The sequence below is a fragment of the Propithecus coquereli genome, unplaced genomic scaffold (assembly GCF_000956105.1).
Source record: "Propithecus coquereli isolate 6110/MARCELLA unplaced genomic scaffold, Pcoq_1.0 Scaffold423, whole genome shotgun sequence".
Taxonomy (NCBI): Eukaryota; Metazoa; Chordata; class Mammalia; order Primates; family Indriidae; genus Propithecus; species Propithecus coquereli.
In genome coordinates this window covers 1,611,417-1,755,595 of record NW_012149986.1, presented here as the reverse complement: position 1 = coordinate 1,755,595, position 144,179 = coordinate 1,611,417, and positions in this window count along the sequence as shown.

The window sequence follows — 144,179 nt, the reverse complement described above, 5'->3', positions numbered from 1 at the left end:
TTCAAAGAAATATACATAAATAAATATATATGTATGTGTACACATGGGTTACTATACCTGCACATTTTTTTCTAATTCTGCCTGCTGACAGGGCTTAGAAACTGTGACACACTAGTAGCAGTAAGCACACCCAGCACCTGGAAGTTGGTTTCTAACACCACTCCCCAGTAAAAGGAACCAGGGATCCATGGAAAAATGCATGCTGCTAGGGCTGGGGGAGGGAAACGATAAGATAAGCTTGGAGCATCTTGTTGTTCCAGAATGTAAGCGAGTAATTAAAAAAATGGTGGTGTGTTAGACATGGGGATATTTCAAAAGGAACAAACCTGAAAAAGCTTTAGGGTTAAAGCCAGATCAATTTCAGCAACAAAAATAAATAATGATAGTATTTGATTATAACCCAAAGAATAACCTAATAAACAGCCATGAGTCCATGTTGATATAAATAAATACTTGAATAACAAATAAAATGAGAGAGAAGGAACACACGTCCCTTACAGAATAATTACAATTAATAAATGCAAAAGGACTGAGGGAAATAGAGATTGCCATGAGAATACTACAGCAATAATCGCTGCAGGCAAGGTCCACGAATGAGTGCTAAAATTCGTGGTCGAAACTTTGACAAGACACAGGATGTTGCCATAAGCTCAAAGTCTTTACCCCAAAATATTTCCTAATTGCTGTGGTTGTTATAACATACGTCACAAGTTCTGTAATACACTTCCCTGCAGGAACTGAAGCTCAGTTGCCCTCCCCTAAGGGACAGAGTGTGGAAAGGGAAAAGCAGCTACTTGCTAATAGAGAAAGCTGGCTGAGCCCCCTTAGCCAGGTGTTGAAGGTGAGCACCACAGGTGGCGAAGCATGTTGGTACCACTCACCCCTTAAAACGATGAGGCGCGACAGACACAGCCCCTCCATGGCATTCCCCACAAGGTTCACAGCCTCAGCGGCACCAGGAGAACACACCAGATAAGCCCAATTTGAGGGAAATTCTCCAAAATACTTGATGAGTATTATTCAAAGTGTCAAAGTCATAAAAAGTGCTGAGGAACTGCCACGGATTGGAGGAAACCAAGGAGGCATGACAAGTAGATGCAGTGCACTATTCCGGGTGGGTCTGAGAGCTCCCTGGTAGGAGGCCTGGCGACACCTGGACAGCCTGTGGTTTCGCTCGCAGCCCTGTGTCAGCGGTAGGGGCACCGGGGCTGTGAGATGTGGCTGTTGGAGGAAGCCCGGTGAGGGACCTCTCAGCACTGTCTTCGCAGCTCTTCAGTAAATTTGAAATTATTTCAAAATAAAAAGTAAACAAAAAGAAGGAGCCACTGGCCTTGTAGACCGTTAGACAGTAACAGGTAACAATAAGCAATTGCCTCAATGAGGCCAGACCTTCTGCATGTGGAAGCCCAAGGGCTGGGTTCTGGGTGCTCCTCGGTGAGGCCACTCCTGTGTGGCTCTTTGTGACAAAGGGTGACCGCTATCCCTCTGGCAGTGGCTGAGGGAAGGTCTCCCCCAGCCTCAGTGCTGAGTCGCGGCCTCCCCCACTGCCGAGAGTTCGAACAGGCCAAAAATTACTCGCAGACTTTTCCTTGGCTGGAAAAGAGTCAGCTCAGACTGGAGACACCTGTTAGCTCGAGCCGATGACAGATGAGACCTGGCTGGTTCTGGACTCTTGAAACCGCTCCTGGAGTCTTCACTTTGGTCTTGGTGTCTTCATTTTCATTTCCCTCTGATCCAGTTTCCACATGTCAGCCAAAGCGATGTTCAGGGGAAAGAGCAGAAGCACGCTGTCTGCTGCCGGGGAGACGCCCTTGCTCCGCAAGGTCAAAGACAAAACTGCAGGAGCGGACTGCTGCCATTGTACTCCAATGCGGTTGACACACCATTGCTTTAAGTTTAACCATCAGTTTTATCTACATTAATTTCATATAGAAATGACCTAGTAGAAGACTGTAGGGGAGGGGGCTGGTCATGGTTGGGGGAGGGGAAGGAAGGCTCTGATGCCCTATAAAGACACCCCTGGGTGATTCCAGGAGGTATGATGTATCAAGATCCCCTCTTTCCTCTTCCCTCCAAAGAGGTTATTTAATGTATGCATGGTTGTGTGTGCGTGTGCTTGTGTGTGTGCCCATACAGAGTATAGACTCAGTCGCGGACGTCCACACCTGTAATGACGAGAGCACAGGGGCACAGGAGACCTGCCTGCAGTTCCAGCTTTATAGCCAACTGTGTCTCTGGACAAACACCTCCACTTTTCCACTTTTCCAGGCCTCATTTGCTTACCTTTAGCCAAGGGGCTTGAACAATAGTAACTTGTACGGCTTTTATCCTTGTATCTCAGGTATAATTTTAGAACCTAGTGATGGGACTCTGTGAAGTCGTAAGCAGAAAATTACCGAATACTGTGGAATCCGCCTAGCACCATGCCACCTGAACCGGTTCGTGCACAACCCACACGCCACCTAGACAGAGGCTTTGCAGGAGCCCAGCGCCGAGGCACAACAGCAAGGCAGGAAGAAGGCACAGCTGAAATCAGTGCAAACGCAGAAAACACTTTGTCAGTGACCTGGTTTACCTTCATCAACATGTGAATTCTTGTGGTTAGCAAGGGGTTCCAGGGTGTTCTCAGACATTAAACACTGCACAGACGGCAAAACCACACTTTGACAAACTTGAGAAACAAACCAAAAACCATTCATGGATTTAATTGCTCATAAAAAACAGATGGATTGAAAAGATTTAGAGGAAAAAATCTGGGCAAAATAAAGTTGGAGTTTAGTAAACACAAAAACTGTTTGAGACATTGGGAGCAAACATACTAGGGTCAGATCATCCAGCCCTATTGTTAAACCTCTTAGCTCAGCCACAGACGGCCAATGGCAGGGTGAGTCCCACGCATGGTGGGGCGCATTGCCTGTCACTGGCAAAAAGCCCAGGACCCAGCCACGTGGGGCGGGAGGACCCTTCGGAAGCACAGCGCCTGCACCAGAGCACCTCCAAATGTGTAAGCGACTGCTGTCACAGCCCACCCCTCCTGCAAGACATTTGTGCCTCTGCATTCCTAGTGCCTTACAGCTTCATAGCTGGACAAGAGCAGGGTCCAGTAAACCTTGGCCTGAAAAGAAAGTCCTGTAAAAAAGTTAGGAGAATTCCTGATTTGGAGATCACTCTTCAATAAATCCCTTCAAAATATTGGTGGCCTCCCCAAGCATTGCACAATGTTCCTAACATGTGAATTTCAACTTCGTGGCTCACTTATTGGGGCTTTCTTGCCTTCATTAATATTTCAGCCATTATAAAAATAGAACATGAAGGGCATTTTCCCAAATGTCCTTCAAAACATATGCTATTTTTATCAAATATTTACTCAGAGTAATTACACCAAGAACTCATTGCCCTTCCTCATTTTAACCCTAAGTAATAGCAAATGCATAGATTCACTTTGAAAGGATGTCTCAAATTTCAGTGAAAAACCCCCAAACATACTGTCATTAGGGATATTCATATTTACCCTTAGCAAACCCTCTGACATGGTAGATTAGCTAAAACTATATGGTGGCTTACATTTGCAAATAATTTGATTATTTTGTGAATTTTTTTTGGCAACAAAACTAAACCCAGGTACAAAAATTGACATACATTTTCAACAACAGTCTGAAAGCTTTTATGACAGTGAGTTAAACAAAATTCACTCTACCTGCTACACACAACCGTGCTTGCTATCAACAAGGCCCTCACTCACCACTCGCTCTGTAATCTTGTCACTGTCTTTCAGCAATGAGGTGGCTTGTTGAGATTATAAACTAGCAGACGACCAAGGTGGTGTTCAAGATCATTAGATCCTTCACTCCCAACCCTCACCCCCAACACACACATTATTGTATTTCTGCTCTTCCTAGTAAATCTCAGATGCTTGTACTACTATATGGTCTAATACTCATATTCAGGGCTCTGCTCCATCTCCTTCGGAGAGATTGGGATTCTGATTAAAATTAAAACTCAACCCTGAAGAACCCATACGAAAATGGAGGCTAAAATTCCAGGTTCAGGTTGTCTGTTTTGCTCATCTCCCTTTACAAATGCTCCCTCCCACCATGCTTGCTTCTCTACTCTTTGACACGTATTTCTCACACTTTCAGAAGCAGCTCAATATTTACTTCTTCTAGGAAAATTTTCATGGTTCTTCTATCATCTCATTCTAAGTTGAGGTTTTTCTCATGTGCTCACATGAAACCTAGTGCTTTCCTCTATGCCAATACTTAACACGTCATTTTGTCATTGGTTATTTATTTGTCATCTTACCCGTTAATTTCAGGGAGAATCCAAAGACAGGTCATTTTCTCCCAGGAACTTCACACATAAATACCTTCGGACAGTGGACTCGAAGTCTCTAGAGGGCAGTCGTGTTGCCCGCCTTCCTCGCTGCAAAGCCCCTGCGCGGGTCTACCCCCTGCACAGGGCAGGCGATCGGCACATCTGCATCCAACGGATTAACGAATTTCAATTTAGTACAATAAGCCTAATGTACTTACGCTCGATGCTGGCGTAGCTGTACGAGTCTCGTGCATGGAAACCACTCCTCTGCAGCGGAGGTCAGCGAGTACAGCTCATTGTCTGCTGCGTGCCCCGCCAGCCAAGAATGATTTCATGTTTTCAAATGGTTTTTAAAAACTCGAACTGAGAATAACATTTCTTGACATGTGGAAACCATGTGGAATTCATATCTTGGTGTCCATAAATAAAATTTAGTGGCACGCAGGGTCGCGCTCATTCCCGTGTATGCGGTCTGTGGCTGCTTCCCGCAGCAGCGACAGAGCTCAGCATCTGTGAGCGGCCCGTGAGTGCTCGCGCTCTGCACTGGAGCCACTGCGAGTCGGAGAAAGCCAGGAGAAGAAGCCAGGGCTTCTCCAGTCCGCGCGTGCTGCCTGGCTGTGACGTTTTGTTTGCCTTCAGTGCGTCTTCAGCATGTCCATCAGGAGAGGAGAAAAGTGGGCTCTGAAAGTCACACTTTCAAGGCACAGAGGAGTGTAGACTATTTTGTCATTGGATTAGAAGGCAAAGCATGTCTTTGTTATGCGATGACACTACGCCTGTGCTAAAGAATATAATACGCTACCAGGCCGAGCCCTCATCACCGCATCTCCAACAACAGGCAGAAAAATTAGAAAATTTATACTGAAATGCCTTATCACAGCAGAATTGCTTCACAAAAATACACACACACGCACACACACACACAAAACTAAAGTTTCCAAGTGGCTCATTTGCTAACAAGCAAAAAAAACCAAGCCACTTACTAACATTTAATTAATAAAATTGCATTTGATTGCAGCAGTTGAACAAATGGTTCCAGAAAAAATAAACTTGTTCAAGACTATTAGCTTTTTAGAAAAAGCGCTTGTTCAAAGGGTTGAGGGCATTGAGAGGAATCTCAGTAGTCAAGGAAAAAGCAAGCCAAAAGGCAAGCAACTACCGTGTGCATTTATAAAAGGCAAAATTATAGATGATTAGATGATGGTGGAAGTTATCGTTATCAGTCAGAGGATGAGAAAGTCTTTTACACAAGACTCAAATATTACAAACCCATACAGGGAAATATTTAAAATTTTTACTTCATTAAATTAAGAACTTAGATCATTTAAAATATTCTATAATTTCATAAGAAAAGAATGCAAATTAAAATTATACCTGTTAGACTAGCAAAAATCCAAAATTTCATATCTCACTAATACGACAAAACTGGGAGGAAACAGGTCCTGTGTTTCACTATTGCCGGGAAAATAAATTGGTCTAGCCAAGTCACTTTTATAAAGTGATTTTCACAGTATCTATACGAATCTCACAACATTTCCATTTCTGGAATTTTAGTCCTCAGTTATTTGTACAAGATTATTTACTGAAGCATTTTTATGGTGGCAGAAATTGTAAGCAAGCTGGTCATCCGTCCAAAAGTGACTTGTCAAATGAATTTACACATACAGTATGGAATAGCTGACTTAACGCAGCCGTAAATAGTTTGTTAAACTCCTTATGTACTAAAATGAGTCAGACTTCAAGACATATGGTTAAGTGAAAAAAACAGCAAGATGGAGAATCATGAGTATGGTATGTCCATAGTTGAGAAAAATGTCAGAAATGAACGACACAAGTACATTTCTTGTTATGTGCATTAAAATCTCTGGAAAGATACACAAGAAACTGACAGTGATCACTGATTTTGCTTTTTGTATTTATTTTGAAGGGATTTTGTCTAGCTGGATAGTGGTCAAAGACAGAATTTTTTTTTTGAAACAGAGTCTCACTGTGTTGCCTGGGCTAGAGTGCCTGTGTTGTGAAGTGAATTCCAGAGCTCCTCAGTTCATTTTCTGAATGATACCAAGTGACATGAGAGAGTACCTTGGTTAAAGATCGACTCCGAATATTTCTGTGTGGGTTGACGAATAGTCCTTAAAAATATACATCTACATGCTGAGCCTAGAACTTGTGGGTATCACCTTATTTGTAAAAAAGTCTTTGCAGACGTGATTAAGTGAAGGATCTTGAGATAAGGAGATTCTCTGAGGTCTGAGTGAGCCCTAAATCCAATGACAAGTGTTCTTATAAGAAATGGAAGTGGAGAAGCAAGATACACAGAGGTGAAGGCAATGGGAAGACCGGGGTAGAGATTGGAGTGATGTGGCCAAAAGCCAAGGAAACTAAAAAAACTACCAAAAGCTGGAAGAGGCAAGAAAATGAATCTCCCCTCAAGCCTCTGGAGAGAGTGTGGATCTGCAGGCACCTTGATTTAATATTCTAGAATACAGAATTGTGAAATTACATTCATGTTGTTTCAATCCACCCAGTTTGTGGAAATCTGTTACAGCAGCCACAGGAAACTAATACAGACTTTTGTACTGGAAAGTGAGCTGCCTCTATAACAACTATTTAAAAATGTAGACATGACTTTGGAATTGGGCACTGGGCAGAGGCCTCATTAATTTTGAGATGCATTGTAGAAAAATATGTTATTGGAAAACATAGAAAAGGCAATCCTTATTTTATTGTGCAGAAGACATGGCTGAGTTGTGTCCTGTTGTGTGAAAGCAGAACTTGTAAGCAGTTAATTTCATATTTAGCTGAAGACATTTCCAAATGAAATATTGAAGTGTTGTTTGGTTATCTTTGCTGCTTATAGTAAAATGCAAAAGGAAAGAGATAAACTGAGGAAGGGACTATTAGGCACAAAGGAATCAAAAAGAATGATTTGAGAAATTTTCAGTCTATCCTGATGCAAAAGATGCTCATGTTAGGCGATATTGTTAGAAAGTACATTCTGAAGAGAAGGCCAAAGGTGCAGCTGGACAACCTTTTGCTACAGAGATTGTGTGTGTGACTCAGGGATCCACTCAACCATTTCAGAAGAGCCAGGCATAAAGGAATTATCCAGGAAAGATCTGTCTAATGCTGTGGATCCCTGTGACATACATGCAAGACCCACAAGGCTTTTGAGATTGTTATATCAGCAGAAACATCACCAATTTGGACTGAAAGGGACTGAGAGAGGCCAAAATGAAGAAAAGCTGTTGGACTTCTTGGATTCTACTGGCAGAAAATGGGCTGATGCAGCTACTCAGCTGCAAACAGGTACTACTCTCCAGGAAGAATAACTTCAGGGCAGAGACTTGGGCCCAGGCGATGGAGCTTTGGGTGCAAAGCATCAAGCAACAGAGGATTATTCTCAGGCCTTAAAACTGAATGTAACTTTTTCTGCTGGATTTTTATGTTCCTTGGGACCGATGACTCTTCTTTTCTTTCCATTTTCTCCTGTTTTGGAATAGGAATATTTTTTATTATTACCCTGTGGCTGTTCCAGTGTATTTTAGAAGGAGGCAGCTTGTTTTCTAGTTTAATAGGTCCACAGATGGAGAGGAATTTTGCCCCAGGACGTATCATACCAGAATCTCACCCATGTATGATTTATGTGGTTAGATGATAAGACTTGGGACTTTTGACTTGATAGTTAGATGTGATTTTAGACTTAAAGTTGATACCATAATAGGTTGAGACTTTGGCGATATTGGGATGCGGTGAGTGTACTTTACACATGAGAGAGTTGCTAATTTTGGAGGGCCAGTGGGAAGACTGGAATGTTGAATGGTGATTGCGGCAAAAAGATAGGTCCATTTTCTAATCCCTGGAACCTGTGATTGATTGTGCCTCTATTTGGAAAAAGGGTCTTTGCAGATGTAATTAAGTTAAGGATCTTAAGTTCAAGAGATCATCATCAGGGTGCACCTTAATTTCCTTGTCAGGCGTCTTTATGAGAAAAGAACAAAAGACACACAGATAAGAAGTCAATGTGAGGGTGGAGGCAGATGTTGGACTGATGTGGCCGCAAGCCAAGGAAGCTGAGCAACACAGGCACTAGAAGAGGCAATGAACAGAATCACCCCTAGAGCCTCTGGAGGGAGTGTGGACCTTCCGACACCTTGATTTCTGTTGTTTTAACCTGCCAAGTATGTGGTGATTTCTTACAGCAGCCCTAGGAATATGATACATTTGGGAAACGTCATCAAATCCCAAATATGGGATCTACCTGATGGTGCCTGGTTATTAAGGTACCATAGGTGTCTCATGTGCAGAATACAATCACCCCAACTGCTTCCTGGGAAGCAGAAAGCCTGTAGCAGGCTCTCTAATGCACTAAGATTCCAGTTCACTATAAATTGTCATAGAAGCATTTCCAGTGCATAATGAAAATGTTATTGTTTTAACCCATGCCTTAATTATCTTGCTTTCAAACATATTCAAGCAGTGAATTAAGTAAAGTTGCAGAACTAAACAGTGGGATAAAAATAAACCACACCTTATTGGGCTAATTTTATTTTTAATTATTTGAATATTAATTTATGTGTATCTTTGTTTTAGGGAAATTATTTGGCACTTCATCTTTTGGTGCTATAATCGATAATAAATGTTTCTCCATTTTTTTAGTTAAATGAAAAATAAAGATAAATTCCCTGTTTCTAAACTCCTAAAAGACTGGTTTTTTTTTTACTTGTTGGCATTAAGAAAAGTGAAGGAGTTTGCTTTGAGGGATAGGAAATCCTTAGAAACTGTTGGTCTTCATCTATAAAGACATGGAGACAACCGTATTATTTAGTTCCCCGGAACCGGATGGTTAATACTCTTCCAAAAATTACAGGTGAGAACTTGTCAGGGTAGTTGTGGGTTATACAGGCTGTGAAAGAAGAGTTGTAGGGTTGCACATTAGCCACCATTCACGACAACAGCAGCAATACGGCAGCTGCAGTAACACGCCCAGTTCTTGGCCCACACCTGCGCACTTCACAGTGTGGTGAGAAGTGATGGGCTGTGGGTTCCTGATGCCTGAGGCTCTCCGCTGCAGACACAACCACCCCCATCCCACAGTCCTTGAGCTTGGTGGGTGACACAGACCAGGTGTTGCTTCATCCATGTTCATTGCGTGACACTAGTGTGTGCCCCCAGGGAAGGGGAATCAGTGCACAAGCCAAGATAAAACAAAACACGGGAAGAACATAGAAATACTGGAAAAGACACGCTGATAATTTTACGTTAGCCTCGTTTGATGCTCCAAACTATCCCCTAACATCGGTGCTGCCACTGTCCTCTTGGGTAGTCAGACCTTGGACACTAAGCTCCTTCCATGGCCTGTGTCAGTGCATCTCAGCACCGATTCCTTTTCCTGACATGCAGGACAGAGACTTTCTTAAAGCAGCAGTTTCCGTGTGTATGAGACATTTCGAATGCACCAGAGTCGCTGCGTCTGTTCTCCCACGGGGACAGCCCCACTGTGCCCTGGAGCCGCGCATGCAGTCACATATAAACAATGGAAGCCACAGAACTCAATGACCCCATCCCATGAGATAAGACTTCACATCAATGTTTAAGATGTTGCTTTTCTTCAGCAATAACTCTGAATCCTGAACATTAAGAAAGGGTCACACTGTCTCCTTGCTATCTGCTAAGAACAAAATAACTCTTCCTTTAAAGTGGTTCCCCAAATTAGGTCTGCTACTTTCCATTAAGGGTATAATCTTGGCATTTTACTGCCTTTTAAAGTTGCTTGTCACTCTAACTCCACCATTTTATAATTCGGAGCTGCTACTATAAAACCAAAGGTTATCACAGGAGAGCCTTGTGACAAGCCACTGCCTTAGCCTGGCTCCTGGCTTCGCCTCGTAAGGGAAAACACCAAACCTGAAAAGACACTGCAAGAATCCCTTGCTGGCACAGGTTCTGCCTTCAGCGGCTTGTGTGGGCTGGTGACTTTGGCAGCCGGGCCCTGCATGAGGAGGGCAGTGAGGAGAGGAAGAGGGCTTTGAAATTGCCCTCTGGTGTCTCAGCACATCTGCCTGGGGACACGGCGCCTGTGGGACGCTGGACCCCAGTACCAGATGTCCTTGTGAAAGAGACCGGTGGCTGGAAAGAGTTCCAGAGGACGGGCAGGAGGGAGCTGAGGGGAGCCGGAGAGATAATGGAGGAGGCGTTTGCCGAATGATTTGGAGCAGGGAGCTGGTGAGGCTGCTTCAGGGTCGTCTTGACAGCGTATTTCCCGTTCTACTTGTACGTGAGCAAGCCATTGCGCCAAAACTCCGCTTCTGCAGAAGCCTAGATAAAGGGTCCCTAACAACTGTTTTAAAGTAAATGTTCTAAATGATCAAAAACCACTTTCACTGTAAGTGAACTGACAGCCAGCAGCTATTATTATTTCTTTGTGACTCATAAAACAATAACATGTCTTCCGATCAATAGAAACTTAGAATTTATTAACTCTAATCTCCATCTATACACACGCACATATATATGTATGTAACGCCTACAATATTTTGGGAAGGATATCCAAATTTTTGCCAACATATTAGAAAACTCAAATGAAACAGATAATTTCCTAAAGATCATTAAATCGACGACATTAACTGAAGAAGTTATGGAAAGCCGGAGAAGGTTATTAAAATGGAAAAATAAAAAAAGAAGAAAAGAGAGCTATGTGAAAGGTCTATTTTTAAGAAAGAAGCCAGCACAGGTGGTTTCAATGTTGGCTTCTGATTCTTTCAAATTTTTTCCAGAGAGAGGAAAAACTCCAGGTTCATTATTCTATGAGGCTATCATAATTTGGATACCAAGAGCAGATGAGGACAGCACAGAAAACAAAACTTATAGGCAAACTCTACTTAAAATAGGTGCAACAACCCTACAATAGATGCAATGACAAGAAAAAACAGCAGCACAGTCGAACGACCACACCTTACGACCTAAAGGGCTCATCCTGGGAGCAGAGCATAGCTTATCCTTAGGAATTTTATTAATGAAATTCACTATATGAAGGGATTGGAACATCTTAATAAATACCTCAAAAAGAAAGCAATGGATAAAATTTAACATTTATTCTTATTGTATAAACAATCAAATGAAGAAATCCAGCATAAAATAAAACCTCTGAATCCAATAAAATGCATATACTAGAAACCTGCAGCAGACATCAAATTTAATAGAAAATTTCTAAAAGTTTGCACTAGAGATGGTACCATGACTGGTGTTTAACCTAGGAATGGGGGTCATATCTGTAAAATAAGAAACAGTTATTTGTGTTGGAAAGAATGAGAAAAAGCATCACAATTCGCAGCCAAGATTATACTTCAACAGTTCAAAAGAATCAGTTGAATACGTGTTAGAATAATTTACGAGGATATCGCATCCACGGTAGCAAACAGCAAAAGCCCTGTTATTACTTAGTGGAAACACAGCCCATGTACTGGGAGCTACTGCGGGAAGGCGGAATTGCTGTACAGGGCACAGGAAGGAGCACACCCTGCGGCCGTGAGCGCGTCTCACCGCACAGCTCCCAGCTAAAAACATCTCCAGCAATGGTTTCATTTTCTGACGAAATGGCAGACGGGAGCCTCTCCCTCCTCCCTCAGTCTCACCCTAACTCAGTCTCACTGCTGTGAAGCCCACCCGCTGAGTGAGCAGCTTCACTCACTGTATTTTCTATTGTCAATATGTCTATTCTATTTTTGATATTTTTGTGCTCTGCCGAATCATTCCATCCTGTGTCAGGCCTCCGCATATTAGTTATGTTTATTTTAATGTCCTTGCTTGGTAACTTCCTTACCTGGGTGTTCTGTGGATCGCTTTCCATCATTTACTTTGTTTTCATTGTCAGTCAGGTGTTCTCTTCTTGAATACCCTCTTGTTTTGATTGAGTTATAAACACTGTGACAGAAAACTGTAGTAATAATTCCAATCTCTATACGATGCAATCTTCCTGTAGGAATACTCTGCTTTTGTCAGGAAGCTGGATGGAAAAGCAGCATTGCCCCTGGACCCCCTTCACCCAATCAGAGAACCCGCAATGGAGGACATCGAATCTTGGGAGAGGCTATTTCTAGTTCATTCTCACTCCTAAAGTGGAGACTTCTTGGTTCCAACCAAAGCCTGGGTGTGTACCAGGCTCCTCCTGGTTGGAGTTCCTGAAACCTATAAGCGTCTGCAGAAGTTCAACTTGATGCTACCATCACAGAGGAGGTCCCAGAAAGCCATGGCACCTGTCCAAGGTGTTTATCAAGAGGTGGCAGAGAAGAAACGGTTCACAGAGTGCATTCTGCATGGAGAAATAAGACACAGTATGGCTTCTCTGGGACTTCTATGACCGAGTCCTGTTCATTCAATACATTGGTTACCTGAGGGGGCTTTGGCTTCACCCTGTGAGCCTCAGGTGGGGCCGGAAAGAGCTGAGAGAACCAAGGCTGGGGCCAGGCCAAGGGCTCATCCTGGAGTAGGAGCAGGGCAGCTGCCCAAGGGTCCTGCCCCTGATCAGTGGGCGCCAGCATAGCACTGCAGGGCAGATGGCATCCGGGTGAGCTGGTCTACAACGCCCAGGGACAGAGCCCTGGGGGCATCTGGAGGCCCCCCCAAGTTCAGAGGTCACTCCCTGGGCTGTGGAATCTACTCTTGGCTCTTGGCAAGGTGAAGGAGATTAGAGGCTTGGAGAGAAGCAATCAATAGCCTTGATGAGAAAGGTTCAATTTATTCTTCCCTTTGCTGGTAAGAGACTTTTTAAACTGGAAGAGATCAGAGGTTTTTGTTTTTTAGCTTTAACCCAAAAATAAGTAAGTAAGTAAGTAAATAAATAAATAAACAAAATAAAGTAGGCTTTTCCCTCCAAACCCAACTCCTTCACCAGGAGTCCAGGAAGGACAATGTCCGCTATCTAAAATAAAGGATGCTGTACAGACAAACTGCATTGAATTGTATTTAAAAAGTCAGCATTGTCCCTGAGAGCTTGATACTTGAGTGTTGTCAAGAGAAAGAGTAAAGGTTAACATTCATGGCGGAGGAGCAGGAGGAAGCAGAGATCGGGGGAGGAAGAGCACGAGCTGTGAGAGGAGAGGTGAGACTCGGGGGCCGGCAATCCCTAGAAACATCTGATCTTGGAGACAGACAGGATCTTGGTGATTTGGGCACCTTTTATTTTTTAAATGAGAGAATTCCCTGAAATGACTGCAGAATGTGTCACAGTTAGTTAGTAGTAGAGCCAGTAGAAGCCAATGACACTCCTAAGTCGGAGATTCTGTTTTTCTCCATCAGAGCATGCTGTAACTTTTCCTCGGGGAACTGTTCTTCATTGACAGCATTTTTATTTTATTTTTATCATTCAAAAACTATTCAGTGCTATATATTTGCTATGGCTTGAATGTCTCCTCCAAGACTCATATTGCAACTTAATCTCCAATGTGGCAGTATTAAGAGGTGGGGCCTTTAAGTGGTGACTGGGTCATGATGGCAGCCCTGATGAGTGGATTAATCCATTCATGGACTGATGGGTTAATGGATTAGTGGGTTATCATGGGAGTGGGACTCATGGCTTTACAGGAAGCGGAAGAGAGACCTGAGCTAGCACAGTATCATGCTCAGCCCCCTGGCCACACGATGCCCTGTACCGCCAGGGACTCTGCAGAGTCCCCGTCAGCAAGAAGGCTCTCACCAGATGTGCCCTCTTGACCTTGGACTTCCCAGATGGCATAATTGTAAGACATAAATTCCTTTTCTTTATAAATTACCCAGTTTCAGGTATTCTGTTATAAGCAACAGAACATGGACTACTAACATGATCTTCTATACACGATTCTGGTCCTTCCTCCTCCTCCTTTTCACTTCACTGGCAGATTGTATTTTTCAAAGATTCAACAACATACCCTAATGGATGGAAAGTTTGTGTCCTTTCAAAATTCATATGCTGGAGCCTTAACTCCCAGTGAGTCTGTATTTGGAGACAGGACCCCTAAGGAAGTAATTAAGGTTAAATGAAGTCATGAGGTGGGGCCCTGATCTGATAGGATTAATGTCCTTAAAAGAACAGGAAGAGATCTCCTTCTTGCTCTCCCTTCTTGTCGCTCACGTGAGGACACAGTGAAAAGGCAGCCGTCTGCAAACCCGGGAGGGACCCTTTACCACAAACCAAATGGGCCACAACCTTGATCTTGGACTTCCAGCCCTCAGAACCCTGAGAAATAGATTTCTGCTACTTAACCCCCAACTCCATGGGGTTTTGTGACGGCCGCGCAGGCCGACTAATACACATCCCATACGGCGTGCTCTTCTTCAATGCAGCCCTCTTATTCCCCCATAAAGTCGGGTGTAATTGCCTCCTGGTGAAGCTGGCTGGCCTCAGGAACTTGGTGAGAAAAAGCGTGAGTTTCAGCCTGGGTCTCTGGAACAGCTGCTCTCCAGATGCGTCCAGCTGAAGAGCTCCCTCCCGGAGCTCAGCCGTGAGCGGGCACGAAACCACATGTGTCCAGCCTTCCAGTCATTCCATCGTGGGGAGCAGGCATGTGAGTGAGAAACTTCCAAGTGGTTCCAGTTCTCAGCCGGTCAAACGAACCCTGGTGTTTCAGGTCTTCCCAGCTGTGAGCCCAGACACACTGGAGCAGAGATAAGCCATCTTGGCTGCGTGTGTCTGAACGCCTGACTGCAGAAGCCATTTATGTCATTAAGGCGGGCTGTTCTGTGTCCACATCCACGATAACTGGAGCAGGAAATTTCTTTCAGTAAAAAGTCCTCAGTGGTGGTGCGGCCGACCCTACCGACTCCTCTTTCTCTGACTCGTGAGATGAACACGGGACAGAAACTTCCCATTGAGTGAGCTAATGACAACTTTTCAAACAGTGAGTCCGAAATGTTTCTTATCTTCCCTCCTCCAACTTTGTTCTTGGTGATGAAAGATTTCAAATTGCTGACTTAACCACAAGTGTCTCAGAGTGTCTGATTTTGGATATACTCAAGACTGTGTTTACTCATCATGAACACATTGAAAGTTGAATCTGAGAAAATGTTCAAAGAACTCTATGCTGGTCATTCTGTTCAAGCAGCCACTAGATAGCAGCCAGGGGACCTACTAGGAAGTAAAGCCGTCAAGTGGAAAGACAGGAAAAGCTGGAGTCAGTTTAGTCTCCAGCTGGAAAAGGTTGGACACCAGGACTCAAGAACAGGCTTGTAACTAGTTCCTTGCCTGGCCATAGGTTGATCATAGCACAGTTTACTGTCCGAAAATGATGCTATTCATAATTACACTGAAATGACAGACATGCGTCCTGTATAATTCCGTTTCTGTGAAATTCTAGGAAATGCAAAGCAGTGCACAGTGACGGAAGGCATGTTAGCATGTGTCTGCGTGGGAGGAGGTTGTGCCAGGAGAGAGGGATCACAGAGGAGCACGAGGAGACTTTCGGGGCGATGGACATCGTCTTGGTCGTGGTGATGGTGTCACAGTGTACACACATGTATGTCAAAGCTTTTCAAGTTGTACCCTTTAAATATATGTAGTTTATTGCTTGCCAATTTTATCTCCATAAAGCTATTAAAAAATGTACACCACAGCCACGATCATGTCACTGGACATTCTGATAGTCTTTTTCGTAAAAGAAATAAACGTATTGCAGAAACATCCCTCCCGTCCAGCCCCTTCTCTTACTCTCTCTCCTCCTGTGTCATCTCCTAAAAGTAACTCCTCCCAAGACGTTAGTGTCTTTCCATGCACAACCTTCCTGTGTGTATATCTACTACATTTATTTGTGAGTTTAGGATATTTGCATAAGCATTATCATATTGGGGAAATTACCTAAGTTGTTATCATTGAAAGGGGAAAAGCAACATTACTCCTTTTCCTGACTGCTCTTCAGGCCTGGGGCACCAGCTTCAGCCTGCGGTGGCTTCTCAGGCTGCCGTGGGCTGTGATCTCTCTTTCTCAGACACACACTGTTTATTCTCCTTTGTTGCATTCTTGTTCGTTTGTTTTTGCAGCAGTATATTTTCAATAAATTTTAGAAAAGATAACTATGCACCTTCAGAAAGATACATAGATGAAAAGTGAACTTTCCAGTCCTTCTCTGAATGTCTAAACGTGTCTTTTTATAAATTTTTCAATTACATTTGATCAATAGCTTGACTGGGAATAGGGTTTTAAGTTCTAAATCATTTTCGTAAGAACATTCAAGCACTTCTGCATCATCGTTTAAAAACTAGTGTTTCTGGTGGAAACGCTTCTACCAGTCGTCTTCTTCTTCCATTGTGGGTAACATGCACTTTGCTTTGAGAACCTTTCAGTATCTTTGTTTCATTCTTAGTTTTCTGAAATTGCTTTAGGGAGTGTCTCAAAGTAAATATAGTTTTATATATGTGTATATATATATTTCTTTTTTTCCTATTATTTTAAACAATAATTAACTCCCCTTTATTTTCTCTCTTTTTCGTTCACAGACTGCTAATAAAGAAGACAGCATTTCTGGATTGACACTATCGATTTAGTGTTTTTCTCTCATATTTCTCATCTCTTTGTGATGGGAAATTTTCTCAGTTTTTTTAGTTAGTTCTATTGAATTGTTTTCTTTAGGTACAATGTTTTTACTTCTATGAACTAATTCTATTTCTGATTTTTTTTTTCCCTTCTGAACAGTAGTTTCTTCTTAATTTATGCGTGTCATTTCTTCTCCTCTCACTCTGACTAGAGGTTTAAAAATACCTCCTCTTCCTCTGGATTACCTTGGTTCCTTCTGGGGTCACCTCTGTTTGTCCGTCCTGCCTGTCTTGTCTTTCTCTTTTCTTTCTCGTCCCCTTTGATTTTTTTCTTGAAGTGCATGTTTGTAAATGAAGCATAAGTTTGACTAATTTGGACAGTTCACAAGGCTTCCTTTTACCTTTACTCTCATTTGTGGCCTTTCCCCAGGATTCGAGGACTTTTGCAAGCTCTGCATGCAGGCGAGATGTCGTCTGGCAGGTTTCCTTAAGGGTATAGATAACGGGGAGGGAACTGGCAGGCGTGCCCCAGCCGCAGCTGCCAACAAGGGCCCAGCTCAGGGCACCTGTTGTTTTAGGAGCGCTCACCCCTCCCAAGCAGGCATTTCTGCCTGTAGTCTCAGAGCAAACACAGGTTCTAGGGAAGAAGGGTGGAAAATCCTACCCTGACCCCAATTCTATTCTTAGAGTTGCTCTAAATTTATTCTATTTATATATTTCAATCTCAGGATTATGGCCCAAATAAACTACATTTGTTGAAATCTCTTCTTGGGTCGGCTTCTGAGGAAACCCAAATTAAAATCTTCTCTTGAATTCAATGCTTGGTCTCACGGTCCAGAGATTTCCTTTCTTCAATTCATCAGCTATGTGTTTATAAATATTTTACATGTTGCTTTGTATTTTTACAGGGAAATAAGGTATATAGACTTCAGCCCTGCCAGAAACACTGCTGTCCATTTTGGGATGTCTTTAACTGGAGAAATCTTTGTTTAGATCACACTGACTACACTATCCTTCTTGAATCTTCTATGCACTAACCCTGTTCTGCCCTCCAAAGCAGACTCAGAAGAAATATATTTTCTTAATCTAATAGAGTCCAGTGGCCTCTGACTTCTGCACAACTCTGGTTCTTATGAAAGATTTCTCTCCTAAGTCCCAATAACCAGCATTGTATCTGTCCAGCAAATTATTTAAATAATGACCAATCATCTACTTGGTGCCAGGCCCTTTGGGAGAGATAAAAGTGCATACCCACAGTTCACGTCATCACAAAGTCTGGAGTCTGGTGAGAAAGAAACACCCACGGCAGTTATGATGCTTGAGGTGAAGCTACGAGGGAGGGGCACACAGTGCAGTGACAGCCCACGGGAGGGACACTGCTCTCCGACTGCGGCAACGGAGAGGCCGCCTGCGAGGGAAGTGACCCCTGAACTGAGTCCTGATGGCTGGAGAACAGAGCTTTGCTCATCAGAAGGACCAGGTCTCTCAAGCAGAGAGAGCAGCATCTATGAACCATCCCATCTCGCCTACTAGATCTGTGATTTTAAAATAATCTTTTGAAGGAGCAGAACACTTTCTTCCAACACAAGCTTCTTGGAGCGTCCCGTAGGAGTAGCCGAGATGCCCTGAGACTCTGAAGAGCAGAGCTAAGGAACATCATCCTTCCCTGTGGACTCTCTCCTCGTCGAAGCCTCAGTCTCAGTTCGTTTCCTGCCAACTCATCTCCTATCCGAGGCAGTCCCCACACAAGGACAACTCCTCGTACTGTGTGACACATGCTTGGGGCTCCACTGCACTCTGAGTCCACACGACCCAGACGTGGCTCCATGAGTTAAAGGAAATCCTTCCCACCACCAGCTCTCGTGAGAGGGACCATCCCAAAGCACTGTAGAAAGAACCTTGAGAGTTGGTACCAAAATGCCTCTTTGAAACGCGGCTGCATCTCCTTGCTGAGCCACATTTCCTTGCTGGGCCACGTGCGCAGCTAATGAGTCGGAGGGGAGACGAGTTGGCGAGAAATAGGAAAGCACAGAGAGCTGAATCATTCTCCTTAGGAACATGAAATGTTTAAAAATGTATGTTTCATTTTACTTATTATTTCTGAGATGTTGGGAACAGAGAAGTCAGAAATGGGGAGGAAAGATGGGATATTGGTCTGGAGGCAAAAGTCCCAGTTGGCTGAAAAAGCACAGGGTCATTATTTTTTGAGGAGCACAGCTGTATAACATTGATATTTAGTTTTAGGTTGTTTGTAAAGCATGCTGGCTGAGGCAGCAGAGGCTGGAGTCAGCTTGCACTGGGTCACAAGAGCCGATTGTTAGATTGTCAGGCATTTTAAAAGCTGGTCATTAAACCTAACAATTATTCAAGACTAAATAACACAAACTTACAATTAAATAGACCATATTATAAACAAAGGTAATAAATACTGAAAATTTACCAAGTCCTAATGATTTTGCTACATTGTAAATCTGCTCTCTTAAGGTCACTGAAATCTGTAGTGTGCGTGGTGGAAATGCTACACAATACTGCAAGAAAGTGCTGAGTGTTAACACAACGCACACGGATTTCTCCCTCGCTGCCCATGATGTCAGGGTGGGGGCTTCGAGTATTTACACCACAGGATTTGGCAAATGATACAAGTCAGGGCCTTTCGGTTTGGACAGCAGGTCATTACACTTTTACCAGCACACCAGCGGGTCAAGGGCACAGTGCCTGGACGCCGCCACTTGAAGCTCGAGCTCGGTCAGTTGCTGGCTGTGTGACCTGAGCAAATTATTTCGTCTTCTTCTGCCTCAATTTTCTCACATGCTTCTTTTGAGGATGACACAAATCCGTAAAGCACTGAGAACGTTACCTGCACACGGTACCTCCTGTGTGATTGTTATCCATCATTGGCGTTACAGTTGTTACATTTATTTATATAATAATGTTAATAATAACACCCATCTCCTCCGTACATGCCTGACATCTTGCTAAATCCTCACAAACCCACACGAAGGGCTGGCTTTCCCAGTACCCTCCGCTGAGTCTCCGTAGTTGCAGAACCCCGGCTATTACCTGGCACATAGGCCCTACCACAAGGGCAACCTCCCTGCCCTCCTTTAACAGTTCTGTGCCAAGCTTTGAAACCCTAGGTGTCATGGAACAACTGCCTGCAGCCTTCCCCATGGGGCAGCTGGGTGGCATCCTTGCCTCTGCCTCATCAGCCCTCTCCCTCTGCTGGCTGGATGAGGACGTGTTGGTGGGATCCGCAGCAGCCACTTTGAACTCCAAGGTGCCTCTGGGAGTCCAGGCTCCATAATGGAGCAACAGTGTGGAAGCTGCCTGCGTCCCCAAGGACCCAGGAGCAGGGCCTCCACATAGCGCTCTCCTGGGAAACAGAACTAAGTGTCTGTTGTCGACATCCTTGCCGTGGGTTCCTTGAATCATCAGACCTTGTCAGAATTCAGAATCTTGTTCTCCCTCAAGTCTAGTGGGCCGCACAGTAATAAACTGTATTTAACACAATCGTGGGGTGTTTCCTGTGCACATCAAAGTTTGAGAAGCTATTACTTTGGCCATTCGGATTCTCGGCTGAGCCTCTCCTCACTCCTTCAGCCCCGGTGGGATCGAGTCTGTGCACGGCACCCACCAGAAGTCGTGCTGTGCACGCGTAGGCTCCCGGGACGAGAAGGAACCGGGCGTGGTGTGAAGATGGTGTGTCAGAGGCAGGAGACTGCAGCCTGTGCCGCAGCAGACACAGAGCTTTTGGTGGGGAAAAGGGAGGAGTTACTGGCTTTCAAAACTCTTGGAACAGGGGATCATACAGTCCCAGCCATTGGTCTGGCCCATGTGGCACCTGGGTAACAGATTTAACGTCTAACTCCCTTTCGGTTCACACGTCACTCCTCCAGGAGCCTGGATCTTGGAATCCAACTTCAAAGGCCATGCTGCAGCTTCTGGTACCACATTTTGGGATTATCAGATTAGAGTAAGTTCCTTGTTCAACTCTCTCTCAGGTGTTAGATGGCCTTTCTGGGAAGCCTTTCATTTTCTGTCTTTAGCATAATTCAAATTAGTTTTTCTCATCTTTGTATTTTTGGTTTCTACCCACCAACACTCTGTGGCCTTCTCCGTCATCTTCCTACCTCTTCAGGCCTCCTCAAGAAGCGACAGCACTGCCATCGTGGATGACCGTCCAGTCTTCCCCCAGAGCTCTCTGCCGTCCTCAGCCAACGCGCCCCTCAGCTCCCTCTTCTTGGGCACAGGGTTGCACAGACATAACTGTCCCGTCAAGGGAGACCCCATGGTTCCCATTATGGGTCTGGCGATGCCAACTGGCCATTGAAAAGATAGCTTGTTAGACTCACAGGTCCGCGGGGGGTACACAACCCCCACACGGGGCCACATGGGGCAGTACAGGGACCGTCGGGAGGCAGAAGAGTGAGGGGAGCGTGGGTGAGAGCCCTGACTGTGGCTTCTGTGCAGAGGAATGGCCAGGCAGAGTGAGCAGCTAGGTGGGTTCAGGACTGGCTAGTTTGGATAACTTCCGTGGGTTCCAGGTGTAGGGTTTGTCCCAGTTGCCTGGTCCCTGGTCCTTGGGTAGTTAGGGCAGAGGAATATTGGCCGGAGTGTGAGAGCCAGGTTGGGGAGGGGAGGTGGGGCTGTGGACTGGCTCTTTTGCATGTGAAAAACACACTCCTGGGCAAGTGTTAGCTAATGCTGGGGGAGGCCTTCTCTCCCTGGTCACAGGACCCAGATGCCAGAGCAACAAGAATATCAGAAATTCGAGAACGTGGATAACACAGGAAGGCTTAGAGGAGACGATGATTTGGCCTTGAAGGAGGACTATTTGGTTTAGAGGCAGAAAGACTTATTGTAAGTCGAGTAAAAGCACAGAAGGCCTGCCTCTGGGAAGGATAACAGTGAGTGGAGCGCGGGCAAGAAGCAGGTGGCAGGAGCTGTCGGCTACCTGCTCAGAGCTGTGGCAGAAACTTACACACCTGTGGCTGCCAGGGAAGGCGGGCAAGGGTGGGAGGGGGAGGTGAGTGCCACAGCCGCATTCCTGAGAGACACGCGGACCATCTCACTCCAGACCCCCAGCTCCCTTCCTGCGGCGGGCACAGTTGGGTGCGATTCTCTGACCCTGTAGCCGAGAGCACCGCAGACGGACGCCAGGCCAGAGTGGTGACGGCAGAGGCTGGCCAGGCACGAGGAGGCATTTGACCGGGCAGATGTGACAGAACAGCAAGCGGAAGGACGGCCAGAAGAGCTACGGCCATAATATTGGAAAGAGATGGTCACGGTAGTAACGCAGAAGAGGGATTAGAGAGGAAATAGAATAAAAAATATTAAATAGAAAATAATGGAACTGAAAAATGGATGCGGATCCAGACAGTGAAGATGAAAAAGACCAGGGAAGACTAAGAATGTTTGTAGAGTGGCTACTGACCTGACCATTCCGGATGCTGCTCTGGGAAGGTCAGCTGTTTTGAGTGCCTGAGACCCGGACAGGGCGGGTGGCCCACAAGGAGAGTTGTCAACAGAACATGCATGGCAGAGCCACCCCCAGCACCAGCAAGCGAGACAGCTCCTGCTCACGTCTTTGCACAAGTTGACAAGCTGGTCTTCGAGTACAGGAGTGTGAATATTACTTGCTGTAAAGGACGACACAAGTATTGCACTCACAAAAAAGAAAAAAAGGAAGTATTTTTGAGCTTTGAAAATAAACATTTTTGAGGTAAGGTAAAGGAGCTAATTGAGTGAGCACCAATTCTCTGGGTTCCCAGAGCTGGGACTATGTCATCTCATTCTTTCTTACAATAGCTATGTTTAACACATTAACTGCCATGTGAGTTGTATTTGACTTACGCTAGTTTTGAGCCCGGGGCCTCGTGAAGCGTGTGTAACTCACACATCTTTTCACGTTGGGAGCTGTGAGAGCAATTTTTCAAGTTGCATATAACTCAAGGACAGAAAACAATAAAAAATAACAAATTTGTCATTAAATTAGATAGGATTATTTTGTTTTCAAAATTTTTATTCTATTTTTGTAATAAAAGACCATAGCTCCAAGGAAATATTTTTTTTCTAGTGTTGCAGTCAGTGTGTTAATTAGTATTATGATGGTGATGATGATTCACAATTTACTTAGGAAAATGGAGGCTTAAAAAGGTAAAGTACAACTTCCTTGCGGGCACACAGCTGGAGGCGGTGGACCAGTAGCCACGAACGCACATTTGCTGTACAAACAGGCAGGGAGGTGATGTTTTAAGGTGAGTCTTTTCTAAAATCTGACCTCAAAATCTCTACCTACTATTTAAATGGTCTTAAGAGCTTTTCCTGAATTAGCCATCTACTCATTTTACTCCAGTATTTATAAATAGAACTGACAGTTTTTACCAGGTTGAAATATAGAACAGAACAGATAATCTCTATAAACATGGGGCTTAACTTTTTTTTTTAATCTTTACTGCAGGACCTGGATCAAACGTTCTCATGAAGTCAGGGTACCACATTTCAAAGCAGAGCTGGGAAAGGGTGGAGGCGGGTGTTTCCACCAGGGGGGCGGTAGGGACATTTGCCGGCAGGGGTGGAGCGTGGATGTGTTGTGTGCCCCGAGCCATAAGCCTCCCAGATTGAGATGTGAGCCAAGCCACGTGGCGGTTGGGTTGGTGCAGCTGGTAGACAGCCCTGTCCCCACCTGTGCCGGGCACCACTGAAGGTTTCCTCCTACTGGATCCATGCCTGGAGAGGACGAGGGGTCGGTCTCCCACTTCATCCAGATCCGCCTCCTCCTGGAGCTCTGCTAAAGGGTAGCAGCGAACCTCGCCGTGCAGGATCAGGGCATCCTCTGTGCTCCTCGCTAGTGGTGCAAGGGACCTCCTGCCTGGGCAGAAAGGGACACGTGTGAGCCTTGCTCAAGTAGGAGCCTGGGCAAAGCGCAACGGAAAAAGCGTCGAAGGAGTCCTGGAGTCCATGTTCTCTGAGCACCGGCCACCGGCCGCCAGCACCTACCAGCTGAAAATGCAAAGCGCCAAGCCCCTTTTTTATGCAAAAGACAAAACACCTTTTCATAAGTAAAGATGCTACAAAGGTCCTGTTTTAGATGTTTTAGACTAAGTATGTTAAATCAGTGTATGTACTTCAGAATATAAAAGAGATAGATGCCTCTGAATGTTGATTTTTAAAATATCATCCTGCAAACAGCTTTTCAAGATGGTTGGCCTGAAACTCTGCCCTGCCTCTGATTTCGCAAAGCCCTGATTCCCAGAGCAGCCGGAGTTCCGGCTCGAAGCATCCCCCGTGCGTCCCCTGGTGCTTCCACAGCATGTGACCGGGAGCATGGGACCCCTCCCCCGGTGGCTCCGGCCCTGCGGCAGCCTGGGACACGACCGATGCTTCCTACGGCAAAGTCACCGAGAGTCCTCCAGTACCAGACTGGACAGTTTTCCTGAACCCAGAGCAGTGCTCTGTCCTGTGACCCAGACAGTCCCTGCAGCCTCCCGCCTGGCTTGCGGGCTGTATCCCGCCTGATCTAATGTGCCCAGGTAGAAGCTTAGCCCCCAGGTGCTGCTATCAGATTTGCCTGAGTCAGCCCCGCATTTTCTGGGTCAGCCGGATGACGGGCCTCACTCACCGGCTGATCACTGATTACTCCCGCTTGGCTTTTGAAGGTCCCCGTATTTGTCTCCTGTGACTGCCATAGCAAATTGCCACAAACTGGGTGGCTTAAAATAACAGAAATTTATTCCCTCACCTCCCAAAGCCAATAGGCTGCCATCAAGGTGTGGGCAGTGCTCCCTCTGAAGGCTCCAGGGCAGGGTCCTTACCTGCCTCTTACAGCTGGCCCAGCTGTTCCCTGTGGCAGTGTCATGCCAATCTCTCCTCTACACATGGCCGTCCCCTCCCCGCATGCCGGGCTTCACACCTCCCTTTCTATAAACACACTCTGTTGGATTTGGGGCCCCCTGTAATCCAGTGTGACCTCACCTTAACCTGGTTATATTTGCTTGCAAAGAACCTATTTCTAAATAAAGTCACGTTCCCAGGTACTTTAGGACTTGAACATATCTTTTAGGGAGACGCCGTTCAGCCCACAGCAGGTGACATGCCCCTGGTCTAGGCAATGCAAAGACACTGGCTATCACCATGGGAGACTCATGCAACCCTCTTCAGAGAAATATTGGGAGGGTGTAGTGTGGCTAGGACAGACCTTGGAATTCTGGTTTTTTTCATTTCTTTCATTCCATTTACAGTTTTTATTTTTGGAGGAGTGGGAGGAGGTGCAAGGCAGGATGAACTCTGGGTAACCCAGGCTGGCTCCTGTGTCACTTGGCTGCCAGGGGTCCACAGCAGAATCCCTGAGACTCCAGGCTGGTCATGTGCCTGACCTCACTCCTGGGCCCGAGGTCGCCACAGCCCCCAGCCACTCTCTGTCGCCTTCCACTCCGGGACTGAGTGTAGATTCCAGAGTGGGGGCTGCTCTTACCATAATGACCACAGGGGCTTGTCAGCCCAGGCCCCCAGCATGGGACAGAGGTTCCCAACTTTCTGATGATAAAAATCCCCTGTGGGGTTTAAAAGGAAAAAAACATGATAGAATGTCAGGACCCACCTCAGACCCAGGGACTCTTCCAGGAGGCGCCGGGTGCTGCTTAAGTTGGCATTTCTCCCGTGATTCTCCTAGGCCATGACTTTGGGAGCTGCCCCTTAGAGGAGCCCATCACCATCCCAAGGCCAGGGCTGGTGTCCCCTGGCCTAGTCAGACTTCGTTCCCCTGAGACTGGAGCAGTGTTACAATGACGGTGGTGCCTACCGCCGTAGGCGGCGTCTGGGGCTGCGGGGCTGCTCTGGAGCCTGACTACCCTTTGATCTTGTGAGCCGCCCTCGTGGCTTCTGAAAACTATTGAGCTCACTTACAGGGGCGTCTAGGTTGTGTGTGCACACATGTGTGCATGTGTGTGTGTGTCTATGTGTGCGTGCACATGCATGTGTGTCAGTTAATGACCCCGACCAATACAGGTGTGGGGACAAGGTGAGGATGGAACAAAGGCGAGGCAACCACAGCCTCCCGCTGCCACCTGCCAGGCACAGGGCCGTCCATCTCCAGGTCACTGGCCTGTTGTTGAACACTGGGATGCGCTCCCTTATGTGGGGACCTGGAGGGCCCCAGGCCCTGGCCTGGAAGGAGAAAGGGACCGAGATGGAGAATTAAGCTCCTGTGCCCAGCGGGTTAACCAGAGTTTAGGAGCCTCTGGAACAGAGAGGACAGAGCGCGGCGGAGCATGCTGTGCGGCGGGAGAGTGTCCCTCAGCAGCGTCAGAAGACAGAGCAGAGACACGGCGCACGTGGCAGTGACGGCTGGGCTCCCGGGGGCGGGGAGCACCGCTGGGGCAGGTGCGGACGGTCCCGACTTACGGTTTCCGGCTTTATGATGACCGGCAGGCATTCGGCACGCACCGCGCTTGGAGCACCCACACAGCCGTTCCGTTTCTCACCTTCAGGACGGTATTCAATAAATTACGTGAGACAGTCAACATCTATTGTAAAATAGGGTTGTGTTAGACGACTCTGCCCGGCCGTAGGCCGATGCGAGTGTTCTGAGCAGGTTTAGGGTGCGCGAGCTAAGCCGTGCTGGTCGTTAGTGAAAGGTGGGCTTACTGGCAACCTATCTAACAGAAGAAAAATAAACTATCGAATGGAAAGTAAGAGAAATAAATTCACAGCACGTTATTGCCCCTTTGAAAAGAAAACTCAGCACAACACTCCCTTCGTTTGGTTCTAAGTGAAACACCTGTGGCCTGACTCGTCTCTGAGAGTCGTCTCCCAGCTCTGAAGAGCCCTAAGGGAGCAGAGGGCGCGAGGTCCCTGCTGCAGCTCTCCGCCTCGACCCCTTCAGACACATTTCAGGGACTCAGAGAACCCAGCCTCACAGAAAAAGAAAAAGAAATAAAAAACACCTGCAACTGCGTTGCTGCCACTTCTGTTATCAGCCTACTAAAGCAGAGAGGAAAAAGGCCATTTTTGCCTTTTAAAAGTACCAAGCAACTTTCCTCCGCTGCCCGGCACTACCCTCTACTTTCTCTTCAGTGTCGCGGCGCCACTCTCTCTCTCTCTCTCTCTCAGAAAATAAATAAACTTTGTACTTCTTTCTATCGGGGACTCGGTGAGAATTCTTTCTCCATCGTGCACCACGAGCTCCTCGTGAGTCCCGCCCTAACTGTTAGGCAGGTGTATTAAGTGCATTTTCAACTTACGATATTTTCAAACTGGGATGGGTTTACTGGGCTGCGACACCATTGTAATTGAAGAGCATCCGCACAGGCTGCCCAGTGGAAGTTGGAATTTTGTGTGGGACCTACCTATACCAAGACATTATGCCTTGTCTATCAGATGTACCCAGGCATCTTGTACATTTATTTGCTACAGTTGGCTGCCCTACCTGTGAGGTCCCCAGGGTGACAGAGACAGCCTGTGGGTGGGCACGTCCCATTCTCCTTCTGTTGCTGCATCCACAGGAATCACCAGGATAGGAGGGAGCCAGTTCCATCAGACTCTCAAGCACCTGGGGCTTCAACATGTTTAGTACTAACAGGGCGGGAACAAGAAGGGGGGAGAAGATGAACCTGCCCAGTGCCAGGCACCTCGCTGAGTGAGACAGGAAGCATCGCTGGAGTTCTCGCTGTGAGGAGCCCTGAGCACACACAGGTGGGGAAGTGGGACGCAGGTGGAGGAAGAGGATTGTTACCTGTCACAGTTCACACTTCAGTAAGCAAGAAGGCAAGGAAGGGGCCTGGGTGTCTCCCCTCAATTGTTTTGCCCCGTGACAAACTTTGCTTACCTGCCACTTCCTCCTGGAGTAGTTGACACCCGGTTGAAGGCTGCTGAGCTCCGCACCGCTGGGCTTCCGTCCGTCACCCGCTGCCTGACCAATGTGGCCGCTGCACACAGGGGTGGAGGCCCTGCCTCCAGTGGGGGAGCCACCATGGTGCAGAAAGGCTGCTTTAAAGGAAAAATGCAAAATTACCAGGTGGGTACATGAGAAGTAGCTCGCAGTGGGGTGGGAAGGCCGAATGGAAGGGCCTTCCGAAGATGTGGCACTGACGCTGAGCATCAAAACTGGACAGGAGCTCCTTGGGCAAAGGCTGGGGAGGGCGTGGGGAAGCGCGGGTGCAGGGCAGAGCACGCGCACGGGCCTGGTGGCAGTGGGCTCCAAGAGCAAGGCCAGCGTGGCTGAGACAGGAGGAAGGGCTAGGCCGTGGGATGACTCCAGAGTGACCTTAGAGCCTCAGGGCTGAGGACACCGATGCCAGATTCCACCCAAGTGGAACAGAGTCCAGAAGGTCTTATGGCTCCCTCTAGACCTGTGGCACACAGGCTGGGCCCAGGTCCTCCTCCGGGGCCACCTGCCAGGTCTCCCAGTAGCGACCTCCCACATGCCCCGGGGTTCCTGGCTGCAGGCCCTGGCTGGTGAGGTTCCTGGCAAAGCTGTCTGTCTGACGTGGGAAGACGGGACCGCCGCAGCGTGGGTGCTTTTGTAAAGAACCATCATTGCCTTGAAGCTGGTGGCAGGATGAGCTCAAATCCCAGCAATGCCACGTGCTGCTTGGGTGATTTCCCGCAAGTTATTTATTGTCTCTGTGACTCATTTTCCCCACTGGTAAAATGAGGCCAACCCCAGTGCCCGGCACACAGGGCCATCTTGAGGATCAGGGCCAGTAACCCTTGTGGAGCCCTTAGCACAGTCCCGGCCCATGGGCTGCACCGTCACTGACGCTAAGGTGGAGCAGTGGGGCTGGCTCCAGCCCCAAGCCTTGCACGAGGTGGGAGAGTGTAGAATCAGGGCTCAAAGGCCGCCAGCTTGTTTGCTCATGAAACGGAGAGGAATGTGCATCCTCCAGGAGAAGTGTGGAGGGTGCAGCAGGATAGAGGGAGTGGGGGTCCTGCGGGGAGAAGGGGAGGTGAGGACTGTTGTACAGGGGTAGGGAAGCAGGGCAACTGGAGAAAAGAGACAGTGGATGTGTGACAACTTAGCCCCTCCATCAAAAACGGCAAGAATCACCCACGTGCGAAGGAAGTGAAGAGGCAGAGTCCTGGACGGCGGCCAGCTGGTCCCTGAGCTTGCAAGTGGAGGTTAAACGCTTGCTCTCCCTGCCTCCCTGTGACCACGGCAGAGGGCGTGTGTGGGCACAAACCGCCCCTCTCCTGTCCAAACACCACCCAGACCTGCCTCCCTGTGGACCTTCCTCGTCTGGGAGCGCTGCCGTTCAGCAGAGTGGAGAAAGGAGGAGGCCAGGGCCGCTGACCGCCGCGTGCATACGCTGCACTTTTCTGGAAGCGGGAAGCGCAGGCTGCAACGCAGGTGTGAACATTCACGAGGCGGGTGCTGTGGCAGCGCTTTAGCCTACGGCACTTAGGGGTAAAGAGACTAAGGACGATGTAGAGACCGCCCTCGGGGGCTCCCAGTGCAGTGGGGGGGAGAAATTTCCAAGCCTATGAGAAGAAAGACCACCTCAGACATGGCGGAGGATTCCAGGTGTGCGGGGCAGTTGCCTGTCCACTGCGACCAAGGCGTGGACCTGGCGCAGAAGGCTGACGCGGCTCACCCCGATAAGGAAAGGCGAAAGGTGGGTGGGTGAGAGACGCTTGAGGCCAGGACGCCTCTGAACCAGAGGCACAGCTGGGAGGCGCGGGGTGACATTCAGGCTGCAGTGCACCCCCTCCTGGGGGCTCAGCCGTGCACGGCGGCCTGGCTGGAGGGGAGGCGAGAAGGTGCAGGGGGCAGGCAGGCTAGGGAGAGAAGCTAAGGGCCACATCTGCAGTTTTAGAAAGACCTTGCCCATGGTGGTAACAATTCTTGAATTTTTTTAAAAAAAATGATATTAACATCTCTCATCTGACAAAGATCAGGACTTGGAAAGGTGAAGGCCCGAGCACTTTGATGAGGAGAGGTACAGAGACGGCGGGGATGCCAGGGGCGGGCCAGGCCGCCGGTGTCTCAGGTGAGCCAGAAGGCGATACAGGATGCTGGTGGTGGCCCTGTGTGGGTTGACCCTCTGCTACAGGCTAGTAGTACCCCCCCAATTCATATACTGAAATCCTAAGACCAGTGCCTCAGAACGCGACTTTATTGGGGATAGGGTCTTTATAAAGACAATTATAAGGTTCAGTGAGGCCATACGAGTAAGCTGTAATTCATCATGACTGCTGTCCTCATCGGAAGAGGAGATTAGGGCACAGACACACACAGAGGGACAACCGTGTGAGCACACAGGCAGAAGATGCCATCTGCGAGCCAAGCAGAGAGGCCTCACAGGAGCCGACCTGCCATGCCTATCTCAGACTTCCAGCCTCCGGACTGTGAGCCAACAAATGTCTGTCTCGCACACCACATCTGTGCTGCTTGTTTGGCGGCCCTGCAGACTGGTACAGTCCCCTCGCACACATGCCGAGGGCTAGCCTTCCCACGACACCAAATCAGGTTCATAAAAGCACGTGTTTAGGATTTTATTTCAGCTCAGATTATAAATTTTTTATTTGATTAATAAAACAAAAATCTATCCTTTGTTATGTAAACAATCCATTATGGATCAAATGAAACTAAATAAATATAAAACTCTGAGAACTCCAGATAAAGGACATAATGAGACTTCCCTTGGGGATAGGAGGAGAAATAGAAGCTGGCAAAATTTCATTGTCATTTGGGGATATCACCTTAAACAGATCAAGTTCTCTTAAAGATTATAATCTTTTATCCAACACAATTTCGTTTATGCTACTGTTTTCACTAATCATACTTTTCTCTTATTAGCAGATTGCCTAATCCTCAGGTCTGTCCATCCCTTTGCTTTCCTCTTATCATGATATCCAGCCACAGAAACAAGTGCTTTAATAAAATGTATTACTTATTGGGTTTTGCTATGTTGAAGGATTTCTGCCATCTTCCATTTCTTCTATTTTGTGCCATTTTCTGAAACTTCTCCCCTGAAAAACCATAGTCCCAGCATTGCATGGTTTTTGCTTGGTTACAAAATAAGCTTATTTAACTTCTGCTCCTGGGGAGATGGAATAGATGTACGTTTCCCTATTTCTCCCACTAAGGACAACTAAAAACCCTGGACACTGTACAGAAAACATCTTAAGAAAACTAAAAGGTGGAAAGAAGATGGCAGACCAGCTATAGGATCACCATGGTGCTGGTTCCGGGTTTTCTTTCTGCCTCATGTAACTGACTTGGAGCTGAAGAAGGCACAGACAAAAACAATACCTTAAAAAAGCTGCTGTCTTTGGCCAAAAGACAAGGAGTGACGTAGCTTACCAAGACGATAAATGCTCTACTCCTAGCCCAACATCACCGAAAGACTGTGGCCCCACTCATGCCAGCAAAATCCAAGTGGGAAACAGACCTCAAGCCCCTCTGGGGAGGAAAGAGACAACCTCAAACTCCCCACCTCCTCCTCCCCTGCTAGAGCGGTGTAAGAAAAAGGCAACTGAAACAGAAAGCTTAAGTAAGACTCAAATTCTTATACTATCCACCCCATATTTCTAGTTTTCAATAAAAAATCAGTCATCCTACCAAGCACCAGGAAGATTTCAAACTAAATCAAAATGACAAACAGTAGATCCCAACGTCAAGATGACGGAAACATTAGAATTCTCTGATAAATATTTTCAAGCAGTCATCATAAAATGCTCAATGAGAAATTATGAACATGCTGAAACACACAAAAAATGGAAAGATTCAGAAAATAAATAAGAGGTATAAAAAGAGCCTAATGGAAATTTTAGAACTGAAAAATATAGTAACCATGATAAAAAAATAAGTGAATGAATGGAAGGACTCAACAGCAGAATGGTGGGGCAGAGGAAAGCACCAGGGACTTGGAGGGCAGAGCAGTAGAAATGACCCAATCTGAGAAAGAGAGAGAAGACTTTAAAAAAATTAACAGTCTCAGGGATCTGTGGGACTATAACAAAACAAAACAAAAACCTATAACCCTACAGATTCAAGAAGGTGATCCAATCCCAAGTTGGATAAACTCAAATAAATCCACACCAAGACAAATCATAGTCAAACATCTGAATTTGAAAGATAAGGAACATATCTTGAAAGCAGTGAGGGAGAAGTGAAGCCTTATCTATAGGTGAAAAACAATTCTAATGACAATGGATTTCTCATCAGAAACAATGGAGGCCAGAAGGAAGTGGTACAATGTTTTTCAAGTGCTGGGAAAAAAAAAAAGGAACTGTAAACCTGGAATTATATATCCTCTATGTGAATCCTATGTATGAATTCATCCTACATATGAATGAAGAGAAAATCAACACATTCTTAGAAGAAGGAAATTAAGCTAATTTATTGCAATCAGACTGACCCTAAAAGAACGACTAAAGAAAATTCTCTAAACAGAAAAGAAACTAAAAAGGAAGAAGTTTGGGACATCAGGAAAGAAGGAAGAACAAAATGAGCAAAAATATGGGTAAATACAACAGATTGACCTTCTGCTTTTGAGTGTCTAAATTATGTTTGACGATCCAAGCAAAACTTACAACGTTGATATTGTTCTGAATGTATATAGAGCAAATATTTAAGACTATCATATAAGCAAGTGGTGAAAGGAGTATGTAAGGTTTCTAAACTTCATTTGAACTGATAAAATGATGACAATAAAATTAATTCCAGCAAGACTAACAAAGTAAAAAAAGATAACATAATTTATCAATATTAATAATTTATAGGAGGGTATCACTGTAGACCCTGCAGATATCCAAAGGATAATAAAGGAATACTATCAATAACTCTACACACATATTTGATAACTTAGATGAAATGGAACAGTTCTGTGAAAAGCACAAACCACCACCAATAAAATATGAAAGAGATAATTTGAATAGACTTATGACTCTTAAGGAAATTGAATTAGTAGTTTTAAAACTCCCCCCGACAAAGAAATAGCTCAGATGACTTTACTAAAGAATTCTACCAAGTATTTTAAGAATTAACACCAATACACAAACTCTTCCTCAAAATAGAAGAGACAAAAACACTTCCCAATTAATTTTATGAATCTCATATTATGTTGATACAAAAACTGGACAGAGTATAACAAAAAGAAATCTATAGACTGATAGTCCTCATAAATCTAAATGCAAAAATCCCTACCAAAATATTAGCAAATAGAATTTAGCAATATATAAAAATAATTGTGTATCATGACCAAATGGATTTTTGCAGGAATTCAAGGCTAATTCAATATTAAAAAATCAATTACAGATGCTCTTCAGCTTACAATGGTGTTTTATCCCAATAAGCCCATTGTGAGTTGAAAGTATGTAGGTCAAAAATGTACTTAATACATCTAACCTACTCAACATCATAGCTTAGCCTAGCCTAACTTACATGTGCTCAAAACACTCACAATAGCCCACAGTTGTACAGAATCATATAACACAAAGCCTATTTCATAGTAAAGTGTTGACATCTAATGTAATTTACTGAATACGCTACTAAAAGTAAAAAACAGAATGGTTGTACGGATAGTCAAAGTACGGTTTCTATTGAATGCATATTACTTTTGTACCATCATAGAGTCAAAAAAAAAACCCTAAATTGAACCATCACAGGTAAGGGACCATCTATATTGTAATTGACCATATTAACACATTAAAGGAAAAAAATTCCCTGATAATTACATTAATTGATGTAGAAAAAGCGCTTCAACCCCATTCAGGAAAAAAAAAAAAAAAGAAGAAAGAAAAAAAGAAAACTTTCAGAAAGTAGTAATAGGAGAGAAACTTCCTCAACTTTACAAAGAGCATCTACAAAAGTGCAGCTCACGTTATACTTAGTGGTGTGAATGTTTTTCCCCTAAGATTTGGGACAAGGCAATTATGTCTGTTCTCATCATTCTTAGTCAACATAGTGCTGGAAGTTTCAGTCAGTGCAATAAGGTAAGAAAAGGAAATAGAAGACAGAATGAAAAGAAAGAAATAAAACTATCTCCATTTGTAAACGGCATGACTCACAAAATCCTAAAGAATCTACAAAGCACACCTAGAACTAATAAGTGGGCTCAGTAATGTCTCAGGGTAAAAGATAAATGTACAAAAATCAGCTATGTTTTTGTAAACTAGAAAATAACATGTGGACACTGAAATTAAGATATAGTGTCATTCACAATAGCTAAAAAAATAAAATACTGAAAGTATATAAATCTAACTGACTCTGGCAATTTGTAAGAGGCTGCCACTCAATATTTCTTTTCAAAAGCCTCCCTCCGCAAACCCTCTGGACGCAGGGTCCTTCAGCTGGACGTGATGGCTTAATGACTGAGGCTCCAGGCTGGGGCGCACCCTCCGGGTGGCTGGCCGTCACCAGCCTGCGTTCACAGCTGACCGGCAAGCATTTAAGTGCACTCGACTCAGACACTGGGGCTGCGATCACCTCGCTTGGATGCTCCTTGCAATTTCTGGACTGGAGAAGCGAAGACCATGAGGTCATCCAGACCAGCACTGAAATCTGGATTCAGTCACTCACGGCCCCGTGTGCTCTGGCAGATGGCTCAATCCCACAGCCTCAATTTCCCCAGATGTAAAACTGGAGGCAGGACAGTACCCCTCTATGATGCCCTGTGAGCGCTAAGTGAAGTGGTGGGTGCAGAGCGCCCTACACTGTGCCCGGCCCACAGGGCGCATCCAACAGCTTCCCTCCTCAGAAAGCCTGTGTGCATGTGCCCCGGCTGTGCCATCCAGGTCAGGAAACACGGCGGGGTGGGCACCTCACTCCGGAGACACCACCCTCTTCTCTCCATTCTGCCTCTCACATTTCCCCTGAGCACTTGGGGCCACCCTTGGGAACAGGATACCTGCTCCTGATGGTGATGAAGCACTGTGTCTGGTCCCTGCTCCCAGCAGAAAGGACTTTGCCCCATTCAGGTCCCCTGAACAGGACCATGCCAACGGGAACCTTGATCTCCCCCTGCACTCTGCTCCCTCCACCCTCTAAAGAGGCAACTTCACAGTCACAGAGAGTTGTCAGAAAAGAGGGAAGCTGGTCTCCAGTCACCTTCCACTTGCCGTAACCCACCGTGAGTCTGTCTCCAGTGACATGGGGCTCGCACCTTTTTTCACCATGCTTGTGGTAGGCAGCTTCTAAAAGGGCCCCTGATACCTGGGGTGTTCACACCTTGTGTAATTCCCTCTTTCTGAGTGAGGGCAGCACCCAGTGACTTGCTTTGTGCAAAGACAATAGTGATGGGATGTCACTTCTATGATGAGGTTGCAAAAATACACTGAGTTCTGGCTTGCTCACCCTCCTTGTTTTTTGCTGGTAACTCTGCAGGAATCCGACTGCCATACTGTGTGCCGAGCTTCCCTATGGAGAGACCCCTAGCAAGGGGCACAAGGCTCCGGCCAACAGCCAGCGGAGATCTGAGGCCTCCACCCAATGTCTGCAAAGAACTGAATCCTGCTCGCAGCCACGTGAGTGATCTTGGAGGCAGATCCGCCTCCTTCCTCAAGTCTTGGGATAACTGCAGACCCACCAACACACAGGTGCCCGCTCTGAGACCTGAACCAGAGCCACCCAGATAAGCTGCACCTCCGAAACTGTTAGATAATAAAGGTTTGTTGTTTTAAGCCACTAAGATTTGTTATACACGATGGATAACTAATACCTCTGTGCAGGTCGTAAACCATTCTGAAAATCTTCTTAGGTGAGCCCTTTATTTCCACTGAAATACTGCCATTAACACAAAGAAAGCATGAGAAATTGACATGAAATTCCTACAGCTTAAGCACTGGTCATAAGTGAGTGTCCTACATTAGGCCTGTATTACAGAAAGATTACTGTTTGCATTTCATACACAGCCCATGAGGCATCCTACCGCTTTCTTAATCCACTTTTCTTCTGTTTCTTTTTCTTTTTAAATGGGTTAGGCTTTTGAAAACAAATGTTGAGTGACAGCCTCTTACAAATTGCCAGCGTCAATAAATCTGAATGTAACGTGTGTGTACCGTCAGGACTCGGTGGGCTCTGGGTGAGTCACTCCCTTGCCTCCCTCTGAAACCTAGGGGTGACCATCCCAGGGACAATTGGCCACCATCCAAGCACTCGGGGCAGAGGGAGGGCCTCGTCTTTGACACTGGCCAAGTGCACCAAGAACAGTCCTGGCTTTTCTTTCATTGTATTCCCAACTTCGGCACTACATTTACCTTTCTCCATTGTTTGCTGTCATTGCAGTCACTTCCTCGTTGTCACAGCACAAATGAAAATGCACCAGTCACCAGGCTCTTCTTTTGTGTCCCGGGCCTCCTGGGGGTCCACACCTAACAGACTCTGCATGATTAATTTTCTGTTTTCAATCACAAAGGAGTACCGGAAGAGAGCACTTAGTCACCTTGTAAACCAGTTTCAAAACATTATTTTCACAGATATTTTATTTCTTTTATCTTTTAAAGATGTGGTAAAATGCATATAACATAAAATTTACCTTCTTAGCAATCTTTAGCGTACAGCTCAGTGGCATTAAGTACATTCACAATGTTGCACAACCATGGCCAGCCACCATCCATTTCCAGAACTTTTTATCATCCCAAACAGAAACTCTGTCTCCATTAAACACTGACTTCCCAGTCCTCCTCCTCCCAGCTCCAGAGACCACCATTCTGCTTTCTGTCTCTGAGGCTGACGACCCTGGGGACCTCACATGAGTGGATAATACAGTATTTGTCTCTTCGTGTCTGGCTTGTTTCACTTAGTACAATGTCCTCAAAGTCCATCCATGCCGTAGCATGTGACATGATTTCCTTCATTTTTAAGGCTGAATAATATTCCATGATATGGATAGACCACTGTTGTGAATCCATTTATCAGTCGATGGACACTTGGGTTGCTCCCACTTTGAGATAATGTAGATAATACCATTATGAATATCAGTTATTTTCACAGACATTTTAACCAAAAATAAAATATGTTTCGGGTGTGCCCAGCATTCCAATGACAAAAAGTTCCCCTCCAGCACTTGGAGCTGACTGAAGAAGATTAACAAGATGGAGGTCACTTGGGAGATGGATTTAATTTGATATTTCTCTTCCTCTTTCTCTTCCCTCTCCTCCTTTTTATCCATCATGCACAGTCCAAGACACCGAGCTGGGAGCCAGGGCACACAGCATGCTGTGCCATCAGGAGAACACCCCCCGACACACCATGCACTGGCAGGTGTGTGGCAGCCGAGGGCAGGGAGAGACTGATCCATAGCCAGCAGGTCTGGGAGGTGTGGCCCAGGCCCTGGGTAGGAAATGAAGCCAAGGCCTCATGAGTTTGGAATCAAGATGGAAAATGAGAATGGGGCATGAGCACGACACAACACACTCCACGTGGCTGAAGCACCGGGAAGGTAGGTGGAGAGGGAGGGAAGACAGGCCTGGTGAGGAAGGAGATCCGGGCGCATCAAGACAGGCCCTGAGTGTCTTGTAAAAATAGCCCACTTAGATGACAATCAAGTCATTAGAAACATTTTTTTACTTTATTGCAAATTATGTTGAAGTAAAAATTAAAGCTCTTAAGACAATAGAGAAGCAGAGAAGGCAGCCTTGTGGCCCAATTAAGCATTAAAAAGCTGCACTAACATGATACATAACAGACCATCATTACAATGACATCACAAAGTGACTTGTAAGTGGTTCCCTGGACTGGATCCTGGAACTGAATGAGGAAAGTAGTGAAAAAAAAACCCTGATGAAATTCAAATAAAACCCACAGCTTAGTTAATAGTAATGTACTAATGTCAATTTTTTAGTTTTGACAAATGCACCACGATAATGTAAGATATTAATGATGGAGGAAACTCCATAAAGCATATGTGAGAACTCTATAATATCTTTTAACTTGTTTGTTAAATCTAAAATTATTCCAAAGTAAAATTTATTAATACAAATTGAAGCCCTAGGCCTCTACAATCCTACCTTTAATCAAGTCAATGTTTTTTTTTCCATCTTCCTATATTTGGCTCTAATTACTGTACATTAATTATCTTTATATATGCAAAGAAAGAAACCAAATAGACATTATAATCAACTGTTTTACTTAACATTGTAGGTGCTTACGTTTCTTAATTTTCACTTCTCTTCCCTGGTCCTTCTAACACCATCATGGAACCAGTGTTGAGGGCATGGTGTGTATCTTATACACTTCCAGCATGGCCAGGCCCTCAGATACAGATGTGCATACACATATATATAGATAACAAACATCTGTCCTTGGTGAGTTCTACAAAAAAGGGGTCATGACATTATATATCCGTGCAACTTCTTTCCTTACTTCAGAATATGAGCATCCTTATAATTCAACAGATGTGGATCTAACTCAAAATATTAAGTGTGCAGCCAATTTAGTCAAACATTTCCCTATTGGTGGACTTGCGGTTTTGTGCTGAAATACATTCTCATTATACCTATGCCATGTGCAAATGACTCAACTTCTGCAGACCAGACAGGTGGAACTGAGGTAAATGTGTTTGTATGTGTGTGCATGAGGGTACACACACAATATAATACACAGCAATGCATGAAATGCTCTGTCCTGTACATCCTCACCAGGAGTGGATATTATTGATAGAAATTTTTTTTTCAATGTGATGGACAAAAATTGATATAATTGCTTACTTTCATTTGATTTTCCATGCCTCCACGTAAGGGTTGGCATTTTAAAAAATGTTTATCAATCATTTGCATTTACCCCCCTGTGAATATGAAAATATGAATCTATCTATGAATATGAATCTATCTATGAATATGCTTTACCCATTTTTTCTGTAAGTTATTTCACTTTTATTATAAGTTTGTAAAAGTTCTTGGTAAGGATGGTTCAACATATGCAAATCTATAAATGCAATTCAACACATAAATAAAAGCAAGAACAAAGACCATATGATTCTCTCAATAGATGCGGAAAAAGCATTTGACAAAATCCAGCACACTTTTATGATAAAAAACTCTTAACAAAATAGGCCCAGATGGGACATACCTTAAAATTATTAAAGCCATATATGGTAAACACACAGCCAATATCATACTGGATGGGGAAAAATTGAAAGCATTCCCACTTAGAACTGGAACCAGACAAGGTTGTCCACCGTCTTCACTTCTATTCAACATAGTGCTGGAAGTCCTTGCCAGAGCAATCAGACAAAAGAGGGGAATTAAGCATGTCCAAATGGGGGCAGAAGAGGTCAAACTCTCACTCTTTGCCGACAACATGGTATTATATCTAGAAAATCCCAAGGATTCAACCAAGAGACTCCTGAAATTGATAAATAAATTTGGTAAAATCTCAGAATACAAAATCAATGCACACAAATCAGTGGCATTCATATATGCCAATAACAGTCAAGCCGAAAATAAAATCAAAGATGCAACACCTTTCACAACAGCATCAAAGAAATTTAAATATTTAAGAATACAATTTAATGAAGGAGGTGAGAGACCTATATAGGGAGAACTATGAAACACTGAGAAAAGAAATTGTAGAAGATGTAAACAGATGGAAAATCCTACCATGTTCATGGATTGGCAGAATCAATATTGTTAACATGTCCATACTACCTAAAGTGATCTACAGAATTAATGCAATCTCTATCAAAATACCATCATCATTCTTTACAGATCCAGAAAAAATAATTCTATGCTTTGTATGAAACCAGAGAAGACCTCTTATAGCCAAAGCCATCTTAAGCAAAAAGAACAAATTGGTAGGCATCAATCTAGGAGACTTCAAGATTTACTACAAGGCTATAGTAATCAAAACAGCATGGTACTGGCACAAGAACAGAGATATAGAGCTTTGGAAATGGACTGAGAACCCAGATATAAAACCATCCTCATATTGTCATCTAATCTTTGACAAAGCAGACAAAAATATACATTGGGGAAAAGAATCCCCTATTCAATAAATGGTGCTAGGAAAACTGGATAACCACATGCAGAAGATTGAAACTGGATCCCCACCTCTCACCTCTCACAAAAATCAACTCACAGTGAAAGACAGACTTAAATCTAAGGCATGAAACCTTAAGAATTCTAGAAGAAAATGTTGGGAAAACTCTTGTAGACATTGGCCTAGGCAAAGAATTTATGAAGAAGACCCCCAAAGCAATCACAGTGGCAACAAAAATAAATAAATGGGACCTGATCAAATTAAAAAGCTTCTGCACAGCTAAGGAAACTATCATTAGAGTGAATAGATGACCTACAGAATGGGAGAAAATATTTGCATGCTACACGTCCGATAAAGGGCTAATAACAAGAATCTATATAAGAACTTAAGTAAATTAACAAGAAAAAATCATCCAACCACATCAAAAAGTGGGCAAAGGACATGAACCAAAACTTTGCAAAAGAAGACAGAATGATGGCCAGCAAACATATAAAAAAGTGCTTAACATCTCAAATCCTCAGGGAAATACAAATCAAAACCACAATGAGATATCACTTAACTCCAGTGAGAATGGCCTTTATCAAAAAGTCCCACAAAACAAATGCTGGCGTGGATGTAGAAAGATAGGAACACTCATACATTGCTGGTGGGACTGCAAATTAGTACAACCCCTGTGGAAAGTAATTTGGAGATATCTCGAAGAGCTAAAAATAGAAATACCATTTGATCCGGTAATCCCACTACTAGGCATCTACCCAAAGGAAAAAAAGACATTCTATAATAAAGACATCTGCACTTGAATGTTTACAGCAGCAGAATTAACAATTGCAAAGATGTGGAAACAACCCAAGTGAACATCAAGACATGGGTGGATTAATAAAATGTGGTATATGTGTACCATGGAGTTCTACTCAGCCACAAAAAATAATGGTGAACTAGCACCTCTTGTATTATCCTGGATAGAGTTGGAGCCCATCCTTCAAAGTGAGGTATCACAAGAATGGAAAAACAAGCACCACATGTACTCATCATCAAATTGGTACTAACTGATCAACACTAAGGTGCTCACATGGTAGTAATACTCACTGGGTGCCGGTCAGGTGGGACGGGGGAAAAGGGGGTGGGGAAACTCACAATTATTGGATGCAGAGCACACTGTATGGGGAAGGGCAAGCTTGCAGCCCTGGCTTGGAAGAGGCAAAGGCATTATATGTAACCAAAGTGTACCCCCATAATATTCTGAAATTAAAATATAAAAATATTTATTGTTAATTAAAAAAAAAGTTCTTGGTATAATATGTTGTCCATATTAACCCTTATTATAGCTTGAGTAATATTTTCCCAGTTAAACTTTGCCTTAGCCTTTGTTTGGACATATCTTTTGTAAATTAAAAAAAAAAAAAAGAACCTGTAGCCAATTGTGTGTAACTTTTATCAAATGAGCTGGACTTGGAGGGAGGAATTATGAAACAGATTTTTCCCTTACGCAGTGCATGTCACACGTTTCTCCCTCCTTGGGTTCTGGAAGGCACCTTAGGCACCACCAGGACCGAATGTCATGGTCATCTTCAGGTATCATTCCCTATCTGGTGATCAGATATTGAATGCCCACCCCTTTCTAAGCCAAAATCCCTAACTCTTGTCTGAGGTGGGGCTCCCCCAACATAGCAGCTTCTGGACAGACCCCCAGGCCCTAAGGAAGGGGCGAGGCCTGACTCTCCTCCTCTTGCCCAGCCCTGTGCTGCTCAGGTCTCCAGGGTGGCCTGGCTGGGGCCCAGTGGAGAGAGCAATGATTTGTCTCAATGGGGACGGTTTAGTCAGAGCTCGGTGCCCCCGGGAGGCAGATGCCCACACTTGGACTCTTCCTCTTTTTTAATGTGGCAAAATAAACATAAGATAAAATTAGCCATCTAAGTGCACAGTTGAGTGGACTTCAGTGCATTCACATTTCTGTGCAACTATCACCACCACCCATCTCCAGAACTTTGTCATCTTCCCAAAGTGAAACTCCACACCCATTAAAAAACAACTCTCCTCCCCCTGCCCCTGGTGACCGACATTCCACTTCTTGTCTCTATGAACTATGGGACTCTTTCCTCCTGGGGCTCCTGGGGGTTCTCAGAAGACGGCCCCTATGTTCCTGTGGCCCTGGCAGAGTCAGGCACTTCCTGTTGCAGCCCCTGCTCCTGGCAAGGCCCACGATGCCTCCACGGTTCATGCCCAAGACGTCCATCTGCCCTCACAGAAACCTCCAGGCAGCTTCTGACACTGAAATTTTCCCGAGCCAGAATCAGGTCCCAGCTCCAGGGCACACATGGCTGGCTTTCCGAGGTTAAACTGCCCTCATTCAGCATAAGCAGGGGAGAACATGCCCATCCGCCTGGGGACAAGTGACAGGCAAAGCACCTCCACAGCCTCTTCAGACAGACCTCCCTGTCCCCTCCTCTCAGTGTTCCTTCAGGGCCAGGAGGCAGAAGGTCTGGCCCGGTCTTGCCTGGAGAGCTGCCACTGCCTGGCAGGCGTGTGTGGGCCTTTGGGCTCAGCTGCGGCTGGAACACAGGAGTCCCTGCAATCGCCTGCTATGTTCGGCTGCGCCATCCTTTACGACTGCGAAAGAAGATTTTGAGAATCAGGTCAGAAGGTGGTTCCGGGAGGCCCAGCAGGGTGTGACAAAGATTGCCTCCTGGACCGGACTCTACTCGGGCTCTCCTGAACTCTTCCTCAAGTGGGCTTGACGTCAGCACTTCCATGTTTGTGTCTGCCTTGTCCAGTCTGAGCAGAATCCTGCTAAGCTGGTTTAGCCAGAAGCCCCAGCCTTGATATCTAATCTCTCTCGGTATCTGATCGGGGTTCTCAGCCTCCGCCTCCCCCAGGTGATCTCTGGGCCCCCTGGCCTGTCTGCAGCGAGAATCCCATTAGATCGGTTCAGCCAGCATTGCCCTCACTCCCGAGGTTTCCACTTCGTAATCTTCCATCCACTGACCCCCACCTGCTCCTTTGCTATGAATTCCCACTTGTCCTTGGAAGCAAACCCCGTCACTCCCCCACTGCGGGACCCCTTGCTGTGGCCCCCACACCTACTATGATGGTCCTGAATAAAGTGGCTTTGCTGTGCCTTAAAAAGCGAGTGAATAATTTTTCCAGATCTCTCTTCTGTTGCACGGGGCAGACCTCGTGGTGGGGCTGTGAGGGGTACTTGGCGGGGCAGGGCGGGCAGGCAGGGCCTAGTGAGGGGACTATCGCCATAATGCAGGCAAGAAATAACAGCGCTCTCTGGAGTGGTGCTGCCGTGTTCCAGAAAGTCATTATTTAATTTATAAGTTTTACTGTCGTTCGTTCAGAATGGCTCTTGAATGCAAGAATCAATCTAGCAATCTAGTCTGGAAAGTGCTAGTTACGGGACATGAAAGATGAAGCCCCTGCCTGACCCGGAGGAGGCAGATGAGCAAAGCAAAGGAGACAGATAAATGGGGCACAATCGGGCTCACCTGATTCCTAGGCTGGTGACTGAGCGCCTTTGCCGCAGGCGACTCACGTGGGCGAAGTTCCGGAGCCAAGTCCCCTCTCCCCACGCCCGTCCACAGCCCAGCGCTCTGCGCTTGGGTGCTGCAGGGTCACAACACGTCACAAACTGAGCTACCCGGTTCCTTTTAAGCACCAAGAGGGCAAAGTAGGGTGAGTTGAGGTGGGTGCATTAACTGGGAGAGGGTAAATATCCTTTAGGGGGAGCACATGAGCCTCACCTGCCCACAGCAAGTCTCCACCTGGGACGCCGCCAGTGCACTGGGAAGTGAGCACAGCAGGTGCTCAGTGGCTCTTGCAAGCTTTTAAAATGTATCAGAACATCGCTATGTGCCCCATAAATGTGTATAATTATTATATTTCAATTAAAAACCATAAAATAAATAAAAATTTAAAAATGAAGGAAAAAGAACCTTATACAGGCATACTTGAGACATATCGCAGGTTCGGCTGCAGACTACCACAATAAAGCGAGTCATGTCAAAAGAAATAATTCCAAAATTCTCACTTGCAGCTGCCTTTAACACGTGAGAGTAAAACATAACACATGCATGCATGTGTGTTTGTGTGTAAGCACACCCGTCTGTCTGCCGTCTGTCCTCTGTCTGCGGCGGTGCTCGCGCTGCTGCTGACACTGAGCAAACCTTCTTTCTTAGAGAAGCTGCCACAAAACGACCTGGTTTGCCAGTCCTCGCCACGACCTCACCTCTTCAATTTTACTAACCCCACAAAACAGATTTTATGAAATGTGGTCACACTTTCTACATTTCTGTGATTATACCCCAGGTGGCCGGATTACCTGTGTGTTCCCGCGGGGTGAGCATGCTCGGGTTTTATTTGCATATATCAAGCGTCACAAAAACAAAAGGAAAAACTGACAGGGAGGCAGAATGTGTGAGTGGCTGAGGAATAGTTGCTTTGCTCTCTCTTCAGCTGAGGGCTCTCTTCAGACATGGCAGGGGACAGGAGACGCTGCCGCGCCCCCGCCCCTCCCAGCAGCTCCTGGCTCGGTCTGGTCCCCTCTCTCAGTCATCACAGCACCTGGACTCCGGCGCTGTCTCCACTGTCAGTGTGGAGTGGGACACACATCCTGCCATCCGCAGAGTCCTTTTGAGCATCCACTGCTTTTGCCCCTTTATGTTGCCCACGAGTGATGTTTCCACTCACGTCTCAGATGTCGCCTCCAGCATTGCTCTCGTAAGTGCACAAACGGCTCCAACACAACAGCAAAGCAGCTGTGACAATCCCACCCAGCTGGTGCCGGCAGCAATTCTGGGAAGACAGCAGAGGTAGGAAGAACGAGGCGGGGCCAAGATTTGCCGGGTGGCTTATGTACGAAGAGCCTGGGAGAAGGGAAGGGCTGGGGGCCGGCCTTCCCCAGGCACAGAGCATTTGCGGAGTGGCCTGAGGGATACGTGGGCCATCTGCGCCCTTCGGCCCTGGCAGCAGGAGGGGAAGAAATGAGATGAGATTCCACTCTATTCTGTTCCTTGGAATAAGTCATCTTCCTGAGGGAGAAAAGGATCTCTGGATCATAGCAGCTAACAGATGAATATAAAACTCCTGTCTTGCAAAGCTTCCAGAGGGGCAGGTAGCTCTCAGCACAGAACGAAGGCTCCAAATCAGCAGTGCACATGGGGCCTGCTTCTTTGAAACGGCCCGAGGACTCTGCTGCTCCACGACTCACTAAGATGCACCAGCGCTCGGGTTCCAGTCGGTCAGCGCAGAGCTGGCTCCCGTAGCCGCCCGTGGGCGGCCCTGGCAGAAGTTGCAGCTGGCAGAGCCGGTAGAGCCGCAGCCACAGCCCGCGGAGGGGCCTCCTGCCATCCGCGCCGGCCGCCCGGGGGGGAGCCAGGGCGCAGGGGACAGTGGGTGCTGGAGCACAGCTCCTTCTGCAGGTTCTGGGTACACCTTCTTCCAGGGTGGGCCCGGACTCCAAAAAGGTTGTTTGAGGGTTGGGGCAATGTTAATTTATAATTTCTATTTCTCATCCTCTCATATTTCTAGAAGACATCTGAGGCAATCGCTATATATGAAAATTTCATCACTTACGAGCAATGTATTGATTTTTAATGATTAATTGCCTCCATGAAAAACCTCTGCAAATCTTCTATAGTAATTTCTCCTCAGGCATCTAAAATATAGTCAGGTTAAAGACTTGTTTCTATACTACTAATATTTAATATTCAGAAATATATACATATAAATACATATATAACGTAATCTCTACCCGCAGTAATAAACAAAACCAAAAATGTCCAGTGTGGCATAAGTTACAAAAGGACAGGTTCCCTGACCCCTGCACTGCCGCTGAGGGCTGGCTGACTCACACAGTGTGTCTGTTTCCATCAAGGAAAGTAGAAATGGTAACATTTGTTTTCTCCCAGGTAAAGCAACACAAGATATGATCAACAAAGTGTTTGGAATTCTTCAGAAGAAAGGTACAATAAAATTACTCAGTGCTCTACAGTCTTCAAGCTGGTACTTGTAGACCAACTTCTCCATATCTGAGCCATCCACACAATTTAGGAGACTAAAACATCAGTCCTACTCAAGCATTTGAGATAGACATCTATTTAAAGAATTAAAAAAAACCCCACAAAAAACTCTTTTCTAATTGGTTCTGAGGCTGGGTACAGTGCCTCACGCCTGTAATCCTAGCACTCTGGGAGGCCGAGGAGGGAGGATTGCTTGAGCTCAGGAGTTCGAGACCAGCCTGAGCAAGAGTGAGACCCCGTCTCTACTAAAAATAGAAAAAATGAGCTGAGCACCTGTAGTCCCAGCTACTCGGGAGGCTGAGGCGGGAGGATCACTTGATCCCAGGAGTTTGAGGTTGCTGTGAGCTAGGCTGACGCCACGGCACTCTAGCCCAGACAACGAGAGTGTGACTCTGTCTCAAAAAAAATAAAAATAAAAATTGATTGAGACTTAAATATGATAAATTAGCTGCGTTTGTGTGTGTGCCTGTGTGTCTTTGTGTTGCATGTGTGTACATGTGCACCTCTGTGAGTGCATGCACATGTGTACGTGTGCCTGTGTGTGTCAATAGCTACGTCTCTGCGAGTGAGTGTTCGTGTTCGTGCATGCGTGCAAGTGTTTCTGTGTGTGCATTTTCTTCTCTAGCAGTGATCACTTCTGCTGTAGTTTCTTGACTGGCACCAAGTCACGCATTGCCCTTCAAGGTGTCTGCTGCAAACCAGATGCTCCAATGTGAGAAAGGGTTCTAGTCCACCTCATTTACCTTCTGGGTCAGTCTCTGGTGCTCCTCATTATTAAATTCAGTGTACTGTGTCACATGCAAGAGTACTCTTCAGTACTGATGGTGACAACTTAGTTCTGCAAAAATACGTGGAGTCCAGACCCTCAGCAAGGCTGGCCACCCCCACACTCTGTCCTGCAGGTTGCAGTGAGCACCCTGTGTGCTGGGTGCGCGAAGCTGCAGCACGGGACTGGCGGTCCACAGATGCTGCCGGCTGCTGGCCTGGCGGGAGCTCCAGGTCCTGCTCGCTGCGCTTCATGCTGGTGTTACGGTCATTGCCGGCAAGGTCTGGGCTGGTGGAAAGCTTCCACACCAGCCTCCGTGCTCTCTCTAAAGGCCAGCTGGAAGCGCTGGCCGGGACACTGGATGAGAATCTCCCACAATCAGGCAGCTGGAGGCCGGGAGCAGCGCCCTAGTGATAGACTCAGCACTGTCTGAGAGAAATGCAAGTTGTGCGCGGGGATCTTGCGTTGCTCTGTTTCAGACGTCACAGATGTCACAGTGTCGGCCCCCGTTAAAATCAGGCACGGGGCAGGGGGAGGTTTAGTAGAGTTTCAAAGCAACTGGAAGGGATTTGTCTGAGAAGAAAAGACACGCAAAGGCTATTCTTCATAACGCACAGCTCTCGAGGGTGCGCCCAGGAGAATCTCGATCTTTATAACCAACGAAAGGCATGTCAAACAAGTGTCACTAACTCTCAGAAGGCATTTACTTAAAATGCACACGTTGCTCTTAGATGACTAAACGGCCATAGCTGACCTTCAGTAACCCAAGGCAATGAAGACAGAACTGATACAGATTACAGAACAACACCAACAACCCTTGTGCAAATACTTGCTTAAAATAAAAATGTTTCACTAGCCATGTTGTAAGGTCTTTAGCTTCAGATGCTTAGATAACTGCATTTTATTTCATCTGCTTGTTTGACTTGCCACTTACAGCTGTTACAGACGTTCACGCTACAGGCGTAGGGCGTGGTGGCCTGCACAGGGACTACAGCCGGACGCCTGGCCCAGGAGTCCGCAGCTGAATGAGTGAATCACTCCACTTCTCTGAGGACTGGGATCTCCTTCAGGAAACAAAAACACGGCCCCCAGCACGTTCTCAGGGTGAGCCAGTGAGATGAGAATGTGAGGATATTATGTGCTGTGAAGATTATTGTTAGTCAGGGTTAATGTTAATAATTGCATTTTAAACATGTTATATTTAAGTCCCACCCAAAACTACTAACCATAGAGTAAAAACAAACATGCTGAAGTATCTACCTTGCTAGAGCTGAATCAAGAAACCAAAACAAAGCCTACATTAGGCTCTGAGGTTAACACACTTTCTCCTGAAGCATTGCTGTGTTGACAGCAGTCAGCTCCGTCAGTTTACCGGAGAGGAAATTCAGGCACGATGCTTCAGCTGACTAAGATGAGTGGCAGGTCGCCTGTCTGTACTGAACACTGTTCAACCGTGCACTTTGATTTCACAAAGAAACAAGTCTTGAAAACTGTCTTCCTGCTTAAAATGCAGTTTCCGAAACAACCAAAACACTATGGACATAACTACTTTCCCAGCAGTGTGTATCTCCACTCGTGAAGGTCTGGCACGGCACACGTCTGGGTAGTTGTTGGCGCGTGTGATACAAAAGAGAGAGGGTTTTCTCTATTCGACTCATTCACAATGCTGTTATGTGTAGAAAGTTGACAACTGATCCGTCACATTGACAATCGCCGCATCTTAGCAACTTCGTTTGTTCATAGGCTTTATAGATTATTTGAGTGGCTGGGCCTTACAGAGTCACTCACGGCCACGTCCTCATTTTACAGATGGTTCAACCGAGGCCCGAGGGGCAAGTGAGGCCACAGAACCTGTGGGCTAAGAAGGACCCAGAATCCATTCACCCACGTCTAGCCTAGGACTTGTCTGTGGCCCTGCATTCTGAGAGTCTCTGATTCGATGCAGGCGATGTGCAGTTCATGCAAGGTCAGTATTTGAATTTTAAAAAGAGACAAAAGAAAACAGCAACAAGAAAAACCTGGAGGCCCTAAGCCGTGTAAACTCAGAGAGGAAGTGGCAGGCATGGTAGACAGGTGCGGGGTTTACCATGCAACCTCCGCAGTCGTGGGGAAGGACAGAGAACAGAGGACTATTGTTGACACTCAGGGACTGCACGTCCCCAGCATTGGAAGAAGCCAGTGGTGGAAAGCTGGGTGCTTGCTGCTGGGCTGGTGAGCTTCTCACGTCCCCTGCCGGGGGAGCTGCAGGAGAATGGTGGCAGCTGTGCTTACGGCCACACAGGGCTGCATGGACCAGCAACTTGGGACTCTTCCCTAAGCAGCCTAACAGGGAGGATGCAACACCAGAATCCCACTGAGGAAAATAATGCACATCGTGAAGTTTCAAATCTGGGTCTAAATGAGCAAAAAGCAACCCCCGCTTGGCCCTGAGGGATGGAGAAATGCAATATGATATCCGGCAGCCCAGCAGACCCATGATGTGACCAGCAGTCTAATGTCACAGGAGAGGAGCTGGGTCTGCCAAAGCCAGAAGTTGCCTGCAGTGTCTGGGCCCAGTTCCCTACCATGAGGATGTCACACAGGCGTGTCTGACCTCCTTGCTTCCTCACTCTGCAGTGCTCGGTGGAGCCCCTTGCAGTTTTGTGGATAAATGAGTTAGCAGATTTCTTTGTATGAGTTTGTTTTTTGGATGGGAAAAACTTTCTTTGCTCTTTTGACCAAAAAAGAACTGAGTTTCTATTTGAGCTCAGGAGTTTGAAACCGGCCTGAGCAAGAGAGAGACCCTGTCTCTACTAAAATTAGAAAGAAATTAATTGGACAACTAAAAATATATAGAAAAAATTAGCTGGGCATGGTGGCGCATGCCTGTAGTCCCAGCTACTCGGGAGGCTGAGGCAGGAGGATCGCTTGAGCCCAGGAGTTTGAGGTTGCTGTGAGCTAGGATGACGCCATGGCACTCTAGCCCGAGCAACACAATGAGACTCTGTCTCAAAAAAAAAAAAAAAAAAAAGAAGAACTGGGTTTCCATCTATCAAAGTGTGTATTCCTGTCATGCTAAGACTCGATTAAATTACGAATCACAGATTATTTCTACTCTAGTAATGTCGGTTGACTCCGTATAAGACCGTGGGGCAAGTCCCCAGGAAGCTGCCTCCCAGGGAAAGAACAGCTCCTCGTCAGTCCACATGGCTGACGGTCAGCTTTCTGCACACCGAGTTCTCCTGAAGCAGGCCATCCCCGGAACAAAACTGTCGTCAGACTCGACACGCTGTGGCGGGAAGGTGGGCAGTGCCTGGTCTCCCGCAGAGCGAGGGCAGATCAGGCCAGAGCCCGAGCCCAGTCCTCACGTGGGGGCGGCGTGTGCAGGGCGGGGCGGGCAGGGTGAGGCGAGATGGCCTCGGCAACCCCAAACAAACCTGCAGCCTGGACCACGCCAACACCGGCCTGCGCAGCGGGAAGAAGATGTCTATCTCCTGTGAACACGGGCAGGCAGCCAAGCTCCCTCCATGCTTTGTGTTAGTGAGATCACCGTCGTGGCAGGTGGCTAATTGGCATGTTGTGGCATTCCTCAGCGGTTCAACCCACCACAACAAACCCAGAATTTCACCATGGTGGGGTGTGGGTAACCTGCGGGGAGTCCGGTCACCTGGAAGGGGAAGAAAGTGTACCGTGGACTCCTCACTCCAGAGGAGAGTCACTGGGTTCACTCCCTAAAGTGGTTTTCGTTGTTATTAAAATAATAATAATAAACATAAAATTAAAAATAAGGCCCACAGCACAGCAGCCATTGCTACAGCATCGCGCAGTGGTGCAACGTTAGCAACCAAGCACTATTTACCCTCTGACTCTTTCATTCTGTGCACGTTTCACAAATATTTACTAAGCGTCATGGATACACAGATGAAAAGATATGGTTTCCTTCCCTCGAGGAGCATGCAGTCTAATGAGGAGAAGGACACGTACACAGACATTTCAACACAACGTCAATGTGTTATAACAAACACGCGGACAAAGCAGTGAGAATGTGGGAAAGGACCCCTATGCATGGGCAGGGTTCTCAGGGAGGGCTGGACAGGAGGTGAGAGGGAACGTGGTCTTGGGGAGGGACAGGAGGTCCCGGGAGTGGTAATGTTGGAAGAATTCCATGCCATGGAACAGCTCACATGGCGGCTCAGGGGAACCACAGGCCTGGTGTATTTGGGGACCGGGACATAGAGGCGTCTGGGAGGTAGGGAAGGTACAGCAAACAAGTGGGAATGAGGCAGATGGTGGGGGACGTACACCAGCACTTTGAGCAGGGCATGCCCCTACCATGCAAGCTGGAGTCCTCTGGTTGGGGGGTTGCAGAAACCCGACACAGCGGCATTAGCGCAGAATGCCCAAAGGGAGGTTTTTCCAAGCAAGAGGGCAAAGGCTCAAACCAGGGGCCTTATCTTATGCAGAGCAGCCCTTTTAAGACAGAAATAGAACATGAGACACATTTGTAATTATGAAGTTTCTAGAAGCCACATTTTGATAAAAGTGAAAAGAAGCAGGTAGAATTAATTTTTGTAATAAAAATGATTTTACTCACTATAGCCAAAATATTGTCATTTCAACATGTAATCAAAAAAGTATTAATAAGTTATTTTTCCCGTTCTAAATCTTCCAAGCAAAGTATGTATTTTACACATACAGCAGATCTCAGTTCGAAGTAGCTACATGTCAAGTTCTCAGTAGTGGCTGGTTGGTGGTGGCTGTGAGGGCCAGCACAGGTCTGGGTCTGGGATCGCCAGTAAATGGCAGAGATACACATTCTTCATTCCAGCCACAATTGGAGTAAATGCATGCTTGCCGATATTTCTTTTCCAGAAGGTAGATAGAAATGAAACAGTTTCCACTGCCAAAAGACGTACAGTCATCCAAGATTTCAACTGCAAGCCACAGGACTAGGTTCGTGGGAAAAGTTATCTTACAATAAACATACAGTGCATAATTTTCTTTGATTTCCAAAGCTCTAAGGCGAGAGGGTGGCATAGCATAGAATGATTTGCATTTTAATAAACATGGCCTCTTGCAAAACAATTCTCAACATTCTTGATGAGCGCCTCCCAATAACAGTAATTACCATCAGAAGCGCCTCGCCAGCACTGGCTGATGTCTGCCCTAGGAGGCAGGTCCTGTTTTGGTTGACTTAAGGCAAAGCTGTTAAGTAACTGCATGAGGCCATACAGGGAGTTGGGTTTATGCAGGGAGTTGGGTTTATGCAACTTGTTTTCCAGAAGGAAAGCACTTTATTTCCCTCCTTTCAGGCCACAGGAGGGCTGGCCTTGGGAGCAGGCCTGCAGCACAGGAATGTGCAGAGTTTTCAGAACTGAGGACTGTGGGAGGGGCTGCAGTCAGCGGGCACCTCTGCAGCCCCAGGAGGTTGTGGGCTTTGCCACGTTGCCCCAGCCCGTGATGAGTGCTTCACTCCACCCAGTCAAGGACTCATGGTCAAAGATTTGGCCATATCCAGGGGTCCGTTGGGTCCTAAATGCTTTTCAGAGCTTGCTCTCAAGGCCCTCACACAGGCTGGTACCTGGCTTGCAGAATTCCCATCCCAAGCACTCTGTGGTCTTTGGCTCCTTTCCAATTCTCAGTTTTGACAACAGCGTGGCGGTGTTTGCCAGCACAGGATAACCCCACACGTGCCGCCGTGGCCTTGCAGCAGCTCTGTAGAAATAGCACTCACTCTGAGCCACCATGTGCCAGCACTGAACCAAATGCTCTGTAGGAAAGAGCTCAGCAAATCTCCAGGACAATCCCACGAAATAGGTATTGTCATTATCCACACCATACAGATAGGGAAATGAGGGAGCTTTTGTAAGCTGCTTTGGTAGCACAGTAATACCTGGGGAAGCCAGTTGATTCCAGGGACAGAGCTTTAAGCTACTAGAAGATACGGCCTCGTTCATTTGGCTGTGGTTAATTTCTTGTCTTGTGTGGCTTTGAGAAAGAGACACTATGGCAGGCAGGATTCTAAAGTGACTCCCAAGATTCCCACCTCCTCACGCACACACCCTGCGTAATCCCCTCCCGTGAGCGAGGGCAGAACCTGAGAATAAGACGGAGCCTCACTCCTGTGATTCGATCACCGGTCAGTTGACTTTGAATTAGTCAAAGGGATATTATCCAGGCAGGACTGACCTGCTCAGGTAAGAACCTTAAAAGGATTGGGCCCTTTCTGAGGGAAGAGAGATTCTAAGTGCAAGAGAAACTGTGCATGGGGCCCAGGGGCCAGGAGCCATAGGCACCTATAGGAGCTGAGAGCAGCCCCTGGCCTGCAGCCAGCAGAAGAATGAAAACGTCAGGTCTACAACTGCCAGGAACTGGATTCTGCCAATAATCAGAGTACAAAAGAGGACCCTGAGCTCCAGAAAGGAGCTAGGCCAGCTGACATCTTAACTGTAACCTCTGGAGACCCTGAACCGAGGATCCAGCCTAGATGCCTGACCCTTGCAAATTGTGAGATAATAAATGTATGTTGTTTTAAGCCACTAAGTCTATGGTAATTTTTTATGCAGCAAAAGAAAACTAATGCACATACCTCTTCATCTGCAGGTTGGACTTACCTAAATATATGCAAAAGCGATATTAGAAATGCCTTTCTCTAATTGCCTGCTTCATATCCGCAGGCCCTTTCTCATTAGCAATATTATTGCTTGTTAAATAATTAATAAACTTTATTTTTAGGTTCACAGAAAAATTGAGAGAAATGTACAGAGATATCCCATATATGCCCAGCCCTCACACATGCACAACCTCTCCCATTACTAACTTCCTGCACCAGGGTGGTACGGTTATTACAGCTGACAAACCCACACTGACATGTCCTTATCATCCAGAGTCCATAATTTACACTGGGGCTCACTTTTGCTGTTGGACATTCTATGGGTTTGGATAAATGTATAATGACTCGTGTCCAGCATCGTAGTATCACACAGAGTAGTTTCACTGCCCGAAACATCCTCTGCTTCCCTCCCTCCCCAAACCCTTGGCAACCACTGATCTGTTTACTTATCTTCATACTTTTCCTTTTCCAGAATGTCATATCGTGGAAATAACATAGCATAGCCTTTTCAGCCTGGCTTCTTTCACTTAGTAATATGCATTTAAGGATCCCCCATGTCTTTTCATGGCTTGATAGTTCATTTCTTTTTAGTGCAGAATAACATTCCGTTGTATGAATGTACTACATTTTATCTAACCACCTACTGAAGGACATCTTGGTTGCTTCCAAGTTTTGGCAATTATGAATACAGCTACTATAAATATTCATGTGTAGGTTTTGGTGGACATAGTTTTCAAATCCTTTGGACAAATATCAAGGAGCATGGTAAGAGTATGTTTAGTTTTATAAGAAACTGCTAAACTATATTCCAAAGTGGCTGTACCATTTTGCATTCCCACCAGCCACAAAAGAGAGTTCCTGTTGTTTCATGCCCTCAACAGCATTTAGCGTTATCAGTGTTCCGGGTTGTGGTCATTCTAATAGGCATGTAGTGGTATCACATCGTTGTTTTAATTTGAAATTCCCTTATGATAAATGATGCGGAGCATCTTTTCATATGCTTGTTTGCCATCTGTGTATCTTCTTCAGTGAGGTTTCTGTTAAAGTCTTTCACCCATTTTTTAATCTAGTTTTTTGTTTTCTTATTGTTTAAGAGTTAAGAACTCTTTATGTATTTTTGTAAGTCTTTTATCAGATGTGTCTTTTGCAAATATTTTCTCCCAGTCTGTGGCTTGTCTTCTCATTCTCTTGACATTGTCTTTTGCAGAGCAAAAGTGTTTTATTTTAATGAATTCCACTTGTCAATTATTTTTCTCATGGATTGTGCCTTGGTGTTGTATCTAAAATGTCATCACCATGTTCAAAGTCATCTAGGTTTTCTTCGATGTTATCTTCTAGGAGTTTTACGTTTTGTATTTTAGATTTAGGTCTATTATCCATTCAGTTAATTTTTCTGCAGGGTGCAAGATCTGTGTCTAGATTCATTTTTTCGCATGAGGATGTCCAGTTGTTTCAGCACCATTTGTCATTCTCCATTGTAGTGCTGTTGCTGTTAGCAGAGTTTGGTTGACTATATTTACATAGGCCTATTTCTGGATGCTCTATTCTCTTCCTTTGATCTACTTGTCTATTCTTTCACCAATACCACGCTGTCTTTGTTACTATATACTATGGACTGAGTAATTGTGTCCTTCCAAAATTCGTATGTTGAAATCCTAATCCCCGATGTGATGGTATTTGGAGATGCGTTCTTTGGAAAGTAATTAAATCATAGAGTGGGAATTGTATTGTGGCATTGGTGCTTTTATAAAAAGAGACATGGCTGGTATGGTGGCTCTCATCTGTAATCCCAGTACTTTGGGAGGCTGAGGCAGGAGGATCACTTGAGGGGTTTGAGACCACTCTGGGCAACATAGCAAGACCTTATCTCTACAAAAAACAAAAAAAAGAAAAAGAAAAAAAAGAAAAAAATTAGCTTGGCATGGTGATGCATGCCTATAGTCCTAGCTACTTGGGAGGCTGAGGCGGGAGGATTTCTTGAGCCCAGGAGATCGAGGTTTCAGTTACAGTGAACTATGATTGCACCACTGCACTCCAGCCTGGGTAACAGAGCAAGACCTTGTCTCTAAATAAATTTTCAAAAGAAAGAAAAAAGAGACACAAGACAGCTTGTTTTTCTCCTCTCTCTCTGCTCTCCAGTGTGAGAGGATACAACCAGGAGATGGCTGACCAGGAAAAGGACCCTCATCAAGAACCTGACCATGCTGGACTTCTAGCCTACAGAACTGTGAGAAATAAATGTTTTTTGTTTAAGCCATCCAGTCTACAGTATTCTGTTGTAGCGGCCTGAATTAAAACACTGTAGCTTTGTAGTAAGTCTTGAAATTAGGTAGTGTCAGTCCTCCAAATTTGGTCTTCTCCTTCAATATTGAGTTGACTATTCTAGGTTTTGTTTGCCTCTCCATATAAACTTTAGAATGAGTTTATTGATATTCACAAAATAACTTTCTGAGATTTTGATTGAGATTGCATTAAATCTATAGATCAAGGTGGGAAGAACTGACATCTCAACAATATTGAGTCTTACTATACATGAATATAGAATATCTCTCCTTTTATTGGCAATAGTTTTTCTTTGATACCATTCATCAGAATTTTTATAGTTTTCCTCATATAGATCTTGTGTGTATTTTGTTGGATTTATATCTTAGTATTTAATTTTGGGGGGAGTGCTAATGAAATGGTAACCTGTTTTCAATCTCAAATTCTACTTGTTCATTTCTGGTGTATAGGAAAGCAATTGACTCCTATATATTAATCTTGTATTCAGAAACTTTGCTATATTTATTTATTAGTTCCACAAGGTTTTTTGTTGATTCTTTTAGATTTTATGCATAGATGATCATGCTGTCTGTGAACAAAGACAGCTTTATGTCTTCCTTCCTAATATGTGTCCTTTTTTTTCCTGTTTTGTCTTATTGCATTAGCTGGGATTTTCAGTACAATACTGAAAAACAATGGTGAGAGGGGAACTTCTGCTCTTGATCTCAGCAGGAAGGCTTCGAGTTTATCACCATTAGGTGTGGTGGTAGTTGTAGGGTTTTTGTAGATGTTATTTAGCAAGTTGAGGAAGTTACCCTCAATTCTCTGTTTAATGAGACTTTTTTTTATTCCATTATTATGGCTATACAAATGCTTTGGTTGCATATATTGCCTTCGCACCACCCAACTCTCAGACATAGTGCACTGTATTTTAAACTTTTTTAGTGATTGCTTTAGTTGCAATAGACATTTATAACTAATATGAAACTAATTTCAAATTACACTATACTATTTCAAAGTTAGTATAGGTGTCTTATAATAAGAAAACATTACTAATTCCTCCCTCTAACCCCTTGTATTGTTGCTGTCATTCATTTTACTTTCACGTAAGCATAGATAGATAGATAAATGCACAATCAAATGCAATGTTGTTATTATTTTGAAAAATTCAGTATCTGTTAGACCAATTAAAACTAAGAGAAATAAAATTTTTTATTTTACCTTTACTTATTCCTTCTCCAATGATCTTCCTTTCTTTATGCAGATCCTAGTTTCTGACCTACATCATTTTCTTTCTCTCTAAAGAACTCCTTTTAACATTTCTTACCATATAATTCAACAGACATCAGATTTCCTCACTTTTTACATGTCTGAGAAAGGCTTTATTTCACCTTCTCTTTGGAAGGATACTTTACTGGGTACAGAATTCTATGTTGGTAGGTTTTTTTCTCTCAAAACTTTCAATATTTCACTCCACTCTATTCTTGCTTGAAAGGTTTTTAGAACAAGTTATATGTAATTTTTATCTTAGCTCCTCTAATTTGCCTCCCCAACTTCTTTCAAGATTTTTTTTGCAAACTTTGATTTTCTGAAGTTCGAATATAATATTCTCAGGTGTAGGTTTTTTGGCATTTATCCTGCTTAGTGTTCTCTGAGCTTTCTGGATCTGTGATTTGGTATCTGACATTAATTTGGGGAATTTCTCTTATTGCTTCAAATATAGTTTCCATTTGATTTTCACTTTATTCTCCTTCTGGTATCTCCATCACTTATATGTTCTATGTTTTGCAGTTGGCAAATTTCTCATATATTCTGTTTTATTGGGGTTTTTCACAGTCTTTTTATTGTTTGCTTTTCAGTTTTGAAAGTTTATATTACCAAATCCTCAAGCTCAGATATTCTTTCCTCAGCCATGGCCAGTGTGCTAATGAGCCCATCAAAGACATTCTTCATTTCTGTTAATGTTTTTGATCTCTAGCATTTCATTTCGGTTCTCTCTTAGAATTTCTGTCTCTCTTAGTGTCCATCTGTTTTGAATGTTGTCTACTTTTTCTATTAGAGCCTGTAGCATATTAATCATAGTTGTTTTTTTGTGTGTGTGTAATTCCTGATCTATTCATTCCAACATCCCTGTAATATCTGACTCTGGTTCTGATGTTTGTTCAATCTCTTCAAACTGTTTGTCTTGCCTTTTCGTATGTCTTGTAATTTTTTGTTGCAAGGCAGACATGAAGTACTGGGTAAAATCAATTGCTGTAATTAGGCCACTAGTGATATGGGGGAAGGTATGGCGTGTGGGGAGACCTTCTATAATCCTATGATCAGGTCTCAGTCTTCTAAGGAGCCTGTGCTCCAGTCTGTGAACTTCACCAGATCTCCGCCCCCTCCCTTAGGTGGAATAAAATGGCTAAAAGGAACTGGAGACAAGAGTTAACCTTCCCCCAGGTCATTAGGCTCTAATGACACTCAGACAGGCTAGGTCTGGTTAACCAGTTTCTCCTGAGGGCAGGACTTGTTTAGGATAACAGAATGCTCTAGTGTTTTCTCAGAATTGTTCCTTTTTCTCCTTCTGACGGGAAGAGGGTTTTTTTCCTCCAAATATTTACTGTGAGAACCTGGTTCAGCTCCCAGACAAAAAACTCACAAAATCGTGAGGGCCTCCTAATGACTGGGTACCTCTGGAGTTTTTAACTCTCAGACTTGTCTACAGTGAGCCTCCAGAAACTCATCCTCCACAGTTCAGGTTTCCCACCTGCACTGGTTCCCACGGAGGTCGCGCTTGTGTGTGTCTGTACCAGTGAGCTGTGCTTCTCTGTGTCTGCCTGTCTGCCGCAACAGTCTCGGAGGCAGCAGTTTGCCTCCTGGTCTCATTTCTTTTATAGATCTAAAAAGAGTTTTTGATTTTTCTCTTTGTTCAGCTTTTTACTTGTTACGATGGAGTAGTGATTTCTAAGCTCCTTAAATGCTGGACCAGATACCAGAATTGGGCAATATTATTTTTAAACTAAACTTTTTTGGGGGAATAATTTTAGATTTACAGACAAGTTGCGAAGAGAGTACAGAGTCCTTATACACCCCCCAGTCAGTGTCAGTTTGCCCTAATGTTGTCATACCATGTCACTGTGGTTTCTTAGTTAAATGCATACCTCACTACTAACTAATCTCCAGGCTGTGTTCAGTCTTTGTTCAGTTTCCCCATTAATGTCCCTTTTCTATTCCAGGATCCAAGCCAGGGCACCATGTTGCATTTAGTTGTCATGTTTCCTAAGTCTCCTCAGCTCTGTGACAGTTTCTTAGCTTTTCTTTCTTTTTCATGACCTTGACAAATTTGAGGGGTACTGGCCATATATTTTATAGAATGTCCCTCAGTTTGGGTTTGTCTGATGTTTTTCTCATGCCTATGGCTATGGGCTTGGGGAAGAATCCCACAGAGGTGAGAGGTGCCTCCCATTTCATCATATGGGGACACACAGTACCCACATGGCATCCCTGGGAATGGTAAAATTCATTACTTGGTTAAGGTATTAACAACATGTTTACTCTAGAGCATTTTTATGAATTCTGCTATCACATTCTCTTCTCTATGGTTTGGGTGTCATTACAATTATTATATGATTATCTAAACATACAAAGCTAATTTAGTCACTTTCCCATTGCTATAAGAAACACTCTTCAAAATAGCACTATGATATGCACACAATCCACTGATTCACAAATTGACTTTGAATCTCAGCCTGTGATGTGGTGCGTAGATTTGGGATGACTCAATACCGCCAATGGGCACAGCTGGCCAGACCTGGCATGGGATGTAGCTGCAATAACTAGTTGGGTTTCCCTAGTGCCCTGCTGTGTCTACTGGACTAGTGGACACCTTGAGATTGGTACTGCCACAGAAAGAAATATTCTGACAATTGTTAAAGAACAGTAAAGCAGATTTTATTCTGGGGGACTCCTATGATGGTGTCTTGCAGTGGGAGAGAGGGACTGGGCTCAACTCTGAATACAACAAGGAAAAGTAGGAATTTGTAGTCAAGGAGCAGGGTAGGGGTCAATGGAAAATTATGCAGAGGAAACATCAGGGGGGGAAAGATTCTGGCTAAACTGACCTAACAGGATTCTTGCTGAAGATGGGCCAGGGTGATCTGACACAACCTGGGGGAAGGTGGGGATGAGAAACCCAATCAGACGTAAAGATGATCAGATGGACATTGAGGGTGGGGTTCTGATTAAACTGTCTTTCTAGGGCTCTAAAACTGGGCTCTACAAGGACAGAGACAGAAGCCCAATGTTGGGCATAGTTGAGCACAGCAATCAGAGGAGTTGATTACAGTTTGGTCAAGGAGAGTCTTTGTCAGTACCCAGCCCAGGTGTCACCAGTGACCAACACCCACCTTCATCCCGAGCACGTCTGCTGTAGGCTTCACCCTTGATATAAGTTAGAGAAATGCAAAGTTGGTCTTCAGTGAAATCTATACCCCATTGGGATGTCTTCTCTCCCAATTCACTTCTTTATATTTTAATCTTCTGGCACCCAGAACTGTTGGGCTTTTCCTTCTTTCCAGTTTCAAAGCATCTAATATTTGCCATTGACTCAGTCTCACTTGAAACCAGGATTTGCCTCTCAGGTGGATGTCTGTTTTAAGGCACATCCCAAACTGTGGGCACAGACACCCAACCCGTGGAACACTGGGGGGAGGGTGCAAGACCCCAGCACCCCCAGTCTTGGTTCCCTTGTGGGTGCAGTGGCCTTGACACATCCCAGGCCTTCCTCAACCTTCTCCCAGAAGGCTCTTCTTCCTTCAACTATCTCCTTTCATTGGCGGGAGCCAACAAAGTTTGGTCACCCAGATATGAAATATTAACGGTGGAACTGCCCTCTGAAGTCAGGAGTCTAATAAGGAAGACTGTACTTGACAGAGGCCTGTGTTTGAGGCCTGTACAACCATTCTGTGTGAGCCCCTTAGAAAGAAACCACAAAAGACACCCAAACAACTGCAGGCTCCTCTTCCCACCTTTTGGACTATTTGGTCAGAAATGTCAGTATATTCTACCTCCAAAACATCTACTTTCAGAACCATGTGTATATTCACACCACCATCTCCTATCAGGGCTGCTATGACAGCCTCCAGCCATGCTCCCCTGAATATGCTTAGCTTCTCTACATGTGTGTTTACACAGGACCCTGGCTGCACCCTTCCCTCAAAGTCCATCAGTGGTGCCTGTTGCCTTCTCGACTATATCCAGATTTCTCAGTGGAAGACAAAAGGTCCATCGAGACTTGGCTTCTGCCTATATCTGCAGCCCTCCACTTCCTCCATGTCCAAGCTGGACCCTGGCTCCTCAAGGAGAACTCCCGCATGGCATTTCCCAAACATTCCGCACTCTGGGCTGCGTCCTTAGGTTTGCTATGCCTCGTGCCTGGAATGCCCTGAGCCCTCCCTGCCCCTGCACACTCAACTCCTGGCCAGCCTTTAAGACCAAAATCCAGCAGCCCCTCCAAATAAAGCCCTAGAGGCACTCCCCACCCCACACTCACCCGGGTCCTGCACTGGGTGGCCTGTGTCTGCGCTCTGCCGCTCCAGGCACAAACGTCCACCACAGCGTTATCAGTTTATGAGTCTAATTGAGATTCTCCAATAAGACAATGAGCTCGGTGAGGACAGAAAACATGAACTTTCCTCTTTGTTTCTCTGAAGCCTGACATAACACTGACACTAAGTTATATTGGTTGAATAAAGGATGGAAACAGGGAAGAGAGGAAGGGAGGGAGGAAGGGAGGAAGGAAGGGGTACAGGTTTATTAGGAAAAATGATGGGTGGTGTGAAGATGGAGGAAAGATATTGAACCTAATGTTACCATTGAAAAATTTCTAGTGTCCTTAAGAATGGGTTTTTGCTATCATTCTTTTTGTATGTTTTCTAGACCTCATTTTGAGTCCTGTCTAGGTGAAAATTGAGGAAAGAAAAAGCATCAGTACAATTGCTGGTCAAATTTGACAAACAAATCAGTCATAGATCCTGGACTGGAACACAGATCGTAGTCTTATCTGAGAACCACTTCTTAAATGAGATGATCCCCGCACCAGTTTTTTCCAAATAATCATGTCCTCACGTAGACCATGTTCAGAAAAGAGAAGGGAAATTGGTGGCCTATACTCTAAGATAAAGGGCTCCCTCCTGCAAATCGAGTCTGCTTGGAAGATCAGGCCACCCTGGGAAAATTCTTGGCAGTGCCATGTTTACCGCGAGAGCAGCCCCCCGGTGGGCCAGGCTGACATTTTGCGTAGAAAGGTGACTCTCACAGCCAGGGTGCATGGAAAGAGTGAGCCTGAAGGGCTATGCGATAACACAAACCACGGCCATCTGTGGCCACGGAGTAGGGGTAGATTGCCACAGGGAGGCTCACAGTATTCTCTGCCTTCTTGTTTGAGATAAAATCTGCATCTGCTGATGGGGCAATGGGCCGGCCTCCCCTCTCCTTCCCACACCTTGGATCCAGCTCCTGGACCCCCGTTTCGTCTGGGCACCAGTCCCCTGGCCCATGTGGCTGTGTCTTGCTCCCAACTACCACTCAACTCCCCACTGGGATGGAAGCAGGTAGTGAATCATGGCATCATCTACTCAAGGCAGCATCTTCTAGAACCTTCTGAACTCTAACGAGTGAAGTGGTTTGGGAGAGGAAAGGAATCATTAGGAGCAAAGTTCTAGATGGGACTTTCTTCCTCCTGTCCCCACAACTGCCGTGGCATACACAGCCACTCTATACAACTTACTGCTGCGACAGCCTTGTTCCAAGGAGGCTGCGGTTAGACATGTGAACCCAGGGAGGGACCTGATTAATTGTTACCCAGAGGATTGTCAAATGCCCCCAAGTACTGGAATGATACAGAAATATAATCTGTCAGATTTATATGACTCCAAAGGGAAATGAGACATATAAAACTGAGGCTCCGGCCCAGGTCTCTGCCACAGCTTCAGCAGAGCAATGCGCATCCGCCTTTCCAAGCAAGCACAGCACACTGTCCTCATCGTCACACACAGGGTTCCCTACTCATGACGGACCAGAGCTCACCAAGAACATGGAAGGAAAACTACCCAGGACAGTAGGAAAAGTGGATAAAGATTAGAGGCTATTGGCAGTGCCAGGCACACAGCAAGTCATCGCTGGATGACAAATCTGTTATTAGAATTATTACAGTTGTCATTAGTGCTGCAGACGCTGGACAGAGATGAGCTTGTTCATATAATGTGGTAGTCGGCCCACGCTGCCTTAACACAACACCACAGACTGGGCAGCCTAAACAACAGAAATTTATTTTTCATAGCTCTGGAGGCTAGAAGTCCAAGATCAAAGTGCCAGCAAGGTAGGTGTCATTCTGAGGACTCTGTCCTTGGTTTATAGGTGGCCACCCTCTCCCTGTGTGCTCACGTGACCTTTTCATTTTGTGCATGGGGGAAGGGAAGCTCTCTAGTTTCTCTTATAAGGACACTAATCCTATTGGATCAGGACCCCACCCTATGACCTCATTTAACCTTGATTACTTCTGTAAAGACCCTATATCCAAATATAGTCATACTGGAGCTTAGAGCTTCAACACAAGAATTTGTGGGGACATAACGTTCAGTCTGTAACATGTAGGCACAGTCTGGTAGAGCTACTCAGAATTATCTGATGCTGGGCATCTTGTCTATATGGTGACACTTAACTGGCAATTCACCCCTAGGACTCAAGGCCAACTAGGCAGGCTTCCTTGAAGAAGATCTGTCTTGGTCAGTAAAATCTTAGGGTAGGAGTTTGTGAAGACTGTCAATTGGACTTTGATTCCAGAACCATCTTTGAAATTTGTAACAGGTAGTAGGGAAAAACAGGTGGGGGAAAACATTTGAATGAAATCAGGCCTTCGCTTTGGAAATCGAGGTTCTATAATGTGGTTGGGGGAGATGATTATTGTCTGGTCTTGCTCTACCTATAGAAGCTTGTGGTGGAGGACAGGAGAGGTTGCAGGGACAGTGGGTGTGTCTGGACATCCCAGCACACAGCCCTTGCTGACCCTCAGTGCCTTGTCATCGAAGCAACATGTCCCCCGCTGGCTCCCTGTAACTGAGAAATTCTCCAAGCAGGGCAAGGCTGAAGCCTAAGTGTATCTTCAAATCCTCATGCCAACCTGCTTGAAAATATCCCATTCTTGCTTCCTGGCTATTTCCATCGCTGTATTTGTCGGAGAGTGCATGCCCTGAGGGAGGCATTCTGAACTTTGCTTTTCTGCAAGTACTAGCTCCACTGGCACATGGAAACCTTAAGTGTGTAACTGTCCCCTGCGTACCAGCCACTGTGCACGCCGTACGCACAAGGATGGAAGCAGCTTGTTCAATTTCTGTTCTCGAAAGCGTCCCTGGCTATAGGTTTGCATCAGCATTAGCTCCCAGCAGGATGGGAGCTGGCAGCACGTGGTACACGGAGCCTCGACATGGGTGCTTGATAGAAGAGTAGCAGGACCATTTAGACTTTATTCAAAATAACGTCCTGGGATAAGCTCTGAGAAGGACATGTCATGCATTCTACAGCACAGTGCCTCGGCAGGTCATGAGATGTGAGCGCCGATCACGTAGGCTTGCATGTTCTTAGGGGCTATTTCCATGACCTGGTTGGGGGTTCGATGGGCAGCTTCAGTAGGGAACTGGATGTCTTCATCTTCTAAGGCATTCCTGTTTCCAGATCCCTGTGGACCTGGTTCTGATTGCAGGCACCTGCCAAGGCGTTCTGCTCTGCTGTGCTCCCTGTGTTCCTCATAAAATCCCATGGCTGGGAGGCACCTCCTTCCCCTCACCCACCTAAACCATTAAAACCTGCAAAAACTCACAGCAACACAAAAAGGAACAGAAAATATCAGAAGGTAATAAAATTAACCAAACCTCCAGAAGGCTGTATATAATATAACTCAGTTTTGATTGCATTGAACTTAAATATCGTACACTGTTAATCGTGCATTTGTATCATTTGGGTCTACGTGTTGAATAAACACATTATCCCCAGACCTTTGAGAATTTTAAAAGTAACCTGTTGTTGATTTTCTTAGGTACTCACCAGATTAGCATGAATATTCCTAACTGAGTGTGCTGACAAGAAACAAAAACAGGGCAAAGCTACAACAGAGGCTCCGGTAAACACCCAGGGCAGCGTGTGCTACTGACATACGAGAGCTCAGCTTTCAGAGGTCAATAAAACCATGTTGACACAACTCCTGATGCCTCGGACAGCTCCAGCCCATTTCTCCTCTCCCTCGTAGAAAACACCGGTGGGCACGCGATGCAACCAATAGTCTTTCGATTCTAATTCCTGACTCAGAAAGAGAAACGAACCCCCAGAGTAGAAAACTTGTTTTGTTACAAGAAGTACTTGGCGTGTTCCTATAGCCTAGGAATGCCTGGTGTGAGAGACGGCGTGCCAGGCGCTGCAGTGTCGTCTGAACAGCCTGCACCGTCCACTTGCAAACAGGACGGAAACAGCCTTCGTCACGAGCGGGTCTTTGAGGTCACGCGGGCAGCTCCTCCCTGCCCGTTTGTGCAACGCGGAGGGCGAGTGCTCGCAGAGGACCGTAGCAAAGCTATTTATCCTTGTTATCCAGCAGGACCTGAGGGATTTGCCCACGCGTTCTCAGCTTTTATTTTTCCAATGCTCCTGTTACATCCTCTGATCTGGAGTCCCAGGGTGCACATGGTGGGACTTGCTGTGCCACATACCAAGGACATGCCCTGCAGCTTTGCGCTCTTGAAATACTAACACGACACTAAAGCTCTTACTGAGCAGGAAGCCCTGAATCCCGAATTCACCTTTTTTCTTTTTACTTTTTTAAAACAAAGCACTAAATATTTGAGGTTTATTCTTATGGAGGCTGACTCTCACGCTGAGAAGTTTAAGTATGCACAAATATGCACACACACGTTTGGTTTGCCTGTGCGGGGACTGGCAGACGCAAGCCGAGTGTTAGACGCTGACACTCCAGCAGCAGGTGTTGCTCCCGGGGAGGCAGGGCCCAGGACGGCATGCAACATGTTCCCCTGCTCAGTGCCACAAACGCTGGGGTGGGCAGACATGGTCTGTCCCTTTCCTGTGATGACACAGCTCCAGAGGCATTTCTGGAGAGGTTCATGTGCTGGTCACAGACATCCCAACATTCCCATAGACAGTGGTCATTTTGGTCACCTCCCTAATGTCCATCCCACCCCCAAGTAATTGGTTGATTCCAAGCATGAAAACCCACTATTCTTGTGGGTCACTGGTGGGGGAACGTGCCTATCACTCGATCTGTCCCGTGAGAGGGGGAGACAGCTCCTGGGGGGTTTCTGGTAGGATTTATGGCTTTCAGTTGGGTCCCCTGGAAAAGAACTCAGAGACAGAGGTTCACATGCTTATCAGGGAGTGTTCTTGGGAACAGCGGTAGGGAGGTGAGGGAAGCAGGATGGGACGGAAGGAGAAGTTCGTCCAGCCAGCCCGAAGGCAGCAGTGGGCTGAGAGGGGCCCTCAGAGGCCGTCACAGGTGGAAGTCGGGCAGTGGGCACCTTCCTCCTGCGCCTGGTCACTGGTGTGGGCTGTCCCTGGGCAGCGGGCAGCACCTGGGCCACATGGCCCTTTCCTTGCAGGGATTCAGCCGAGAGCCTTCGGCAGCCGCTGCCACGGGGGGCGGGAGAAAGAGGATCCCGGCCACGGGGCGGTTTCCCGGGTGCCGCGCGGGGCCACCACAGAACCTGCCCTGCTCGGTCTGCTCGCTCCAGCCGAGAGCAGCTCCCCGGGCATCTCCCTCACCTTCTGCTTGGGGAGACAACCAGAGAAGTAAATTAGTGGAAGGAACCACAGCTACAGCCACTCAACTTGTCTCCACACTGACACTCGCAGCCCCGCCCCCACTGCCCGCCCGAGGCCCCCTCGCTCTTGGTAGCCCGTGTGCCGCTGGGTGGCCCTCCTCGCGTGCTGGCCCACAGCCTCTGCTCACCCAGCCCCTCTCAGCCTGCGGCTGCAGCTCCGACTATTTACCATCAAAATTGGCAAAGGAGCACCAGGAGGTGCCAAGGGGGTCACCTGGGTGCCACACGTTACCCCCAGCCCCATGATGTGAAGCAGCCCTCCCTCCTCTGGCAGACACCCTCCCCTCCAGGACGCCGACCCCTCTTCTAGCCTCCTAGTCCGTTGGAGGCCAGGCCACAAGCAAAGCTTAGGGTTAGTGGGACTCTTGCTGTGTCCCCTGGTCGAAACATCTCTCCTCTGGGAAATAAGATCTCTAGACCTACACAACCTAAAATTGCTGGGAGGGGACACACACATGACCCCGCACGTGGGTCAGGGGAAGATGGTGAGCAGATCCACGCCTGCCTCCACCTCTTGGCTCCCAGACATGTGTCCCACCTACTGGGGCCCAGCTCCACAAAGTGGCCGTGGGTTTGGGTGCCTCCTGCACTGGGGAGGGTGTGCCCGTGCTTACCAGGACCGCCCCCACAAGGGCGCCACCATGGGCTTTCCCACGTCGTCTAACTGTGCCGTCGGGCCAGCGGCTCCTAGGCGGTGTGCTGTGTGAAGAACAGAGGCGTGGCGTTTGCGCCCCTGCTGCACCTCCTCTGCTGCAGAGTGACCCCTGGGTCCACAAGGACGCTGTGCAGCATTTCCTGCTGGCTAAGGCCTCACCACCAGGAGCATCACATCTGTAGCTATTACACAAATCAATTCAGTCAAGGAAAATGTCCTCCCTTCCATAAAAGGGATCCAATGTAGCCAACTGGACGCCAAGGGGTTGGTGGGTCTGCGTGAGGGATGGCGCTGTGTTCTGGCACCAGGCTGGTGTTTTGGCAGCAACAGAGCTAGGTCAGCCATGAATTGGTGGAAGCCAATCCCACTAGGCTTGCGCACAAGCTCTGTCCTTGCCACCATGGCTACCCCTTCTTGTACCCTATGTGTCAACACCAGGGTGACCAACATCAGAGGCCAGCTGATGCCGACCAGCTCGTCCTCCTGTCTAACATGGTGAGCGCTCTCTGGAAGATGTCAGCACAGGACACAGAGCCCTGCACGCTTCACACCCACCCCTCGGCCCCATCTGCCTGCCTTCCCCACACCTCCTATGCCCAGTCTTCTGAGCCTTCTCTCTGGACACTCCCAATCAACAAGCCACGCCACACAGAATTACTCAGGAATTCCTATATATTCTTATATCAAGCTCCTTCTTTCTTCACACAAAGCAGATTTCCAGGTGAACCACACAAAACTCTGACTGTTGGGAGAATCACGGCTCACTGCTGTCCTTAGGGCGACCCTGAGTGAGGCCGTCATATGGCAGCCTTGCACCTACATACCAAGCACACCTGTTCACGCATCAGACTTTGGCCCCTCCGTCAGCTGATCGTGGGGACCCCACTTGGCCATGGCTGTGAGCTGAGAAAGGAGTGTGGGTGATGCAGGGGTCCGGATCACCTGCTAATGCTGCTTGCGTTTGTCCTCTGGCCCGGCTTGTGCCCAAGGCCAGAAACACCACCTTTGCCCCACAGTGGAAGGCTGCTTGGCCCACCCGACCTTTTGACTTGGTGGATCCGACAGAACCAAGTTCATGTGGGCAGTGCTGGTCACACGGTCAGGCACCCCACGTCCACCAGGGTCACTTAGCATGTTAGGAGCTGGGCTGTGAATAGTACATGGTTCTGCGCTGTAGATGGCATGGCCTTGCGACAGAATCCTAAGGGTCTGTGTTATGATTCTGTTGCTGTGGTCTGCCATAAACTCCATGAGTTGTCCTTCCCCACCAGGCGTGTGGGGCACCCTCTGAATGGGAGGTTTCGTGGCACGAGCTCCAGGCCCCACGTGCACCTCCTCCTGGACTGGCTGCAGTGCCCATTTCTGCTTTGGGCCTCACTCAGCGCTGGCAGCTCTTTGCATCGCTCAGTACATGGGCCGGGAAATCCTTCCTCGACAGGGTGTGTGCTGTCGGAAGAAGCCCCAGAGCTCTGCCAGGCATGGGCTTCCTTCCTCGCGCTGGGGAGTTCAGGAATCAACGATTTGCCTACTTTAAGGAGAAGTTGACATCTCCCGGACCATCTGGACATCTGGAACACTGAACATTTTGCTGATGTGGTGGGTCCCTGCACCTTCACTGGATTTCTCTTGTCCTCTGGAGCACATAGGTCTTGCCAGGGTCTCCAACATACTGTGCACCTCCTGCTCGTGTGGTCTGATTAACGTGATGTTACCAGTACAGTAGACCAGTGTGAGGCTGTGCAAGTATTGAGGTGGTCTGGGTCCCTTTGGGCTATAGACAACAGAGGGAAGGAGGGTTGACTGGCCACGGGGCACCATCGTGTGTCCTGCCTTCCATCCTGTGGCAGTAGGAATTGCTTCTGCACTTCCTTCTTAAAGGGAACGTCGAGAAGCATAGACTGCACATCATGTGCTTGAAGTTGCTTGAACTCACTCTCGGAAAGATGCTACACCTAGCACAGCAGTTTTAACTGGGGCTGCTGTTCGGTGGAACTTGGGATAGGCCTCTGCCGTCCACCAGGAGCCATCTGATTTTTGTAGGGGACAGACTAGTGGACTGAATGGAGACACGATGGTGATCCCTACTCTGCATCCTTTAGGTTTTTAAGGGTGACCTCATCTGTCTTTCTCACCAGGACCGTGTCACTCACTGTCGTGAATAACACGGGGGGAGAAGTTGCAGGGGTGTCCACCTGGCCTTCGCCAGCATGCAGCTCTCACACCAGAGGCCCAGGACTCAGTGTGAGGATCCTGCCAACCGCTGTCTCAATCATACCTTCAGGGCTCTGTGAAATGCCACCAAATGGGCCTGCAGCCCCAGAGGACCCACCATGAGACTGGCCCCGGCCAGGATCCTGTTTATTGACCACGCGCCTCCCTCTAGGGGGAGCGGCGTGAAAACGCTTCACATTTTGGTTACTGGCATCAACCCAGGTCTGGTGTCTGGCGGGCCACGTAGCCCCCTGTTCCCAGAGCAGAGTCAACAGAGTAAATTGCCACGGATCACTTTGAGAAAGAACTGGGGCAGGGGCCAGCAAACTTTTTCTGTGAAGGTCTAGAAATAGCAAGTATCTGTGGCTTTGCTGGCCATTCGATCTCTGTTGCAACTGCTCAAGTCTGTGGTTCTAGCGCAAAAGCAGCCCCAGACAACACAAGATGCTTGGGACTGGCTGTGACCCATGACTGGTTACAGATGCAGGCACCAGACTTGGCCCACAGGTCCTGGGCGAGGGAAGGATCACCGCGTGTACTTGCTGTGGTGTCCTGAGGCCCTGCTCACGGAGATGTGGCCTCTCCCTCAGTCAGGGGATCTGGGGCTGAGATCTGGCTTGGGTCCAGAGACCGTACAAGGAATTGTAATTTTTGCTGGGCAGCTGTCCTCATTCAGGTATTTAGGACTCTTGATTTCTTTTGGCTTTGTAAGTGAAGCAATCTGCTTCTTGGCTGCCCATCTGTCTTGTCCCTACGGACACTGTGCTTTGTGGACCACTCCACAGCTCTCCGTAGGTCTGGCCCCCGCCCCCAGCTGCCGTTCCAACCTTGTTCTTCCTTATGATGATCGCACCCACCTTGCTGCCGGCAGGTGGGCACTACCACCTGGGCCCCATGATTTGTGAGCCCTGTCATTTCCGTTGCTACCAGGGGCACAGTTCTGCATCAGTGTCTCCTCTCCTGATCCTCAGGTGACAAAGGAGTTCCTTCTGGGCTCTTCCACAGAACATAGCCAGCTGGTGACTTTCCCAGCCTCATTTAGCATGTCCCCTTCTTTGGGCCCATTGATCCCTCTGTCACTACCTGCCACAACCGCTCTGGCCTTGTCACTGGACTTGGTGTGGGCAATTGCTTTCTCCAAGTTTCCAAGCAACATCCTTCAGAGGGCTGTTGCATGTGTTGGGGTCTTTGGTCAGGTGTTAGACCCTGGATGGGAGGGTGACATTTCTATATTAATAAACTCTTCTTCATCCAAGTGTCCGTCCCCCCTCCTTGAGCCAACACCCCTCACATCCACTTGCATATCTGCTCCTCTGTTTCCTCACGGTGCCCGTCGGCTGGAACCCCGGCACCTCCAGCTCGCAGTCTCTCCCCGCCCTGTGCAGCCCCGTCCACCCCCATACACGCTATGCTGTGACTCGACCCCGGCTATCAGCCTGTGGCCAGGAGGAGGCAGGAGGGTGGGTCCGGAGAGGAGTGTGTTTTCCCACATTCTCATCCTCTGCTGTCCCCACTGACTTTGCCACTGGTGAAAGCTGCTGTAGGTCAGCAAGGGCCACCGGTGCCCACCTGCGACCAGAGGGTCCTCACCACCAGCTGGCTGGCCAGGGGTTCATAGCCAATACTCCATTTTAAAGTCTGTGTCTTAGAACCACCCCTCATATAAACTTTTTTTAGAGTTTCCTTGGGAGAAAGGTTCTGGAGTGGAGTGTCGCATACAAGAGCGTTATGGGGAGGTTCTGGCGGACAGCATGCAAGGGGGCGAGAAGGCGGAAGGAAGGGCAGCGTGGGGACCTGGACTCCAAGCAGCTGCAGCAGGGGCCACAGCCGGGCTGACGGGGGCAGGGCCTGCAGAACTGTGGCAAGTGGGGGCGAGAAGACCGGATCCTCGTGCCCCCATGTGGACCAGGCCCCGGTTATGGGGTGGCCCTGGGCTCGGACACCGGGACGGCTGGGGGGAGTGTGTCTTCAGCTAGACGGCTTCCTCTAGATGCGGGCAGCTCCTGGAGAGGGACTCTGCCAAGAGCCATCATTGGCAACACTCCTGGCAGCTCGGAGATGAGGGATCCCTCTGGGAAGGGAGCCCTGGGGTGTGCCGGTGTCTGCTGCGGCCTCCTCGCTGCTTGGAGCCAGGTGCGGTGAGAGGAGGCCCCTCTCTCCCCTTGGAAGTGGCTGGTCTGGATAAGGAGCCCAGAATGACCAGAGCCCCGTCGCCCCCATGAGGGAAGCTCTGGGGGCCCAGCTGGCACAGCAAGGGTGGCAGGGGACGGAGAGTTCCCGTATCCGGGCAACTCCAGTGGGCGCTCAGGCAGCAGGCGGAAGCTGGGAGGTCCCGCTTCAACCAGGCCGAATGGCTTTTTCCTTCTTCAGGATGATGGCACTGGGCCCCACATGCCATTTCAAAATTGAACTTCAGGAAGGCTCAGGGATGGAAGGAGAACACGAAAGAGTGAATAAGCAAGGCCAGTTGAATTTCACTCTGACCCCAGCACTGCTTTTCAAAAGGTGTATCCACAGGCCGTGATGGAATGGGGACTGTATCGTTGAAATACATTGATGTCCTTTCCTCCTTCGTGTTTGTTCGTACTGGACTTCCCCTTACTGTGCCAGAGGCATTCAGTTGCTTCAGGGATATTTAGATTTGCTAAATATGAAAAGGAAGAGAGTTTCAGTATTATACTCTGGCATCCAGAACAGAATTTTCAAATCTGCAGCAAGACATTCATTTTGTATAAGCCAAGTATTTTCAATTTTTTTTAAGTTTCCACTAAGAGGCAGGCCTGGACAATGTGACATTCAAGTTTAGCATCAGCCAGGGCTGGAGAGAGAAGGACACGATACAAAGTAAAATCTATCCTCTCAGGTCTCCATAAGTGAGATAAAGACAGAGATAGGGATGGAGAGAGAGGAAGAGAAGAGGACAGGCAGATAGGAAGGCGGAGAGAGGGAAAGAGAGAGAGCGGAGGTGGGGTCTGGCAGAGAGACAAGTGCATCCGCCATTCCTCGTGAGGTGCGGGCAGGGGTGTGGCGAGGCATGGCAGGCACTGAGAGAGCAAGCTCCAAACAAAGAAGTGTCTCCCGTCCCTGTCCCCATGTGGAACAGCAGCTCTGCGCCTTGCAAAGATGGCGCAGCAGCGCACTCGGGGAGGAAGACGGGCAGACGAGCGGCTTATATGTATCTTAGAAGGATCCAAAAATCCCCAGGTGCTCTGTAGAGGTGGCACATGGGGGCCAAGAGAGCTTGTGGGACATTGACACTAGAGATCAGGCAGTGACGTTCAAGGACCCCAATGGCAGGTGTGGTCACACACTCCAGGAGGCCAGGTGGGAACATCACCCTTCAGCAGATACAAGTCCATGGACAAGCCACACGAAAAAGAAAAGCGAGGTTGGGTTTCAGGGACTTCAGGTCAGATGCCCTTTCCCCTCCCACTAGGAGGCCTCCAAGCTCCTGTGCCTTGCTGTCCTATTGGGGCAGGGAAGGGAGGAGATGGAATCTGAAAGGCAGAGTGCCTTCTCAAAAGAGACCATGTCACCAGAGCCACAGGACACATATCTAAAGAGACAGGGCATTTTGAATTCTCAGCGTAATGCCCGAGTGTAACAGATGAAGCAGTTCCCGCTCAGATCCTCAAAGACCCTCCTCTGCCCCAGCTACGTGGGCAGCAAGTGGGAAGTGCAGGACTATTGGTGCTGTGTGCACAGCCCTCAGCCAATGTCAGTGGGACGGGTGATACCCCAGGTACCCCCAGGGGGACGATTCTAAGGATACTCTGCACTGGCTTCCAGAGCCCCCCGTGGGATCAGGCTCAGCTGCTGTGGCGCTCACATGGCTCAGTCACCACGCTCTATCAACTTTCCCCGTCTCGGCTTCCTGGGATCACCTTGTGACTAAAAGCAGTAAGAGACGACTTACACTCAGATTCATATTTCTCAGCCTTCTTCTGGGGGACCTGAACTGAGAGGATGGATCCCCACCTCCCCTCTACCTAGTGAGGTGGAAGCCCATGAGGAAGATTAGATCTTCTGTTTAGAAAGGAAGCCATATTGGCTGTGAACAGCCCAGGTAATGAGAGTAAATTTTCACACTATTGTAATAATAACTTACACATTTATGGCAATTTTTTCCAATTCTGGAAGTATCATTTACTTAGTCAAAAAAATATTTATCCACTTAAGCTTATGCACAAGGAATTACATAGGCCGATCGGGAATGTTTTGCAGTAACAGGGGATTGGAAAACACAGACGATCTCAGGGCCACGTTTGGCCCCCATCTTCCCTGTCAGCTGTCTTCTGAGCTAGCCCATTCGAGCGCATTTCCTCTTGCTTTTCGTGTTTAGCTCTGGCAAATGCACTGTCAACAAGGAAACCTGGGGTCTGTAAACTCGGAGAGGAGAGCATTATTTCTCATAAAGGGCCGCAGCCTGCAGGCTGGCTCCCCCAGCAGGCTGGGAAGCGCAGCCTCCAGCGGAGACCACAGTAGGCACCTGGCGGGAGGAAGGACAAGACAGGAACTCACGCCGAGGGGGTTGGCTGAGTGTATGTATTCAACAGGACATGGGAGGAGCTTTGAATACACAAAGTGGGGGTGCACACATGCGTAGTAAGCAAACATGCAGGTTCCACACATCCCATGCTCACTTTGGGGTGGAGACTTAACATTTAAATGCATGCAATTAGGCTTTATAGGCCGAACAGTAAAGCAGGGACACGAAGGCACTCAGTGCACAGTCCTGTAAGCCACCAGAGCCAGTCCGCCGTCGGTGGTTTCCTATGAGGAGAAAGTTACTGAAATCAGTCTCTGGTCCAGTCGAAGCTGTTGTTTTGGCTGGTGGGAAGCGGTTGCGAGGAGATAGTCGATGTCTGGCGTGGGTGAGCCGCAATAGTTCAAGCACTACTTACCGCAAGGCCGGTGCTTGTCTAGCTGCTAGAGAAAAAGAAAGCCCTTATGGCGTTTGGAACATAGTTCAATCTTTAAGTCCAAGGGTGCATGACTTAACCCTCACCTGGCATGGCCTTAGGTTCTGTTTACGATTTGGTATCTTATCGCCACAAAGAGTCTGTGATGTTAGTATTAGGATCTCTACTTTAACAGTACCAACAAAGTGTTCAATCTTAGAAGACCAAAACAAACTAAGGAAGAAAAGTAAAAATATCGAGGGTCATGGATTAATTAATACCATCATGCATTACACAATAATTTATCAAAGATCTACCATGAGACACATTGTCTGCAGTGACCTGGAAACAGCAAAATGAATAGGTAGGGTCTGTCCTCTCTCAGGGCTCCGACCTAGGAAGACTGGTGCATGCCTTAACTGTAGGTTGGATACAGTGTGACCAGGGCTCTAACAGAGAGCCCACAGCAGAGAGAGAGGATTTCCCCTCAGGACATAGGATTATTAGTGAAAAGGAGTAATCAGTCAGCTAGTTCCATAGTAGCTGCTGCAGGTAAATCACCCCAGTACCCGGTGGCCTGCAACAAGCACTCACTTTTCCGCTTGCAGGTAAGTAGGCTGTGGCTTGCTGGCCGTGCTCGGAGCTATGTCTTGCACGTGTGTCCTGTGCTCCCCACACTCCTCGGGCCAATGACTCCATAAGGCATCTTTCCACTGTGAAGACATGGTACAGTTAGCCACGAGGCCAGCAGCGACATGCCACGCTTCTCCAGGGGTCAGCGTAGGATTGGCTCACTGCATGTTGGCCCACATTTTGCTGACGAAGGCAGACACACAGCCAGTCCTGAAGCCCCTGCATCGGGAATGTGAGTGAGCCCCACGCAGAGCACGGAGGGCTGGGGTCTGAGCGCCATGGTCCAATCTATCCCAAGGAGCGAAGGGAGGGAGAAAAGCCCCAGGCAGAGGCAATGGCAAACTGTGAATATCCGCAGTGGGTTGGGTTGCACGCTGGGCAGACACGTAGAACAGGCACGTGTGAGCAAGCGTTCAGCTTCCTTTTCCCTCTACATCACCACTCGTCGGTAGACCCAAGAAGGCTTCAAAGTAGCTTCAAATGGTCACCTTGAGGGTGGGAGTGGCAGAAGCGCGGGCCTATCACTGCAGCCTGCTAACATCACAAGGGGTATTTGTATATGGGAGACCTCGAGGGATTTGGTATTCACACAGAAGGCCGCCTTATGAGAGGGAAGGTCCGTGTGAACGGGGCCCATGAAAGAAGCGGGGAAGCAAAGCAGAGGGACCGGTGACGGAGCAGCTCCCTATGTCAGCCCTCTCGTTTCCGTCCACGGGAGATGCCACCAGCCATGCGGCCAAATTTTCCACCTAGGGCACAAACATGAACTTTCAATGAATGGATGTTTTCTCCTGAATTGGATCTGAAATGTCACCGTCCTGTCGCCTACCCGCTGTGTGCCTACAGCTACCTGCCCCCTCGCGGGAGGGATGAGGCTGCAGGTTCTAAGCAGGGGAAGCTGAGGGTGGCTGAGTCGAGGAGCCAGGTCCATGTCAGGGCTCAACGGCTGCTAACCGCGCAGTCTCGGCGGCACCTCTCAACACGAAAGACTGCATGGCCAGTCCAGAGCACGGACTTCCAGCTAGAGCCGAACTCCTTCTCAGACACAATTTTCATGAAGGATCTTCAAATAGACAGCAACCGAAAGCTTAGCTGCTTCAACCTGAAGAGCGTTTGGGAATGCTGAAGCCCTAGCTAGTTCATCCACCCCTCCCTCGGAGGCGATGCGCGTGGAAGGCCGCAGAGCCCGGGGCGGGAGCACAGCAGATGTGGGTGGGAGAGGAGGCACGTGAGCCTCTCCCGACGCTCACCTTGCGATGCTCTGAGCACGCCCCCGCCAGGCCTGCCTGGAGCTCAGAGCGATGGCGTCAGGGGGCTGAGCCGGGGAAATGCGCGCTTTCTGTCTGGGGAGGGGCTTCCTGCCTCTGCGTTAGGGCAGCAGCTCGTAGTTTATTAAGTAACCCCACGCCAAGGCCAACACCGCCATTCCTCTGAAGACGTTGCGAATTTCCTGCCTTAGGCCATTTGGCTGCTGTAATAAAATACTATGCCCCGAATGGTTTACCGACAACAGAAACCTGTTTCTCAGTGTGGGAGGCTGAGCGTCCACAGTCTGGGCACCGGCACATTCGGTGTCTGGTGAGAGCTGCTTCCAGATGGCGCCTTCTCACGTGCACCCCATGGCAAAAGGGGTGAAGGAGCCCCCTCGGGCCCCTTTCATAAGGGCACTAATCCCATTCGTGAGGGCCCAGTGTCAACAAACCCTTGCGACTCACTTATCATTAACTCTGGTTTGCTAAACAAAATGAGAGTTTATGGAAAACATCCATGATCGCAAAGCAGGGAGATTTGAGCAGGGTTCCTGTGGTTCCGAGCCCAGCATTTCTCTCAGCACCCAGGGAATGGAGCAGCGCAAACAGCGTAAGTGCAGGGCCAGAGTGTGTGGAGGGTTCCGTCCCCAACCACACGGGAGCACACAGCAGGCCAGGGCCATTCGGACAGGCTCTGTGCAGCAGCAGGGACTGACCTGAGGCCGCTGGAGGGGTTTAGGGACAGACAGTACCTGTGTCTTTCCCCCTAGAAAGGCTCCAGTGAAGAAGCGGGGAAGGGGAAGCGAGAGCCCACGCTGGTCTGTCCGAAATGCTAGTTCTCCTCTGCCTTATCGAATGACGCCGGACGACTCGGGGCCGTGTGCCACAAAATGAGAGTAGAATTATTTGGAAACACTACAAAATATATCACCTTCTCAGATATTATCTAACAGTATTTCACGTCTTGCAGTAAACATCTGAGAAGTCTGTAGGAAGAAACTATTGCATTTACCAAACCTTCCTCTGTATAATGCCTGTTCCCAGTTAAAGGAACAGAGGATCCTTCTGGACTACAGAACCCAGGACACAGTGTCTTTGTGTGCTGCCGAGAGGGCACACTGCCACCCAAAATCCGTGGTCACCACTCAAAGGCAAACAACACAGGTAGCCACCGCCTGGGCCTGACGTCTGGCTAGACGCTCGCCACGAGTGCTCAGGGCCCTGTGTCCTGGGTGCTGCGTCCAGACCTCTTCCCCTGGGCCCTCTTGTCCCCACACTCCCTCACACCAGGCCTGCGTTCTCTGCCCACTCGCTTCAGCACGAGACCTCGGCGAGACCTCAGCGGGGCCAGCAGACTGCTTTCTGTTTGCACTTTTGTCCTTGGTACCACCTCCCGAGTTGTCCTCCAGCCACCTGCCTTTTACCCCACAAATCCACCCTGCCTAACCCATCCCCAAAGCCCGGAGTGCTTCTCAGGCTGTCCCCGCCAGCCAGCCGGGAGCCCTGGGCCCTCGAGGCGCGTTTCCTTAACCACCCTGTCACCTGCGCCTTCACAGCAGAAAACACGTCTTCCAGGGAGCAGCCGTCACCTGTTTTAACTCACGCTTCCTTGATCGTCACAAAACCTGGTGCTTTTCTTTACTTTTTCTGATATTTTTAAATTAACTAAATACCATGGCAGAAAGCAAACATAATTGATGCCTGCAACTTACTCTGAAGCGTGAGGGCTGAGATGAGCTTGTGGATGGACGTCAGTACGGCCAGCAGCACGCATGTGTGATCGTGCAAATGCTACATAGCAAAGTGGTGGTTTAGGGTGCAGGTACACACGTGTCCACTGTAAAATTATTTCAACTTTTTGATATATTTGAAAATTTTCATAATAAAATGTTGGGTAGAAACGCAAGCTATAGTAATTCTACAATATGTTTTTTTAAATGACGCAGAGCACCCACTGTGCTCACAGACCAGGTGATGCATTCTGGGGAGGTGGGATTGTGAGCGTCCACCTAGGTGGGAGGAATTACTTCCCCTGTTTAATTTTCTGTGCGACCTGTTTGACTCAGTGCAAACTGCTGTTTGGGGAAGTGTTGCTCGCGCCCCAGCTGAAGCTCCTGGCAGGTCCAGCTCCTCCCGTGGGCTAGGAGGCAGGCACAGGCCGGGCCCTGCCTCTCACGGTCTGCGAGCCTCTCCTCCTAAACTGTCCTGGATCGTGCACCCTACCCCACGGTAGGCAAAGGCTGTCCCTCCACAGGACACTTTCCAAATCTGTTTTGCGTCTGTCTGCCACTGGAGAGGCACCGTAGCGTTAACGTCACCTCCTGAGGAGGGGCCGGTTTGCTTAGGAGACAAACTGCCCGATCTCTGCCTGTGTTAGTGGCAGCGTGCTAGAAAAACATGCAAGAGAATGACTATGAGAGCTGTTTTAACGGTCTTTCTGTTACTCCCGTCGCGTGAGGAGAGTGAAGACTCATGGTAGTTTTCATGGGAGGGGGCAGGACCAGGAAGGGGGAAGCTGCCTTTACGCAGAAGCATCCGTGATGCTGGAAACCATAGGATAATGGGGCCTGTCTTGTAGGAGAATCCTCTGAAGGAAAGGGAGCCCCAAGAACTGCAAGAAGTCACTGTATTCTGGAAAGTAGCAACTGCATTTCCAAAGAAAACAGCTACAGGCAGTGACTGCCTAATTCTCTTTATTGTAAGGGAAGCAAAAGTCTTAAATGCCCACCCCCACAGCCAAGATTCAAAGCAGCTACCAATAGAGTGAGAAACAGTCAAGAAAGCCGGGGACATCCTGCTCCCTAGGAATGCGTATGTGACTATGAGGCCGGAGCTTTGCATATCTAACTGGCTTTGTATTCAATTAATATTTAATTCCACAGCCAAGAGGAGTCATTAAGTGTTTTTGACCCATAGAGTATCAAGTGACGCACCAAGAATCCGGAGGGAGTTTGTAAGTGACGTGCGATGGCTGATTTCATGTGCCAACGTCATTAGATCAGGGAGTGCCCAAATATTAACATTTGGCTGAACGTTTTCTCGGGTATGTCTGCGATGGTGTTTCTGGAAGGGACTAACATTTGAATTGGTAGAGTCAGGTAAGAAGATGGGCCTCCCCAGGGCGGGTGAGCCTCACGCAGTCTTTAGGCCACAACAGAGCAAAGGCAGAGGAAGGAGAAACCTGCCTTTTGCTCTGGCCTGCCTGGGCTGGGCCGTCTGTGTCCTCCTGCTCTTGGACTGCCTGCCATCCTCCCCATCGGCTTTCCTGGGTCTCAGGCCGTGGGACTTGGACTGGATTTCATCACTGGCTCTCCTGGGTCTCCAGCTTGCAGATGCCAGATTGTGTGACTTCTCCGCCAATGCCTCATAATAAATGTCCCCCTGCCCCGTCTCACTGTCATCGTGTGTGTGTGTGTGTGTGTGTGTGTGTGTGTATTCCGTATTTGCTCTGTTTCCATGGAGAACCCTGACGACTAACACATGAGAAATTACTGGCTTCCAGGGCTTCCCTATGACCAGAAAGCACCAGAGCCCACGTGACTCTCCAGCCTGGCTTGACTGGTGACGCTGACCTCAGGCAACATCTCACCTGACCTATGTGTCCTTGTTCAGGGACAAATGGTAGGTCCAGAAACCCAGAAGCCAGTGTGAGGACACAGGCAGTCCCAGCACAATCCCCTCTCAAACACGAGAGAAAAGCAGCAGCAGAAGGACCCGCAGCGGCTGCTCCCTGGTTGGCTCGAGAGACGCGCGGGCAGCGGGAAGGCAGGAGAAAGAGCGTAGGGGTCCCCACAGCCCAGCTCCAGGCCCTGCAGCCTCACAACAGACAGAGCGGCTGCAGGCTGCTCCTGGCCCGCCGCAGACGCAACGGAATGTGCATTTTGTTCAATACTCCATGTGGTCACTCTCCATCCCCAAGACGGGATTTAAGATGGCTTACAAACATGGCAGGCAGCAACATTTTTTCCAGTGAGAATAAAATAAAAATAGACAATATAAACAAAGCAGAAGAAAAGTCAGGCAGGGGTGTGCGATGATGCGGGGAATGGAGTTAGCATCTGCAGCAGCGAGGCTTGACTGCGTGGAAGCACGGGAGATGTTGTTACAAACTCAGTGTCCCGGGAAGGTGGGGCCCTAGTGGCCTGGTCATTCTAAAATCTGAGAACCACTTCGCTAGATGCATGGGAGAAGGAACCGTACATTTGCTTAGCTAAGAGTTCTTAACGTAAAATTTGAACCTTTTGAAATGAGTTTAGATGCCTGTGTCCACATGCCCTTTTATTTTCTGGTCAGAGAATTTAAACGCTCATCAAATTATCAAAGACTCCAGGATCCCAAACCCACTCACCTTTTAACACCACTGCTAACCCTTCCAGAAAGCCATGGGAAAATGGAACCACACTCAGGTGGTACCAGATGTGACACTGTTAATAGCACTAAACACTCACAAAGGATTAACTTCTGAGCTAAGCACGCTGCATGGGCTATCTCACGTTTAGCCCTGGAGACAGGCAGTATAATCATTGCCATTTTACAGATGAGGAAGCAACGCCTGGGAGATTAATCTCCCAGGTTATACCATTGGTCAATTCCAAGATTAATTCCCAGGCAGTCTGGTTCCAACGCAGCAGGTGTGACTACCATACATCCAAATCACCGCACGACAGAATAGACAGTTTCCCGATGCAGAAATGTACCAGGATCTCATGGGAAGCTCCGCTATTCCTCACTCTAAAACCAAAAAGACAGCGCCAGCCATTGCCAAGGAAACTCTTTCTCCTGTATTCTGGTTTGTGTTGAATCTGCACAATTATTTGAAAGAAATGGACTTTATTCTGTAGTTTTATGGCAGCTGAAATAATTTTGGCATTTCTTAAAAATCGTCTTCAAGTAATAGCTCATTCCCAGAACAACTCATTCAAGGAAATATCCAAATCTCATCTCTGCCACTTGTTGACAGTCTGACTTCGGTTTGTTATTCTTTTTCTTGTTCTTAGTATTATTACCATCATTCCAATGCTGTGTGTTTGTGTTTTTCCACGATGCAAGGCAGAGAGAATTGACTCACTTCATTTGAGGAAGCATGTAAAACCCAGAAACCAAAATAGTTTTAAAAATGGGAAGATAAACACAGACTCCTTTTAATAAAGAACATGAATGCACAAATCCTCCCTAAAAAGGGGATGGGGAAGATCAAATTATGTAGCTCATTATAAAAGTAATTCCTGAGGCTAAGTTGGATGTAGAGTAGAAACACAAGATTAGAAAATATATTAATATAATACCCCATTCAGTAAGTAAAATGTCATATTGATATCATGACAAGATCTGAAAAATAATGACATTTGATCCTAATTTTAAACAAACAGAGTAAACTATGGATTTAAGAACTCTCCCTGAAAATAATAACAAAAAATAGCTCAAACTAACAATTTATCCATTTATTCCATAAATACGTATCGCGCCCCGGGTGCCGTTTTGAGTGCTCGGGGTACACAAATTAACAAAACAAAGATCTCTGCCTTGTGGAGATCCCCTTCTAGCTATGTGTGGAGGGGTCACGGGGAACAAATGATGTACAATTAACATATTAAATAAGTTACACAGAGTCTGTATCAGTTATATACTGCTGCCTAACAGACACCCCAAACTTGGAGGCTTAAAAAACAATGTTATCATCACTTGTGATTCTGTGGGCCAACGGGGCTCAGCGGTGTAGTTCCAGCAGCTGGTACCGCAGGTGTCTGGGACTTACTGGGGCTGGGATGTCCCAGGCGGCTGAGTCACATGCTGTGGATGTCGAATGGAGTGCGCATATGTGGCCTCTCTCTGAGGCTGGAGCTTCGTTCCGTGGAACGGTGGCTAGGGTCCAGCAGAGAGCATCCCTACTGCAAGCTTCCCAAGAGGGAGGAAGCAAAGCTGCCAGTCCTTTTAAAGGATTAAGCCTGGAATTGGCACAGCATCACTTCTGCCGTAGTTCTTTGGTTAAAAAAAGTCACAGACCCAATCCACATTTAAGGGGGGTTGGAGAAACAGGCTGCCTTTGTGTGGAGGGGTGGCAAGAAGTGGCCTCTTTAATCTGTCGTATACGTGAGAAGGTGATAGCGCTGTGGACAAAAGTAAAAAGAAAAAATAAAAGTCAGAGGGAAGGGGCGGGGGTGCAATTTTTACTATGGTAGGCAGGGCAGGCCTCACTGGGGAGGCAATAATGTTCCAGCAAAGACAAGAGGCAGCGATGGAGGGCATGGTAAGACATTGGGAGAAAGAACATCCTTGGCAGAGGGACAGGCAAGACCAGCAACGGTGGGCGCCAGGGTGGCCAGAGTGGAGGGAGGGCGGGCAAGAGTAGCTAGTTTTTTGGCCAGAAGTAGGGAGCCAGGTCATGTAGATTTTGCTGAACAACAGACCTGTCTGGGAGATGGGAGATGTTCCAGGGTCTTGATCAAAGTGGTGAAGTGTAGAGAGCTGGGTGGGAGATGGCAGCGGCTGTGGGCAGGCGCAGGACCGGGTTCTTAATACGCTTTGAAGGTAGAGCTGAAAGGATGTGCAGATTATTAGTCGAGGGTGAGAGGTGCAGGAGAAAGACACTGGAAGGATTAGTTAGCATCGGCACGGGCAGGGCCAGCCAAAGGCAGAGCAGGTTGGGCAGGGTGGCAAGGAGGCCTGGAGTTTAGCCTTGGCTGTGTTGAGTTTCCGATGCCTGTTAGACACCAACACAGAGAAGCAAGCTGGACCTAGGGCTCTGCCGTCCCAGAGCGAGGCTGGGCTGGAGTCTTAGACCAGGCAGTGTGTGCAGTCCTGGAGCGGGTGTGCTCCCCAAGGGGGAGAGTGCCAGTAGAGAAGAGGCCTGTGGCTGGAACATATTTGTATTCCAAATAAAAGCTGGGGCAAAATAATGATCCTCCTTGCGACATTGCTATTTAGCATTACTCTGGATGCCCTGGGCAGCACCGTGACGGGTGAAACATAAGTCATCATTACAGCTGTTACCCAGGAGGATATAATGACATCCCGTTTTCAATCAATGTGTCTACTTAGGAAATCCAAAGGATTTGAATAAGAATCTAGTGGAATTAATGGAACATATAGAATTCTATAAAATAGACAATTGCAAGAACAGCTTGCTAAATATAGGTTGAAGGTGTAACTGATCAAAATACATATTGGAAGAAAAAAAACCCATTAAAAATCACATCAAAATATAAACCAGTTGAGGACTACTCTTAACAAAGAAGTCATAACACTTACATGAAGAAAATGACAAGGTGTCTGAATACTCACGAAAGGCCTGTGAGTCAGCAGCCCCTGACCCTGCTTAGTTTTCTCAGCTCAGCGGTGCGGGGCAGGGTGTCACCCCAGGGTGAGAACACGCCTGACACAGAGAGAGGCGTCAGGAGGTGGGTCAGGGTCCTACTTTATCGAAGAGGAGAGGCTCTACCCACGGCTCACAGGCGGTGATCACAGAGGAGCCATCTGAACTGGAGAGTCTGGCCTCTGATGCCATGGCCACCGTCCCGCTCCATCGCCTCCCTTTTATCCAGGGAATTAAAAATGATGACAGTCATGTTCAAACTGTAGGTACACACAGAAGTGCATGAATGTCAAGACAATTCATAGGGTGATTGATCTGTGGTGTTTTTGACTCTTCCTCACTGTGTATTTCCCTCCCTGGCGCCAAGTTCATGGATGAGTAACCTGTGCTGTCATACAGGGTCTCTCACCTGGTTTAGTGCTTTCCTAGCACTGCTTTGGAATTCTTAATACTTTTTCAAAAGGGGTCTTGCAAATTATGTGGTAATCTCCTCACTCCCCTATTCTAAGCCAGCCCTTTGGGCTTTCTCACTTAAGGGGTAGTTTAGGTTTCAGGTAAGGCAGTCAAAATTTCCAGAAGGTTCTGGCACATTCTCTCTTCAGAATGTGCAAGGAAACCTGGAAGAAGAGAGAGAGAGAGAGAGATAGAGAAAGGAGAAATGAAGTGAGAGGCTGCAGTGGAAGAGAGATTCCTTCTAGCTGGGGAAGGCAGGGAAGACAGGGGTTCTGCTGAAGCACCCTCTCCCCGGACTAAGTCTCAGGGAAGCTGCTGGTCCCTGGTGGACAGCGGCTTAGTGTCTGCAGCTTGTGCACATGCTTAGCCTGTCTCCCCTCCACAGGAAGCCACTCTGATCTTGCACCTGCAATGTCTAGGGAGGGGGAGTCCCTGGGCCCCGAAATCCTGCCAGGAAAGCCTTTCCCGTGACTAAAAACATCACAGCTGGAGGACTTCAAGGCCCCTTGAGGGCACAAGTCAAGAATAGCTCAGGGACACCCAGAGTTGACCTACCACTTGGGAGCCCAACATGCATTGCTCGCCCAAGAACTCTAGGAAATACGAGTGCAGTGAGACACTCCAGAGCAGGTGAATTCAGAACTGAGAATGAATCTTATTTAAAAAGCAAATAAGGCCATAGGACATTTCTCGTGCACTCACATGTGTGGCTAAGATTTGCATCTATCCTGTCAGAAGCCCAGGTGTGCCACCCTGCTCTCAGTGTGAGGGAGCCCCGACAGGTAAGCGGAGACAGGGAACTCAGGTGAGCTTTCCCGGACGGCTGGGCCCCAGCTCCTGTAGCCAGTGGGTCCAGAACTCACGGGGTCCTCCAGCCAGGCCCCACCTGCCCGTGGGGTGGGGAGAGTCACCGTCCCCTCTCACAGGCGACCTGCTGTCCCAGTCTCCACCTCACAGAATGCACACCGAGCGGGGGAGACAGCATGCTTCTGGTGGAGCTCCAGAGGCTTTTGAGCTGCGAAGGGGAAGGGGGCACTGAGGTTCCAGCCCCCGGGGAGGCGCTAGGCCTCCCCAGGCAGGCACTCAGGGTGGCGTTCCCAGGACCGGCCACGGCCTGCGCTGCTGCTGGGGAGATGTCCCGCTGAGCCTCCCGCTCTCCTTCTGGCCCTGGCTGCCGCCATGACTCCAGTGGGGCCGCAGCTTCCGGAAGGCTCTTCTGGACCCCAAGTCTCTCCCCTGAGAGGAGTTAACACCTAAAAATATGTACTAATAGAATGATAATTTTTAGATTGGGAGGTTATGTAGCAATTATGCATGTTTTTACTGAATTCCTTTTGTGTGCTTTCCTGGTTTTCTATGAGTTTGTCATTTTTACATTTGAAAAAGAAAAACATGCATTTCAGCTTCATCCTTGCATAGCACGAAGAGCCCCTTGGTAAGAAGTGTGAGTCGGACCACAGGCAGCACCAGAGACCCTGTTGGAGAATGCGGGCTCTGAGTCCCCCGGAATGTTATAAAGCGCTGCCTTTTTGATATGAAAACAATCCTCTTTGACTTAAATATAGCAATGAGTAGCCCTGCAATCAGGTTTTTGTTCACCGAAGTCTCTCCCAGAGTAGAGACCGCCCACAGCATTTTTCTTGGGGAGTCCATTTGTCTGGCAATGTTCACTGTTGACATTTTTAAGCTAATGCACTCTATTATGCAAAGTTGAGCCCCCAGAGCAAGGATCTATTTGTCTCTTTTGTGTTTTGTTACCCAAACTCTGCCAAATGGGGTAAGCACACATTTACTCATCAAATGCATTCAACACTGGACCCTTAGCTCGTAAATTCCTGAAATGCCAGCAGCTCAGGCACTGGCCCGATTGGTTTGGCATTTGGTCTTAAAGCTGGGGCAAGTGGTCCAAATCCTTTTCTTATCCTTTTCTCTGGCACTTGCCACCTCCAGCAAAACGAAAATTAGGACAGTGTTCTTTGGTGGGGATAGGGTTTCAAATACTCCAGTCCCTCCAGGGGGCCACTCCGCAGATGAAAAGCAGCTGCCCCCCGCAAATCCAGGTTCCGAGGTCTGGGTCGTAAAGCGCAGCACCTGTTGCAAGTAGGTGGTTGCAGGGGGCCTGCAGCTGCGCTGCTGCGGTTGTGCAGCCAGCTCCGAGCCACAACACAGCGGCCCTTGTCAGTCCGGCACGTGAGGATGGGACAATCACTGCATTTCGTTACAGCTCCTGCTGCTGCCCCTGCAGAAAGAAGCCCTGTGCCATTCAGCAGGCTCACTGCAAGTCATAATAGGAAAACATACACTTGACTGGGTTGGCCAGACTCCTGGACCCTTTTTTGCCAGGTTTCTATGGTTATGCTGTTCATTATCAGTTTAGAACAAACACCAGTTCACAACCTCCAGACCACAATATCCATCAGACGCTGCAAACCCACCCTGCACCCTGTCTGCTTTCCTCTGGCGTCAGTGACCAGGAGGACAGGAATGTGCCCTGGAATGAAATCACTAAGCATTTAGGCACTTCCCGTTCCGTCCCTCCCAGCGAGGGGCGCGCAAGCATGGAGAAAGGCAGGGATCCAGGGATCGAGGGCACTGGGGGGGTCAGGGGCATTAGTGATGCTGGACCAAAATCAGTGGTAATGCCCCCATGTTCAGCCTGCCTTGGAGTCCCCCATAATTATTTTTATCCTTTCCACCATTGTCAACGCTTTGGTTAGATTACTTTCCTGATGAAAACATTTTATTTAAAAATTGCTTCTATAAAAGAATTTTTGAACCACTTGTGTACATGTTGCAATCAAATCCAGGGCAATATTGCAAACAGGGACCGTGAATCCCTGCAAAGATCCAGAATAAACACCACTTCACAACCTGTATTATTATCAGTGTCTCATCCGCTACCTAAAATCTCGGGCAGTGGCTCTGTCGTCAGAAAGAACCAAATGTACTACCCTGCTGGACATAATCCCCGGGACAGCCCCCAGGGCTCGTGGCCAACGCAAAACACCACATGACGCCGCAGTGCCAGGATGGCAAAGGCTCTGCTCTGCTGCCCAGGGGCCTGCAGCTCGGGCTCGCTTCTGTGTTTCTGCTTCGTCAGAGCCGTGCTGCGTCGAGCAAGGGACAGGGCGGCCTCCACACTCTTACCTAGTTCTGTCCTTGTTATTGTTACTATTATTTTATTAATATTAACACTAAAAGGACTTTATCTTTTTAATTAAATTGTCCCCTCTCCCCTGTGTATCTTTAGTTCCATATATTAAAACAGATATATCTTATTATACTTTTAAGTCTCTGTTTTAGTTTACTTTGGCAAAGCCACTGCTCAGCATGAAACTGAGCAAGTCACCCAGCCAGAGCACCCCGTGTCTGCACCGGCGTGGCAAGGGTGAAATAAGCCAGGGTCGTGTCCCACCTCCTCTGACATGACTGACGGCAGGCCCAGGGCCCGACGGCAGCAGGCAGCTATGACAAGGAGCGTTACGAGATGAAGGGAGATTTGGTACGATGTTTGATCATCGAAGGTCAGCCTTCGTGCATACGCAGCAGAGTCAAGCTGACGTCTCTCAGCCGCTTTCCCTGGTTTTGTGCAAGTGTGTTCCAGGAAGCTGGTTTGCTGTCTTGGCAAGTGACTCTTTACCACGATGCATTTTGGGGGCTCAGGTTTCTTGTTGCAGGGAGCTCTAATAGTTCCTGATATTTACATAAATAAGCCTTCAGATGGTGATGAAAAATGCCATCTGGAAAGGTGAATTTTAACCCTATGAAGTTGAAAGTCAACAAATAGTACTTATCAAGACTTAAAGTTAGAGAGAATGCAATGTATATACTATGACAATTCTTTGACTCAATGCATAGAAATTTGCTGTCTGCTTTTTCTTCCATGCAGAAACCTAAAGTTCAGAAGTCTGGAGATGCCAACTAAAATACTAAAAGGTGAACTATAAGTTATGTCACACTTTAATGGTTCTGACCCATCCTGTAACCACAAATCAAGTAATAAATTACTTTTTGAAAAAATGGAGAACCACCATTTATTCCTCATTATTTTACAATAATCCATGTGCAAAGTGATTAAAGAAGATAGTGTGGGCACACCCCCAGCCAGGGCAGTCAGAGCAGAGAGGAGCCAGCTCATAAACACCAGTTCCCTGCTCTTGTTCTAAAAACCAAATCAAACACTGGTAACTGGCTGAAACGATGGTGAAATAGCAGAAAATTGTTTACCTTCAGAATTGCAGACAAAATAAACCAGTCCCCCCCAGTCACGGAAAGAACTTGTAAATATTGTGACTTATTAAAACAACAAGCATATAATTCATTTCACCTCCTGAAAAAATCAAAACAACACTCTCTTAACCTCTGCGAGAAGCCTGAGAAGTTGGCAGTGCAAACGACGGCTCCTCTTACAGGAACAGGCAAGGAGAGGGAGACTTTGCCTATCCAGGTTTACATGTGGCTTAAAATAGATTCAGAGCCCCTAGGGCTGCCAGCGCGTTGGTGCAGCTGTGACGCCAGCGTTCCCGTGGGCTGCGAGGCTCCAACATTGGCCCCCGCGTGCTGCAGAGCCAGTGTCCACGGTGGGACCGGTCTCCCCCCAGGGACCCGGCACCAGGCCCTGACCTTCGTTTGGCTTCCCACAGTGGCTCATTCAATCATTTTCACTTTCTGGGCAGAAGGACAGGTGGATGTGTCCTCAGCCCTCAAACACAGCTGTCCCCAGCCAGGCCAGGAAAGTGAAAGTTTGCTTCTGAGAACCATTCTGACCTACAGGAAGGAGCCCCGTGGTTTCCCTGCCCCAGGCCCTTGACCGGAAAGCCACTGCCTGGCCTGTGTGCATTTCAGCCCCACCTTCTCCTGGGGGGGTGAGGACCCCAAGTAGCCTGAGAGGGGCTGGGAGGCAGCTCAAGTTCCTTTAGCCCTGATGCCTGTCGCCAGAAATCTCAAAGCCGTGGCGGCTGACCCTCAGCCAGCGCCTGTGTGTCTTCCGGGAAGTTGGAGCCACTTTCGGGAGGGGCAGTGGCACATCCCCTTGAATTTCCTAGGTTAAAACTCACTGGGAACCACCGCCTGGGAACCCGTAGTGAGGGAAGTGCACGGGAATTCCGAGCTGATCCCCTTCTAAGGGGAGGGGACAGGCTCACCCTGGTTCCCTGTGAAACCCGGAGCGCTGGGTCCAGTTCTAGCCCAGGCAGCACCTGCCAGCCGTCAAAGAACAGCTGGACACAGCTGGCAAGGCCGGCAGGCCACCGACAGACCCACTATCTCAGCAGGGCCCTGCAGCAACTGAGGTTAAAGAGAGAGAGTGTATGTTTATCATGTGTACACGTGCACACATACACAGCTACACACACGTGTACAGATATATTGACATATGTATATATAAATGCATATATCTAACTTTGCTGTTAAAGGCCTACAAGCGCAGGAAGCTGCACAAAGCAGACCTGAAGCTCAATGGAGTCTTGAAAGGCACTTAGGCCTGTGATCCCCTCATCCCTGTCCCTCCCAACCCCCGCCCCCGCCCAGAGGCGCTGCTGGACTGGGCATTGTGGCCACCTCTTCTCTGCTTTTCTTTGTTAGATTATTACCCAAGAGACATTCCTACACAATGTAGCTATGAGTCAGGCAGCTCCCGCACCCGAGATAGACATGTTATGTGCACACACTGACACGGCACGCATGTGCATATGCATGAGCATGTGCGCAGGCGCCGTAACATGCTTAGGGCAAATTGGCACTCCCCGCTCCATCAGCCCAGCGCCCTGCTTCTAGAAACGTCATTTATGGGCTAAACAATGCACAAGTACAAATTAATATCATAATTCAAAAAAATAAAACTGCTCATGGGACCTTGAGCGCCCCTAGAACAACTCCCCAAATAAGTCCAAAGCCACGCCCAGAGCCAGGCATCCCCACGGGCGCCCCCACTGCTCCCTCGCGCGTTTCACTCGGGGACCCGCTGAAACCGTCTCCATCTCCTGCGGCTTCCCGGCCTCCCCAGGGAAGAGGCTGGCTGCCTGGTGGGCTCAGCACGCCACAGGGCGTGGCCACCAGGGACCCCCCAGTGACTTGGGCTGATTGCCAAAAGCTCATGAATTTGGGGGCCAGTTGTTACACTCAGCCTTTATCAAAAATTAAAATGTATAAATTTGCAATTAAATTACATTAAAACCCAAGGTAATAAATACAACCCGTCTCTTCTTGTCTCGCCGGGCTGTGCCATCGCCTGTGCTCTCCAGCCTGTGTGCCTGCCGTGTGTACGGTGGAAAAGCTTCACCATGGTGGGTACACACACCCTTCCCACTCTTCCCAACTCCGTGTTTGGGGACCTGGCATTGGCAGCTTCCAACTGGCCGTCATGGGAGTATTCACACCATGGAAACTGGCAAATGCTACAAATCAGGTGCCCCCTGTACACACACACCCTGCACACCACACACAATGCACCCCTCAGTCCCCCCCAGACCCCCAAAGGCTAGGAACTGGGAACTGAGCATCTTTCAAGACAGCCTTCCCCACCTGAGACCCGGGGTGGCCTCCCAAGTCTGAGGGGCGTTGGGTGTGTCACCCGCCACCCTGGGGAGGGGCAGGCCCTGAGCAGGCCCAGAGCCGATGCGGGCCGAGCTCAGGCTGCCACGTGGCAGTGCTGGCCAGAGGGGCTTGAGGCCCACTGAGAGGAGCAGCCCTGCCCACCCAGGCCCCTCGGTGAGGCAGCAGCGGCCGAGGCCCTCTCTGGCAGCCCCTGTCCCTGGCAGCATCTGCTTGCCTGGAAATGGGGTGGTGTGCAGAGCCTCTGCACCACGCACCCCACGGGCCAAGCCCCGTCTGTCTGGGCAGAGCCTGGTGCTGGGATGAGACCAGGAACCTGCCACCCACTTAGCGAGTGACCTCCCAGTCTCCTTCCCAGCGGAGCTCACGTACAGCTCCTGAAACCCTGGGAATTTACTGTCTTTTGTGTGCTCATGGGACGGCTGGTAGCAGAGCCCTAGACAGTGTCAGAATGAGGGCTGGTGGCCAGAAAAACCCACCACGACCCTATTTTATCCCCAACCCAGAGGAAGGGAGTGGGGCCAGTCACAATGGCCAATGATGAAATCAATCATGCTGAGGGAAGGGAGTCTCCCTAACGCCCCTAAATGATGGGGCTTGGGGAGCTTCCAGGGTGGTGAACACACCACGTGCAGGGGGCAGTTCACCAGACAAGGCCTGGAAATTCCAGACGTCTTCTCCCATTCTTTCCCCTAAGCATCTCTTCCATTTGGCTGTTTCTGAATTGTATCTTTCATAATAAAACCGAAACCATAAATGGAATGCTGTCCGGAGTTCTGTGGGTCACTCCGGCAAGTTACCAAGCCTGGGACAGGTCATGTGAGCCTGATCTTATAGCTGTTGGTTGGTCAGAAGTGCGGGCGGCCAGGGACCTGTGCTGGCATCTCCCATAGGGCGTCTCCCGGGAGGCAGCCCTGCACTGTAGAGTTGACTGCATGGACTCGGACTCCAGTTGGTGCTGAGAACTGGGAAACTGAGGACCAGGAACTGCTATTTGGAAGGACGCTGGACAAGTGCAAAGGCAGAGGAAGTGTTGTGTTCTCTCGAAGGATGCCAATGCCCTAGCTATTTTCTAAGGCTGAATTCAAGGGCACCCACTGTGCCTTCTCCTGCTGCCTGTGGAGGGCCGTTCTCCCCACCACCCCTGCTGCCTGGCAGGCCCCAGAACATTCCCCAGGCATCCATCATCACAGAGAGGTTCAGACAGGTCTAGAAAGCTGCAGTCCTCTGCAGGGCCAGTGGGGCCTGGGCTCCCCTTCCTCTGCCTCCCGCCTGTGCCCACCCACAACTCCAGGCCCCAGACCCCCGCTGGAGCCTCCTCTTACAGGGACACAGTGTCCTGACCTTCGCACCTGGGGCCTGGGCGATGTAGGCTTCCTGCTGTGTCTTCCCAGCAGGGTCCCCTCGGCCAGTGCTGCCTGGGCAACTCGCAGCCAGTGCACCCAGACTGCAGGCATGGCAGCGGGAGGCAGGCGCAGGGCAGAGTCAAAAGCCACACCCTGAAGTTGACCTGCAAAGTGTGCCACACCTGCAGGTACATGTGGCAGGGAGCCAGTTCCAGCCAATTCCAACGGAGGAAAACGGAGAGATCCCTTAGGCCCCTCCGCCGCCTCTGCGAGCAAAATTGCTCAGTGCACCAAGAGGTCTCATCCAGTGTGCATCCAGAAGTTACCATCTGAGGTGTCACCTGACCTGCATGTCCCGCCCCTCACAGGCACCCCAGTTTGTGCAGGGGAGGAAGAGAGAGCTGGAGGGAGGTTAAGTCAGTGTTGAGGGAAGGACACTGACAGCGAGATAAACAGGATTCTGAGCCAACCAGAGCGAGGGTAGGGCTGTGCGACCACAGGGCAGTCACCTGCTCTCTCAGACGGCCCTTGAAACGCAGGTAGCGGGACCCTTATTGCGGTGAGCAGGAGCGGGAGACCGCCACGGGTGTGAAGGGCACCACCAGGGTGGGCGTCCCGCCAGCCCCCATGCCGCAGGCCCCAGAGGGGAAAGGGGACTCCTGGGGAGCAGCTAGGGCGCCAGCATCAGAAGCAGCAGCCGGAGGAACACTGGAAGTGAAACACAGGACAAAGACTTGGGACCAGAGCAAAAGGGAGAAGAGACACAGGAGTCTCCGGAGGGTCCTTCCGAAGGCTGGCGCAGCGCTCGCTGAACGGCAGGGGCACGCGAGGTTACGCGGGGTGCCTTAGGCGGCTGCTTCATCTCATCACAGGCGACATGACCAGAAAGTACAGGTCTAAATGTGATTTCTCCCTGTCAGCGAGTGGTTCCCTCAGCCCAGGAAGGCAGGCTTGCCAACGCGCTGGCAGTCCCTGGGGACGTTTGCAGACAGAGCAGAGGGACGTGGTCCCTCGAAGCCACGATCCCCCAGCGTTTGAATGTATCACAAACAGCTTGTTTTTGTCTGAAATGACACAGCTGTCCCCACGGGTTCTGTCCACCCTGTATGTTCTGTCCCTCTCCTTCTGGAAACACAACACACGGTGCGTAAACAAGCCGTGGACAGCTCTCTGCCGAGCGCTCTCTGTGCCCGGTCCGCAGAGTGGCTCCCACAGCGGACCCGACACTGGCTTCGTCGTCATTGATCCCGGACAGGCCGTGACACAGTGCCAGCAGGCTTTCCCCGCCAGCACGCAGCTGCCAGGCAAAGGCCGGGACAGGCTGTCTCCCAGGGAGGCCAGGGAGGCCGGAGGTGGCTGCCGGGCCAGCGGGTGCGCACACAGGGCAGGCTGGATCTCCAGGTACCACCTCTGTTTCTTCGTATCCCTCGGAAGTCAGATGCAGAACTCGGAAAAGTAAGCCCACGCTTCACGGCGCAGTGACCCAGCTCTGCGTAGGGTAGCGGTTCTCACGCAGGGGTGCGAAGGCCCCTCCGCCATGCCTGTTAGAATGCAGACCCCTGACCCTCCCCTAGATCCCGCGGGGACCACCCTCAGTAATTCCTGGCTGCATTGCTGACCAATCTGTCACTGTGTCACCTTTGTGCACCTGAGGTGGCCTGAGTCAGGGGCGCCGTCTGGGCCACGGAGATACAATGCCTTTTTGATCAGTTTCCTGGTGCTGTGATGGTCCAGTGACTAGTGCCACATGCCTGGCACACGGTGAGTGGCAGAATGCATTGCTTTTGCTAATAGGATAAGTTGTCTCGTGCTTGTTGGATTCACAAAATTCTTTCTTCTGTCTATCCATCCTTACCCTGGTTACTGGACTGGTCCCATACATAGATTCTGGAAGAAATCTTGTGCGTCAGTGTCCTTGCAGTTTCTGTCTCTTAGCAAGGAGCCTGGCCCTCTGCCCGTTCCTGTGGTGACCTCATCTGTCCTTTGCCCCCAGCTACCATCAGGGGGCTCCGTGGGGCAACAGGGTCCCCTGCACAGTGCGGTTACGTAACGAAGCCTGTGTTTGCAAACAAGCCAGCTCACCCCGGCTGACTTAAGTAGGAAAGGAATCTACAAAATGATGTTAGGAAGCTTCTATTTCAGGAGGGCTTGAGGCCCATATGAGGACACTCTGGGCCCTGGTGATATGGGTGACACAGGTAAGGGACAGTCCCCTCTGGCCTCCACCACGGCTCCCCTGTGGGAAGGAAGGACTGTTAGACCCCCTGGTGGGTCAGGCCACCTGGACTGGCAGCTCTCCAGGGCCCGTGTGGGGTGTGCGAAGGCGGCACCCCAAAGAAAAGTAGGGTGCTATTGCTGGAGGAAGGGGGAAGAGGTGCTGGACCACACACACATACACATGCTCACATACACTCACACACGCTTGCACATACTCATGCACCATCACACACACACACACTCACACAATCTCGTGCGTGCACACACATGCATGTACTCTCACACTCACTCATGCACCCTCATACACACCCACGTATACTCACAGAGCACATACACACTCTCATACACACTTACACAAATACACTTCCTCACAGCTCTCTCATGTACACACACTCTTACACACACACACGGTCACAAACACATGCACGCCCACCCCTCACATACACGCTCCGAGAGCTGCGTGGCGTGAGGCACAGCGGCCTCCAGAGCTGGTCCCAGCTGGTCGCGAGGACCGAGGGGCTGCCAGCGTCCAGGAAGGGAGAGACAGAGCCGTGCGGCGGCCTCTCCGCCGCCTGCTTGGCTTCAGGAGAGAAAAGCGGCGTCAGCAGAGACTGTGGAAGGCCACTCTGGGGAGCCAACAGGAGTCAGGACCACAGCCTGAGACCGGGTTACCTGAGGGCAGGCGGAAGCCGGGCGCCCGCTGGGGGCCTCTCAGGCTTTCCGTGAGCCAGTCGTGAGACCCGGCTCTTACTGAAAATTAGACCATACTAGCTCACCGTTAAATAAATTGTATTAAAACAAAGACGATCCTCACACTCCTGGCTCCCTAGTCACTGCCCCGCATTTTGCTGTGTGTGGGGCTCTCGAGGTCCCTGACCTCCAGGGTGGAGTTTCCGCTGATGCGTGGCTTGGCGTAGTGTGGCGTGGCGGTGCACCCTCTCCTCCTCCCGCCTCTGTAGCCAGTGGCCTTGCGCTGCCACCTTGAAATTGGCCGGCGTGGGTGGATTGGCATCCTGGAAATCAGCAAAGGCTGCACATCAGGGCTTCTGTCCTTTCTGGAGAGCCGGCGTGAAGCCTCTACCAGCGCAACCTGGGCTGGATGGCGCACTGCCGCACAGGTCACCTGCGGGGGGCCTGGAGTGCGGTCCCCGTGGGAGCCTGTGCACCGGTACGCCTGCCCCCACAGAGGGCTCGGAGCCCGTTCCCAGGGTGGGCGGGGCGCTGACTCCACAGCAGCTCTGGCCTGCTCTGTGCCCCGGCCGAGCTGTTTCCGGCACCCAGAGAAACCTCTCGGGCCAAGAGTCAGGGGCGACGGGCAGGGCATGGCGGCTGCCGCTCCAAGGACCTTCTCCAACTTGCCCCCTCCCAGTATACATGTTCCTTTCTCCCCTTCTGCACTCACCCCATGGCTGACCTCCACACGTGCTCTGACGCGGGCTCACTGGCACCCACTTACCTCCAGTTCGCGGTCTGTGTTCCCACCGCTGCTGGCACCAGCTGCCTCCTGCCTGGCCCCAGAGCCCTTTTCACTGAGGGAAGCCCATGCCCTGTGGTCCCAGGAAAGCCAGACAGTAGACGGTGCAGGTGGGATGGAAAGTACCGAGCTCGGAATTCTCCGAGGGGTTTCCAGAACCCAGTAGGCCTGAACCCAAAGAAGCTGGTTCTTTCACCAATTCTACGTCCTTGTATGTCAAGACAGGCCACAGCTGAGCACACTCCGTGCTTGGCTGCCAGGCGCACTGCCATCGCCAGGAGACAGCAGGACGGGGTAGGGCCAGGAGGACGGGACTCTCCCGACAACTCCAAGCCCTTCGGGCTGCATCCTGCCGCTTCTCGCATCGTCTCCGGATAGGCAGGGACCACGCCGCCTCAGTCTGCAGAGGTCAAGGGCATTCTTTTTGAATGTATTTCTCTCGCATCTAAAAGCACAAGTATAAAATACTTATTTGACCCATTTATAACTTTTCTTTCAATCCCCAAATATAACATGTTAGCGAGCTCATTCCATCAACTAATTAGAAAAAATTAAAGGATGAAGGGATCGACTCAGATGAACCACACTTGGGCTTTCTTCCAATGGAACCGTAGGTACAGCACTTTGAGAAAATAAGGCCTTTGGATAAATTTGCCTGAAACAAGTGATTCCCACGTCTCCTGTTGCAGACGTGGCTCTTGGCTCCTTGGCAGGCAGGTGAGTCAGACGGGCATATTAATCAGACGGTGCACGCCCAAGACCAGGCTCCGGGTTCAACAACACCAGCTGCTATGAAGCTACCATTACAGGCTACAAACCGAAGCAGGCCTGAACTCCATAACCCGTTCCCTGGGCAGGCACAAGTGCCAGGCGGAAAGTTCCCTGGAGTCAGCCTGTCAGAACGTGACCTCCCTGAGCGCACACACATCCAGGCGCCCCAGACAGCCATGTCACCACAGCCGTGATAACAAAACCTGCTTCGGTAGGCTCCCTCCCTCCCCCAAGCAGGGACTCGCGTTAAATTATTAATGTTAGCAAGGCCCCTCATACTGCAGTTGAGAAAACAGAGAGGTCGAGTGTTCTGAACGACAAATTGTCGACTGCATTAGAAATTGGAGCAGATACACCCCATGACTAGACTCTAGGGTGATTTAAAATATTTGGGAAGTAAAACATCTTTCTTAATTTCCAGTTGGAGGCTAGCACTAGAATTTTGTAAGGACTGATACATGTGTATTACTCACTATCAAACCTCACTTGGCCCCTGATTTCAGAACGCTAAGAGATCAGACATCTACATGACAGTTTACTTTTTTATATAACTATGATATAATAATATCGATAATGATTTTAACTTGCCCATGTAAAAGGCACATACTCACTAATGGCTTCATTCAGACAATCTTTTAGTTGCGCTGCTGTTGCGGAAGCCATCAAGGCGCCGGCTGTGCGCCTACCCTGCCAGTCCTGATTTCCGTTTTTCTCCCCGCCTGTGCCCACCCCACCTCGAGAGAGGCCCCTTCCCAGCCCCCCAGCACCCAAGTGACAGGAGAGGGAGGGGGACGAGGAGAATTTGAAGGCATGGAGGAGGAGGGGTTGGCCTGGGGACAGGGGATATCCCTCAATTCTAGGGAGAAGCGTGAATCTGAGGGGTCTTGGGGAGGTGGAGGTCTGTGCCAGAGCTCTGGGACCGTGTGGGGAGACACAGGGCTGCTTGGTGCACCTGGGGGTTTGGCTGGGACTGCACAGGCTGCATACCTGGCCAAAGATCTCAGTGCCCACACCAAGCCCGGAAGCTCTGGGACCATCTCTGTCTCCCTTTGAGTGGGCATCTTAGCAGCCATCTCAGTGAGACAAATCAGAGGTCTTTACCATGTTTTCTGAGCACAGTGTGAGCCCCACAGATGTGCATGGGAGTCCCCTGCACACGGCTGAGATTGAATTTTTTTATCGGTCAGCTGAGTGAGACTTGAAATTCATTTTTTGTTGATTTAGAAAAATAATGTGACATTTCTTGCCCTTGAGTACAGTGGAGTGTATCAGCTAGCATCAAATTCAATTGCATAGAACAGAAGTGACCTGACAGCAGCTTAAAGAAGATGGAGATTATTTTTATCTCACATAAACAAGTCCAAAGAAGGCAGTTCCAGCCTTCTTCCAAAGTTCTATTTCATCATCCTCAGTGAGTTGTTTCCAACAGCAAGGCTACCTCATGGTCCAAGAGAACTGCTGAAGCCCAGCCATCATGTCTGCATTCCAAGTAGAAAAAAAGAATAAAAGTGAAAGGGCAAAAGAGCAAAAGAGAGTGTGCCAGTTATCCATGCCATTTTAAGGAACTTTGCTGGTAGTACCAGCCAACATCTGCTGTTTAAATCTCGGTGGCCAGAATTTGGGCATAGCCACATCTATCTGCAATGGAGGCTAAGAAATTTGGATTTTATAGCTGGACTCATTGCTATTCCAAAAAAATAAGGATTCTGTAGTTGAGGAAGAAAAACAGGTGTGCAAATTATAATCTACCACCTAAAATAAAATTAATGACTAATATTGGTACCTACCCTCAAATTCTTGCATCCAATTTTGCAGGTAACCCACAGTCTATTTGCCTCAGATTAGAAACTCTTGACTTAATGATGGATAGTTCTTCACTATTTTACTTTGTTTTTATTTCAAAACTACTCGAATTAAGGTAGTATTCATAAAAAAGAATTATAACATTGCTTTGCTGTCGACTGGTGGAAATGACTTAAAATACTCGTCTAAGCTATCTCCAGAACTCTATGGCCTCCTCAGGTAAGTGAAGTTGTCCTTTAAGTAGCACAGAGCGAGCCGTGGGCAGTGAGATGAAGATGCACTTTGCACCAAATACAAAAAAGAAGATCCTTTCCTTCCCTGACATTTCTCAAAGGGCGTATCAGTCTGACACTTGGGCCACGGGGGAGTAATCTTTGGATTTACAAATAGAATGGAGAGATAAAAAGGGGAAAGGCTTTGATGAAGCATTTGGATCAGATTTCAAAGAGAAAAAAAGTGGGGGGGAGAAAAGGAAGATTGAAGAGGATATTTTTGTTCAAGTGAATTTTTAGAAGTGCAGCTAATTGAGCTGTGAAGGACACACCACAGAGTGACAGGGACTCACCCACTGTGTCCTGGAGGGGGAGGGAGGGGCCGGTGGTGGAGCCCTAGGCAGCAGGAGGGGGTGCAAGCCAGCAGCAGGGCTCGGCTGCCGCCTTCACCTGGAGCAGCTGCACCTTCCAGCACTTCTGGAAGGAAAAGCCACAGTGTACAGAAAGGAAAAATCCAGGTGTGTCTGTGTCCGACCAAACGACTTTTGCCAACATATGGTCTTTGCACTCATCTGCCCCCACACAGATTCAGGGGGCGCCACCCGTGCTCATTAGGACGCCCACCCTTCTGCTCGCAGGAGGGGAGCAGTGGCTGAGGGCCCTGCTTCGCCCCATGGACGGCGTTTCCTCCTCCATCACCGCCAGGGCAGCAGGCACTGAATGTCACCGTGGGAAGGCACGGAAACTGACTCCCACAGCGGGCACCAGTGGGTGCCACGTGAGAGGCAGAGGGCTCTCCCTATCAGCTGCACCCCTGAAACCACCCTGCCTCTTGCCCCGTGAGAGGATCGTTGTGCCTTGAAATCGTGTTTGGGGAGCCGTCGTCCTTGCTCTCTTTCGTTGGGATGAATGTGTGCTCCTGTGGGAACGTTTCACTATTTTCAGCACAAAATAGGAGAGTGGAGTAATAATGACATCAACACTAAATAGGAACAGCTAAGGAGAGGCTGAGGGGTCGGGAGGCACCAACTCCAGTCTGCACTCACCTTAAGAAGGGCACCTGCAGGAGGAGCAGGGCTGGAAGGAGACGGCCCGTAGCAAGTTCTGGCTGCTGCCACACCTGAGCCGGGGTCAAATGGCACCACGAGTGATAGGGCGGAATGTGTTAAGGTTATGAATCAAGCTTCGAAAGAGCTAAATAGAATATGCTCCATTCTTCCATCTTGACAAATACATCTCCACAATGACTTGGAAGGCCAGAGTCGAATCGAGAATTTTCTTTCCTACTGGAGGTGTCAGCATAGGAAGATCCAACCCCCTGCTCTGGGGGGCGGGGGTCCATGTCCCCCTGCCCCCACCGCTGGCCTCCCACACACATCTGTGCCAGAGCACTGAGTCCCCCTCTTCCAACAGGCCTTGGCCCCCCTCAGGCCTGGGTGGAGATGCTGGCGGTGAGGTCCACACTCAGGATCACGACCCAAGTAGGCCTTGGAAGCAGGCTGAGAGGTCTGCGGTCAGGAGAATAGTCTAGAACATGACTGCAGTCTCTGTGTGGGTCTGTTGCCTCTGCACCTTGGACACCTCACCCCAAGGGGCCCAGGGCAAAGGCCTCCTGTGCTCAAGTCTGGGGTGGTACTGCCCTGAGAAACAGAATAATTACAAGGAAGTCCGTGAGTAGTTGCCCAAACTGTAATATGTGCAAAAATTGAATTCAGTGCACTCACATGTATCACACCAAGGGTTGAAGAGATGCAGAAAAACTTCCACAAAAGTGACTGAGCTAGGATTTAAGGAATGGGCAGATCTGAGAAGGAAGACGGAGCCCCTCAGGCAGTGGTATCAGAGCAGTCCAGCTGGAACAGGCGTGGTGGGAAAGAGAACTGGAATTTGGAATATAATTTGGAAAAGGAAGGTGGGAGCAGGTGGTGGAGAGCCTTGGATGCTCAGCTAGGGCAGTGTTATGGGCTGAACTGTGTCCTCTCTAAGATATACATGCTGAAGTCTTAACCCCCAGGACCTCAGAGTGGGACATTATTTGGAAACAGGGTCTTTTCTGGAGCAGTCAATTTAGAATGAGGTCCCTGGCAAGGGGTTGGGATGTGGGGGCAGCTAATCCAATACGATTGGCATCTTTGTGAAAAAGGGGAAATTTGGCTACAGAGACAGACACACACAGGGAGAACACCATGTGAAAATGGAGGCAGAGACGGGGCGATGCTTCTGCAAGCCAAGGAACACCACAGATTGCCGCAAACCCCCAGAAGCCAGGAGAGCGGCCTGGATAGACTGTTCCTCACAGCCTCGGAAGGAACCAACACTGCCGGCACCTTGATCTTGAACTTCCAGCCTCCAGAACTGTGAGACAATGAATTTCTGCTGTTTAAGCCACCCAGTGTGTGGTACTTTGTTATAGCAGCCCTAGCAAAGCAATGCAGGGAGTTTGCCTGTGTCCTGCAGAGGGTGGAGAACCTTGAAACATTTGCAGCAAGGGGGTAACACGCTGAAAGCGATTCCATGGGGAGATTAACATGGCAGATGCGGACAAGATGGAGAGGGCGTGGTTTGGGTGGGCACCGGTGTCTGGATGGTCTTTCAGCAGCCAGCTGTGGCAGGGTCCTGCGGTCCCTGCAGGTTGATGGGGGCGACCGCCAGCCATGCTGGTGTGGCTCCTGCCTGCTTGTAGTTCTCCACCACGACCGCGAGCACCCTGGCAAAGGGCACGGCGGCAAGTGGCGTTTATGGTGAGCATGCGAAAGCGCTGGCGATGCGAGCGGCTCACCGCACAGCCGCGTCACGGCCCCCGGCCCCCTGGCCGGCAATCGCCCTCTTTGTGGATTTGGAGACAGGAATACCCCAAGCCCGTCCACGATGCAGCCACCTGGGAGCCCCCACATCAGCAGCGCAGGACTTGGGGCTGCCCCGCTGCAAGGTCAGTGCAGAGAGAACAGGGTGGCGGAGGAGGGAGACGCCCGGTTGCATTTTACCTGTCACAGGTTTACCACGGACGGTCAAGGTCACTTGCCTCCACCCAATTACCAAATACCGTGTGCTCACGCCCAGCTCCTGTTGGAAAGTCAGCCTTGTTCTCTGTCCCCACGTGAGTGCGGGTCCTTCAGAGACTTCAAGAGGAGGGGCTGCGTGAGGACAGGTGGTATGAGGGCGGAGTTTGCAGCACTCCCCTAAAGACGGAGGAGAACCAGAGAAAACCAACTTCACAGCAAGAACAGTGAAGCGCTTGTGGCCTCCCCTCCTAAAGAGCCCCTGACCCCACTGCCGTGACATGCCCCTAATGCAGCAGAAACCTGGTGGTGCCCTGGGAACGCAGGACTGACAACGTCAGTGCTGGAGCAACCAAGATTTAGTTCCAGCTCCTGGGACGCGGACAGCTCAGAGCTGCGAGGCTTGCTCTGCTCACCCCAGCTGCTTGAGGCCAGGCCGGCGGGCGCCTGCCTGCATGCTGCCGGCTGCTGTGTGACAGGCCGAGGAGTGCTGTTTGGCCTCACGCTGAAAATCGAATGCTCAGCCTGGAGGTGACATGAGTCCCTCTGCTCCTAACTCACGGCCACAACGAGTCTCAGGCACACCCAGCCCCAGCAAAGCCAGGAAGAGCCGGTGTTCAATCCTGTAGCACGAAGAGCAGAGGGAAGCCAGATTGGTGACCAAGCCCACGACGTCCCCATAATCCTGCGAGACCAGCGTGGGCTCCTGCTTCTCACACGAGGCTCCGCTTGCCCAGGTGCAGATTTAAGTCCGGGCCTGTGGATCCCACCCGGGGCCTGCTCTCACTGTCACTTGCTTCCTTGCCGTCCTCTCTCTCACACGTACTCCATACATACGCCATGTGTCTCTTTACTTCCTTTTATTTTCAACTTTAAAAAAAGTAGTATTTGAGTAAAACAGGATGCTTAAGCTTTAGATAACTCTCGTTCCTCCGGAGGTGGTTCAGCACTGAGATGTGCATCTTTACAAATTGAAACTGAACTCGAAGTGCTGAACTTCAAAATGCTCAAAAAACTGAACTCAAAATAGTTCAGTTCAAAGCACTGTCAACATGAGAAAAAATAAGCCTCTAATTCTGCCCTGTATCTAGGAGTGCCATCTTTTTTTGTAATATCAAAAAATTTAAGAGTGAAAATAGAACAAGACTTAACTCTTGTAAGTGTTCACTCTGTGTGCAGTAAGAACTTTGCGGTTTGGTTCTTTGCTTTTGGAATTTAAAGGGCTATGTCATCATTCCCCACAGGGCTGTCTGATTAGGATGATGTGTCAAAGCTGGGGCGTTAGTAGATGTGAGAAGCTCTTGATTTCAAGGTGGCAAGCAGCGACGGATGATGCTGTCCCCGCCAGCTCTGAGGTATCGGGAGTGTCTGTGCTTTAGTGTGGATAGCTGTGTTGTCGAAGGACCGCAGACAGTGCGGGAGGATGGCACAGAAAATATGGATTCTGCATAATCCCAGCAGCTGACAGGAAAATGTCTTTGATACTGCAGGACCTTCTGAGAAATCATCAGTTGTCTGTTCTTGCCAGAGCTGCACATGACACTGAAAAGATCGGCTTGCGTGGAGCGGTGTGAAGGGAAAGAAAATCGGGTGGGTCGACGAGTGGCGCTCTTTTAAGAAGCATTACTGGGCAGAGACAGAGGAACGGGGGGTGCAGGGACTGTGGGCTGAGGAGGAGGTTCGAGACGGGCAGCACTGGGCCTTGTGTTTTAAGACTTCAAGTGAAATGTGGACACTTCCATTTGGTCCTTTCACCGTCGCCATCCTTAAATGCCATCGTCTTGGGTACCAGACAGTGTTACAACGTCTGTGTCACTCACTAAACATGATTTAAAAACGCCTGGGCAGGGGCATGGTCTCGTTCGCACCCCACGTGTCTACCTTTGCCGCACCTTCCCCTCCTGGCGCTCCGAGTCTCCTCCATCAGCCTTTCCTTTGCTGGAAGAACTGGCCTCAGCCGTCGTTCGAGGGAGGTCTTTCAGAGACAAATTCCCATAGTTCTCCAGGAACAGCTCTGTGCTTTCCCGAAGAACAGTCTCACTGGAATGAGACCATGCTTCGCTTTCAGCGCCTGGAGAACGTTGCACCCCTTCCCTGCGCTCCCCAGTTTGCAGCGAGGAGCTGCCGTCGCCGGAGCTGGTGTTCTCCTGCGGGGGACGCGTCCCGTCGGGTCTTTCTGTCGGCTTTTAAGATCTTTTTCTATGTTTTTAGGTTTCAAAAGTTTAATTGTGCTGTGTCTTGGCATGGATTCTTGGGGTGTGTCCTATTCTGGATTTGTTCAGCTTCTTGAATCTATAGGTTTGCGCCTTTTGACAGATTTGGGAAATTTTTAGCCATTGTTTCTTTAAACATTGTTTCAGCCCCATGCTCTCCTCTCCTTCTGAAACTCCAATCATATGAATGGATCCAATCATATGCTGGATATTTTGTTATAGTCCCACAGGTTCCTGAGACTGTTCATTTGTTTTTTCACCTATTTTCTTTCTGTCGTTCAGATGAGGTCAGTTCCATTGTCCTGTCTTTAAGTTTGCTGCCCGAACGCTGGCGGGCTGTGTGTGAGGGGAGCTAAACAGGATTGACCCTCAGGATCAGTGTCTGCCGGAGGTTTGTGGCCACGGCTCCAAATGAAAACCGTCGGTCCAGTTGACCGACAGTCTCTCAGGCAAGGCCTGCTGGGAAAGAGACAGAAAGAAGAGCGATACTTAACTGAAGCAGGCTGGGGTTTGGGCAGATAATTCCAAAGCGGGGAGGATATCCGGAAGTTAACGGTAACGAGAGTCGGTGGAGGGGCGAGGGGATCATGGAAGGGCAGGCCTCGTGGAGCCGGCATCCTCTCGCAGCGCAAGGAGCAGGAGCAGCGCTCACGCTCTGGGGTGCTCAGCGCTGAGACCTCGCATCGGTGGGCGCAGGTCCTGGACACGACGGAGCAGGGACCGGCTGAAGAGGGGCAGAGGAGAAAGCAGAGAAAGATGAAGAAGTGACAGAAGAGTGATATAATTTATATTCCAAACTGGGATACGTGAGCGTGAAAGTGGTGCCAGGAAAATAGGCCTAAACTTGGACTGTCCCGGAGAACTAGGACAGATGACCACCCAGCCACCCGCAAGGTCAGCCACACCACCGCGATGATGACCGGGATGGGCAGGGCACAGCACTGCGGCTGGGCCCAGCGTCCTCAGTGATGGAGGAGGACCAGGTCGGAGGAGAGTGGCAATGACCAAGGCCAGAGGATGGCAGGGGTGGATGGACAGAGCCTCCCGTGTCAGGGACTCTGGCTTGGAGAGAGCGAGAGGAAAGATTTGGAAGGAGCAATAACAGGAAGGAGGAGTCAGCTCCGCCTCCTGGTCCTGATGTGGGCAGCGCGTGAGAACAAATCCCCACAGCGTCCTGTGCGAGGTCTGCGGTGAGGCGGTGATCCCAGAGGACAGCCAGCTGTCAGCAGTGAGGGCAAAGGTCAGCTGAGAGCTCGAGGGAACAGGGCCCATGACACGGGGGAGGGACAGGAGGGACATGCCATGGGGTTAACCGATCAGTGTTCACATGGGGGGCGGGGAGCCTGGAGTCTAGAGTGGGGTCCTCGGGCGTCTCCTGGGATGGGTGCACACGGGGATGAGGCGTGTTGGGCGACAGATGGACCAATCATCTGAATGCTGGGCTCAGCCGCGGCTCCTGAGCTCGCTGAGGAGTGACCAGGGTGAGGTGGCCAGGGGAGGGAGGACCCATGCTGAGGTGAGGGCCCTGATGTAATCCCTGCCTTTTCAGCACCGCCTCTTGACCTAGCGTTTTCCCTTCGATTCCAAGGAGACGCTCAGCTTCCGATTTCCCTTCCAGGTGTATTTCTGTCCACCCTTGGGTGAGCCAGTGCGTCAAATGCATCCTCTCTTCCTTCAGGCTTAGAATTTGGGGATTTAAGAATCACATTTTACGAGGAATATAGCCAAAAAGCAAAATTCGAATCGGCCTACAGGACGGCCATTGTCTGGCTCACTGAGTGAACCGTGTGTGTTCTGAGGGACCGCCACGTTGCTCCGGGCATGGAACTGCGACGGAGGAACCGGAAAATGAGAGTGTTGGTTAGTAAGAGTGCAGCGTGATGGGATACACAACAAAAGGAGACCTGTCATCTTAGCGCATCTTCCAAGAGAAATCAGAATAAGTGAAACCTCCTCGTTGGCTTGAGTGGAACATCCCTGCTTTCCCAGGTCAAGTTTAAAGGGGCAGGCGGCGGGCTCGGTCCGTCAATGCGATGCCATCAGCACTCGGTGAGCAGACGGAAAGAAGGGAGGCAGCTTCCAGGAGGGGACTGTAAGGTCCTCGTCCCTGACATCCCGCCTGTGCATGTGGCAGCCTCTCGAATGACGGCTGTGAACAAATCTAGTTTATGATGTCGGTCTCAAAACAAATCATTTCCTGCCTGCCGGCCCTCCTGGGTCCCTGGGGACAGTTATTATTAGACAACTTCCAACTCTTCCTAAATCCTGAGTGTTCTTTCTATAACTGTGTGAAAAAATTCATAAAACTGAAAAGTGTGAATGTTTAAGATCAAAAAGAGTTATTTTAGCTGACTTTTATTTTCTACTTTTCTTTACATTTATTTAGTTTTAGAAACCCTCTATCATCACCCTGCTAGTGGTTCCCGCCTCCTAAGCCTGCTCAGCCTCAGGGATGTCTGTTGACAGATTGCCCTGCAGACAGTTTAGCTAGCAACTGCAGCTTGCAGACAGCACCATCCTTCCCATGTCTCAGTCGGCCCAGTCACATGTCCCATCTTGATTCTGCAGCACTCAGTGAGATGACAACAATTCCTAAGGGTACCTATTGTCTTGGGCATCTACTCCTACGTCCACATGGACCTACTGAACCGAGCAGGTCTCAGGCACTGGGCACTCAGGGATGGAATGTAGCCCCCATTCTCACTGTGTGGTGAAGACGGACACCTGCTCTGTGGCCCTGTTCTCAGGGACTCCTGGGACCCAATTCCAATGACTACATGGCATCCTATATCTTGTGTGTCTAATTTCCAGTGTTCTCCTTATCATGTAGTCTGGCTATACTTCGCTTTACTTTGATTGTTGTCTACTTATATGGCTCCATGTTTATTGTGTCTTAGCTATACAACCCTTTTGCATAAGAAGGCAGGGTGTGAATAAATAAAATGTAAACAGACTCGTCCAGTGCATCGTGACAGCCACTGTAGCAAATGCAAGCCTGGAGTGAGTCCAGAATCCTGGGACCGGTACCCGCCTCAGGCTGGAGAGAATCAAATGTTCCCCTCGGGGATTTGATTTACACAAGGAAGCGTAAAGGGCCGATGTTGAAGAAAGCCCACCGTGCTTCAGAGGCAGCCAGAGCTTCTGGTGGGTGATTAATAGGTTAAGGCAAGGTGCTACGCAGGAGGGTGGCGCATCAGATTCGTGCCTCGGAAAGATCCCTCATGTGGAAGGCAAAAGGAAAGAGAGAATGATTAACCAGCCTCTACAAAAATCACTTAAAAATTAATGTCACACTTCCCCTTCAAGTGACGATGGGGCAGATAATTGGGACCCCCCCCAACCCCCGCCATGGAAGGCACTGTAGGGCCCTCGGACACATACCGCGAGGGAGCCGCACTGCGTCCACAGCGGTGTCACTATGACAGAACCCCAGAGTGTCCACCAAGTGACAAGTGGGGAAAAGCATGCTACTCACGTCCAGGAGCGTTACACAGCAATGACCACGATTCACAGCAGGAGGAGCCTCGGCTCACGATGGTGGATCAGAAAGGAGGATGGAACGCAAGTCAAGGAACAGAAGAACACGCTGCGCACAGACAGGCACATCGAGGATGCATGTCTTGGAGCTGAAACTAGGAGAAAAGCGAGGAAGTGAGTTCTCGAAACCAGGCTCGTGGTTGCCTGTAGAAGGAGGAAGGGGCCGTTACCCAGAAGAGGCAACTCAGGGCCTTCTGGAATGCTAGGAATATTCTTTTTCTTGGCCTGAGGGCTAGTGACTTGGCTGTTTCTGACATACGACGTACGAAACACTGAGAGTGGTGAGGAGTGGTGGGGGGACCTGTGCTAAGGGGTACAGTGAGAATTCGCAGGGTTGGGGGGTGACTGGCAGGATTGAGAGGCCAGGTTCCAGCACCCAGAACTGTCCGCAGGTGTGTTGCTGAACAGCGGGTGGATAGTGGCTCTGCTCCCCACATACGGTTACAGCACAGGTCAGTGGGCTTCGAACCGGGAACGTCATGAGTTAAGTCTCAGACTTGTCTCGATTAGATTACCCAGGTCCGCTGAGAAATGGAGACTGACCTAGGGGTCAAAATAAAAGTAGGATTTGAAGTTTCAGATTTGAGAGCCATCTGCATGGGCAATTGACGTAGGATGCCAAGTAATACAAATACCTAAAAAGTGTGCGTGTGTGGATTTAGCAAAAAAACAAATAAAATAAAAAAGACCCTTGGAGACCTTCTTTAGTCTAAACTTCTAGTTTTTAGTGAAATGGTGGAGACAGAAACCATGTATTAGAGGACACAAAATAAAGGATAAAAGCGAGAAACAAGCAGTCTGCTTTCGAAGGTTCATATGGGGACAGAGAGAGGACCGGTGCCCGTGGGTGCCTCCGGGCTGTCTGTGCTGCAGTGCCTGCCGTCTCTGGTGGGCAGAGAAGACAATGGTGCAGCCCAGTTCCTGTGGGGCAGCGAACGTTGGCTGGGTCCCCTCCTGAGTAGGGAGAGAAACGCCCTCCTACTGCCAAGAGAGAAGCAGCAGCGCGACATGGCAGATGCAAGAGCAAGAAACAGAACCCTAAAACCTTCTCGTTTATGTTAGACTGCTGCAAAGGCACCGAAGCCAGAGTCCTGGGAGATACAGCGAATGACACAGATGACCTTGAGCATTTGTGCTCCCTTCCAGCCTCAGGTCTGCGAGCTTCCTGCATCACATTTATGCAGAATTCACACTTTATAAGGGAGAAACAAATATATGGGAAAAGAAATATTGTAGCATCGACTGACTTCCTAATTGGTGTTTTTAAAATTCAAACAATTTAAGCTTGGCAAAATAGCAATTTGGTCAAAGAACAAATATGCATTGTAAAACGCAGCAGGTTTCACTTTAAAAAATTAAACATTAAAAAAAGAAGTGAATGGTATTGCACTTTTTCCCTTCTTCTTTTCTTTTTGAAAGTGTGCATTGTTCCTAATTTCCCCTGAAGTCAAGTCCTGGGTTTGCAGTTGACACATACAGAAAAGGATAGGTAACCTCATGAGAAAACGAAAAAGGAAAACAGATGCTTATTACTGTCTCACAAGCATTGCTGACCCCAGGTTCATTAGACCAGGAGGCTGCAGGCTGACAGCTTATCTACCTTTCAATTCAAACCGGGGCAAGACTGACGTTCCTTTGCACCAGCGTCGTTAGAAGTGTTGGAATTCCTCGGAGAGAACATGAGTACCCGTGCCTCAGAGTGTACGACAAATGACCTGCCGTTTGATGTGTTCTCAAAATCACTTTGTCATTTTTTTTTTTTTTTTTTGCCTTAGACAACAAATTTATTTTCTTACAATTCTGGAGGTTAGAAGTCTAAGATAAGGTGTTGGCAGGGGTGGTTTCTTCTGAGGCCTCTGTCCTTTGGGATAGCCATTTCTCACTTTGTCGATTTCTGATGATGTGTATTGCAGATAAGACACATAAATTTAATTCTTAAAAGTTTGGAATTTAAGGCTGAATTTTGATTCATTCATCTACCACAATTTGAAAAAACAAAAACAAACAAACCAAAAACCCTCTAGTTCCAAACATAGTTTGGAAACCAAAATGGATCACATTTTCAGAAAGCATGTCCACTGGGCAGTAGAAGTAAAGGTAATTTTAAACTTCTTTGTGCTTTTCTTTATTATCTGATTGTCTTTTACAACGGGCACGTGTTACTTGTGTAATGCAAAGAAAGAGAAGAAAACAGCCACAGTAGCCATGTTCTGAATTGCCTTCGACCCAACTGACCTGTCCGATCACACCAGGTCTGCGAGATGCTTGCACGCCAGGCCCCAGCAGGTCAGGCTGCGGCTGTCACGGAGCTCCGGGACACTGACATGCACCCCCAGTGCTGGGCTCGCATGTGCATGATCCCAAGCAGCTGACTGCTTTGCTCAGAGTGGAGGGTGTTAGCACAGAGGTGCGCGCGTGGGCAGAAGAGCCCGGGCACAGCCACAGCCTCCTGCCAGCCGTGGACCCCAGGCAAGCTGCCAGCGAAGCCCTGGTGGCCTGGGAATGGTACTCTCCAGGACTCACCCCCTGCCTTTGGCACATAGAGAATTCTTATCTGAACACGTCCAGCTCGCATCTGGGAAGGACTTGGAGGACCGTCCGACAGAGTCCACAGGCTGGCTTGTTTCCACATCGACACCCAGGAGGCCCTCGGTGCAAGCTTTCCGGGAGCCGGTTGTGTTTTTGGCAAACCTGTTTATGCTGGTTCTACTTGATATTCTTATTAATTCAGATAAGCCAGTAATAATGATAATAAATACTGATCGAGTGCTACTACGTGCAAGGCGTAGCGAAACTCATTTAATGCTCGTAACAATTCTGCAATGTAAACACGATTATTCCTTTGACTCTTTTTCCACATGTAGCACATCTGAAAGCACGGGGCCGGGCTTGGCTCCCGAGCAGTCCGGTTCTGAGTCCCCTCTAATACAGCGGGAGGATGGGAATTCAGTCAGGGCTGAGGCTGATTGTTCTGCCCTTGCCCACCATACCAATTTCAATCCCAGGCTTACCTGTAATTGCTCTTAAAGTCTTAAGATTATGTTTAAAATACGTTGATTCAAGCTTCTGTTTCTTCACAGAGTCCAGGGAAAACAGTGGTACTGACCCGCCACGGATTGGGGGTACATTTTTTTAGTTCTACATTGGCTTCAGGGTGCATTCACGTAGGTACAGAAAAAGCATCTTTCCAATCTTAGGAAATCTCCCCGACCACGCTGATGTTCACTGGGCTGCCCTCAGCAGGTTCTCCGAGTGGCGGCTGCCCTGGTAGGGCTCCAGCACACGCCCTGGCCAGGGCGAGGCGTGCTCCGAGTGCCTTTCGTGCTCTCCATGCTGTCAAGACTTGACTATAAAACTGCCCTGCTGTTCTTGTTAAATTGTAATCTATAGTTTCAGTACTAGTAGGAAAAACTTAATTTTATTCATTCAGAAAGTTGCCAATTGTGAACGAGGAGAGCAGGAAGAATAAACTTTACTGAAACATGAAGTTTAAGCAGCAGCCTGGGATGCAATTTTCTGTTGACTGTAGGGGCGAAGGGATGGTCCCAGAGTAAAGACACAATACTGGACTTTGGGCACATAGACCAATAACACTTGCTGGAGGAGAATCCCCATCTGTGGAATACCTCAAGCAAGAGGTTCACGGATCACAGCTGCTCGTGTCAGGGACTTCCATTCACGCAGCACGGCTCCTGGGCAGAGGTCACAGAGGTCTCCCCAGCACAGGGCATCGATGGGCTCCTTTCATTACGAAGCGCACCCTGCTGCCCGCTGCAATCTGTTTTGTGTCTCATCCGCGTCCTGCTGATTCTCTCTGGCGTCCCGCCTGCAGTGCAGTTTACCTGTCCTCCTGGCTGCAGCCTCCTTCCCACCCTGCTCTCTGCAGATCCCCCTGGCTCCCCAACCCCCGACCCCCACTGCCACCCATCACGGAGGTGGCAGCGGCCACAGCCTCCATGCCTTCCCTAGCAGGGTGGCCCTGTCCCGCTCTGGGGCCCGCCTGCTGGACCGCACGCCAACCGGTGCTGGAGCTTCGGGGGTCCGCTTGAGCTCCCCACTCCAGCACCCAGTGCCCTTCCCACTCTTCTCCCTGGCCCCTGCGTGTACTTTGGAAGGCGTCACATTTTATGCACATCTGCACGTGTTTCCGGTGGGAGGGGATGGGTTCCCCTGCCCTGTGGTTACTGGGATGCAAGGCCCTCATGGCCAACTTCCTCCGCCCCGTCCCTCTGAGATCTCAGCAACCTGGCAGTGTCTCCTCAGACTGGGGGCAGAATTTGATTGATATTTTTGAAGGGTGAAACGAAAAGAGAAAGAGCAAAACGCATGAGAGAGTATGTGAGAGAGAGACGGCGTGAGAGAGACTGAATCCCAGCGTGTCCAGGGCAAGCAGCGAGGCCGGGGGAGCAGAGTGACGAGGCCAGTCCTCTCTCTCTCTCTCTCAACAGCTTTGTTGGTCTGTAACTGACATACCATAAAGTTCACCTTTTTAAATGCACAGTTCAGTGGTTTTGAGAGTATTTACAAAGCTGTACAATTATCACCACGCTCTAATTTTAGAACAATGTCATCGCCCCAGAAAGAAACTTTGTACCCATTAGCAGTGCCCCCACCCCACTGGCCGCCACCAGCCCCCGCAACCGCCGGCACCCGGCAACCGCCAGCACCCGGCAACCGCCAGCCTGCTTTCTGTTTCTGTCTCCATGATGCGACTCCTGTCAGCACCTCGCGTAAGGGGGATCGCAGGGTGTGTGACCTTTGTGACTAGCCTTTCACATTCTGGCCAATATGAATCATGCTTTTATTAATATTCATGTAAAGGTTTGTGTGCACATGTTTTTATTTCTCTTGCGTGTATACTTAGAGTGGAATTGCCAAGTGAGACAGTAACTCTGTTTTAGCATTTGAGGAACTAACCGTTTTCCAAAGTGGCTCTTTAGTTTAAACACCGCAATGCTATCTCGTGCCCTGCTGACAGGGACATGGAATGACACGGCTGCTTTGGAAAATGGTCAGGCTGCTCCCACAGGGTTAAACACAGTTACCCGTGACTAAGCAATTCCGCTCCTGGTATACAGCCAGGGAAAAGACCCTGTGCTCATACAAAAATGCATACATGGATGTCCAAAGCGGCGCTGCGCGTAGTGATGAAAAAGTAGAAACAGCCCAAATGTCCATTAGCTGATGATGGACAAATAGCATGTGACATACCCATAAAACGGGATGTTATTTGGCAATAAAAAGGGGTGAAGCACTGACAGACGCCACGGCCTGGGCAGACCTTGACACGTACGATTCCATTCCTGCTAACTCTCCAGAACGGGCAACTTCGCACAGTCAGCACGGAGTATGGACTGCGTAGGCTGGGGGGAGGGCGGCGGTCAAGGGTGGGGGGGGTCAGGGAGTGGGGGTTATGGGTCTCAGGGCTTTGTCCTGAGGTAATGCAAGTGTTCTAAAATGAATTGTAATGATGGACGCACGACTCCGTGAATATATTAAAAGCCACTGAACTGCGCACAAGTGGGTGGCTTGTGTGGCATGGGAATGCCGTCGCCCTCACGTGGATGAACCGGCCGGGCAGGAGCATCTCCCCCTGGCAGTGGCCAGCAGGGCTCGCTCTCTCCGCCCCACCTCTGTACCAGCATTTGGCATTGCTGGCGACCTTTGAAGATAAGTCCAATTTATCCCACATGTAAGAAAAATTGACTGTTGCCAAGGCCACGTTAGAGAAAACAAACTATTTGTGACGGAGCCCCTCCAGGGACCTGAGGACCTCACTCCAGCAGGGGCTCGCCTTAATGTCCCCACAGTGAGGCACGTGGCGTGAGTACCTGTGTGTACCTGTGGAGCATGCGGCCTCCTCCAGGTGGCCTGCCCGAGATGGGGCAAATGGAGGGGGTGGAAAATGCCCCAGGTGCTTGCTGGGGGAGACTCACAGGGGTGGGGCGGAGCGTGACACAGGCCAGTTCCTGTCCCTGTCAGTGCAGGAGCAAAAGCCCAGCGGAGGAGCTGATGGAGAGAAGGAGGTGGCTGGACTCCAGGCTCTCTGCTCGCTGCCGCAACACAAGATCCTGGGGTCACAGACAGCCCCGGCCCAGCCATTGACGGCTGAGCAAGAACCCGAGGCCCTGAGAGCTGACCGGGGGTCCCAGCGGCAGCACAACCAACACACACACTGAACTCTGTGTCCCGAGGTGGGGGTGGCGAAGGCCCATTCTGAAACAGCAGCACAGTTACCCAGTTTCTTCTGAACTCTGAACGTGAGCGCCGAGGGCTGTTTCTTCCTTTCTCATTTTCAAAGGGTGATCATTTTTGCTAAGTATCTCTGCAAGGAAGTTGTAAAATCTGAAATGATTGAGAGTTAGTGACCAGGCCCGTTTAAAAATAATTTTTTAACAGCTTTATTAAGATATCATCCACATACTATACATATCATCTAGGAAAAGTCTAAAATTCAGTGATTTTGATATAAAACATTAGTAATTTTTAAAACTGTGGTAAAATAGAACGTAACGTTTGCCATTTGAACCATTTTTAAGTGTACAATTCAGTGGCATCAATCACAGTCCCAGCGCTGTGCAGCTGGCCCCGCGTCTGTTTCCAAACTTCTTCATCACCCCAAACAGAAACTCTGCACTCGCTTGAGTAACAATTCCCCATTTCCTCCTCTTGGCTCCTAGCAACCCCTAATCTAATTTCTGTCCCTATAAATTTGCTTATTCTAGATATTTAACACAAATTGAATCATACTTTTCCTTTTGAGTCTGGCTTATTTCACTTAACGTTGTGTTTTCAAAGTTCATCCACGTTGTTGAATGTATCGGAACTTCATTCCTTCTACTTCTGAATACAATTCCATTGCATGTTTAAACTACATTTTGTTTATCCATTCACCCCGGGCACTTGGGTTTCTGCCTTTTTGCTGTTGTGAATAATGCTGCAGGGAACAGGGCATACAAATATCTGTTCAAGTCCCTGCTTCCAATTCCTCTGGGCACATACCCAGAAGCATTGCTGGAACATGTGGCAAGTCTCTATCTAACTTTTTGAGGAAGCACCAAACTGTTTTCATGGCAGCTGCCCCATTCCACATCCCCACCAGCAATGTACGAGGTTTCTAGTTTCTCCAAATCCTCGTCAACACTTGTTATTTTCCTTTTTTTCGTTATAGCCATTACAGAGATTTGATCTGGTTTCTCACTGTGGTTGTGATTTGCATTTCCCTAATGCCTAATAATGTTGAACCTCTTTTCACGTACTTATTGGCCATTGGAATATCTTTTTTGGAAAAGTGTCTATTCAAGCCCAAGTTTTAATTGGATTGTCTTTTTGTTATTGAGTTGTAGGAGTCCTTTGTATATTCTGGATAGTAAACCTTTATCAGACATAAAATTTCTACATATTTTCTCCCATTCTGTAGGTTATCTTTCCATTGTCATGATAATGTCATTTCATGCATGAAAGTTTTTAATTCTGATGAAGTCTAATTTATCTGTTTTTTCTTTTATTGCTTGTGCTTTTAGCATCCTATCTAAGGACCTAGGGCTAAATGTAAGATCATGAAAATTTGCCCCTATGTTTTCTTTAAGAGTTTTATGGTTTTAGGTTTTATTTTTAGGTTGTTGATCCATTTTGAGTTAATCTGTACGTGGTGTGAGGCAGGTGTCCAGCTTCATTCTTTTACACGTGGATGTACGGTTGTTCTAGCACCGTCTTTTGGAAATAATATTCTTTCCCCAAGGAATGGACTTGACACTCTTGTTGAAAATCAATTGACCACAGATGTATGGGTTTATTTCTGAACTCTCAATTCTATTCCATTAGTCTGTCTGTCTATCTCTGTGCCAGTACCACACGATTTTGGCTACTATAGATTTGTACTAAGTTTAAAATCAGGAATTATGAGTTTACCAACTTTGTTCTATGTTTTTCATATTGTTTTGGCTATCCAGGGCCCCTTGCAATTCCATCTGAATGTGAGGATTGGCTTTTCCATTTCAGCAAAAAAGGCCATTGGACTGTTGCTAGGGATTGTGTTGAGTGTGGATTGCTTTGGGCAGGGTGGACTTCTTGACAATATTAAGTTCTACTCATGAGCATGGAATGTCTTCCCATTTATGTGGGTCTTCTTTAATTTCTAATAGGTATTTCTTAAGTCCGTTTGTGCACCCGTGTGGAATCAGAGAAAATAGAAGAAACAGTCCCTGCCCTCTAGAATGCCTCGAGAAACTGAAGACAACATTTTTCTCTTATTTGGAATTTAAAGCCATTGTTTGTCTCTCTGCTTTTTGGTGAATCTTCCACTTTAAATGGGCAGGCAGTAATCATTAAAATGCAAGGTTTGGAGGTGTCAGCTTCAAGACAGTTTTACTGGCATTGCAGGAGCGTTAATTAAACAAGACAAGAAGCCTAAAAAGCAAGTTCTCTCATTCTTAAAAGCAGCACCGCTAGACAAAGCCAACATGGGAAAGACAAAAATACTTGACTGTGTGAAAACACTTTAAAATTCTGTGTAGGGAAACAAAGTTTAAAAAAAATGTTTGTCTGGAAAGAAATATCTGATATATTTGACACATGGCTATTTCCTCCCCAGGGGGATTGCACAAATCCCTAAGATAAAGACGAACAACCATAAAGAAAAGTGAGTGGAGGATGTTTGCAAATGAGATGTAAAATCAGCTAATAAACAAACTAAGAGATTCTAAAGCTCATTCGTAATTCGATACAAGCACATCTCAACAACATACCATGTTTTACCTGTCAGATGGGCCTCGATTAAAAAGTTGAATAACACCCAGTATGTGGGTGATGCTGCAGGGAATTAGGCATATTCGTAACCTGTTTGTGGGAATACAGATTGGTGCAACTCTTTGGAGAGTGATTAAGCAATACCCATCAAAATTTTAAAGAAAATATTAGCTCACTTCTCAATATGCAAAAGTTCGTGAGAGGGTTAAGCTCTTTTAATGTGAATAATTTCAATCATTAAAAGACACACACACGTGCACACATAGACATACACACACACACCCCTTTATTTTTCCCTGGTTATGTTTAATCAGTGGCTAGAAGAAGGCTGCGTGTGTATGTGTATGTGTGTATATATGTATATAGTGTGTTTCGTGTGATGTGTGTGTTGTGGAATCTGTGTGTGGGTGTGCATAATGTGTGCATGTTCATGTGTGTATTTGTGTGTGATATGTGTGTGTATGTGTGGATCTGCAGGCACGTGCACGTGTATGTGTGGGTGTGTGTTGTATGTGTGTGCGGTGTGTGTGCACGTGTGTGTGTGTGTTGCATGTGCTGCCGTGTTTGTGCACGAGCATGAGCAGGGGTCAGGTCAGACTCCCTGGGAAGGGGCTCGGGCACAGGGTGGGATTACTGGCAGGCCAGGGAAAGGGCTCCCAGGCAGAGGGTGTGTCCATGGCGGGGAGGGTACCTGGGAATGAGTCCTACCCTGCAGTCTGGCCTGGGGACCCTGGCATGGCTGCCACTGTGCTCACCACTGACCATGAGCGCCACGTCATCGCTGGCGCTTGGCGGGGACGCCAGATCTGCAGGGCAAGCAGCTGTGGTGCTGGGGCGCAGTGTGATGTGCACAGCCGTGCCATGGAAGACGGGGGCATTTTCTCGCACATGCCTGTCCTTTCCTCCGCCACAGCAGAGAAGTGTGGCAAAGAGAGGAGGCCTTCACAGGCCGCATGCTGCCCAGGGCCCAGCTCCGTCAGGGCATCATGCTGGTTTCAATCCTTTTGTTAAATGAGAAGTTGGACCAGATGGATTCTGAGGTCCCTTTAAACTCTAAGGGCGGACAGACAGACAGTGTCAACTAGGACTCCTAAGGAGCACAGTGACCTTTCACTACCAGTGAAAGGGGGTGACCGCAGCAGAGCGTGGCCAGAAGCACCCACGTCTGTTGGGCAGCACATGGGCTGAGAAACCCGGCCCAGGTCCACTGGAGCCCGGAAGGAAGCGGCAGCCCCCTGAGCCGGCCCCTCCAAGGCGGCCCCACTGGGATGTAGCAGGCCCGCATCCTGCGAGTTCTAGCAGCCCTGGGCACAGGGCAGTGCAGCCACGGGCCGGCGAGGACGTGCGTCTTGGGCCTTTTCCTCATCACTGACTTGCAGAGGTCAGTCCAGAGGCTCCCAGACACCACTCCCAGTCAGCTCTGACGTGAAGCTACAATTCGGTGCCACCTGTCCCCTCAACGTGGCCTGTCACATCCACCCAGTGGAGTGGGCATAGCGGTGGACACTGATCTGGCGTAGCTGGGACCCTGGAATCAGGGGACATCTCCGTGGTACCCCTCAGTAACCCTGCTGTGGAGCCAGCTGTTTTAACATGAGTGATGAATGTTCCATTTTAAAACTGCCAATATTTGCAGCAGGAAATTAGTGGAACTGTAAGAAGAGCTTTTACTCGCAGGTATCCGTGAAGACAGAGCCTCTGGTAGACTCCCAGCAGCAGGAGCAGCGGTGGACCCACATTCAGTGTCTAGCAGTGAAACGAATTGTGTTTCGACTCAGCTGCTTGGAACCATATTTTTGTTTCTCAGGATTTATTCTCCACAACTTCCAATCTAGTTTCCTGTCCTGAGAAAAAAGAAAACATCGGATCTGGAGCGTTACCCAGGGAATACCTCCAGCTGAATGTGTGGCTTATTCACTTAACCTCAGGCAAAGTGCGGCCACAGCACAGCACTCAAACAGGCGCCCTGCCGGCGGGGTCCCGGGCGGGCCGTGCGCACCGCGCCCCGTGCAAGGGCTGGTCCCGCCTGGGCACGCACGGCACCGCCCTGGTATGCCGCCCTTAGCAGCGGCCTCCTTGGCTCTGGGTAGTCCTGGACCTTTGGGACTCTGAGGAGGCCGTGAAAGTGGCATGCTCACGTCCAGACCCCGCTTCAGACCGGAGCCACGGTTCAGTCGGAGACGGCTCTGCGGACCTGCTCAAACCAAACGGCGGGCAGGATTCCCCAGCTAGGAGACGGCACCTCCCCTTGCGGGAAAGAGTCCAGAGCCGGCTCAGCCGGGGTCTCCGTCTCTGCACAGTGGTGCCCGTGGGTCTTTGCCTCGGGCCTGGGGAAAGCACGGAATAAACCCTCCATGTCTTTCTAGAGCCACAGAGCAGCCAGCACCACGGGGACGCCAGAGAGGCCGGAGGAGAAGCAGCCTCACCCTCACAGCCCCCCGGACCGAGGGCTCCAAGTGTGTTGTATTTGACCATCATGGGCCAGGCGACCCCTGGAATGTGCTGTCACCACCTAAGTCTATCTAGGTGTTCCAGCATGCGCACAGACCAAAGGCCCAGGGGCACTGGTGGGAAGCTAGTTCTGCTCTCGAGTCTGCTGTGGCCACTCTCGCTTCTCACTCCTGCTCTCGCTCCCCCTCCTCTTATTAAAGGTGAGCCAGTTCAGTTTTACCTTTTAGCTAATTTTTAGCATTAAAAAACACTATCCCAACACAGGCCAGGAGGGCATGCGACACGGGGGAAACACCCTTCTGCCACCACCTGCAGCAGTCAGGAGCCCCCCTGGGGAGCACGTGACCCCGGGCTCTGTGTGGTGTGGCCCCGGCAGCCACGGGGCACGGCGGCAGCTCTGACTCAGCGGTGCGCCCCAGACATCGCGACACACCTGGGTGCCTCGGCGTCCCTGCCGTAAAGTAAGATGGAGATGAGAGTAGCAGCCACTTCATTCAGTAGCTTATTCAGAGTAGCAAATAAAGGGACGGGCTGGAGGCTGACGGGGTGAATCCCAAATCATTTTAATTTCTGAATCACATGGCTGTTTTACGGATTCAAAAACAATTAAATAGAAATAATGTAATACATTTTTAAAAGATAAACCACAGCCAGAGAGATTCACAACATTCATAATGAACAAGGAAATCATATATAAAATTAATAAATAATTTCCAAACTCCCACATTAAAAATATGAACGTTGACTAGGAAAATGGGAAACAGACATAAATAAGAAATTTATCAAAGAAGAAACTTCATGATCAATAAATCATATAAAAACATGCTTTAACAGACTCGCCCACACCCTGGCCACACCCCAGAGAGGAGGCCGCCAAGCTCTGGGCCGGGGCCCCGCGGGCCTGCGCACGCTCTCCAGCTGACCGCTGCGGAGGCGAGTGTGGGAACTGCTGCCCCAGGGGACACTCGCCCCGTCCCCGTTTTAAAGAGATTCATTCAAGATTATTGTAAGTAATAAGGATTTTGGAAACATTTTAAATATCCGTCAATAGAAGAACCTATGAGGTTTTTATACTTGGATGATAGAATATTTGCATCAGTAAAAATGAATAACCGTGTGCCGACGTGGATAAGTCTCTAAAACACTGCTCAGTGGAAAAGCGAGCGGAGGAATGATGCGCACAGCTGACACCACCGGGTAGCATTCACACCACACGCCGTAGCGCTGCCGTGTGGAGGAAGGGGCATGTCACACCTGTGGAGAAGAAATGAGGGCCCGCTCAGGAGCTCACAAAAGAACCTTCAGTTCTGCCTGGCACATTTCATTTCTTGCAAGAAAAACATCTGAGAACAAAGATGGCAAAATATGAATTTGAGTGAAACCATGTGGTGTGCACAGGAGTGTCGGTTATATTCTTTCTACGTTTTCATAATAAACTTTTAAGAGATGATGGTATCCCATGCCTGGAGGCATTTATGAACCTGCGATCCAGATGTGGGGACAGCCATGGGCTTCCAGATCCAGGGGAGCAGAGGGCTTCACCTGACCCTGGGGACACATCACACACAGCTTTGCATCAAGGTTCTCCCCTGGGCCTGTCCCCGGGGTCGGCCTGCGGGACAGCATGCCTCCTGAGGGCTGTGAGTTCATGGGGAATGGCCGTGACCTCAGGACTCCCCCGTAGACACACATACTTGATGCTCCAGCATTGTGAACCTCCAGAAATACGGACATCCCATTCTGACTCCGTGCCTGGGATACGGGGGCGGCCCTGCCCGGCACACCTCCTCCCCGTCCATCTGAGCCGCTCCCACCTGACTCGAGCTAACTCTTGGAAATAGCAGGAGTTAAACCAAGCGTCACCTCCTCTGGAAGGCTGCCTGGCTCCCAGAGTCCAGTCTGTTGTAAGGCGTTACCCGTTCTCGGTAACGACCTGTTTATACATCTGTCACTGCTGGTAGTGGGCACTCCCTGAGGACAGAGCTGCCTTAGACACCGGTATACCCCAGGCCCCAGCAGGGCCCGATGTAGAGAGCACATTCAGTGCGTATTTGCCAAATGAATATGCTGACCCGTTTCTTACCTCCTGCTCCAAGCATCTGCCACACACTTAAAACAAATTGTTGGTCTGCATCGAGTGAGAGCTGACATCACTCCCCAGTTTCTGCAAAATGCCACCGTCCCCTCCAGGGAGCAGCCTCGGGAGCAGCCTCAGACTCGGCCCTAACGAATCCCTGCGCCTTCAAGCAGAAGTCCTCGCTGCGGCCTGGGGAACTGAGGCTCTGCCGTTGTGACTCACCCCTGGGACACCGCTCAGCAGAGGCTGGGAGCCCCATGCGCTCGTGCCAGCCTGCGTTTGGCCTCCAGCAGCTCCTCGGAACGTCTGGTTTAACGTCCCTGCTGGCTCCCGGGCAGCTTGTGCTCCAGCGTCGCAAATGTCCGGCCCCTGGGGCTTCTGCTGGCCTGTCTGTCTTCCCAGTGGCCGTTTGCCCTGCGACCTCAGTTCCCCGAGGGGTTCATGGAAGGCTGTGAATTCACTACCTGTCCAGTCGTTTCCTTCTTGCAAGGGTACAGCTCACTAATGGGTAGCCAAGCTCTGCCTAGACCCATCATCTCTGCGAAGCTCTTGGACTCTACCACACTCCCACGAGCATGCTACTACCATGTTACGTATGCGCCCCATCATTCACGTCCTCGGGTCCACGCGCACAGCCTCCCACACCAGCTATCAGACACGCCACAGTGGCAGAGCCAGATGGCAACACGTGCCTGGCCATGGATGTGCAATCTGCCCGCTTCGGAAAACAATTTGGCAGTTTCTCAACAGGCGAACATACTCCTGTGGTACAACCCCCCCTTTCCCCTCCTAGACATCTACCCAGAAGAACTGAAAGTGTCTGTCCACGAGCTGTGCATGAGCGTTCACAGAGGTTTGATTTGTAATGGCCCCAAACCGGAAGCAGCCCGTGTCCACCAACAGTGACTGCATGAGCAGACTGGCGTCTCCGTGCGATGGAACGCTAACCCCCACGAGAAAGATGTGAGCCACGATGCACGGAACAGAATGGACAGATCTCAGAATAATTATGCCGAATGAAAGAAGTAGGATAAAAAAAGGATAACTAAAAGGATGTGATTTTATTTATATAAGTTGTAGACAAGTCACGCTAATCTGCAGTGGCAGTGGCCTGGAGGTGGGGAGGGATTCGAATGCCCCCAGGGAACTTTCGTGGAGATGGATGTGTCTATTACCTTGGTAGGGATGACGGCTTCACAGGTGCACACAGATAGCAAACTCACCACATTGTATATTTAACTACGCAGGACTATTTGTATGTGGTTATGTATGTTTCTATAAGCTGCAAAAAAAGAGAAAGAGAAAGAGTGCCAGCAGGGGAAATGTGTAGGTGGGTGGGCTGGGGAGGCAAGGGCACGCCTGCCATTCAGTCCCAGCTAATGGTCACCACACAGGGCACTGGTGTCGCTAGAGCTTCCCATTTTTCAAGAAAACCTGGAAGTTAAAAAAAAACACAATTATGTGTGCCTCTTTTAAATTATCGTTGTTTTTTTCCCCAAAAAATGCTGCAAGCCTAAAATAACACAAGAAGGCAACAGGCGGCAGGCCACCTGTTTGTGACTTCTGACATAAACACTAATGCATATAAGACATGCTAATATTATAAATACTGTTCAACTCGGAGGGAGGGACACGCATATCGACACATATTTCTGAGAGGTCAATATCTACTGAAGATTCTAAGAAGCAGAAGATTAAAACTCAGGCGAGAGAGCAGAGTGGACAAGCAGCCAAGCCACATACCCAGATGCCTGGGTTCAAATTCCAGTTCTGCATCCAAGTAGCTGTGTGACTTCCAGCAGGTTACTGAGCTCCTCTGTGTTTCAGTTTCCTCCTCTGTAGAGTGGTGATGATAATCAATGTGCCCCACAGCGTGACTGGCAGTTGAGAACGCATCGATGCACTTCTTTTACCTAGAGGTGCGCCTGAGACCGGTCACTCGCTTCGTGCTTGTTATCCGATGTTGCTATATTATTACTGTAGTCGTTACTTCTTCCTATAGGCCTAGCTCCTGTGTTTCTCTTAAAGAAAATGCTATTCTCCCCTTTCCCTCTGCTCCAACATCAAGCAGTGTTTTCAGATACGTGGGATTTGAAATCTTGCGCTAAAAAATGCAATATTAAATGAGATGTAAAATGCCTTTCTGGTCAATCTGACCATGTCTCCTATTGAAGGTGGCGTTGGTCAAGTGTGAGGTGCAGGGGGCTGTTTGCTTTTTGTTTATTGCTTTATATTTTGACTCACCGTTGCCGGAAGCTCCACGGCAAGCTGCACCCCAAGGGCAAGGGAGGGCAGGGTTCATGCTATACACAGACACACCCTGAGGGCAGGCCCTGAGCTTGGCCCAGCCACCCCACTCGCCTGTAGCGTCTGCTGCGGGTTGGTGGGGCTCCCACAGTGCGTGCAGAAATCAGCTCAGCCCTTGGCAAGGACACATTTCCTGGCAGTCAAACGCCTCTCTCCAATTTGTAAGAGTTCTCAGGGCCCCTCCCTCTGCGATAGAGACAGCTGAGCACCGTGCCCCTGCGACAGTGGCCTAGCGGTTCCGGAAACACTCTCGCCTGACTCAGGCCCGCAAGCAGGTAGGCCAGCACCTCCCTGCCCACTGGCTCTGTCTGGATCAGCGCCCTCCACCAGAGCGGTCTGTGGGGATGGAAATGGCCTCTCTCTGTGGTGTCCAGCACGGTAGTCACCAGTCGCATGTGGCTTTTGAGCTTGGGCACATGGATGTCTATTTCATTTCGAAGGATTCAGATTGAAATGTAAGTGGCCGCATGTGGCTAGTGACCACAGCATGGGACGGGGCATTGGAGTCCGGATGCTGAGCGAACACTTCCTCCTAGCACCGTGTGCGCAGGTGGCTCACACAGAGAGCTGGGGTGCGAGGTTTTGCCCCGGTAACCAAGAACCAAGCTGTCATCTGAGGGCTGCCCACCATAGGTGAGGTCTGTTGCAAGCATTTTAAATAACCAGTTCCCTAACAGTCCTGTGGGTTGTCATCTCCATTTTGGGGAGAGGAAAATGAAGCAGAGTGAGATTAGGCCACCTCCCCGCATCACGCGGTTATTCTGGTGGGTGGGTCCGATCTCGACAGGTCGGCGGCACAGTCTCAGCTGCCGCTGCCACTGCGTGGCATGGAGCCAGCCTCACGTTTTCCTTTACCGGCTTCTGCCCTGCATGCAAAGCTGCCGTGCTCTCTGAGCTGGCCTCCGCCTGGCACGGCCCCGACTCATCTGGGCGTCATCTGGACTCTTCTTTTTCAGGCCACTTTGTGCCCTGGAGACCATGGCGGCCACCCAGAAAGTCCCAGCAGTGTTTCGGAGGGCACACTCTCAGCCCCCAGCTTGGCCTCAGGGGTGTCCAAGGCCCTCAGAGAGAGACAGCCAGGGCTCTGGCGGCCAGGGGCGCCTGGGAGCATCCTTTCTTCCATTGTCAAGGAAAATAAGGAAGAGGGGGCCTGCCTGTGCCATGGGTCTGACACAAAGGACTTCTGGAAAGAGCAGATGTCCAATCTGGGGCTTTCCAGTCAGCCCCCCCTTGGCTAGGCGCCTGTGCCCTGCGCAGAGGGCCAGCTTAAGTGGCAGTGCCACCGAGCAGATGGACACGGCTCACGGCAGGCAGGCAGCCATGGTGTGCGACCAAACGCATTTGCGGTGGGCACCGCTCCCGGCTGGCAGCACAGCGCAGCTGCAGGTCCCTCACTGGGCTGACCCTGGGCTTTGGACTGTGGGTCGTGAGAGATCCCGCCGGGTGCAGATTAGCGTGGGGGTCAACACTGAAATCGTGTTTTCTTTCTCCAACAGGTTTACGAGTTTGTGCTGGTGCTTGCTTTTGTGTTCTCCTCCTGCTCGCTGGAGCTCCTTGGCACATCCAGGCCGCAGACGCTCTCTAGAGTGGGGAGCTGGGGCTGATGTGTCGGAAACAGCCGGTTCTCACCGATACCTGTGCTCTCCTTTCTCCTGGCACGTACCTGTATGGCATTTACCGGCTTCCCTTGGGGTCACCCAAGACCATGTGACTAAGTCCTGGCCAACAGAGTATGAACAGGGTGATGTGCCCTCCCTCCCAGCCTGCACACAAACCCCCACATGTAACCCCTGCTCTCTCCGCCCATCCGCCGGGTAAGCAGAGAGAGATCCCAGACCCAAGAGGAAGGCTGAGTCGCTGGCGGAAGGATCCCGAATCCCCGAATGCCCGCGTGTAGCAGAGACTCCCTGCACCCGCACAGGACCGCGCCGTGAGTGAGGACCGCGGTTCCATTCCCTGGAGCCCCTGCAGGTCGGGTTGTCCGCTGCGGCGGTCAGCCCCCTCTGGCTGATACTTCTAAAGTCTCCACCCTCGTCATGTTTTATCCACCGTCCTCCCCTTTAGAACTCTTAGAAAAAGAGCTCATTACAGACAATGTCATTTCCAGAACAGTGCTGGCTAATTTTGCTTTTCTTACATGAAGTTTATTTATACACGATCTCAGCAGCAGCCAAAATGTTAAGCAGCTGCCCCTTAGTGGCTAACAGAAAAGGAAGCAATTGGATGCCCCAGAAGGAAAGCTGTGGGCGTCTAACTCTTAATCCCAGCAGCCACCCAATCTCTGGCAAAAGACCAAACGTGTTTCTGTTGACGTGGTTTTGGGAAAACACTATGCGGGGGTGTAATACAAGTGGGTTTGGGTGGCGTCCCCTTTGCAAGGCTGTCAGGGTTTCTATATCTGTATAAACAGCATGAGGAAGAACGTTTCTGCAGGGCAGATAAATGCAAGGTTCCTAAGGTAGAAATGAGCTTGGAGTCCCCAGGCCACCACGAGGGGGCCGGGCTGGGATGTGGTGGACACAGGGAAGAGGGCTTGGCGGTGGGAGGAGGTGGCAGGAAGCAGGTCATGCCGAGCCTGGGCGGTCAGTTGCAGTTCAGGCTGTTTATCTGAAGCACAAGGCGAAGCCGTGGGAAGGTTTTAATGTGACTGGAGTTAGGATTTCCAGAGTCCATCTGGTGGCCCGGGGATGCAATGGGTTGCTGTGAGTCCAGCAGGGAAGTCGCCCAGGCAAGAGGCGACTGGGTTTGGGGTGGAGCAGCTGGAGCAGCTGGAGTAGCCGGAGCCCAGAGCACTATTATCCCTTAGCGATGGAAGATGCTAAAACACTCCCATCTACGTGGGGATGACCCTATATAGAGAAATCTAAAATTCTTGAGAAGGCACAAAAAGAAGGGACCCAGGATACACACTAAGGAACTGCATGTTGGTAAGAGAGAGGGAAAGTTAGTTGCAGACAGAAGAGAAAAAGAAAAGATGCAGAAGAATTTGCTCTGAGCGCCTGATGAGGATGAGATGACCAGAAGGGACACCAGCTGAGCGGACAGGAGGTGGCTCCAGGGGAGGGAAGGTCCAAAGCCATCCAGTAAGAGACTAGGAAGTCTGGCTAGATTAGGTGACTTAGCAAGGCTCCCACAGTGTTGCCGAAACAGACCACCAGGTGCGGTGGCCCCTTTCGTTCTGTACCCTGTTGACGGCCCCAGAATCCTGATGTGGTCCCCAACGCCAGCATCTGAGTCCTTTTGCTGGAGAGCTATCCACAGGCTGCTGGAGCCCACTTCACCTGCTCCTGCGAGCCCGAGGAATTCAGTCTCTCCCTGGGCCGGTGCCCACTGCCAGGCCTCCTTGTTCCCCGAGGGGGCGGCTCTGAGATGGGACTTGCAGAGCTCCGTGTGGGGCTTGCTGCATTCCTCACCCTGCCTGATGTCCTCACCTTCCTGGTCCCACCTCCCACTTTTCTCACCGGCGAGCCTTGCACAGGAATATGAAGACACTGAAGCACGACTTCCTGTTGGCTTTCAGCTTTATTGGGAAGGATTTACGAGTTGCTGGCAGATACACAGAAAAGTAGCCAGAGCTGGAAATGATTCGCGTAGTCCATGGGATGCTGAGTTTGCCAAGGCAGAGTCCTAGGGTCCCAGAGTCCTTGTAGGAAAATGAAGCTCATCTTCAGCAACCGATTTCACAAGGCTACTAAACACTCTCGATGACACACACTGAGAAACCCAGATCACACTCCAGGGATCTTGTCTCCTATATATGCATCAAGCTATAGAAATGGAGAATCATTTCTTGAACCATGAGTGCATCTACACAGTCCCAGTGCCAGGAGAAAGGGGACCAGCCAGCACACAGACCACTGCTGGGCCTCGCAGTCAGAGTGGCAGAGCTCCACAAATTTGGGACAGACTGGCTCCAGCTCCCTAAAATGGGCTTTGAAAAAGGCACTTTACACTATGTATCTTCTGTATATTAATTGTGTCCCATACTCAGCACATGAGCCTGTGCACCCATTTTACAGATGTGCAAGGCAGAGGAGCTTTCTCAAAGTCCAGACAGGCCCATCAGAACAGCAGGAGCAGAACAATTGACATGTACCCACCGTCATAGATCGTTTATAGGTCTACTCCCCAACTCACTAGGCCCTTCTGTGGGCAGAAGCCATTTCCATCCATCTTGCAGCCCCAGGACCTAATCTGAAAGGCAGGAAGGACCCACTAAGAGTGTCTGGGAAGGTGGTGCTGTGTGTGGTGGCCTTTGTCACAGGCCTCCCTGGATGTGCCATCACTGAGCCACCTCTCCATGATCAGGATGTGACATCATTACATGAATCCGGTTATGTTTAATTGTGAAGTGTCTTGGCATGATCTTCTTTGGACTTATTCTATTTGCCAAATTTGGGAGTTTTTAGCCATTGTTTCTTTAACTACTTTTCCAGTCTCTCTCTCTTCTCTCTTTTTGGAACTCAGATGATATTAGCTCTTTTGTTACTGTCCCACAGGTCTCTGAGATAATTTTTGTCTTCCCCCTCCCTGTAGTCTGTTTTCTCCCTGTTGGTCAGATTGGGTAAATCCTATTAATCTGTCCTCAAGTTCAACGACTCTATCTCCACCATTTCTCCTCTTCTATTGAGTCCAGCTGGCAAGCTTGGTGTTTTGTTTTATTTTTTGTTTGGGGGATATTTTGGTGATAGTATTTTTCAGTTCTATGGTTTTCATATGGTTCTTTTTTGATAGCATCTATTACTTTGCTGGCATTTTCAATTTTTAATTTGTTTCAAGAGGATTTGTAATTGCTGGCTGAAGCCTTTTTATGATGGCTGAGAATTCCAACATCTGATTCATCTTGGCAGTGAACCTGTTTATTGTAGTTTCCTGCTCAAGTTTTAGTTTTCCTTATTCTTGGTATGATGAGTGATTTTCAATTGTGTCCTGTACCTTTGGGATCTGGTAAGGTTCTAATTATGGATCTTATGAAATCTTTTATTAGCAGGCAGTCCCCTGCTAAGGCACAGAGTGAGGACTGGGTGCATCTAGTCAGCTTTCCTCTGGGCCTTCTCTTTGCACATAGATGGGAAAAAAACTCAGCTCTGTCCTCAACCTACTGAGGCTTTCCTGAGAAGTGAGAACCAACTCACATTGTCATGTTGCCTCCTACTTACAGTGTAAGTCAGCAGAGGGGAGGGGGGACAGAATGCCAGCCAGTCCCAGCTCCCACCAACCTGTTCCACCTCATTGATGCTGGTTGGGAGGAGAGAGTCAGCTCCCCTGAGCTATGTGTGGCTCATGGATCAGCAGTGGTGGCATCACCTGGGAGCTTGTTAGAAATGCAGACTCTCAGGGTCTGCCCCAGGCCTAGGGGACAGAGCATGTTAACGAGACACCCAGGTGGTTCACATGCATATTAAAGTTAGAAAGCGTGGGTCTAAACCACATGCAACTGTGAGTGAGACTCAATGACCCATCTAAAACATCTACAGCTACAAGTACTTTTCTATAAACAGTACCAGGAGCCCAGGCCTCAGACACCGCCTTACCTAGGCTGGCCTCCACCTGTGGGTGCCACATGGGCATTATGGAGGTTGATGAACCTCTGCCCTTGCTCACCCTGAGTGTTCCGTATGAATGTTATTAAAAGTGGAATTATGCAAAGATATTTTCCTTAAGGTTTAGTGTTTTCACTTTTCTTAAAATTCTCCAATCCAACAACAAATTTAAAAAGTCCTGAACACAGTGCGAGCAGGGATCGTCAGACTTTGAGGCATGGATTAGTGCTCGCCTTGCCACGAGTCCTCCTGTGGTTTTCTGAACACAGTGGGAGCTGGAATTACTCACGTCCCCCAATGGTTCTGTGACCCTTTGTCAGATCCACAGCATCTTCCTCTTGCATGTTTGAAGTATTCCAGAATTGCAGCATTAATTGTCACTGTAAGGAAAAATCTGAGACTTTAGAATAAGCAAAAACTATTACTGGGGGTCTTCTCAATGGGCTGCGGGAGCCTCCGGGAATGATCTGGACTAATCAGGACAAGAGCCTTTGTGTCCAGCCTGTCTGGCAACACCGCAGAGATTTCGGTTAACTTGTGGAGACTGACGGCAGCGCAAATACTTGTCTGTAGATGTGCACATAAGTCGGTCCCAGTGAGAACAAGGACGCCCCCTCAAGCTGGTTTTGCCTCCATTTATAAATTTGTTTCAATATTCCTAACCTGTAAATATTATTGGATTCTCCTCTGAAACTTTGCAGCATTTCGCCAGTTTGCTCATTTAATAATGAGTTAAATAGTTTGCACAGGCCTTGGCAATGTTACCCCTGCTCACGTTGGATTTTGTTCCTGATTGTTAAGTCCCTTGTAGGCACTCTGAGAGAGAAAGTGTTCCCATCTCAATACACACTCATTGAGGGCAAGAATGGGGTCTTTACACCCGGCACAGATGCCGCCACAAGAGCGCTGCACACGGAGTGTGCTCTTACACACGCTCTCTGCCTCAACCCCTGCCTGGGATCACGAGCCTCTCCGGACATCGTCATGTATTCTTTTAACCTGCGCAAGACCTTTCCGGGGGAATTTAGATAAGCAAAACAAATAATTCTTGTGGCTTTAGGATGACATCTTTGACGAGTTTTCATTGCCCCCTGAATCACGATAGTCGACGGCTCTCATCAAAGGTTGAGTTCTGGTCTTTAGCAGATCGTTTTTGACAGGCCCCGTAGTCTTGGATTTAAGAAGGGCAGTTAAGCAGCATCCTTTCTGTCTTGTTACACAAAGAAATCTGCTTCACATTAAACCGTTTGGAAAAGTCTTTTGAATCGTCATGAAAAGTGCTTTCTGAGGCCAGCAGAACAGACGGCACGGAGGCGAGCCTCTGTGCCGCGTCCCTCATGCCTCTCTGCTCTTGCACGCGGAGAATGGGCCTGCAGGTGTCTGGGGACAGTACCAAGGAACTCAGGTCAGGGAAGTTCACCCTTGAAAACCCCCATAAGACAATTGTCCTTTCTCCTGTCTCTCTCCTGCTCAAGTGTTGAAAACAATGGTGGATAAAACTCGGTGCTCGGAGAGCAACAACAGCAGAGCAGGGCCTTGGGTTTTGGGTGGTGACACTCTTTGAGGCAGCCTGCTGGATCAGGCAGTGTCACTTTGCAACTACTGCTTGCGGTTGCTTATCTCCTGGAAACCAACAGAAGGGAGACCCCAACAGCAGAACCCACAGTGCACCCAGTGTCCTAGCATGGGTCTGGGTGAGTGGGCATGATGAGCAGCTTTCTCCTGAAAATAACAGGACAGCCACACAGAGGAACTTTGGCCACAAGGTTGGGAGCAGAGCATTGACAGGTCACTTGCTACATCTCCTCTCTGGCAGCACTGCCCTGCCTAACACGTGGCCCACTTGTCCACGAGCCTCCAGGAAGGGCATTTTTACATCCTCCCCTGGAAACCCTAGGCAGGTTCTCCAATGCCCACATCCTGGTTTTTTTGTTGGTTTGATTTTTGTTTATCTCTTTTGGTACCAAACTCTAATCCTTCTGCAGCAGTTTAGAACAATGTTCTTTGTTCATTCTTCTGTGGCATCCCGCCTTGCACCACCCTCCGTGTGTGTTTTCCATCTGTCTGAAGATTTTACAGGTAGCCCACCTCAACTTTGCAGTTGAGACGGACAGCCTCGCTTCTCCCGGGGTTCTGTTTGTTTTGCGGAAATCAAAGACACATTTGTTCTGTGTCTTGGGGTATCAGGCCCTGACACGGCCTCTGTGCCCAGCTCTCTCTTAGGACACAAACGCAATATGTTAGTTTTGAGGACCTGATTTTCCATCTGTGAGATGACGTCGTGCACGCTGTCATACCTCCCAGAGCTGGTCTATCTTTCCAAACAAAGGTAGAGAGTGGGCTCTGGATCCTAGGGTGGCACGTCCAAGCAAGCCATCAAGCCATGCGATTGCATGTCGGCAGGAGATTCTTTAAGGAGGCAGCTGAACCCTATTGCATTGGGAAGAGGAAGCAGAAAAATGAACCTTAGGAAGCTTTGGTGTGGCCTCATGTTATCTCACCTGTGCTCACGGGAGGATTTTCAGGAATCTGTTGGGCTATCCTTCTGCTTCACATGCTCTGTGGGCTTTGGGAAATGCACGTCCAGGTGACTACAGCTGCCACCTCCCGGTGAAGGCCTATTGTGCACACGTTCCCACTCTGTCCTCACAGGACCTCTGCAAGCCAGGTGCCACCCGCTCCATTTTTGCTGGTGAGGAAGAGGGGAGAACAGGAGCAAGCGAGTGGCCTCCCCGCACACCCCCATGTGTAGCATAGCTGGATGAGGCCCTGGCAGAAGAGGCAAGACCTGGCAGGTGAAAGGGCACGAGGAAGCTGAGCCAGACATGCCACCTACAACCCTGGGTGGGGTATGCCCTCTGGGTTTCCAGATCGTGCTCTGCAGAGAAGGGGACCCTCCACCTTTGCAAGGGTGAGTGGGGAGAGGGAGGCTGAGGCTCCCCCATCATTCCATCTGAGCCCCTCAGCCTCCGCTTCCACATTGGACTTGGGTACGTGTTTCATCTAAAGCAACGTTCTACTGGTTTAAAAAAAAATAGTGGAAAGTGTCCGCCTGAGGGATGAAGCCGAAGTCCTAGGGTAGCGTGCCGGACCCAAGGCCTGGCCCCATCCTTACCCTGTGCTCCTGTGGGCCGTCACAAAGGGCCCTGCCCCTGCGTCTGCACCTCTGTGCCTGCCCTCCCAGCCTTCCCTGGAAAGTCGGCCTTGGGAGGCTCTCGCTGTCCTGCCTGGGATTAGGTGACGTCTCTCTTTCCGTCCACCATGGTCATATCTAGCTTTGCCGGGTAATGATGACTCCTTTGCTGTCTGAAGGGTGGACTCTCTGGGTTCCAGCTCCAGGCGTGGTCCCAGGACCTGGCACGAAGGGGCAGCCCCGCAGTTGACCGTGTGTGGACATGAGGACCTAAGGTGGCGCACAGACCCGGGGGAATGGCGTGCACTTGCAGTGGGCCTCGTGGGTCCTCCATTCAGGAAGCAGCAAGCGGCCAAACGTGGCTGTTCCCAAACAGGGTGTGGCAAAGGCATTACTGAAACACTCGGTGAGTTTTGCGTGACTTGCCTGTTTTGAGCAAATGCCTACGTTTTAATGTTATTTCTTTCTGAGCATACTTGATGTATTCAAAGGAGGAGGTGATGTCATGGAGAGAAACATTTTGTCCTAAAGTGTTTTTTAAAAAATGTATTAAGTAAAATACATTTAGAATACTTCAATCTTCTGATGCTGGGAAAAGTGAGCCCCGGATAACAGGAAGTATTGTAACACGCGCTGTCAGCTCGTGCTACAAGCTGAGTATCAAACAAAGGTAAAGGATCATAACTTAGAATAAAAATTTTAAAAGCCCCTGCTGAGTCTGGGAATGTCACACGCCCAGTAGCTCATCTGAAGCACTCCGGGAAATGAAAAAGTCACTTTCAGCTGCCGCCCAGGGGGAACACGAGGGCTGGGGGCAAGTTCGGACGCCGCAGCAGGACGGGTCTGACCGGCACGGCGCGCGGAGGAGCAGCCGGCTCACGCTGCTCAGAGACCACGGAGCCTTGGACACCACCCAGGCAAGCCCCCTCCAGGCCAGAGCCTGTGCCCTTCACCTCACAGTTGAGGAAAACGAGACCCAGAGAGCTGAACTGACCAACCCGAGCCAACAAAAAACAGTCAAGGATACCAGGTGCTAAAAAAAAAAAAAAGCCACCGTGTGGGCTGGTGGAACCTCTGCTTCTCCCTCTCTCTGCTTTCTCTTACAAGTGCCCTTGGAAACCAATGGATAGAGAAAGTCATATGTTCAGTTTCTCCTGAAAAAGAACAGCAGCCATCATTCCAGGGTTGGGGAGGGAAGGCACACAGGGTGCCCCACAGCGCCAAGCTCAGAAAGCAGGACGGGGAGGGAGACGTGGTCAGAGAAGCATTTTCCCAAGATCAAAGGAATCTTCTGGAGCCCGGCTGCAGGGGGACACGACAGCGGGAGTCCCTGCAAGTTTGGGGTTCCCGCTGAGACGAGCTCCCGGAGGCGGCTCCGCCACAGGGCTCTGTGCCCTCTGCCCTCCCCCTCCGGGCCTGGTGCAGTAGGGGGGTGCAGAGATGCACAAGACACTCTTGGGGTCCCACAGGGGTGTTTGCTAGCAGAGGATCCAGGAGGCCGGCAGGGTGTGGACACATGGAAATGCTATTTGAAGTCCAGCAGGCAGTTGAAACCATGTGTGACAGGAGTATCTTTCAGGCCCTCCAGGAGCCACCGTCTGGCTCAGTCACCCACTGTTCTCACCTGGCCTGTCCTAGCTGCTCCCAAGTTGCCCCTGGGTCCCTTCTCACACGTGCCCACTGAAATCTGTGGGCACCACAGCCACGCTGGGTTCCTCCTAGAACATCTGACTTGTTTTCACTTCACTGCCTAGAAGCTTCTGCAGCGTCCACATTGTCAAGGAGGCATAGCCCACCTCCTGGTCTGCAGGACACTGCACAGGACGATCCGGCTGCTGGGCTTGGGGGATGCTGGCTGACTCCCCGCAATATAGGGCCCTCCTCTCAGACGTCCGTCTGTCCACAGCACTTCCTCAGCCCTCACAGCCCTGCCCTGAGCCTCTGGGCTCTGCCACTCCCCACCGGCCCCTGTCCGTTTCTTTCCTGCCTCATCTTCTCTCGCAGCCCCTCTGGCTCTGACGGGCGTCTGTGCACAGCGGCTCAGCTTTGGTCGCCGTTCCCTCCGCGGCAGTGCACGGGTTTCCTTCACAGCCCGGCGTGTCCTGTGTCTGTCATCTTTAACTCTTCAGGCGCTTCCATGTCTACTTCCTGCTTTCTCTGGGGCCAAATACCTTTCTTCCTTTTCCCCTTATTTCTAAGTTTTTGGTTTCTGCCCTGCTCTGAACCCCTCAGTTTGCTAGAAAGCTGACTTCCAGGTGACTGGGGTGATGATAACAATGTCATGAATGTATCTGGTTTCTTTCTCCTAGAAGCTCCCGTACATTCCATACATGTGATCTCATTAGCCTCCCAGCATCTCTGCAAACCAGGGGAGTGACAGGTATTTACAGAGAGGGCATGAGCCTGAAGTCATCTCCTCAAGATCACAGGGTGAGTCACGGGTGGCGCAAGGACTTAAATAGAAAGTGCTGGGGTTGCAGTGCGGCTCTTTTTCCACTCAGTTGATTGGCAAAGACTTGTTGCTTTTTTTCCATCGACAAATGGATGTTTACAGCATCCAGATAAGCATGCTCCAAAATCTCCTGTGGCTCAGACGCTGGGACCAGGATAAAATCAGCATTCTCTTGCCTGGTATAATAGGTCCCCCTGCAACAGCTCTTCATCCATGATAGGCCTCCCCACTTTTATCTTCCGCTCACCCATCCTGTCCCTCGGACTCTCTGCTGAGGCTGGATTCTCGTGGCTGCCCCGCTGGCTGCTGTACCGCACTCCTCCCATGGCTTGGGAACGCGGCATGCTTCGCTCTCTTCAAACCTCTGCTCAAATGGCAGGGCCCTTCCCTTCCAGGCTCATTCTCCTTGGCTCCTTAGACCTTTGTGCATGATACCCATGAGATTCACAATCACAAAATACTGTAATTGTTTCTTTCCATGCATTTCGTCATGAAGCTGAGAGCAGAGAACATGCCTTTTCCTCTGCGATTTCAGCTTGAGCAGTGTTCTGCTTATTGCTGTACAAAGTACCCCAAAACTTAGTTGCTTAAAACCACAGTTCTATTTTGCTCACAATTTGTGAGTCAGGAATTTGGGAACAACTGGCTGGGAAGCTCTAGTTTAGGGACTCTTCTAGGGTCAGAGCCAGATGTTATCCAAAGGCTTGGTGGGCTGGCCATGCACAAGGGCTGAAGTGCACGACTGGTGGGTGACACAGGCTGTTGGGTGCAGCTGAGCTGGGGCTGTCAACCACGAGGTGCACCCATGGACACTCTAGCACGGTGGTCTGAAGGCTATCAAACTTCCCACATGGAGGCTGGCTTGCTTTGGAGCTAGGTCCCCAGAGAACCAGGCAGAGGTGTGGCTTTTCCGACTTAGCCATGTAAGTCATGCAGCATCACTTCCACTACATTCTGTTGGTCACCAGTGAACCATGAGGCAAGCCCAGATTCAAGGGTATGAGAATTAGACTTCGCCTTTTGATGAGGAGTGCCAGCATCACCTTGCACAAGAGCACGTGGCAAGAGATATTGTTGCAGACTTCTTTGGAAAATACAACCTGCAAGCGGCATGGTACTTTTGCTTAGTAATTACTCCATACATGATGTTGAATGACCACAAATGAAGTTGGTCTGTGCCCTAGGCACCTGGTGAAAATGCATTATAACAGAGCCGAGTGGTTCCAGCAGGATCCGGGGCAGTCTTTCTCTCTCCTCGCTCTTCAACCACCACGAGAAACTCCAGGATGCTGGTTAGAAAGGCAGATTTCTGGACCCCATGCCAGACTCATCAACCAGAGTCTCTGAGGGTACTGTCAAATGTGTGTATTTTAATCAATCTCCCCACCCCAGGACACCCAGGACAATTCTAAAGTGCTGGCCTGGAAAGTTGGAGGAAAAGTTCCATATGGGGTTGTATTAGTTATCTATTGCTGCATAGAACATTCCTCCAGAGCTTGGTGATTTGAAACAGCACACACATTATCTCATGGTTTCTGTGGGTCTGGAGTCTGCGTGGATGTCTTGACTGGATATCCCTGATGCAGGGTTGCTCACGGGGTTGCCATCAAGGTGTCGGCCCGGGCTGCAGTCGTCTCCAGACTTGCCCCGGGGAGGACCTGCGTCTGAGATCACTCGTGTGTGTGGTTGCCAGCAAGTCCTCGCGTTCTTTCTGGCCGTCGGAGAAACTCATCAGCTCCTGCCACACAGGCAGCTCCCGGTGTGGCAGTGTGCTTAGTAGGGCAGCCAAGCTGCGAAGATGGGTGGGGGGAGAGGGGGGTGGGTGACAGTCTTTTTATAACCTAATCTCAGAGTGACATCTCATCCTTTTGCCATATCCTATTTGTTAGCCTCAGGCTGCAGGTCTGGCCATGCCCACGGGGACGGGACCACTGGAGTGTGAGCAACGGAAGGTAAGACCACTGGGCCGTCCTAGGGGCTGCCGGCCACAGGACACAGAGCCTGGGGTTGGGCACAGACCACCGGGAGTCAGTCGTAGGAAACTAGAGAGACGAGCACAGCAGGCTACAGCTGAGGGCAAACTTAATCGATGCTGGTGACGAGGCACTGAAGGAGTCTGAGCATGAGGAGAACCACAGAAACTGCAATGTCTGAGGTGTTCCCAGAGCCTCACACGACAGAGCAGTCCTGGTGGTGTCTTTCTGAACAGGAGAGGACCAGACCAGGCTGAGACAAGAGAGCAGCCTCATCATTTTATTAGGATTGCTTTCCAGATCAGGGGCAGGAATGTTATGAAAACAAAGACGTAGCTTTGGAGTGTTGAAAACATGCCCCGGCAGTTTCTGTGGCAAAGGAAAGCCATCGCACGTTAAAGCTTGTGGCCGAGGCACCCTTTCCTCAGTCATTGTCTGTTGTGAGACAGTAAAATGAGGTCGAGCTGAAATCCCACCTGACCTCCAGCCTAACAGGAAGAACTGCACACGGCTCCAGAAAGGGGAAGAGGTAGACAGTGAGAGGCAGCACGAGGGACCCAACAGAGCGAGTGCTTCCAAAGACCTGCCCGGCCCCGACCTGCGGGGTTCGGTGCAAGGCTACTTTGAAAGTCGGCACCACCATGAACAATTTTGTGTCCCCAACTTGGAGAGAAGCAGCTCGACACACCACTTGTCAAACTTTCTGCAGAAAAGGGCAGCGGAAAGTGGGGACAGGGAGAGAAAGCTGCAAAAACCAAAATAACCTACCCTGGAAGAAACACAATCTGAGAACAGAAGGCTTCCTGAGTGTTTGGCACTGCGGGGAAAAGAAATAGAGGTATGTGAATTTAGTTGTTAAAAGAAGTCTCATAGATGAGATTTCTTATTAAAGGAAGGCAGAATATGGAAATAAGGAACTGAAACTTAAACCACCACCACTGATAGAGTTAACAAATTAATTTCGAGCGAGAAGAGATGATGCATTTAACTAACGATAGGATTTCCATTTGGGGTACTGGAAGACCAGGTAATTGATCACTACTTCTACTGAAAACAACAACAACAAAAGCCAAGCTATGTTTTATCTATTCATTTCTATTTATAGGCAGCAGATGTTTACACCTATATCCATAAATATCTATATTAATATCTATCTCTCTACAGGTATTAAAGCGCTGAACATATGGCAAGGAATTAACTGACTGCAATCTAAGCAAGTTCTGGAATCAGGCAAATTGAGCCAAGCACTTGGAGCTATTGTCCTCAGGAAGTTTCAGATTCTGGATTCAAGGGTTTAGAGTCCAAGCTACAGTCTTGCTGAGCTCATGGCATTAAGGAAACAAAGTTGTACTGAAGCCCCTAAGGACCTGGTAAACTCACCCCTCAAAGAGACTGTCAAAGACACTAACAAAAAGTACCTTTAACGGTGTCAAAGAATTATTTGCCCTTAACAAAAGCACCGAGATGACCCAGTGTCACAGGTGATTGTTTTAGTGTTTGCTGTAACTGATTGTTTTGGTACATACGAAGTATTTCAGAAAGCACAGAGAAAAGAAGACTAAGAAACTCTTTTTACAGTCATTGTAGCATGATTTTCTTTTTCCAATTACTAAGCGTTATTTGGGCAAGACTATAGCTCACTTTTGTTGTTGTTGTTTCCTTCTTTCTATTTCTCCATATTAAACAATTCTGCTAAGTACCTAAAAGTACATTAAATATACCTAAACATGTAGATCAAGATGATTAAGAAGTTTAAAAAGTGCTAAGCTAGGCAGGAATATCTACTCTATTTACAAATATGGTAAAAAATAAATAAACTTCTCAACCATACAAACTCAAAATGTGTGGGAAATAAAATTTTAAAATCCAAAATCATCTCTGTAGGAGGTACAAATAGAGAGGGAAAAGCAAAATACAAGAGCCTGGAAGAGTGAATGGCCCCGTCGGGAGACCACGCAGAGGCGCGTCTTTGCCGAGGGCCGTGGGTGTCTGCCCAGCCCCTCCACCCGCCCGGACATGGAAGACGCACACATTGGACAGGGCCTGGGTAAACAGTGACGGTACCGACATGGCTCTTTGACATTCTTCTGGCCCATTTTTTTGCCCTTCTCTTGTGCAAATATTAAGGCTCTTTTTGCTTTCAAAGAAATAATTCTGTATCATTAAGTAACCCTAAATGTTTGATGTTACGTCTGTTATATATACACAACAAGCATTCGGTGAATACAAACCTTGCACCAGGAATATGCTACCCACTGAGGCAAATAAGAATCGGTGTCATGGGGACATACGATCACAATGTTAAAAATCGCAGGAGAAAGGCCAACTTGCCCTGTCTACCGCAGGGTACGGAGAGAACAAAGCCCGACTGCCAGATGTCCTTCACCCCTCTCAAGCTCACTCTAGGTGCTCCATGGCTGCCCCTCTGTAGCAAGAACAAACAGCAACAGGACCCCGGAAGCACCGGGATTGTGAAGGGGCTTCACACAGGCTCTGTCTCCCAGGCTTGGGACTTGGTACTGTGAGCGTAGGAAGAACCAGTAGAAAGCATAAGGCAGGGCCATTGCCTTTACTAATCTTACTGACCTTGCTAATTATTATGAATGATAACCTTTCACCAACAAAAGAGGTCACTCCTTGCTTCAATCTGCAGGTTTCAGCAAAGCTCCAACCTTTCTAGAAGGTCCATCATGAGTTGCAAACTTCTCAAGCATTCTCAATCAATATTCAATATTAGGGTCACTTAGGCCCCCAAGGGGGTCCTTATGGTGTGCCTTGCTCCCAGCAGACGGGTCATCTTGGCATGGACAGAGCCCACCCACCTCTTGCCCTCGTGCTCTGAGTTATGTGCACCAGGTCACGAGGGCAGCCTCTGGGCAGATGTCACGGGAGTAGAGGATCCTGCTCAGTGGCCCACAGCTCACTGGCCGCCTCCCCACCGCCACACTCCTCTCCCTCTGAATGCAGCCCAACTGCTTTCGTAAAAGCCTGAAAGTAAGCATCCTTCTACTTCTTGGCCTATTTTGTGATACATCATGCACAATTTTCATTTCTTCTTTTCATCTACTCTTGACTCCCTCCGAACATAAAGCCGAAGGTCATCCAGTTTTAGGCTGATGAAAAATGAGTTCCACGTGTGCATTGTACTTTATCCAACAAGCCACAAAGATTCGGGCATAAGGGTTCCATGGCCAGTGAAAGTGGGTCAGCTGAGGACTGTCCCTTGGCTCACTGACAGCATTGATTTCTACTGGTTAGGACGAGCAGCCGGTGCAGAGGCCAGTTCCTGTGTGTGGTTTCTAACGCCCAGGGGTGGAGCCAGGGCCTATTTCCTAAACTCCTATTCCCAGTGCACACATTGCCCACCATTGCCACATGCAACAGGACCGCTGGCGCCAAGGCGTTGGGTCACCAGAAGGCAAGAATGAGGGAGACAGCGCAGGACAGTGTTCCAAACATTCTAGGGACCCGTCCCATGTTCTGTTTTGTGCCAGTGTGAAGTGGAGACACAGTACAGTGCCCTCAGCCCCTGTAAAGACAAGGGAAAGGAAGAAAACAACTTGGAATCAGGATTGCCACACCCGAGGGGAGACGCCTGTGTGTCTACTCGGCTGTTCTTGCCACCTCGACGATGAAGTGAGCCGACCGGGCGCAGGGACTTGGGCAGTGAAGACGCAACGTGGAAGACAGAGCTAAGGCGGAGACTCCAACCTGGGCGCGTCCCGGCGCTGCGCAGCCCGTGCGGGCTTGCGAGGGTGAGGCGCGGCCTGCGCAGCCCTGGTTTCTCGGCATGTAGCTCTCCTGGCTTCACCGCGTCCACCGCAGTCAGACTCTCCGCGTAGGCACTGCAGTCCTGAGCTGCCCTCCACCCCCAGCTACCGAGTTTATGCCAACAGGGTGCTCGGCGGAGAACCTCTCTGAACAGCCGGGCTGGCAAAGCCAAGCACAGCCGGGAGGGAAGCAGCTCGCGGTTCCAGAGCCCCGCACCGTCTTCACTGAGGACAGGAGACGGAGCAACATCAAAGAAAGGGGCCATTTAAAAACCTTTTTCCTGATGATTGTAACTGTTCCTTTGGGTTAGAAGCAGACTTTGGAAGTGGGGTCACTGCCTGGCCAGGTTCCCTGTTCACGCAATTTCACCGGGACCCAGTGGGTCTCGTCTCCTGCAAATGACAGCCACATTGCGCAGCTGCCAACCTGGAAGCACGCGGCTTCCTGCCAGGCGTGATCATGCACAGTCCGTATTTATGCGAACCAGACAGGGAGAGGGCGGAAGGTCACCCTCCGCCTGGCACCCTGAGGAAGAATGAAGGGCTCACCGTCCAGTGGAGCCTCAAGGCCAAAAGGCCAGCTGGGCCGGGGTATCCCAGAGCGCGCTGAGCCCCGGGAGGCTGAGCGGGGAACTGCTCCGTGACGCGCAAGCTGGCACAGTCAGCGTTCAGGTTGGAGGTTCTGAAATCTCCACCTTAGATGACACGGTGATGTGACCCTGAGTCTGGAGTTTGGAGAGTGACAGTCCCAAGATATGTCTTGGAAACAAGCGTCAGTGGGCAGCCTTGTGTCAACACCACTTCCCAGCCCTCTCCTTCTCCATCCCTCCCTTCAAACACCCCTTGTTTCTTATCTGCTCAGGGAATCAGGGCTTCCCTGCAGTACCCATGTTGTTGGAGCGAAAGAGCAACAGGCATCTGAGTTAAACAGCCATTGAGGACAGGGAGACAGGGTGGGGTAGGTAAGATGCAGCACGGACACAACTGACCAGTCCTCCTAGGTGGGTGTCCAGGCTGCCCTGGAGTGCCCTTGACCTAGTGTCCCTGCCTGGGGCCGAGTTCCACGGAGGAGGACACGCTATCGGGGGGAGGCCCGCGGAGGACTGCCTGCGCACTGACTTCTGAGAGTGCCCCCAGCACAACGATGATGAAGTGTGCGTGTCAGTGTGTGAACGAGAGCTCAGGATTGGAGGATGCTCTGTGTGGCCACTAGCACGGAGGTGCATCTGGCAACAGGGCTCCACCTGCCCATGGGAGGCCGAGGCCAGACCCAGGGCACTCGAGGTGTGGGACGGGAGCATGATTCATTCATATCAGGTTTTGCAAGAAACGTCCAGAGACGTTTCCTGCCCTCACGACACCCTTTTTGGAAATGTTTCTTCATACCCGGCCACTTGTCAGCAGTCACAAAGTGACCTTCGGTCAAACTGTGTGAATGCCAAAGGCTTTTACATTCTGGCAGGAAGAGAGCATAGAAACGTAGCAGCACTGCAAGTGCTTCTGAGCCGGCATGAGCACGCTTCGTGGCCAACGACCCGTGCCCTTGGCAAAACAGAGACATTTTGTACCAGCATGTGCGGAGGCCGGCTCGGCCCACTGTTGTTTGGGAACAATGGGGTCGGAGAGCAGGCCCCTGGGCTCTGCCGGCGTTGCCTCACAGAAGTGTGCTGTGGCTCGAAGCCAACGGGAGGCCTGGGCAACACTATCTGCCTCGCAAGTGTGTTTGCCACAGCTCTACAGAGCGTGAGCGAGGACAGAAATGTCCCTGCTGGGGACCCGACTCCCCTCCCCTTCTCCAGAGCCCCCGGTTCCTGCCCTCCTCACCAGCACACTGTCCCGGGCCACAGGCACGTCTTTCGTCCGTGGACTCTCTCTCCTCTTCCCCTTCTGACAGGGGACCCAGTCGCCTGCACCGTCCCCAGCGGCTGTGTGGCTCGGGTCTGGAGTGGGCTGCTGCTGTCCTCACAGACGCTGCGTGGCTCCTCCCGATGTCAGCCTGGGGCCTCTTGCGGAAGCCCCTGACCCTTCCTGGTCACCCTCCCGGCCTCCCCATGGGGCAGGCACCCGTCCTTTCGTGGCTGTGCCTTGCTCGAGGAGGCCTGCCTGGGATCTTTCTCTCCCACCACTGTCCCTATAAGCGCGAGTCCATCTACAGCCCACCTCCCCGTGCCTGTGCCTGTTTGTCCTCAAAGACCTTCGCCCTCTCCATGGCACTGTGCAGCTCCTCGTGCCTCCCATGGTCCCACTCTCAACCCTGAGCCCACTCCTGCTCTCTGTCCCATCTATAGCAGACTCATTTTGTCCCACATCCCTCGTGCCACAGAGGCTTTGCACAGAAGCCCAGATTTGGAAACGCTGAGGTGCCCGTAAGACACTCGGATGTAGATGCTGAGTGGGTACGTGACCATAGCGTCCCGTTGGAACAGGGACCAAACGTGGACATGGTTTCATCATATCCCCAATGCACACATCATGCTTGGCACTGCACGGGCCCGGCGGACACTGGCTGGAAGAACGAGTTGACTGAGCAGGATTCCCTTGCAGACGCAAGATGCACGCCCGGCTGTGCTGACATGAGCAGGGCCGGGCTCCATGCCCTCACCTTCCTGCGTGGAAGGTCAGAGTGGGCCTTTGGCTAACACCTCCCGCTAGCACCTACAGAATGGAGAGTTCACCTCTGTCCTACGAGACACATTCGAAGTGCAGCTCGGCCCTTCCTGGGGGCCCAGATAGGCACAGGTGTGACTCATGTCAATCTCACAGTGAGGGCCACAGCAGGTGTAGGGCTCAAGCCCTCCACCGGCTCCCTGCGCTTGGCCAGTGAACGAGCCATGGCACGGCTGGGGAAGCTGGCTGTCGCTCTGTCTGCGCAACTCCAGGCCAACTCTGATGTATAAAGGGAAGGACTCACCAGCCACATCGAGGGCAGAGAGTAGGCAGAGCCTCATGGCTGTGGGACAGAGGGTCGAAGAGGAGGCTGCTCGAGTCCCACCTGGGCTCTGACCTGCCGTTCGTCCTTAGCTAAGTCACTTTCTTTCTTTGCGCTTTGGCTTTTCTGATCTGGGCAAACAAGAGTGTACTGTTTCTCCAGACCTCCAAATTCTAAAAGGTGTAGAAACCAAGGAATGCTCAAAAAGGCAGGAGAAGGCTTTAGACAGAGAGATTAATGACAAGAAATGCATGCCAACAGCGGACGTTTCAGTACAAGACGAGGGCACGCACAGACCCGCTGGGCCACAAGCACTTGCACAGTAAAGGAGTCACGAGTACCACAATATTGTGCTCAGGCTTTGGTTTTTCCTCCGTCTGCGATGGCTTCAGTAACAAGTGAGTGTTTGATTCTTGCAGTCTGCCTGTGGGGTTGCCAGGGAGGAGGAGGAGAGTACAAAATATTCAGAGGTGGCCTGTCACTTCATGTCCCTCTCTCAGTGGTGCCCTTTGTAGGGTCATCTAAGCGGGCCCACACAGAGTCTCGGCTGGTGCTGGGGAGAGAAGGGACAGCAGCCACGCTGGTGTCAGTGGCCAGCACTGTCTGTATCTGGCTTAGGTCCCGCTGGGTGTGGGCTTGTCCCCCTCCCCCAGGTAGAGCCCCCAGAGATCCTGCCCGCTGAGAAGCCTCAGAAAGAGTTGATTTCAGCAGCCAACCGACAGGAGACAATGAAAGCCAGATGTGCAGTCGGTGCTGCCACACACACTTTGTGTCCGCGCATGTGCCCGCACGCACACGGATGCGGCGCACCTTCGTCCCACACTAGGCAGCGGCTGTCCAGGACCTGGGCCAAGGATTCAAAAGTCCTGGTGGCCGTCAGAGGGTTCGGAGCCTGAGGCTGCCCTTGGGCACGGGCAGGGCCATAGGGTGCGGGAGTGTGTGGCTGCTCTTCCTGGCTTGGAGCCAGCCTGACTGCGGCCCTGCCCGTGCCCGGCCGCCCCTCCCGCCCACCTGCTCCCAGGCAGCCGGGTCAGGGCACAGTCCCTTCCCCTCCACGTCACCCGGTCTGCACAGGCTGACCCAGAAAAGTGCCTGCTGTTGGTGTTGATGGACATCACACATTAGGACTTCAATTGCAGGCGAGCTTCCCAGGTGCTGTGGCTGTGGTTCCAGATTACCTTAACAAAGCGAATATCGAAATAAAGCAAGGCAAACGAATGTTTTGGTTTCCAGTGCATATAAACTGTCAGCATTCCACATGCCTTTGAGGACCTTTGTCATTCATGGGAGGTTATGTTATACTGTACTGCAGTCTCTTCAGTGCATAGTGAGCTCTCAAGTGTGCAATAGCATTATGTCTAAAGAACAATGACTATAACTCAATTTAAAAATACTTTACTGCTAAAAAAAATGCTAAAGATCATCTGAGCCTTCAGGGAGCCACAATCTTTTTGCTGGGGGAGGGTCCGGCCTCAGTGCTGTGGCTGCCAGAAGAGCAGTGTGCTGGGTGCTGAAGGCTGGGTGCCTGCGGCCATTTCTTAAAATGAGACAACAGTGCAGTCGGCCTCATCAGCGGACTCTTCCTTTTGTGAAAGATTTCTCTGCAGCATGCGATGCTGTTTGATAGCATTTTACCCACAGAACTTCTTTCAAAATTGGAGCCAGTCCTCTCCAATCCTGCCGCCGCTTTGTTAACTAAGTTTATAAAATGTCCTAATTCATTTTGTTGTCACTTCAACGATGTTCACGGCATCTTCACCAGGAGTGAAACCCGTCTCAAGAAACCACTGTCTTTGCTCACCCGTAAGAAGCGGCTCTTCATCCACACAGTTGGGTCACGAGACTGCGGCAGTTTGGTCACGTCTTCAGGCTCCACCTCTAATTCTAGTTCTCTGGCTATTTCCACCCGCCTGCAGTTACTTCCTGCCCCGAAGTCTTGAACCCCTCAGTCGTCCATGGGGGCTGGCATCAGCTTCTTCCACACTCCTGCTAATGTTGGCGTGTCGCCCTCCCCCCGCGAAT